We start from the raw sequence: 144,179 nt of genomic DNA on the forward strand, positions 1-144,179 counted from the left end.
AAGAAACGTTTCCTAAATTAACAGTCCACATATGGCAGGGCATCTTTTGATTTTGCCCACTATATATCCCTGGTGTCTTCATACATAGAAGGAATTTTATAAAAACCGGTTGAGGAAAATGCTGGGTTAGTTTTTTTTTCTTATCCTCAAGGCTAGGACACACATCCTTGAGACAGCCAGAGGCAAGAATCCTGGAGAGGACATTCAATAAAGAGATAAGTGAATAACAAAGAAGAGCTATGCCTTGTACGAATATCCTGACATTTCACCTGCTCAGCTCTGTTTTAAAGTATCTATTCAGCTCCAGTAGCCTCAGTCTAGCTAGCAAAAGCACTGATAGGAAGGCTCTCTTCCCCATGTCAGACCTCTGCAGGGAGAGCAGCAGGCAGGGGCCTTTTGGGTCAAGGTCCTACCCACTCTGTTTCACGCTCTGATCTTGGAGGACAAGGCTTATGATAAATTCTTCTAAGCCTATTGGCTCGAGGGGCGTGTGCTTTGTTGCCAGTTGCAAACATGGAATACACGAAAAGAGATCCGGTCTCTAGTTAGGAGACACAGCCTTATGTACTTAGCACTACTACCATGAGGTTGGGGGCTACAGTGTCTTCTCAGAATGCAGAGCCACACACACACTCTTTCCATTGACTATGCAACCAACTGTAGAAAGTGACCATTTTCCCTGTCGTACAGCTGTAGAATCAAAACTCACTGTAAAGCAAGTAGAACTGTGTGTAGAGTAAAGCAAGATGAATGTGGCGGAGCTGGAGAACTCAGGGTTTCTGAGTGCTGGGCAGCCATCCCGGTTTCCCACTGGTTTCCGTGGGTGTTCTTCAGGTGGCTTCCTACTTAAACTGGATCCTAGCGTTTGCTCCCAAAGGTTATCTCTGATCCTTGCAGTCGCATCTGTACCATTCTTTGCACCACACACCCATGGCTTATCACTTCCTACATACCCAAGCATGTTTCCAAGTCCTGTGCATCTCTTACCTCATTAACAGGTGTGAACTACTATTGCCTCTGTTGTACAGATGTGGAGGCCAGGACTCCGAGAAAGAAGGTGATATTCCCAAGGTTGCACAGTGAAATTTAGAGCAAGCGCTGTACTCAGGCAATTTGAATGCGGATTCGAAGCGCTTAAGGATGAAGTCACATTGCCTTGTATTACACCATGTCTATACTGTTTACATCTCCTTCACAGATTCTTCTCAGTGGCATGCGTGCACAGGGAAGTAACAGTTTATGTACTGGTGTTTCTGATTTTTTAACTGGACCAAGTTCTCCCATTCTCCATGTCTTCCTGCGATTATAGGGAAGAGAGATAGAGGGGGGCGGGGGGAATGAATAAAAGCATTATTTGGATTAAAAGGAAGGCCATATAAAAAGTGATGTGAAATTCTTGTAGGATGTAAGTACTTACTCACTGGTAGTGCTTAGTGGCTGATTATAATAATTATGCAAAGTAAACAAATTAGCTGCATTAACTTCTCACTAAAGCTCATTCCAATGAAGTGTACCAGAGAAAATGATTTCTTCCATTTATTGTTCCACCAAATGGGAATTCTAAAGGGGAAAGAAGGTTCTCATGGGGATAATTCAAACAGACACCACACAGACATCACATGAAAAATGTACAGATATGCACATGCATGTAACTGCTGCTTAAGACTGATGTGCAAAGAGGTGGATTTGGAGACCAATTTCAGGGTGGCTTATTTCAAATAAAGGCAGTGAAAAAAAAACCTTATGATTGAGAACTGCGGCAGCACCTTTAAAATGCTCATATTTCTGAAATAATGAGCTACTTTGCAAGATGACAGATTTAAATGGTGAAGCGTACACTTCAAAATACTTGCTGTCTAGGCAAGCCTGTGATATTTCTACAAATGGGGGTTTTAAAGTCTGGGGGGATTTGGCAAGAGTTTATAGAGTGCTTCTCGGTTTTAACAAGCACTTTATATTGCAAAGTTCTTCATAATCACTTTTAATAATTGTTCCTCTGAACAGCTCTGTTATTCCCATTTCACAAATACAGTAATTGATGTGGATTGAATAAAGGGAATATTTTGGAGTCCACTGCTTAGCCAACCTGAGCTGTTTAATGATATCACCCAGCTGTTGAGACTGAGAAAGCAGACCTGCTATTAAAAGGGTAGTCTGAGCAGTTCTTTTGCGGGGGGGAGACCCTGTTCTCTGCTGTTCTAGCTGAATCAGTGCTGTGGTTAGCTCTGAGGTCTCCAGAGAGCTCCCTGGCCACAGATAGGAGACACTTGAAAAGTTAGCTTCTGGCATGCCTATTGCCTCTTTCTAGAATTACGTTTTGGAAGGAACAACTTGTTCATTTCTCCATTCAGTGGAAACCATTCACTGAGCTCAGCAAAGAATTTGTTTGAAAAGTCTTCTAACCAAAAAGTGTTTTGCAACTCTGCCTCTATGCTGTGCCACCTGATTTTCAAAGTCCAGTCAATCATGCTCACAACATTTTACACCTGAGCTGTCCCCAGTAAGATACAATTTAGATGTCAAGTGAGAGGTGAAATTGTCTAGTTTCATTGACCAAAGTTCTAAAGACATTGTGTGCCCTAGAAGACATTTGCCTAAATATCTTCAAGATCAACTGACCTATGACTCTTATCATTGTTGAGGACCAAGGTCTCTTCCTTTCTGTGGAAGCTTTCTGGACCAGTGTGCCCTCTTATCTTCAGCACTTGGAGTTAGTAGGATGTTGGCTTCTACCACACTTCAATTCCATTAGATTTTTCTTTGAACATTTATTTCTTGTGAGATCCAGTGATACAGTTCTAGAAATCGTACACAGAAGAAGCTTCTAGGAACCACTTCTGCATCCCTTCATGTTTTTAATGATTTTTGTTTGTTTGTTTTCACCAATGAGATCATGGGCTTCTGAAGAGCCAGACACAGTTTGTACCTCTGTTAAGCTCCTTTTAACTCAACTTGACAAAAAAGAACTTTCACAACATATGGGGGGGGGGCGAGTACAGTTGTTGATAACCAATCAACTAAGTTTTATAGGTAAATGCAGGTGTCCACCAATTTATGACAAACTTCCAGAAATACACAGGGAAGAGATTGCCTCTTATTTTCTGAGTGATTGGTATTTTTGGAAGGTTTCTTTGGGGTAGGGGAAGAGTAAGGAGTTTCTTGCACACACAAGCAAGCATACACAGTAACTCTATCACTGTGTGCATGTGTGTGCCCTAGGAACAGGAAACCAAGTTTCCATTTGCTGAACAAACCTTCTGCCTCCTTTTATTGCCTACTCTTTTAAATGGGGGGGGGGGTGTTGACTGTAGTAAGGGTGTATGCATGCCAGGCCTGTATCCCAGAATCTCATACATACCCTCTAAGCTGAGTTATACCTAACACCTCTCAGTGACTTTTAATTTCTGATTTCTTAGTCCCTTCTTTCATACCATAGAAACCTACTAAACTTCTTTGGGGCTCCAATTATTGCCTGGCATACATTACCCTTCCTTTTCCCTTCTCGTTCGATGACCTTCTGCATAGCTTTTAAATTTGCACAAATCTGTGATAAGACAGGGAATTCTGCCACTCCTTGACAGATATTCTGTCATTCCTTGCATTTCATAAAGACAGAAGAAGCAGTAGAATTAGCAATGTCACCTCCAGCGTCAAACTCAGTTAACAATCCTTTCCTGTTCATTTTCATACTCCATTTAGCCTCAGTTTTTTTTTTTTTTCTGTTGTCTTCTTTTGGAAACTGAAAAACATGTCTGCATTTTCAAGGAATGGTGACAGGGGTTGCAGTTGATATTCAAAAGCTGATGGGAGAGAGTTGTGTTCAAATATATGGCTTATTAGTTATATCATATATGGGAAAGAGATTTTAGAATTCAGTCTCTTTCTCTTCTTTCTTTTTTTTTTTACAAGCAATAAACCTGAAATCCAAAATGTAAGCAATTTATTCAGTCACCTACCTAGTTAATGGGAGACAATAAACTCTAATTTGGATTGGAAACCTTCAGGCTGACTTCTCCAAGTTCTTCCCTATGAATTCCATCTACAAAGCAGCACATACCACGACAGTGAATTCAGTCCGCCCCACTGTTCCCGGATATGCATATAGCACAGTGCCTTCCAGTACAAGACTTGCAGTCTGGTGACTCTGGATGTTCAAAATTCGTTTCATGAAATAACCTTGAACAAGTTAGTCTTTCTCTTAGCGTCTGTTGCCTCTCTATAAAATGAAGATAATGATAGCATCTACAGGGTTGTTGTGAGTATTAAATGAGCTAATAGCCCACAATCTGGCATGCTGTGAGGCTCACATCATGGCTCTTAGTATCGTACATACACCATTTAGAAATAATTGTGGAGCATACAGATGAATCCTTTGGCAGAGAGCAATCCAATAGCACATGTTGTTGAATCTCCCAAGTAGCCATTGGTGGCCTATTAAATTAGGACATTATCCACTTGCCAGGCTTATTCATTTGCTCTTCCATTGGGTGCCTACTTAAGTATTTAGTGGGTGCCTACTCTATCCTGACTGTGCCAAGCCAGAAATATGGAGGTGACTTTGATGTGGTGTCTGTCCTCAAAATACTGTTTCAGGAACGTAATTGCATTCACCTAATAAAAACACCAGCAGAAGGGTTTGCAGGACAGACCAGAAACGGACTGAGCTTCACCTTTGCAAAATGCAATGGGTTTTTAAAAAGTTAGAGGGCTCTGTGAATCATTGAACTATGTTTGATTCATTGCCTGCGTTTCCGTCATCAGGCTCAAGAGGAACCAACAATGAAGAAAATCTGTCCTTTTCTGATATGTGCAAAGAAATGCAGGGATGGCATATTGCAAAGGTAGATCGTGTCTGACTTAGCATGCTGCTGGCAGGCTTCTAAGGAGTCTCCCCTTGTTTGTTTCTGCTGCTTTTTCCTCCCCTAGGGCCTGTCATCCAAGTGTGCACCACAAAACAATAGGCGCACATAGGCCCCTTGCTCTAGCGATCAGTCTGCTCTTGAAGGACAATGAAGGAGAGCGATTTGGCTTCAGAGTGTGATCAGGTAGCACTTGGAGTAGATGGAGAATCATATGGTATTTCCACTTATCAGAAAATGAAAAAAGTTTTATGGCTGAGATGAAATGAAAAATGTCTTTGGGGAGGATGGAAGATGAATGTTGCTAAGAGCGTTGTTAGGGGTGATGAGAAAGATGCAGCTCACCTCTAGTCTGAGCTCTGGGGTGGACTCAGACTCCTGAGGCCTTGTGAAGTAGGCCATGTCTGAGCTAAGGCATGGAGGTTTGTAGGAATCAGTCTATGCTCTTTCCTGCCCTGGGAGGTTTTTGCTGCTTATGACCTGCGTGACCCACAAACACTTACAGTAACTTCTGAGGGTCTTTAAAACACCAATTGGAGTGTACAGTATTGTTTCCAGTCTTCTCTGTGTATGAAGTCTTCATCCTCGCCTCAGGCCATCACTTGGTCCTCTCTCATCCTTTTTATACTATGTTCCCTTTAAGAAAATTTTCTTCCAAACTCCAATATCAAAAACTCCAGTGAGAACCCAGAGCTCATGCGGTCCAGTCTAGCACCATAGTACTGCACACACACACACACACACACACACACACACACACACACACACACACGCACACACACATGCACAGGCACATGCACACGTACACACGCACACACTTCTGTCTCACTTCCCTTTCCCTTTTCCTGCTTCTATCCAAGAATCACTTGGTGTCTAACTGGGCCCTATATAGCATTAAGTCCTTCAATAAATGTGTGGATTTATCCCTCAAAATGACGATCTGACAATAAACAAGACAAGCATATATAACAGAGAGATAATGCCACACTGTAGAGGCTAAAGTGGATAGTGGTAGCCACACAGTTAACTGAGCCTCCCTTTTGATCTCTGGTGTCCAACTTATATGGGACAGGTGTCACTTAAAAGGATCAGGCTTGCTCTTGCCCACCGCCTCTGAGCTTGGCTTTTCCACCTAATACCTCTGTGTCCCTGCTATGTATCTGGGGTAGAATTCTCAGCAATTACTAATTTCTGGTGCCTTTTCAGACATGCAGTGCTTCTTGTGGCCTTGATGGAGGACTGTTCCCTTAACGTATTCCCAATTCTAAAGCACTCTGTCTTTCTCTCCCTCGGGAGTGCCTGGGAGATGTAGATAGAGGTGGCTCTGCCACAGCTGGCTTCCTCTGCCTAGCCTGAGATTCAGTGCAGCGTGTTGTAGCCAAATATTAAAATAATGTTTACCAAAGCTGCTTTGAGACTTGCAGTTAATGAGAGCATGGGAATTCAATGCACGGGACTGGGAGTAGGATAGGATGACTTCAATGTGACCTCTGTGTGGCCCAGCTAGAATTTATTCTCTAAGAGCCCTGATATTAGTTACTTTTTGGTCATTGAAGTGACCAAATACCTGAGAAGATCTATTTAAAGAAGGATTTGTTTGCCTGTTTACTGTTTTATGGATATACATGTGTGCCTGAATATATGTTTGTATACTCTGTGTGTGTGTGGATGTGCGTTCACAGAAGTCTAAGGGAGCCAGAAGAGAGCATCAAGTCCTCTAGAATTAGACATATATGCTGCTATGAGCTACCCTGTGGATGCTGAGAACTGAACCTGGATCCTCTGTGAAAGCAGCCAGTGCTCTTAACCACTGAGTCATCTCATCAGCCCTAAAAAAGGATGTGTTTTGGCACCTGGTTTGAGTGGGAATTCCATCACAGAAAGGAAGGCACAAGGACAGGAACATGAGGCAGCTGGTTACATTGTATTTGTCCACAGAAAGCCGAGGTGAGTGTTGGTGGTCCCCTTGATTTCTTCTCTTTATGGAGTATGGGATCTCAAATCATGAAATGGTGTGATTCACATTCAACACACACACACACACACACACACACACACACACACACACACACACACACACACTCTTCCCTTCCCAGCAAACTGAGTCTGCAAAGTCCCTCACAAATGATTGCCTCCTAGGTGTTTATAGATCCTGCTAGGTTAATGATCTCTAGCCGTCATCACATCCCAGTAGTTTTCTTTTTCTCCACTTTGCTCTGAAATAATCATTCTCAACCTGTGGGTCACAACTCCTCTGGAGGTTGAACGATTTTTTCACAGAGGTCGCCTAGGACCATCAGAAAACACAGATATTTACATTACAATGTATATCAGTAGCAGAATTACAGTTATGAAGTGACAACAAAAATACTTTATGGTTGCGCGTCTCCAGAACAGGTGGAACTGTATTAAAGGGTCACAGCATTAGCAAGGTTGAGAACCTCTGCTCTAGCACTTCTCCAAAATTTTCCATCATCTCTCCTAACTGCTACTGGAGATTCTAACATTGGCTCCCTTGTTTCCAGAATGTCTAGGCTGCCTAGATGCCCAACCTACCTGTTCCAGCCATTACATTTCATTTGACATTGATAGTGGTCTTGATGTTTTTCAGGACCTCCCATAATCATTTAGTATCCCCAGTCACCTACTTAGAGAGGATCTTTGGAAAGTTCACCCATCACACTGTCTACAGATGGCGTTTCCTCTCAAGCTGCCAAACCATCATTTCCATAAGACAGACATCCTTTCCCATATGCCTGTCATATGGTCAAGGACCTTCTTTGGCTCCCACTGCCTTTGGAAAGGCCCTCAAGGGTTGTTTCTGATTGATGGATTGCTCTGCAAACTCCACACGGTGCCTGTGTTTACGAGGCCCTGACACAGATTTTAATGACCACTCACATTAATCTCTCTCCAAAAAGGTCTTTGGAGATATTTAATGTGCATCCCGTGTCTCTTTCAAGCAGACAGGATGCCTGAGAGGTAGGAGTAACTTGCAGAGAAGCAGTTGAGTTTAAACAACACTTTGAATGGCGTGCCTTCTTTAGGGGATATGTCTCCAAATTCATCAGCTTGCTTGGATGTGGAAGGTGCCTTCCTTTTTAGCATCACTCCAAAATTTGAATGCTGTTGGTGTTTCAGAATGCCATGCTGCTCCTTGTGACAGCTAGAGCAAAGTCTAATTACGGAAGGATACGTATGACTCCCAACTTCTTGCTTTTACTGAGGGTGTCACAACCTTAAATGCTTTGTGCATTCAGATTTTGTGAGCCACTGTTATTGTGTGGGAGAATAGTTGATTTTATTAAATCTACTCTTAGCTGTACAACTTCTTCAGGGACCTACAGCCCTCCCTGCCTTTACATGTCTAAAGAAATTGGATAAAAAGACAATAACCTGTGAGTTCCCGGAGATGTGGGACGGTTTGATCTATTTTTACTGCCTCCTATTTCTAAGGGTAACACATCTCTGATATATTTTTTTAATCAAATGGTGTGAATCGAAAGTTGCAGCCTGACCCATGGAACAGACACCACAGGATGTCAACAGAAGCTGTGAATATCATGAACACCAACAAGGAGTTGTCTTGGCCTTACTATGGGGAATAACCTCGACCCTCTACTGAGGAAGCCGACTCCCATCTCAAAGATCAGGAGTGGTTGTTTTACATTGGAGATTGCTGGGTTTGAATCTGCTAAGCACTGTTGTTTGGTTATGTGTGAAATTTGACCTGGGAAGGTTACTTTATCCAGCTAAGTATAAGATTAGGAGTGTCCAACTTCTGTCTTCTATCACATTTTCCTTTCTTGAGATAGTACAGCAGGTAAATGCTGCGGACAAAAATCAGTGAAATGGGAAGAGCATCCCAGCATAGAAAAAAAGCACACTTGCATTTATTTCTGTGTATCAGAAATTAGCATTAGCAAATGTATAGATCAAAATTTTATTGATGCCTCTGTTGTGACTGGGATCACCAGTTCTTTGTTTTGAGGTGGGACTTCCAGATACCAGATCTAAGAACCTTCATGCTTGTAAAGTTCTGAATACAATCAATAAAGCACAGAACCAGCTAGTGATTGGTTATCGCACACTAAGCTGGGGAGAGCATGGGTGCACGGAGGAAATGTGTGAGGCACCGTTTCTTCGTACCCACAAACTTGGAACCATTTATCTGCTTTTTAGTTTCCCTCCTAGAGACCCTTGAGGGGTTCACAGAAGTGTGTTACCCCCACAGAAGGGGGTAATGTCTGCCTTTCACTGTTCTGCAGGGGTGTGACTTCTAGGATGGAGGCTAACGTATAACGCCCAGCTAATAGATGCATGAATGAATCATATTAAGAACTTGTGAAATGCTTGCCATGCCACACAAGCAGGAGGACCCGAGTTTGCTCTTCATCATCCGAACAAAAGTAGGCTCTGTAATCCTAGGCCTGGGGAGGCAGAGCCAGGTAGATCTGTGGGAGGCACCCAGCAGTCAGCCTAGTTGAACCAGTGAACTTCAGGTTCAGTGAAAGGCCCTACCTCAAAGGATAAACTGGAGAGTGACTGAGGAAGACGTCTGACATTGCCCCGGCCTCCACATAAATGCACACATGTGTATCATACCCACATCACACGAGCACACCTATATGAATGTATATACATAAAAGACATACACAAGAAATAAAACAGAACTTGTGTATTTGGTATTTCTGGGTTCAGCCAGTAATCTTCATTTGCTTAGGTTCTGTCATCAAAGAGACTTAATTTCTGAGAGCCCAGCACTTTCACTTTCTCTCATATTCAAGCACTAAGATGATTTTGTCCTTCATGAAGTCACAGAAGTGACACAGCTAAGAAATCCCCCCACATTCTCCTTTGTCCCTTTGCCCCTGTCAAACCAATACAAATCAGCCCCCCACACCCCTATACAGTAGCATAGATGAGCTAAAGGTGGGGCCTGGTGGTCAAAGAGGGTTAGCAGATGCACTAAGGGTCATGGAGCAAGATTGGTTCTGCATCCAGGGGCAGGAGGCAAATGGCTAAAGTAAGCAGTTTGAGGACATGCCAAATTTTGGAAATCGACATGTGTAGTCCAAGAGTAAATGAGATAAGCTAGACCTCAGGAGAAATCAATTTAGAGAGCTGAATTTCGTCTCCCTTGAAGGATTTTCTCTTTAACGATTTCTGGACATTGAAAACCAAACTAAGCCAAACCAAAACTGGAATTAAGCTACCACCCCAAGTAAAAGGAGTGGAGTTAGAAGTCAAAATTGATGCTGCCCATTAAAAAAAATAAAACGCAAGTAAGTGATTGAACACAATGTAACATCCATGTAACTATGACTACAGAAAGGTCCTCAATATCTTTTACTAAGTGATTGGAAAAGGAATGGATTAATTTAGAATTTTTAAAGGAGTAGGTGTACAGGCACAATCATTAGAAACTGATTAAGGATCTTTGTGTGAGGGTGGGGAGGCTTTAATTGGAAAAAGAAACTAAAAGAAAACACCTTCAAGAAATAGGTGGCCCATTTTGTTGTTAAAGCAATGAACCCCTTAGTGTTACATGTAGTCATTAACTTACCTCTTTTGAGCAAGTCTTCCTTAACTTTACTATATTAATTGCTCAGACATGAATGAAGAATTTAGTTCTTTAACCTTCAAATAAGCTTGGTGTTTCCTTTCCAACACTGAGTCTCTCTGAGCCCAACTTCCTCATCCTTAAGTTTTTAAACATTTCCTTAGACTAAGAAAGGATATGTAGAAAGAGCCCACTGCTGGGGCTGAAATTTTAATTTTCAGACGAGAATGTTTCTAGAAGCTTCTTAATGGGTCTTTTGAATTCATGATCTTGAGGAAACTTTCTGCAACCTGCTGGGTTGTAGGAGGAAATTATTATTCACTGGATATGGGAGAGAGAGGACACAGTGCCTGCTGTGTACAATCTCAGACCTTGAAATAATCATTTATTCTGCCGTGACATTCAACCAGGAATCTGACTTTTCAAACTTCAGCATTAAACACAATCAGTAGCTTTGGATTCTGTGCTGTCCCTGTGTAAAGAAAATGGGTTTTCCGGTTGCTTGTTAATTGTTTCCTTCACATAGTAGTGAGCCAGCTTGAAAAAATATGGCTTTGCTCTCTGAAAGGGTTAGTTTTGTTATCATGACTTGTAAAATGCATGTTTCGGTCTCCAAACATGAGCATATAGTCCATTTTCACAGCTTACTCTTTCTTCCTTCCTTCCTTCTTCCTTCCTTCCTTCCTTCCTTCCTTCCTTTCTTTTTTCATCCTACTCTGTCTCTTTCTCTTGTCTTCTCTCTCTATTCTCTGTTTTTTATATTTAATATGTATACAAAAATCACTGATATCAACTGTGTGTGTGACCAATAACCATAAATGGTATAGACCTTGCCTTGGAGCACTTACTGTCCTTTTCAAAGAGCAACCAGGGGTGTTCAGGTTTCCAGTGGTCAGAATGCTGCCTATCTTCTGATTTTCTTTAAATATACAGTATGTACCTTTAGACCTTGACTTCTTTCTTTTGTATAATGCTTTTTGTAATTCTTTCATATTGACATGTAAGTACTTTGTTCCTTTCTTTTATTATATAATATCCTATTGTACAACAGTACTGGAGTTATTTGCCATTTTCTGTTGAGGGACCTTGGGTCTGTTCCTAGTGTTTGACTGTAATGAATAAAACTGTTACAAATATTTCATGGACATTTATTTGTGTGCTTTTCTGGGTAAAAATCTAGAGATATGAATGCCACACAATAGGATAAATATATGCTTAACTTTTTCTAAAGTTAGCCAATAGGTCTTAAAAGATTTTTAAAAGTACATTTTATATTATTCCCACAAATACAAGAGCTCAGTTGCTCCAAATCTTCATCTCCATTCAGAATTCTCAATTTCTGTGTTTATTAACTATGTCAGTGATTCTAGCAACGGAAGAATAACATCCTATTTACATTTTCATTTGTTGTAATTGATTAATGTTTGTGGCAGGTTTTGAACTCACAGCTTTGCTATGTCAGCCATGGCATCTACCCCTAAAGCCCAACTCCATCCCCAGGCATCTTATTTTAAACAGTTGTGTTTCATGTTGACTATTGACAATCAACGTCTCCTCATCTTTATTTCCCACTTGTGTATCCAGCAATTTATGAAACCCCTGTTCAAGTCCTCTGGCCAATTTTTACAGCACTTTTATATTATTGGCTTTTTAGGAATGGATTATATAGTTTACCCACAGACATTCCTTTTTCAGACTGGCATAATGCCAGTGTAATATTTCATCCAGATTGGGTATTGCTTGTTCATTTCCTTATCAATGTCCTTCAAAAAGCAATACTTCTTGTGGTGATAAAACCCAATGTACATTTTTTGCTTCTGTGGTTTCAGTATCCTGCATAGATTATCTTTCCTTGACTTGAGATTGTACATATAATGTCTTCTGTTTTCTTCTTGAAGTTCCTTGCTGTGTTAGCAGGAAGGGGCATATCACCTCTCGGAGTGTCTCAGGACTATGATTGGCGGAGGAAGTCTCTCAGAACTCATTGGAAGTGACTAGTTTGCTGCTCTTTCATTCTCCTGATGACAGAGGATTCTTCTTGCTCTTGCTGCTCCACTTTGGATGGATGGAGGGGCCATCTATGTCTTCTTTGTCAGGAAAGACTTGTGATTGTTTAGTCTTGTATTCTCCAGCACTCAATGCCTTAAAGTGAAAATTACTCAGATTCACTCACTGCTTGTGGTGGTTTGAATAGAAATGGCTCCTGTAGACTCACGTATTTGAATGTTTGTCCCATAGGGAGTGGCACTATTAGGAGGTGTGGCCTTGTTGGAGTAGATGTGGCCTTGTAGGAGGAGGTGTGTCATTGTCGGGGTGGCCTTTGAATTCTCCTATGCTCAAGCAATACCCAGTGTGACACTTAGTCTCGTTCTGCTGTCTGTGGATCAAGGTGTAGAACTCTCAGCTCCCTCTCCAGCACCGTGCCTGCCTACATACCATCATGTCTTGCCATCATGATAATAGGCTATGCCTCTGAATCTGTAAGCCAGCCCCAATTAAATGTTTTCCTTATAAGAGATGTTGCGGCCATGATGTCTCTTCACAGCAGTGGAAGTCCTAACTAAGACATTGGTACAGCCTTTCCTTGTTGTTAAGGTGGAAATAACTGTGTCTCATGGTTTGTCCAACTCTACCCAGAAGCAGAAGTAATTTTCTGCTATTGTTGCCCATCTGTTGACCAAGATACGCGTTTCCTCTGTATACAATTAGGACGTTTAAGTCCCAATTCCTTATATAGATCTGCTGAGGTGATGATATCTGTTGCTCTGATGCCTTCAGGATTTCAGTACTGTAAGGTGGAAAGAGCTCTCCTCTTTTGTTCTATTTTTGGGCCTGAAAAAAAAAAGTTCCTGTTGGAATACGCTCCCATTCAACCAGATACCTCTTGGTAAATAGTAATTGGCAGTTAGCTCACTTGAAGCCAATCTCAGGAATGATTTCCTTTCTAGTGTCCTCCTGGGACTAAAGCTCTCATGGGCACTGGAGCAATTGAGTAGAATTAAGAGGTACTTCATTCTCCTGCTGAATCCTGAGCTGCGAGCTAGCCAGAAGTTGCGGTTTAGTTTTAACTTCGGGTAAACAAACAGAAAGAAAACCCAAAAGGTCCTGGTACAGTGGCCTAGATTCCACAAATAAAGTAGGAACACCTTGACTTGGGAAACTCAAGTAGAAATGAAACTGGCGGTAGAAGGTGAGTGGCAGCATTCTTGGCTCTTGTTTTGGGCAAGTCAGTTGTTTGAACAGGCAAAGATGGTCAAATGGTCTCAGGAAACCATGTGCACGCCTTGTTGCATGTGTAACTGTAATTTGTACATACTTGGGAGCGGCACCTATCACGATTCGTGTCTCCTGTCCTTTGAAAGCTTCTGTAGGAACCAAGGAATGACAGAGGGAAGGAGTGTATTTCAGTTTTGTGTTTGGTACTATGAGGAAAAGTAAGCAAACATGTGAGTAGATATTCAAAACCGTTTTCCCCAGAACCCAGTGTTTTTTTTTTAATTTACAAGAATAATTAGGTATTATCAACAACAAATTCCTAATTTTAGCACTAAGGTGCAATAGAGACAAACAAGCCTGGACTGAGAACTCTAGGACCAGGTTGGTGGTGTGTTTGTATGCCCGGGATATGGTCTCTGTAGTCAGGACAATTATATTCTAGATGAGGACGCTGATGAATAAATAGCCAAAAGCAATTAGACAAGGCTTATTTATTTGTTTATTTGTTGTTTGTTTCTTATTTATTTGAAACTGGGTATTATATTGCTCAGGATGGCTACAAACTTACTCACCATGGAGTTGAGACTGATTTGAACTCCTGATCATCCTGCTGCCACCAGGCTTTGAGAGCTGGAATCTATGTACCCGCTACCATACCTGCTTTATAAAGAAGATCCAAATCAAGGCTTCATGCATGCTAGATAAACACTCGAGCACTGGAAAGATCCACAGCCGTACTTCTATTTCCTATTTTTTATTTTCTAAAACAAATAAATAAACAAACAACCCCCACCAAAAAACACCCTATTTCAATTAGCAAATAATAGCTGCGTATTTATCAGGTACAATGTGATGTTTTGATCTGTGTTGTCACTACAGAATGATTCAGTCAAGATAATTAGCATATCTATCATCTCCACCAGCTTATCCTTTTGTTGAAATTATAAAAACATTAAAAAAAAATCTTCTTTCAGCAATTTTGAAATAGAGAACACATTGTGATTAGCTGTGGTCACTATATGGGGAAGTTGGTCACGGAAAGTTATTCTGTTGTGATGAAAGCCTTCAGCCTTTTGACCAAACTCTCCTCATCTCTATTCTCTCTGCCCTATGTCCACCATTCTACTCCGAGAGAAGTTTGCAGAGCACCTTGTATAAGTGAGATCATGTAACATACATCCTCTGTGCCTGGCTTGTTTCACTTAGCATAGTGTTTGGAAGGTGGCTAATGAATGCTTCAGAGTATTGAAGGAGCTCCTGAGGAGAGAGGGGACAGGGAGGCTGTGAGAGAAAAAGAAATATATGATCTCAGGGAAAGTTCAAAAAGGAAGAGACACTTCAGTAGGTTTCCAAAGTCTGTGTAGGACGCTTGGATGAGGAGACTCCCTTGTAGTGTAGTCGATCATGGCTTGGAGCCATTGTGGAAATCTGTATAATTTCACTTAGCCTCTTAGTATTCCCTGTGAAAAGGCAAGAGAGGCCTGAAATGTCAGATTAATGAACTCTGTGGCAAAAGGTGTTCCACATGTCATACCCTTACAACAGGCAGACATGTGGGGGGAACCCATTCATAATGTCTTAATATGAAATTGTGACATTTGCTGGGGCAATGATGTTCTTAAATAAATCCAAGCACTTACTCCATTGACAGAGACGCTGTTAAGATTGTCTATGAAATAAAGTACTAGGAGCACTCTTCCAAGCTTATTTTAGACTTACCTGTGGTCTTACTGCTCCATGCCATGGAGACCAGGACTTTTTATCAAGCGGTCCTGGGATATTTAAAAATACAAATACAGGGCATAGAGAGATGGCCCAGTGGTTAAGAGCATTTGGTGCTTGCAGAGGACCTAGGTCTGGTTCTCAACACTAAAATGCAGCTTATAGCCACATGTAATTCCTGTTTCAGGGGCTTTGATGGCCTCTCCCAGGCACAGTGAACATATATGGGGCATATAAATGCATTCAGGCAAACATACACATAAAATAAACATTAATACTTTTTTGAAAAATAAAGATGCACTTTTATTGATATTTTATCTGAGTGGTAATGGTCTACGTGAGAATTACCTGTTTATATACGAAGCAGGATGATGTGTATATACATATATGTGTGTGTGTGTATATACACATATATGCATACAGGTAATTCTGGTTATGAGTATTTATTCCATAGAGGATATTGGCAAACTCTAGCATGTGTCAAATTCACCCAATTACTTATTGAAATATGCATACCTAGGATCCACCCTCTTGAATTTCTGAGTCAGTGGATATAAGATGGGCCCCAATTTTTTCATTTATGATACGTCACAAGATGATACTGATGCCTCTGGTAGGTCTATACTCCACACTTCCTGGGGGAGGGGTAGAAATGTTTGGAACTGTAAGAACACACAAATTCTATTTATAGTCACAATTTCTCAGAAGGGAGAGGAAGGCAGCAAATTTGGAGCATGAGGCCTGGAGTGGCTATGTTTACAACCTTTGTTCCTCTTCCTTCAATCCATGATGGCAATGTTCTAGGAGAGGAAAACACGGTCTACGTTTCAGTTGGCTTCAACCTCTAAAAGTACATCTTTTCTTTATTGATTAGGACTACTAGTTGAGATTCACAACTACAATCATCTCCCAAATGTCTAAGGTTTGTGGGGACGCCTGAACGGGGTCTACAGCTTTTTAAGGGGCTTTGTGAAAGAGAAGACAGATCTATGTGGAAGTGGGAATATGAGTCAGGATGATAAAGTGACAGGACCCCAATGGAAAGGAACTTCTTAACCCTGACACCGTCTTGGAATGATGGGTTATGGCAGCAATGAAGAAGGAATGATCTTTTTGGGGTCTGTCTTATTGTTTTAGTTCTCTATGGACAATGTTCCCCTATATTACTTGTTCCTGTGGACTCCTTTTTCTTTTGCTCTGCCCTTGGTATGCCACCACTTGAAGGTACAAAGGTATATTTTTTTTGCACGTTATCCACTTTATTGTGGTCACAAATCATTAGTCTTCAAAGGGAAAAAAGGAGAAGAGGAAATAGTCTTCCTAATGCAGAAAATTTTACAACAAAGACATAGAAACAGGAGATTTCTAATTCTTGGAAATTGTATATTCTGTATACTCTTCTATGAAGCAAATCATTCAATGAAAGCAAAACAGTTGCATTTTCTCAAGATGGTATGAATAAAGAAAAATGAGCCCTTGAATCTAGGTGAGTGCTCTCCTCCTTGGTCTAAGAGTCCTTCTACAGGGTGACCCCAGACACATCCTCTGCTTTTCATTCTGGGGGTTATGCTTTGTTCTGGGGGCTTGGGGCAAGAACCCTGCCAGGAAGGCAGGAGAATTTAAGTAGAACATGCTTTAGCACATTGTGTGTTAGTCTCTGGCAATGGAACAGTCGACTGAACAAGAAGCCCAGATGAGTGTCTCCAAGGGGCATGTGTAGTAACTTAGGTGGCAGTAATTTCCTAGGAGATGGCCATAATTACATCCAAACAAATTGCCTGAGCAGCCGCAGATGTATTAACATGAGATTAAAATTCTCAGGTTTGAACAAACCAGGGGAAAACCATCAGTAGTAAAAGCAGTGTGAGTTGCTGGAGTCTGTCCATTTGCCCAATACCAGAGTATGGCTGGAGCCTGCTAGGATTGGAGCCTACAGTTACATACTGAGGCCCCATTTGTAGGGTGTAGAGATGGGGATTAAAATAATTAAGTGTTAGAATCTGGAGCTTGCATCTCTTAGCTACCTAAAATGGAAGAAATCACTGTTAGCCTTTGTGTACTTTAAGAACCATCATGTGTTTACTTTGACATTTTGGCTAGATTCAGTTCTGGGCTCAAGTTGACCTTCACATGTGCAGGTAAAATAGGGAGTGGTCTTTTTATGGGTTTCCCTGTCTCTTGGGCAGACAATGGGATAGTGGTATATGTGTCTCTACCTCCTCCAGTCACTGCAGCCAATCTTGTTCTTACTTTTTTCCCTTCTTCTTTTTATTTTTATTTTTTATTTTTTGTATTTTTTATATTTTATTAATTTATTCACATTACAACTCAATGGTTATCCCTTCCCTTCTATCCTCCCATTCCTCCTTCCCTCCCATTTTCCCCTTACTCCCCTCCCCTATGACTGTGATTGAGGGGGATATCCTCCCCCTGTATATGCTCATAGGGTATCAAGTCTTTTCTTGGTAGCCTGATATCCTTCCTCTGAGTGCCACCAGGTCTCCCCATCCAGGGGACATGGTCAAATATGGGGCACCAGAATCCGTGTGGAAGTCAGACCCCACTCTCTACTCAACTGTGGAGAATGCACTGTCCATTGGCTAGATCTGAGTAGGGGGTTTGAAGTTTACTGCCTGTATTGTCCTTGGCTGGTGCCATAGTTTGAGAGGGACCCCTGGGCCCAAATCTGCCTATCATAATGTTTTTCTTGTAGGTTTCTAGGACCCTCTGGATCCTTCTACTTTGCCATTCTCCCATGTTTCTCTCATCTAGAGTCCCAATAGGATGTCCTCCCCTCTGTCCCACTTTCCTGGTAAGTGAAGACTTTTGTGGGACATGCCTCTTGGGCTAGTGTGCAGATATAAGTGAGTATATGCCATTTGAGTCTTTCTGCTTCTGGGTTAACTCACTCATTATGATCATTTCTAGTTCAATCTATTTGTCTACAAATTTCGGGAATTCCTTGTTTTTAATAGCTGAGTAATATTCCATAGTGTAAATGTACCACAGTTTCTTTATCAATTCTTCTACTGAGGGACACTTAGGCTGGTCAATGATCTGGCTATTATGAATAAGGCTGCTATGAACATGGTTTAGCAAATGTTCTTGTTGTGTGGTAGAGCATCTTCTGGATATATTCCAAGAGAACAATTGGGAAAGACTGGGGGAGTCGCATCCAGAACCAGCACACAGTTACTTCCACTGGGATCAACTGTCACAGCAAATGCAAAGTTTACACAGAATCAAAGTGTGTGTATGTGTGTGTGTGTGTGTGTGTGTGTGTGTGTGTATGTGCGTGTGTGTTGCAGTGGGGGGATATAAATGCCATTTGTTAATCAGAGGGGCCACAGCATCATATAATAAAGGGCATGGGTGCAAAAAGAAATGAAAGACCAAGGTCTTTGAAAACACTAAATGAAACCAAGACATATTGCCTGGACTAGTAGAGGTGCACGTGGAACACTCAGGCTAAGAATTTTCTTGACTCAGTATTTTTTTTTGTTCGAATGAATTAGCATTTTTGTATTAAATATGTTTATTAAACATATGCAAAACACTATGCTTGATATTGGCTAAAAAACCAGGTTGAAAATGAAAAAGAAAGGGAAGACAGGAATGTGTTTTTGCCAATGTCTAGGTGCCAAATAACACAACTAACTTGGCACATATGCCAACATTGTGATGTTTTTCTGTGTGGGATGTGAAGAAGAGGGTTAATGAAGTTTGAAGGAGTAAGAGTTTAACAGTGTTGCTATAAAAACTAGACAAGAGCAGGTTGGTGAAGTTTAATCCAGCTGGTGGGTGAGATTGCACTGAGGTAGGCTGAGGTGGCCATTGTGGAAGTAATTCTCTAATGAGGCAGGAGATATTGAAAGCAACCAGACAGATGTAAATGTGATTTAGCCTTTAGAGGGTCACAGAGAAATTGGATGAGCCAGGAGTTTGATCAATGGGCTTAATTTACCAGACACTACCTACTTGGTGGTAAGATGGATGGAGGAGATTGGAGGATGAGAAGCAATAACATTGGATAACAGCTGAGATAGAGGCTTAAGAAAAAGCTACAGAGGGGTTCTAGCAGCTGAAAAAAAAATCAAATAAATACAACTAAAATCCTTACAGATGAATACTTATCAGTGGCTTGGGATTAAGGCATTGAACTTTGATCACTAATATAGATTCTGCAAACACACACTTACATTTTGTATTAGTTTCCTGCCTCTCTATATACGTTTACTGGCTTATTATATTCTAAGAAAGACTTGGCATTCTGTAGGGACCTCTCATAGACTTTTCCTTCTAAATTAGTGGCTGGAGTGGTACCAAGGTAAACATGTGTTTTTTGTACTTTTAACAAATATTGATTGGCTGATCTCATGCATCTCCGCCTCACAGACTGAGCTGGTATAAAATGTCTGCTGAGATATTAAATGTATATCCATTCTTGTACTGGCATCTGTTATTCTGGGTCCACAGTGTAAATTTAAGTTCCTCTCACTTAGAAATGAAGGTCCTGCTTGAGCACGGAGCCTCCACGCTGTTAAGTCCTTTCCGTGTTGGTCCTGGGCGGCATCACAGATAGAGGGCTTCTGAAAAGACTAAGTGAAACCAAGAGGTACTCCTTGAGCTGGTAGAGGTGCACCCAGAGGTAAGAATTTTCTTGATTCAGTATTTTTTTTGTTCAAATGAATTTGCCTGCATGCATGAAATATGTTTAGTAAACATAGGCATGGTCCAGTGTGAGGAGTGGCACATGTTGTACCAGTATCAGCGCCACCGGAGTCAGATGTCTATGCTCCCATGGTGGCTTTGTGGCTCTCTCTTTTTCTTCTCATGCAATCATAGGGAAGTCACTTGGCCTCTGTGTATCATATCTCATCTCTTGAAAGAGAAAAAAAAAGTATGTGATTCTGGATCTTGTTGGGGAAAATTAAGTGGGATGAAATATTTTAAAAGGTCTCAAAAGACTGCTAATTAGTGATGAGAGTATCTTTCCCTCCACACCTCCCAGTGTGCTCCACAATAAGTTTTTTTTTTTTTTTTTTACTAATGTGATCTGTGTACCTATTGTATTGGTTTCTCTTCCTGTTACTGTGATAAGATATTCTAGCGGAATCACTGTAAACAAGAAAGAGCTTGGGCTTAGGGTTCAAAGGGTATAGTCCGTCGTGGCAGTGAAGTAAAGGAGGGTAAGGGGACAGCTGCTCACCATTTGAAGTCAGGAAGCAAAGAGTGACAGACACTCGGACTCAATTTCCTGCTTTTTCCAGCAAGAAGCCCTGACCTATGGAACAGTACCACCACACTTAGGGTCAGCCTCAGACTACAATGGATATAATCTAGATAATCCCTACAGGGTATGCCCAGAAGCAGTCTTTTCAGTAATTCTAAATGATATCAAGATGACAGTATTAGCCAAGGTACAAGGAGAAACAAGATGCAGTTTGTTTCCAAGGACGTTAATATATATGTGTGCGCACACATACATGCATACATATGATCTCTATACACATATGTATATAATGTATATAATCTATACACATATTATTTCTCATTTGAGAGAGAGAGAGTAAGAGAGGGGGTGTGGGGAGAGAGAGAGAGAGAGAGAGAGAGAGAGAGAGAGAGAGAGAGAGAGAGAGAGAGAGAGAGAGAGAGTTTGGGCCAATGTACTACAAGCTTTAAAGAAGTTAAGAGAGATGCTGAAGCAGCCTGGAGGAAAGCCCAGCTTATCCCAGGCTCATGATATGGCATTAGACAGGGGGGTTAGAAGTACATAGACAGTGCTAATTTAGGAACAGAGTCTGAGGTAGGAAAGGCAAGGCACTTTAAACTTTCTAATTTCAAAGGAGAATGTCACTCCATATAATTTCCAGTTGCATAAGAACTCCAAGATTCAGTTCTATGAAATGGTTCTTCTATCCCTTGGTGAATATATGTGAATTCTGTAAATCAGTTGTTGCATCCAAAAATGTTAGCTTCTGGGCATGGAATTTACCCAGTATCCACAGCAACACAGATTCCTACTGGAAATTTGAATTAGAAAAATGCTGACATGCTAGAAAATATAATTTGTACTCAATGGCTTGAAAAAAAATAAAAGTACCCAGTAATTCTGCAGTTACTAAATGGGGCCTAATGGAACTTTCATTTTTTTTCATCTTGGCATTCAAGGTTGTTCTGACAAAGCTCACCTGGGAAGCGGGGCTTTTAGCAAAATGGCAAGCTGGTGCTTCCTTTGATGTCTTCATTGAAACCTGTGCTTTCAAATCATTTAGATACCATAAGTGGCAGTGTTCTTATCAGTTAGGGGAGTGGCTTGCCAATGTCATTGTCTATAAGGATTATGTGGTGGCTTTGTACAGTAAATACAGATTCTAGGAGCAATGCCATCAAAGCCTTGGATTCAGTCGATCTGTGTGTGACAGGCCCCAGGAGTTGAAATGGGTGATGACGCTGATGCAGGTAATCTCCAAGGGGGCATGCATGAAACACTCTGTGCCTTGCTTCATCTCTGCTGTGACCAGAGCCACTCAGAGATTGTTGGCTGGGGAGTTCCTGCAAGAGACTGTATCAAGTTTTCCCTGATGGGACTGGTTAGGATTCCCAAGAAACAAGCAAGGGAGATGTCATGGTATTCAGTCCAGTGTGTTTATTAGAGGAACTTAGAAAGAGATTGCAGTAGCTGCCCAACTGATAGACTTGAGTAAGAGGGAGGATGCTAGCCAGGTAGCTCTCAATGAGGGCATGGGTATGGCGTCAATATGACGGAACTGGAGAATTCGGCTTAGGAATGAAGCTTATTTCTGTAGCAATATAGTTGACCCCAACCCCCAGCCCATAATCTTCGTGGCAAAAAGTGAAACAAATTCATTAGTGCCTGTAAATGTCAGAGGGCTGGCCTCAGTCAGTTGTGCAAATTTACGTGTGGTGGGTTGTAAAGGAGTTAAGACAGTGTGTGTTAGTGGATCAGAACCCAGGCAGGTTGAGGTGTGAGGCTTCTGATAGGGCCTGTCCACTGAGTGAAGAAGATGGAAAGACACTGAGCCATCATTAAAACAGGGCGTGTGCTGTAGAAGCAGCTTGCTTATAAGTGTTAAGGATAATCTGAGAAGTGAACCTTTTATACAAAGAAGACTCAGAGAGGAATGTGCAATTTAAGCTGCTAATCAAGATTTGGGAACTGTAGATAGTTCATTAAGAAGCTTCAAGGCCAATGTTTGGTCTTTGTTCCTCCCAGCCAACTTCCCTCACTGGGCATCCCTTAGCTGCACTGTCTTTTGGAGTGTCCTGGTGATTCTCCATCCTCCTGGCTAGCTTCCCCTCTGCATCCTCAACTCAGGTGCATCCTGGTGTCAAGACCTTCTATCCTAGAATGACCGCTCAGAGGGACCAGTTGAGATAAAGTAAAGTAACCATGAGAAAGGATCCTAGAATGTGGTTAGTATAGGCAGGAAGTAGGTGACAATTTGCCTAGCACTGTATAATTTAGAAAGGTCTGGACATTATGGTGCCCCTCGTCCTTAATAAAATAAAGAGAAAATAGAAGAAAAATTCCCATGTAGGTAGGCTTTCAGGCTTGTTAGGATTTGAGACCAACTGTGAATGTAGAGATTCCAGCGAGTCAGGCTTGTGTACAGGACGCTGAGCTGAAGACAGTGTGCTGTGCTAAAGGCAGCTCTTTGCTGCAGAGCATCAGCTCCAGTGTGAGCTGGGACTTTGAAACACATGCTAAGCCTAGAGCTGGTCAGCTCCTTTGGAAACAAGAGATGTGGAGGATGACTTCTGTTTCATAGACTTCCCCTTTAATGACAACTCAATTAATTTTAATAGCAGTGCCTACAGATTGCCTTATAAAATGCTGTTCAAGGTGCCCTATAAAACCTACAGTTTAACAGACAATTTAGAACGGTGAGATATTTTAGAGTGATGTGCGATGTCATATTGGGATCTGAAAGAGCCTGCGCCATTTCTTTCTGCAGCTGCTGAGCTCAGGGGAGAAAATCAGTTTTTAAAATTGTCCTTACAGAGGGTCCATGAAAAGGTCAGTCTAGAAGGAGATAGAAGAAAGGGGAAGAATTGTGAGAGAAACAATGACCACTAGAGGGAAGGCTGGAGCTTGATGGGAGACAGAGTAACTTTCTCCAGAAAGAGATGGAAAAGGCCACTGAGATCTATCTACTCTTGGCTTGCCGTCCCGTTAGTACAGTCTTGTGAATTAACTCTCTACAATTGCTACCACTGAATACAGGTGCACGTGCACATATGCATGTACATGCCAATGCACATCCGTACATGCAGGTGTGGAGGTCCAAAATTGAAGTTGAGTGTCTTCCTCAATCACTTTCCCCATACTTATTAAGCAGGGTCTCTTGCTAAACCTACTCAGTTCTGGCCAGTTCCAGTCCTGCTTGTGTGGCTAGCCTGCTTACCCTCAGGAGCCCCCACCAGCACCAGCACTCCCTGCCTCCTACTGCTGAGATTATAGGTGGCTATTACTGCTGGAAAATCCAAAGTCCCATCTTCACACTTACATGACAAGTGATTTTTTCACTGAGCCAGCTCCCTTCCCCAGGGCACATATTCTAGCACCTCCACCTAAATTCTCTTTGCAAAAATATCCATGTAGAGGGATCCTTTACACTAGGTTCAAATGTCAGGATTAATCTTTTGAAGCCCCAACAAATGATTGTTCTAAGTAATGATGTTAATGGAAATGCATAAGATGAAAAGATTATTTCCCATTGCAAACTGGTTTCACAGAAGTATTTTGCACATTTTGGGAGGAGATAAATCATCCCTGTACACTGTTCAGCTGGCTGAGCAGAACACAAGCAAGTGACCCCTTAACTGTCCAGCAAGGCTGGAGGCTAGACTCCTGTGGCCTCTGCAGGCTGTGTCTCACCCAGCGGAATCCCAAGTGGAAAGCAAGGCTCAGCTGAAGGTGTGGTTCTTGGAGACAGCCGCTTGCTCATTCCTTCCAGATGATCTAGAGAATAAAACCTTAAAAGTAGCACTGTAGATCAGCCTGGATTTTCAAGATGATTCTCTTTCGCCTATGTTCCTGTGCTTCGCCCACCTGTATCATCTCTGATTTGCAAGCATTTTCCATTTTTTTTCAAGACAGCTTAAGATACCCTGAGCCATCTTCCTTGTGGTCTCTCATTGTTTAAAAAATCCCACAGTCCCATTAGCTAGCATACTGCAATGAGCAATTCCATTGCTATGGTTATATATGATTTTCTGGTGGCTCCAGATGTGAGGCCCTGTTTTCTTAATGACACAGTAGGTGTCTGGAGTAACGCAACATCTGCTCTGTTGAGCTTAGTCAGTCAGACACACAGCTCTTAATAACTTGCTCTTTGGTCCTTATCATTCATCCAGGGACCAAAGTTTGTCAGGCAAATCAATCAGGAGACAGAGAAGCAGTGTGTTACAATAAAAATGCCACTGAATGAATGAAAAGGGCCAAGGGGTCCCATGCTCCTGCCGTTTAACCAGATGAGGGCCTTTGGATAGGCCTGTCTCTGTGGCTGCCACTTTTCTCTCCTTTAAAGTTAGAACAAGACTTTCTCTACCTTTTTAGTGTGAAAATTATAAAAATATAAATGATGGAGATTTCCGGAGAAGCAAGCCGTTCTATAACTGACAGGAATTGTTTCAGCACTGGATGACATAGAAAGCACCCTCTGACTATACACTCCTGAGTGTGGCATTGAGAAGAGAGACTGCACATCTGGATTTGCCAAAGGAGCACAGTCTAAAAGCCATATAATCGCTAACTGTGGAGTGCCAGCCTCAGGAGCGGTGTGATTTTTAGACAATGGAAAACAATAGTAAACCAAGTCGTAAAATGCTGGCGAAGGACTCACACAAGCACCCAGAAAGAATACATAACTGACAGAAGCCACTGTCCCCTGACCCACAGACTTTGATTGCATAAGTGTTCCTGGACTGACTAATGAAAATCTCCCTCTGGGGACCATGTCCTTTGTTGCCAGTTTGGTAGAGTGTCTCATGTAGAAAGGTAAAGACTTTTGCTGATGTCACCTGCTTTCCTAAAGCCTCCTGTGTTTGCAGAAGGTGAGGTTAAAACCATTGAAATGTAAAACACAAAAGGGCAGAAAAACTCCCAGGGCCTCCTGCTGCAAAATAGAAATGGTATGGAGAGCTGCCACTGTGCTGGAACATTCCTGCTGTAGGAAGTAGATGAAAAAAATGTATTCACCACTGAGCTCCAGCTGTCTGAGAACAAAGTCTCTGGTCTGGCTTAAGTGTGACGCTTTCTGAAAAGGCCTTGTCCTGGAGGCATCCAGCACCAGGGGGTGAAGCTATTGAGGGTTACCTTATTTAGGCCTAATGTTCAGGCTGGATTTGGGGGCACAATGATTCCATGGGGGGTTGGGGGAGTGGGAGGGAATGCTGAGAGGCTAAGAATCTCTTAGACCTCAGTCCATCAGGAGACCTAAGGTGCCTTTGGAATTTGAAGCTGAACGGTAAACAAGAAAGAAAAAAGATCTGGATATTCATAAATGATGGAGTTCGGGGCTCTACTTGGTCCTGTGCAGGGTTACTTGTGGCCACGTAGAGGTCATATACTGGAAGGGAAGACTCCCATCAGAGCAAATATTGGGGTGAAGTTTCAGTCTAGCAAAAAAAGGTTAATGACTTCATGAGATCCATGCTGATGTTGGCCTTAGATTGGAGACATTCTTCTTTCTTATATTTACTACAAAAGCTAAAGATTGCTTGTCCATTAGAAACTTATCTTTAAAAGAACTGGGAGATAAATACAGATGAGCTATGACTCAGTTTCCACAGGTTACAAGTTAAGAGTAAGTCGGATATAGTGACTGACATACATTTTTATCCCAGCACTCAGAAAGCAGAGATTAGATCTGTGGGTTTGGGAGCAGCCTGGTTTAAGTAGAGAGAGAGTTCCAGTCCAGTTGAGGCTACATAGTGAGATTCTGTCTCAAAAATCAATCAATCAATCAATCAATCAATCAATCAATTAATATTAACAAGTTAAATCCATAGTCCTCATGGTTCATACCATAAATACAGAACTCTGATGGGTGTTCTTAGAACAACAGGATTTGAACCCTTTGTTTAATCAAGTGCAGTTATCTAGTACCATGTGATGCTTTACAAGTTTAGATTTTAGGTACTTTGGTGACAATGAAAGATTATAAAGGAAGAAATGGATCCCCACCAAGAAGGATTGCAATTGCACGTGTTAAGCATGATTAGTATGTGTCTATCACAAAGGAGGGAACTAAAGAACAGTGAGTGAAGGAAGTCTGTAAAATCGTCCTGTGACGGCAACTCCTCTTAGCATTGCTCCTCTCCCATTTTGACATGGCTGATACTTACTGATTCAATGCATAAATCTTAGAATTGATCCTGGACAACTCTATCTCTTTCAGTAGCCATAGCTTGTTAGTCATAAATCCCTACTAGTTCATAGCTCAGGAAAGTTTGTCAAGTGTCTACGGATAGATAACTTGAAATAATAAAGAGTGAGCAGTATAGCGAACACTGAGACCAGCATGCAAAAGCGCCCACATTTCAGCATCCACAAAAGACAAAGGTTACAAAACCCCACAGCTTTGTAATATTGCTCTTGCTAGGTCACGTTAATTGGCTTCTTCTTATGTGCTGTACACACCTCACGCATTTCTTCATTATTGTTCTGATACTCCCAGGGTATGTGTTAGCATGCTAACAGGAGAGAAAATAGGGGATGGTAAACAGCAAACCACCACTGATGGCTGACTGCTCATGGAGCAGGCACAAAATGGACAAGCGTCCTTCTCCACTCCATGTTAATTAATTGCAGCATGGGTGCATTGCTTTTGTTATTAATCGCATTATAGAAAACTTTAATTTTATATAGCTATTATTTTTAACAGCAATAAAAGTTTGTTATGTAGAAAAAAATATCTAAAAGGAGACAGAGAAAAGCTTTACCTCATTAGACAATCTTTAAAATGACCTACATAAATGAAGACGATATATCATAGTCAAAGAAAGTTTTAATATTTCAAAGATATCAAATCTCTCTGAATTTACCCATAGTCCCAATGCTGTTCCGATAAAAACCCCACAAAGCATTTTTATGCGATGTTACAAGGTCAATCCGAAGTCTATATGAAAGAGCAAAAAGCACAGACTAGGTAAGGCATTCCTGAAGGAGAATAATTTGGGGGATTTTGCTCTTAATATTAATATTAAAACATCATAAATTTGTAATAGTGCTATTCAATGGAAATGTAATGAGAAGGCCTAGTCCTGTAGCTCAGCGGTAAAGCACTCACCTAACCATAGGGCGCTCTGTATGTGAGGATGCCCAGCACTGCTGCAAGAAAAATGGAGAGAAAGCAAAAAGAAGGAAAGAAAGAAAGAGGGAAGAAAACAGCCTCAAAAACTGCCAAACCACAATGTCATGTCTGTAGCCCAACCCTCCAAAAACACCCCAAAATCCAATGTGAGTTACAGAGAGAAGTTTAGACATTAGAATAATGTTTTAAAAAGTGATACTAAGTGTTCACTTTGGCAGCACATTTGCTGAAATTGGAACAATACAGAGAACAGCCTGGCCCCTGTGCAAGGATGGCATGCCAATTTGTGAAGTGGTCCATATTTTGGTGGGTGTGGTCAGGCTGTAAAGTGATTAAATAAATAAATTAATGGAGAAAAAAAGTGATAGGGATTTTAGTGATAATATCTATCTCAATCTATATCTAGATGCTATTTCAACATATAACTAATATAACAATAGGAAAATATATTTTCAATACCTTTATAGTAAGCCCCCCAAAAGCAGTGTTTTATACTTATATCTCATTTTAGAAGATTCATGTTACTTGTTAGTGCTCATTAATCAATGTGTATATCATATTACTATTATTATAGAGAAAAATGTGAGTGAATGTGATCAGAGAATGACTTACTTACTGGCTTTGCACTCAAGAAAAATCCTAAAGTCTTATGGCTGTAGGCAAACCTCATGTGTGAAAGGATAGGTGTTGTAGTTTGCTGTTCAGAAGTCAGTGATAGGGCAATTGGTTAAGCACTTGAAAGAAAATAAGATTAGCCAATCCATCTTATAATTTATACAGAATTCAATTTAGTTCTTGACATAAAGACTTGAGTATGGAAAGTAAATCTTTAAACCTTGAGAAGAAAGTATATAAGATATAGAGAGTGAATATCTTTATGAGCTTTGAGGAATAGTTTCCTGAAACATAAAGGCATTAATTATGGAAGGAGATGCTTGGATATCTGACTGTATTGAATTTAAGAAGCACTGATTTTTAAGTGATCCTATAAAGTAAGTAAAAACACAAGCCCAGTATGAGAATTTATTTGCAGCACTTAATTCTGAAAAGCATTATAATTCAAAATAACTAAATAACTCCTAAAAGTCAATAATGAAAACACATAAAAACCCAATAGAAAAATAATCATTTCAGAGAACATAAAAACACTGAAGAAAATAAAAGTGTGAAAAGATTCCAAGCCTCATTAGTGACCAGAGACACACGATTTAAGCATAGAAAATACAGTGTAAGATCCAATAGAGAGTCAAAACTGCGAACTATTACTATCCATGGGGAAGCATGGCTTCTCCTCAATGCTTTTGGTGAAAGGCTAAGTGTTAGAGGCACTGTGGAAAATACTTGACTTCGTCTTTTAAATAAATAAAGTACATGCTGATGAATTTGGTATTGTGTCCTGTATTATATACAGATGGACACACTCAGAGAAGAATGTTTATAACCTAGTGTTTCTAGCACACTAGAGATGACACTAACGCTAACTGGCATAAAAACAATTGAATAGGAGATGTTCTGTTTGTTTCCTGGAACGTTTATATCAGGGAAAATAAACATATATTGATCAAATAATGTGGGTGATTAATAATGTTAATGAAAGTTAGTAAAATTTTAAACCAAAGGAAAATTGTGTGAGACAATTAGAATGCCATGATTTTTATAATCCAGATTTTTACCGAGAGATGCTTACATAATATAAAGTTCACCTTTTCAAATGTGCAACTTGGTACCACTTAGTTAATCTGTGGCATTTTGTAACGATAGCTATTATTCAAGAACACTCAAGGCTGGAGAGATGGTTCAGCAGTTAAGAGCACTTGTTGCTTTTGCAGAGGCCTTGGGTTTCTTTACCTACACACAGGTGTCTAAGAGCCATCTGTGAGTACAGTTGTGAGGATCTATCACCATCTTCTGACCTCCTCACTCATTGTACGTATGTGCTATACAGACATATATGTAGACACAACACCTATATGCCAACAATAACAACCAACAGTAATCTAACAGACCCTCAAATCACCCATCAGAAACAACTTTAGGAAGCACTCATTGTTGTTTAAATACTTTTTAATAGCACCCCTATTGAAAAAAGAATATACCAAATAACCCAATTGAGAAATGGGGCTCAGAACTAAACAGACAATTTTCAGAAGAGGAATATCAAATGGCTGGGAGACACTTAAAGAAATGCTTGGCCTCTTTAGTCATCAGAGAAATGCAAATCAAAACGACACTGAGATTCCATCTTATACCCATCAGAATGGTTAAGATAAAAAACTCAAGTAACACCACATGTTGGTGAGGATTTGGAGAGAGAGGAACACTCCTTCATTGCAGGTGGGAATGCAAACTAGTACAACCACTTTGGAAATCTATCTTGCGCTTTCTCAGAAAAATGGGAATAGGTCTTCCTCAAGATCCAGCTATTCCACTCCTTGGAATATACCCAGAAAATGCTCCAGCACACAACAGGGACATATGCTCAACCATGTTCATAGCAGCCTTATTCATAATAGCCAGATCATGGAAAAAGCCTTAATGTCCCTCAGTAGAAGAATGGATAGGGAAACTGTGGTACATTTACACTACGGAATACTATTTAGCTATTAAAAACAAGGAATTCCCGAAATTTGTAGACAAATGGATTGAACTAGAAATTATCATAATGAGTGAGTTCACCCAGAAGCAAAAAGAGACAAATGGGATATACTCACTTATATCGAGACACTAGCCCAAGGGGTATGTCCCATGAAAGACTTTACTTAGCAGGAAAGTGGGACAGAGGGGAGGACATCCTATTGGGACTTTAGGTGAGAGAAGCATGGGAGAATGGAGAAATAGAAGGATCCAGAAGGTCCAGGAAACCTGCAAGAAGAACGTTATGACGGGTGGATCTGGGTCCTGGGGTCCTTCCTGCTCAAATCATGGCACCAACCAAGGAAAACATAAGCAGTAACCTTCAAACCCCTACTCAGACCTAGCCGATGGACAGGACATTCTCCACTGTTGAGTGGTGAGTGAGGTTTGACTTTCATACAAATTTTGGGGCCCCATTTCTGACCACGTCCCCTTGATAGGGAGGCCTGGTGGCACTCAGGGGAAGGATAATAGATCACCAAGAAGAGACTCGATACCCTATGAGCATATACAGGGGGAGGAGGTCCCCCTCAGTCACAGACATAGGGGAGGGGAGTAGGGGGGAAGCATGAGGGAGGGAGGAGTGGGAGGATACAAGGGATGGGATAACAATTGAGATGTAATATGAATAAATTAATAAAAAATAAAAAAATAAAAGATTATCCTCCTTACTATTGTTTATGATCCTTACATTTTTCTTCATGATTTCCAAGGATATCAGTTTATAAACTGCTGAAGTAGATTGGACCTTTTATATGATTTAGTCTGGGGTTTTGTTCCTAAATCAAAAGAGTAGGAAATTACTACTACTAATATTGCAGAGCCACAGAGCTACTACCTAGAATGAACAGATGTCACCTTGAGACCTCTGCCAGGACTGTTGGATGAATGAATGAAAGAAATTTTATATTGAAACAAGGGGAAAATGGAAGGCAGGGAGGAATGGGAGGATACAAGGGATGGAATAACAATTTAGATATAATATGAATAAATTAATAAAATATATTTTAAAAAAGAAAAAGGAATATAAAACGATAAACAAGAAATTAGTGTTGCATTTCTGAGATGGTTTATCCTATATTTAACCTTGGCAGTCACCATCTCAGCCCAGTTGAACTGCAAATTCTTTGGCAAGTCAACCATGTTTGTCCATGTTCCCCACCTCTGTGTCTTTGAGACTGCTGGTCTCCCACTACCAATTTTCTCTCTCACCTTAGTTTCTCCTACAGGAAGTACTCCTACTAATCCTCAAAGACAGCTAGTATTTGGCATAGTCGAGTTATCTTCTATCTATTGGTACAAATCATCATAATCCTTACAATTTATAGTAATTTATTTTAAAATATGCCTATCTGTTGAAGCATGATTGCTTCTTATAGTCTATATCTCTATTTCCTTCTGAATTCAATATTATTTTATTCAAGTAAAATATTTCTCTGGGTAAGCCTTGATGAATTATGAGATCCATCTTAAAATGTCTACCATGTTCATCTGGATAACAACTAATCTGGAAATAAAATTCCCAAATTAAATTGTTTTACCTCTATTATATTATTGTCATGGATTTCTTTTCTTTGGTATTTTTGGTAACAATAAGTCAAGGAGTTAATTCTTTGTAACATTTTTGCCTTTTATATTTGGCTGCTCCTATGGTTTTGCCATAGTTTTTAATCAACTTGAGACACACACACACGCACACGCACATGTACACTTTTCTGAGAACAGATGACCTCTTGCTGTCTGTGCTAATGACTGTGCTCCTTCTGACCCCACCATCTCTAAGGTACCTCATTTTTACCACCCTGCTGTGCATACACAATGCCATGTTTCTATGTACACTAAAAAAAAAAAAAAACCCGAAGGGCTGGCGAAATGGCTCAGTGGTTAAATGTATGGGCTGTCGTTTCAGGAGTCATGAGTTCAATTCTCAACAACCACATGATGCCTCACAACCATCTATAAAAAGATATGATTCCCTTTGGTGTGCATGGAGACAGATCAATCATATATAAAAAATATTTTTAAAAAACCAACTCCATGGTGTCTTCATTCAACGTTCTATCCAGCATTTTTCTATCACTTATAGTGCATAAGCAGTAACTATCATGTTGGATTTTTAGCATATCGTTTCCATCCTTTACACATTCCAATGCTAGAATGGGAATTTATGTTTCATTCTAATGAAAGCAAGCATAAATCACGTTATAAAATATACATGTAATTAAACTGGCATATATTTGTATGTGTAAGAGTGCTGTGTCTTTGTTGGTTGCATTCACAGTATTCTCAGAATTCTAGGTCCTGTAGGGTCAGTGAATATTAAAAAAAAACAACAACAACACTTTATCTAAAAAAATATTTAAGGTGAGAGAGTCTGTGGCTTCTATCTGAATTACTATTAAAGTAGCTCACAACAGGACAGATTAAGAGTGACAGTAAACCTATTGTGAAATCTAAAAGGAGTTCCCACTATTAGGGTGATTGAACTAGATTGAAGTGTGTAATTGATGGTCCATTTTCCAAGCCCATGAGAAATCTGCCTAGTCCAGTGAAGTTAGAAAATCTCCTGCTGTATCCCTTATCTACGGCCTTCTCATTATAAGCACATGTGTGTTGCTAACCTAAGTCTCTACCTCCAACATATGGTAGCAGTTTGTTGTTACTATGAACTACTATTCTGAATAATTATTCTGAATTATTATTTTGAGATACCTGAAGAGTTGTTTCCTCTTATTTTCTACTTTTAAAAAAATATTGCAACTCCATCCAAAACCACACCGATAGTAGTATTTTCAGTATTTCGCAAAGGCCATCATTATTAAAGCAGAGATACTTGCTATGTACGAGAAAGGGAAGTGTACTTGGTGGGACCCTACATCTCAAGAACGAAAGCCGTTCTGGAAAGCATGTGGGATTGATCAAGGATACCAGTTTATTCTAGTTTAATATGTTTAATTTTTTGGATGGTTCTTTAGATAGTACACACACGTGCATGCGCGCACGCGCACACACGCACACGTACACTTTTCTGAGAACAAATTACCTCTTGCTGTCTGGGCTAATGACTGTGCTCCTTCTGACCCCACTGTCTCTAAGGCACCTCATTTTTACCACCCTGCCATGCATGCACAATACCATGCTGCTATGTACACTAAAAAAATGGTCTAGTTTAATAAACACATATATGTTTATGTGTACATATGTATCTATCATATTTTTTATCCAGTCATTATCAATGAACATTTGTCTTCTTTGGTTTGACATTTCTTAATAGTAATAGCATTGAAGTGTCTTTACCATATGTGTATTTTGTCTGCAGTGAACCCTGGAGTATATTTCTCTTTAAGATAAATTTAGTAGATTCAGATAAAAAATAGTAGATTTAGATAAAATCATAGAAAAATCATATATTTCAAAACCTTTGCTCCTTCATTCAATAATTTTATCTGTGAGATCTGTCAGCTCTATCCAGTGATAGTTACTTTTATTGTTATCTAGTATTTTCTTTAATGGAAACAATACAATTTTTATATAAACTAAATCTTTTTTATTTAAAGGTTTGTTTTAATTTTTGAGTTGTGAGTGTGTGTGTGTGTGCACACATGTATTTACATGTGTATGTGTGTGGGTAAGTGCATATGAATGTAGGTGCCTAGGGTGGCCAGATGTGCTAAATCCTCCTTGAGCTGGAGTTACAAGCAGATGTGAGTCACAGGATATAGGTGCTGGGAACTGAATTCCTGTCTGCTTCAAAAGCAACATTCATTGTAACTTCTGAGCCATCTCTCTAGCCCCATAATAATTCTGGGCTTTGTGCGTTGCAAACTTATAAAACTGTGTTGTGCAATTATTATTGTTGTTGTTGTTGTTGTTATTGTGTCTGTGTGTGGGCGATTGCAGAAGCCTAACTAAAGTGTCAAGTTTCCCGGAAGCTTGAGTTGCGGGTGGTTATCAGCCACCAGATATGGGTGCTGGGAACAAAACTCACGTTCTGAGGAGCAGCAAGCCCTCTCAACTAAAGAATCCATCTCCTTAGCCTCCTATTGTGTGTTTCTTTATAAACGTGTGTATTTAGATATGTTGTCTACATCCCTAGAAACAGGACCATTGAACAGGTCAGAATAGGCATAGCCTCAGCAGGCATCCAGCTACAGACAGGAAGGTATCATTTGTGCTACCTCATCACCAACACTTGCTATTACCATCTGTTTACGTTTTAGCTGCTGGAGTATGTGCAAATGGCATCACATTTGGTGTTACATCTGCATTTCCTTGATGACTGAAGAGTGAACATACTTCCATAACTTTGTATGTGTGTTTATGGTGTGTGTGTGTGTGTGTGTGTGTGTGTGTGTGTGTGTGTGTGTACATGCGTGAGAATGGGGGTGCACATATCTAAGCATGCACAGTTGAAGGATGATGGTCAGTATCAAGTGTCCTATATGTCTCTTCACATTGTTTTTATGAGACATGGTCTCTCAATGAACCTGTAGTTCACCAATTGGCCAGCGAATCCTTTATCGTCTCTTGCCCATCTTTGTCTCCAGGCTCTCTAGGCGCCATCTCTGGCTTCTATCTCTTCAGCCCTAATTGTATGTAATTACATGAAGATTGGCACCCTTACTGATGATTCATTTCATGAGTGTTGACTATCCTTCTTTGTTTATATGGGTGACAAATATATTCTCTAACATTTTTTATCTTTTTAAACTTTCTTTTAAGAAAAACTATTTTTAGTTTGATATATTTTTAATAATAATTGTATGGTGGTTATATTTTTCCTTTATTTGAGAAATCACTTCATACTTAAATCACACATACATACCTTTTCTTTTCAAAGTTAAGTTTATGTTCTCTCTTGAGTTGATGTATTTTGTATAATATGAAACAACACTCAAATTTTGTTTTATTTTACTTATTATTTATAAATGATTACAGAAACATCTATTGCGAATTTGTTCCTGTTCTACCATTCACATGGAAACCACATATACAAACCTAGATAGATCACTTTCTTGGCTCCTTTATTGTCTTCTATTTGTCTATTTTCAGTTTCTCTTTATCAAGCTTTATATTGTATTGTATCTAGTATTATAACTAGAAAAAGCATATCATGCTATTTTTCACTTTAAATGGATCTTGGCTTTATTATTTATTTATTTCTTATATATTTTCATTTCCATAGGATAGTACCATCACTTGTGAAGTTACAGACTAATAAATTTGGATTTTAGATTGTGATGAATTGAGTCGAAATTTGGAAAAAAATCTGTCAGCCTAAAACATGAATATTTAAAGCGTTCAACACGTGGCACCTTTATTTAACTCTCCTCTATTTCCATAACATTTTATTGTATTTGTTACATAGATCTTGCATATCTTTCATAAGATTGCAAATGGCAAATCCTTTTAGCTGTTTCTAACTTGGAATGATTTTGTGTATTGTTTTGGTTAAAGCACACTTTTACACTCTCTCAACAATTCTAACGTTAACCTCTCTATGACTCAATAGACTTGCCTTTTCTGTTCCCACCCTCCTGCCTTCAATTCTGTTTCATGTCTTCTTGTCTTCATCATGACCATCACTAGAGTGTGGACTAGGAGTTGTAGATGTCAAGAAAGTCACTCCTGTCTTGTTTCTCATCTTGCTGCAGGTTTTTTATGCATATACTTTATTTTTAATCACATCTCCTTTCATTTCCTGGCCTGCTAGGAGATTTGATTTTTTATTATGAGTAAATTCTGAATTTCCTCGAGTGATTTTTTTTTTAGCCCTTTGTGACACAAGAGGTTATGAAATAATCTGTTCTTCCTCTCCTAATGAGGTAGACGGGGCATCAGACATTAGATGGGTAGAGGCCAAAGCTAGAGAAACACCACAGATGTGAATCACCATGCAGTGTGGCTCACTCCTCTACTTCTTCCTGGTGACTCTTAAGATATTTTCAACTCTTTTTCGAACTTAAGATGATTTTAAAGCAACTGGATAGTCAGTGTGAGGTACCGTGATGAAGAGATGGAAAAATGAAAACAGGTATTTTACTTAAAGATGAGAATACCTGCTTAGAGAAAATGTAATGTTATACTTAGGTATTTAAAGAACAAATGTAGCAGCCCAAGAATTGCTTCTAAGAAAGTGCCACTGCCTGCTCCACTTATAATTGTAGCTGAACCCAGCCATCAAATGCTCACTATGCCTTATTATTATTATTATTATTATTATTATTATTATTATTATTACTATTACTACTACTACTACTACTACTACTACTACTACTACTACTACTACTACTACTGTTTTCTCTTTTACTTTCTGCCTTTCTGCCATAGCACCGACTTTGAGCCTAGGAGCCTTCATTGTTATTGTTGGTTCTCACTGTGGCCTTGCCACCCACTCTTTCTCTAGTTCCTAATTCCTATTTCCCCACTTAGTCTTGCTATTTGTACCATGGCACGAGGTGGCAGGTTCTTGTCTTCTGGTCAGTATCATGTGGAACTATCTCAGTAGCAGTGCACATCTTCCATTCAGTACCTGTCTCTGTGATTTTCCCGTTAGATCCTGCTCATCTCATCCAGCTTTTAAATGTCTAAAGAAGTCATTGGGGATTCATATATTAACAAATAGCCACCATTGTTTTTAGCTTGCTGGAGAGCAGAGAGCAGACTGGGAATATTGCAGCCATTCATTTGCAAACGATTTAAGAACTACTTCATCATGCTTTATTGTGTTTCGTGTGATATAAACACACCTCTCAATTGAATTATGTTCTGTGCTCAAGTGGGAGGTTAAATTACACTTCAGACAGAAAAAGAAAAGTGTAGTTATTTTAAATAGAGTTAGGGAAGAGGGGAGAAAGGTGGTGTAGGATTTTGTGACATTAATAAAAATATCTAGATGCAAGATTCTGAGCCAAATCCTTCAGCTTTATAACTCATACATAGTATTTGCTACTGGAAACAGGCTTTTCCATAGTAACAATGAAGATTCTCTCTTGGTAGTGGTTGCTATGCTAACTAACAGGAGGGACCCAATAATTTTTAATTTGTGGTGTTGTGATTGGAACAGGAATAACTTCATAATTTCTAAGAAGACAGTAGGAAAAATTGAAAATGACATTGAATGGATCTCAGGAGCCTGATAAATGATGGACTCTTAATAAGAATTGGATATTATCCCATGTGACAAGAGTAGGAAATGGTGTGTAGCCATTCCTCTTCTGGTCTTATGGAGATACACCTTCCCTGAGGCCGTATGCTATAGCAGTTAACCTGGCTGCTAAACGCAGGCAGCTTTTAAGTTTAAACTCCTCCTTTAAGCAGCTGAAGTTCAAGGACATGGGTCAGACTACATAATTTTGAAAAGAGAAACAAATCTTGAGTACTAATACTACCTGGAGCATAGAGCATCAGGCTACTTTATATAACACATCCCAGAAGTAGACCCAGACATCAATAACAATGTTTTTCAGTGCTGAGGACCAAACCCACAACCTCTCACATGGTGAGCCAAGTGTTCTGCTGATGAGCTCTGTTCACAACTCTTTGTTTTCGTGTTTTATGACTCACTCCGTTGTCATGGTTGGCTTTGAACTCTCTCTGTGCCAGGATAACCTCTCTTTTTTTCTGATTTTTTAAATTAATTAAACATTCTTTATTTTTTGCACATACATTTATATTATTACACATATATACAATAAACTACCTATAACAAGAAGACCTATGGCATAATCAGGAATTATATAAGTGTTACATTCTTAGTGTTTTGTCTATCTGTATTTGACAGACTTGAAGAAAGCATCTTTCCTATTTTGGTGCTTCTAAAATTCTGAATGTAAATCAATCTCCATCACATATTGTCATTACCAACTTAATATGTCTATCTAGACCTAAAAAACATCTTAACCCCTAACAACTAAGCTTCATTATAAAACTATGCAACCTGGTCTTCAACTCTATCAGAGACTTGAGAAGGAATAAACTTGATTACCTGAGTATGCTGGGAGTGCAGGTTAGTAGCTTTCCAAATGAGAAGATGACAGAGACAGTTTGCTACTTGAATAGTCACCAAAACCTGTCTATAACATTGGAGCATCTTCTTCAGCCTCCTGGCCCAATATATTTGACAGATATATTTGTGAAGCAGGAACTACTGAGTTCTTGCTTATCCCATCTTAACAAAGTTTGGCCGTTGACTTGACTTGCCTGCATCCAAGCTTGCCCTTTTAAAGGCACAATTCTGTCTGTGGTAGAAATGAGGGCATTTGGCCCAGTGACTTGTTTGCCACATTTGAAGCCATCTCCGTAAGGAGGTTCTTTGATGTTCATCATCTTCTTTGAGGTAGGCCTAGTGTTGCCAGGAGTCAACCTGTCTCATTGTCAGTGAATCTTTAAAATAATAAAAACATTTTAAATGCCATATTCTGCATATCTCTGAGGTTTTTGAAGACCTTATCTAACTATCCTACCTTGTCTTTCTGTAGAATCATATCTATCTGCCACACCTAAGATGTACATTCTTGTGATAAAAGTAGACTAATAATTGATATGACCATGATTTGATCAACTAACAATTAACCTATATAAGTTATTGCAATCATCTTGCCTCAGCCTCTCGAATAGCAGGGACTACAGACCTGAACCACTAGGCTCAGTAGACTTTGAGTACAGAAACATACCTGTGGAAATAGATTAGTCTTCTTTCTGTGTATGGCTTCATGTGCACATGTGGAGGCCACAGTACAACCCCACATACCTTTCCTGACGATATATCCACATTTCTTTTTTGAGACAGGGTCTCTCACTGGCCTGGGGACCACCATATTTGCTTGGATAGCTACAGACTGAGGCGAGAAATGCTGTGAAGGATGTAGGGGAAGCCATACTGTACACGCTGTCAGTAATGATGTACAATGGGACTAGCCTCAGAAAGGTACACTGTCAGTGTCCTTGAAACTGTACATGTGTCCTGTCTTTTCTCTTCGTGGGTATTTTCCAAAAAGAAGAGTCAGCATGTAAACCCACAGACTCAGGAATGTAAGGTTGATTTTGATCATCAACTGGATTGGATTACAAACTAGGCGGGAAGTCAGTTAGTATGGCACACTGCTAGAATATGCTCATGCTATCTCATGAGAGGGTGAAATAAGAGGGGGAGAAGCACCCTCAGTAGATGGCCGTTCCATAGGCTGGAGGCTTGGATGAAATAAAAGGACAGAAAGTGTTGAAGCCCATAGCATATTCTCCCTGCCCCTCTCCCTGCCCCCTCCTTGCTGTCCCTGTCCCTCTCCTCTGTTTCTCTCTTTCTGACTTTCCCTCTCCGTGTTCCCTGTCCATCTCTCCTCTTCTGCTCCCTCTTCCCCTCCCTTCCTCCCTCCTTGCCTCCTGCTTTCGTAGTTGCCAATCTGTTCTGCTAAGGCCACCATGCTATAGGCATATGTTAGAACCTCTGAAAACCACCAGCAAAATAAGTCCCTCCTCCTTTGTTGCTGTCATGTCATGTATTTTGTCAAAACAGTTCAAAATCAACAGGCAATATTCACATCGGGGATCTTTGTGGTCCTCCTACTAAACTAGGAAGACTCTACATGCTCTTTACTACGCAAATGAACAGACAACCCGCAGTGCATCTGCACAATGGACCCTGCAATAAAAAGGTCTGGATTACTAATATTCTTGAGATGAATTACACTTACGGAAAGAAGCCAAGCTTGTCTATGCTACAAATTTCACTCACAGAAAAATGTTATCAAGGGCAAAAGGATTCTGCCGGGCAGATTCATAGGTGTGCACAGTACATCCGACTGATCAGCACCACACGTACTCTAGTTTCATTAGCATTTATCTCATATTAATCTGTCTTTATCAATTACACTTCTAAGATGATGCTTTTTTAAAGTAGACATGTGAAAATCTACCTCTATGAATAACCATGTATACTGCAACAGAAGGGATTAGCAATCACAGGGCCACTGAGATCATGAAATATTTTATGGAGTGTTTAACATTTGTGCCTGGTAGTAATTAACCTTCTTCATGTATTTACTGTTTTTTTTTTTTAACATCATAGAATTGCTCCAAAAACTTATCTGAGAAAAACAGACAGGATACGTTCTGAGGCCTGTGGTGATTGGGGAACATCTCCTTCTGGTCACAGGCTAGCTCATGCCACCTCCTAACTTCTTGCTCATAGCACATTTTGAAATCCTAACCTGAGAGCCTCAGAATGTGGCTTCATTTGGAGATGGGGCCTTTAAAGAGGCAATTAAGGCAAAAACGAGACCGTTGGGTGGATAGAACCTAATTTGATTAGTATCTTTATAAGAAGACACACTTGAGACTCAGACACAGAGGAGAGACCTTGTGCGCATTCTGAGAACATAACCATCCATAAGCCGAGGGTAATGGCATCAGAAGAAAGCAAGTGTGCAGAAACCTCCAACTGGGGCTCTCAAGCCACCTGCCCCACTAGATCAGTGGTTCTCAACCTTCCTAACACTGTGACCCTTTAAAAACAATTTCTCATGTTGGGCTGACCCCCAGCCATAAGCTTATTTTCATCTATATAGTTCATAACTGTAATTTTACTACCATAATGTAAACTATGTTTGAGATAGAGGGTGGCCCAAGGGGTCACGACCCACAGGTTGAGAACTGCTGCTCTAAAGCCCTTGCTTCCTGAGGTCATGCAAGGTCTTAAGCACACTCACACACAGACACAGCAGGTCTACAAGAGCAGCTTTCCCTGTCGGCTGGGGCAACTATTTGCCAACATGCCTTCCTCTACAGAGCACCCCGGAATATCATACAGAGCAGCAGCAGGCTGTCAGTCATCTCAAGGCACATTGTAACGATAAGCCTTTCAGCTCCCAAACCCAGGCAGGCGCGCACCCTGCGGCACCTCTTTAAGTGCCTGCCGTGGGTAGGGGTGCCTGCTGGGGTTTACAGCTGCTGTGTGGTGGGCTCCAGCCTGGAAGTCTCCTACCGCTGAGCGCCATTGTCAGGTGCAGCCAAGCCCTGGCTTTGTATAACCAGGTGCTGTGTGGAGGGAGACATCAAAAAGAGAAAGAGACAAATGAAACTCGCAGATTACTTCACTCATGGGGATTTTCTTTCCTAGTTCATTTATGGTACTTTTCATCTGAAAAAAAATTTTTATCTTGAAATGTAGAAGCTTAAATATCTTCAATGGAATTACTGTACGCTTTCTAAGACTGGCGCTCTTTGTATAAAGTAAGGCCTGCTCCTGCTCTCTCCCTTAAGATACCATGTCCTCATTTATTTCCACGCCTTTTAAACTTTTCTTTCCATCTAACAAGCCCCTTGAACACCTCTTAGGATTTTTTTTTGATCATAAACCAGATTTTTCACTCTTTGAATGCTTGCTCTCTCTCCAACCCTCATATTAAACTCCCCGCCGCGTGAATCCACGAGTGATCTGTCAAACATAAGCACAGAAACTCCTTGGAGACAGAGTGGTGGTTTTATGTCTCGCGCATAGCCTTCTGGGCACCAAGTGTTCTTAATAAATCACCATAATGGCTTCCACCGTGTCTGAAACATTTTCCTTCAATCGAACGCGACAAGTTTTCACATAACTCCAAACTAATTGAGAAACAGTTATCCACGCATTTGTCCGTTGGATGCGTATTAGTCGATGGGGTTACCGAGCTGAAGAAGAAATGGGTTTGCTCTACAAGGAAGATTTGAAAATGTGTAAGAAAAGGGTGAAGTAGCGTTAGAGGTCGAATGAGCTTTGCGTAGCTGGAGTAGGGTATGTTTCCCACAGGGTTTGGAGGACATGAAGGTTAGACTTGAAAGATAAGCTCCTTCTATATCCTTAGTGCAATACTGCTCTGGTATAGCTACTCTGAGATGGGTGGGGTGGAAGGCTTCCCCCCAAAAGTATTTATTTTAGAACTCTCAGGACATAAGTTATGATAGAGTAACTGTGAATATTTAAAAACTTTTTCATTGGCAAGCATGTATTGACTCAGGCTGGTGAGATGGCTTAGCAGATAAAGACACTTGTCACCAGCCCTGACAACATGAATTTAATCCCAAGATCCCACATAGTTGAAGGAAAGAGTTGACTCCCACAGATGGCGCTCTGACTTCCCCGTAGGCACTAGGGTGCATGTACACCCAGAGCACACACACATAAAATAGATAAATAGATGCTTAAATAGAAGAATGGAAAACTCCCCATCCATTGACCTATGAAAAAATGCTAGACAATTTGACTTTTAAATATGTGTTAAACTAGGCAAAATATCTGTGTTTATTTGCAATATTTTCAAGCTATATTAGGTGACAATTTTGTGCTCACTTTCTGAAGTTTATTCTAGCTTTTACTACAAATGACCATCAAGCCCCCTGGGGGGGCAGAATGGCAATTTATAATGCAACATTTAGAAAGCAATCAGTGTTTACATCGCTAGTTTGTTGTTGTCGTGGTTCTTTTCTTTTTCTCCAGAAGCTTCCTCTGACATTAGATATATCTATGTTCCCCCCCTTCCCCCGGCCAGGTTTAATTGTCAAATCCTAAAATATGCAGATATATAATTCAGCAGGTACATTATAGTTATATTCTATTTACGATTAATTTATCCAAAGGTAGGGTTAAAAACTCCTGGAAAAGAGTCACCATTTTCCAAATTCTCTCTAAATCTCCCTCACAATTCCCGGCAGAATATGTGAGCCACAGTTTTCATCTTACCACTGGGGACTGTGGCAAAGGATGAATCTGTGGGGAAAGGCCCTTTCCCACCAGGGCTGCCTTCAGAGGCTAAAGAGTAGATGACCTTGAGAGATGACCTACCATTGATATGGATGTCCCAAGAGGGGGGAGGTGTCTCTTGGCTCTTGGTGAGCTGAACTTGAGGAGTTAGGGTACTGTCCTAGAGAGAGTGGCTTGTAAATTCATCGTGTGACATCCAAGAAGGATGAGGAAACCCTAAGGACTGAGCAGAGCAAATGCAAAGGGAGAGGTCCTGAGGTGCTACCTTGCCCAGGGGCCTTTTGTAGGTCTCTTATGGCTGGAATTGGACAGACACTGAGGTAATCTCTCCTGAAACTGATCATTTTTGAGCTCACTTGCTTTGCTCATGCTCCTTTGAGTCACCTGAAAAAAAAAGATGAGATTTTTCTCCAATCAAGGAAACTGTGGCTATATAAATAGGCCATGATTTACCACGGGCCCGTTCTTACTTCCGGCAGGGAGCCCCCTTCCACTCCCTTAGTATACTGCTGTGGTCTCCATTTTTCTTCAACAGAATCATTCAGAGTGAGAAAAAAAAATCACGGATTGTGAAGCTAAAGTGTTGCTGACCTGAGCTAACAAATGACGTTTTCATAAGAAATTTCCAGAATGAGTAATTCCCACTGCTTTTTCCTCCTTGCCGTTCTTCTAAGATGTGTCCTGTTTGCTTGATTGCACAATGAATGGCTCTTGCTCTCTTTACTTTTAGTACAACAGAAAAGCCAAAACTCTCCTCAGCTAGAGTCTGGTGCTGCCAGCCTAGAACTGGCACATGTCTCGCACAGAGTGATCATGTCCTCCCTACCTATTTACAAAAACGGATATTCATTTTCTAGTGAATGCTGCACGGATCACAATTTTCAATATCATCGCTAATGAAGCTCACTGTGTTGCTTTGATTACCATCCCCGAACTTGCAGCTAATTAGATTGATTGTCTATTTGACGTGTGCTGATTAGCTTATGAAAGCCCTCTGAATTCCTGACTTTGTGAGGAAAGGGCCCCTGACTTTATGATTACTGATTGATGCTCAAATTTCTGATTGCTGTGTGAATAGACACTTAATAGCTGTGCCACCTTGACAAGGGTTTTGGTATTCATCTGATGAGGAGCACACAGCTCTCTGCCAAATGTTTAAAGGGCTCCAGAGTGTGAAGACCACTATCAGTGACATCAGAGGCCTCCTGACAAGGCCAAGTAAATAACGCTATGTTGTTACCAATGGCAACACAGGAGGAGACAGGCTGGTAAGTGGTCGTGTGGTTCTGATCCTCCTCAGGGTTGTTTTTTGGAACCAGTAGTAGTCTCCAGGGTGACAGCTTTGTGGGTAAATTCTAGAGTTGGGCTGTTTCTGGTCTGCACGGAAGGGTTTAGGAAGATAACTGTAATGTCTAGTGCTAATTATCAACTTGACCCAACATAGAATCACCTGGAAAGGGAGTCTCTGTGGAAGGTTATCTATATTAGGTTGATCTGTTGGCCTCTGTGACTTATTATCTTGTGTTCATTGAAACGAGAAGACATGCCTCATACTGGCCGCAGCATCCCTTAAGCAGAGGAATCTGGGCTGTATATTGTATAAAGTGGCTATAAACTGGTCAAATACTGACCATAAATATCGTCCTCAGCTCTCCCAGGTCTGATGCCCAGAGTCAGAATACTAAACTGAGCCTCAAGCAAAGAATAGCATGGTTTTTTTTTTCTTCTGCCCTGCGGGGGATGCTTTTGGAAACAAGCCTAATGTCTCATTCATTTCCTTACTTTCTGCATCCAAGCCGAGTGACATTCAGGTTTACATTGTCCTCTAGTACAAAGGCCTGACAGCGCACTTGTTCCTGCTGGCAGGCATTCAAGACCTAAGAGAAGAGGAATGCACTGATGGCCTGGAAAGGATGCACTGGGGTGGGGAAGAGTGCCAGGTCAACCCTGAAGAAGTAGAAAGGAAAGAGGAGCGTGACTCCCTTTGCGATGGCGATGGCTCACTTTCCCGGTGCTTGATCCAGTCTCAACATATCAAACATTAGTTAGAATCAGACTTATGCAAACACACTGCCTGCTGAAGTCAAGGTAGCAGTTAACTGCAGAGAACGCACTGGCTTCTCTGTAATGACGGCCATCTCTTCTCTTGTCATGTCCTTCCAACTTGAGGCTAGTCCTAGCAAAAATGCATCGCTATGTGTGTGTGTTGTTATGTCTTGGTGAGGGAGAAGCAGGAGGCAGGCAATAAGAGGACAGACAATTATCCTCCAGGCAAGAGATTTATTAATGCTCTAGCAAGCAGTACGTACTGTGGGGTCAGAAGTAAAGAAGCTTTAGTTCCACTGGGCAGAGCAAAGAGCCTACTGCTAAAGATCGCTTGAATTTTGAGGAAGAATTCTTACTATATGTGTGCGCATGCATACACACACACACACACACACACACACACACACACACACACACACCATACATTCATTCATTTATTCATACATACATACATACATACATACATACATACATACATACATACATCACTTATGCTATGGGACAGAGTCAGGGGAGCTGGCCATATGTGACTTATGCTATTGGAAAAGGGCCATTCTTTCTCTGGTTGGGTGTCAGGGCTTAGTTAAGTGTGACCCATGCCACTTGACAGTAGTCATGTTGTTTCCCACCCCTTGCAGCAGTAAGGATGTGAGGCTAGGTGTATTCCTGGCCTACTTATCACTCTCTTTGTCCAGAAATTGAATAAATGAGAACACATGGTGGGCATGGTATATAAAAAGGTTCCAGGGCAGAGTTAAAAGGAAACATTAGGTGTATTTATTTACAACTTACTGGTCAATAGTTTTAATGTAGTCAAGTGAGTATATTGTTTGTTTAGGATTGGCAGGTATTTACATTGTTTGTGATGGTTCCTTTCATCCTGAAATCATAAAGATACTCTCAATAGTATTCTTCTGGGTATTTTAATGCATTATATCTAATATTGTGTAGAGATTTGCATTTTTTCTTTTCCTTCTTAAATAGAGATATAATTTTCTTAGTAAAATTCAATGGAAAACTCATCCTTTCCCAACCAAGTGGCAGATCCAGTCCCTTTACAGTCCGTGTGTGTGTGTGTGTGTGTGTGTGTGTGTGTGTGTGTGTGTGTGTGTGTGTATTCTCTTTGGAGAGCCTCTGCTGGTAATTGGATAGTGACACTCAAATTGGACAAAAAACTTTCACCATTTAGTTTTTTAAAGTATATGCCACATATCTCTTCATAGGGCTCAAACACTTTTGAATTACATCTTATAGTTTTCCATTGAAAAAGTTCATATACCTTGAGTATATTCATTCCTAAGTGTCATGCATTTTCTTTCTATTTTTAAAGAATCTTTTAAAATTTTATTTAATATGCTTATATTGCTAATTAATATAAATGCACTGACATTTTGTGTTTTTCTTGGGTCAAGAAATGCATTTAATGTTATATGCAAATGCCAAGAATTAGTCTACAGGCTCTTTGGTCTTTTGGGTTCAGATAGACGTGTGTTCATGCGTAATGATATATGTTTTCCCATTCAATGGAATCTTAGCTTCTTATTTCCTTGCTCCACCTACCAGTACTGCACCATGGAGAAAAAGGCAGTAAATATTCTTGCCTTTTCCTACCAGGATAGGCAGAGGTGTTACACAGAAAAACCGTGTCTTGAAAAACCAAACCAAACAAACAAACCAAAACAAAACAAAAACAACAACAACAAAAACGGCTTGGTGTTTTGTTAAGAATTATGCCTGTTCATTGTTTTCATAGATCTTCCTTATTAGAATATGGAGGATTTATTTTACTTAGATTTTCTCTCTTTGCCATTTGTGTCTTTCATAAAAACTGGTTGTTACATTTTTCTGCAGCTATGGAGACAGTAATGTGGGGATTTTCTTCTTTAATGAGGCTGTCTGATAATTGCATTAATAGCCTTTAAAAATACATTCCCAGATGATCTCAAATCGATCCTTGTGTATTATAGTCATAATCCATTCTCAAATTTGATATATGTGGACACATTTTAAAGGAATTTTCATCTAATTGCAAAAATAAAATTGGGCCGTATGTTTTCTTTCTTGTGATGTTGTGCCTCACTTTGATGTTAAACTTCTACCAACCTTGTCAAAACCATTGGGAATAATTGTGTGTGTGTATGTGGGGAGTGTTCTTTGAATATATATAATAGAAGAAGCTATACTTAGCTGGTATTTTTTTTACATTTTTTCTGTAATTTATTTCTAATCTCAGAAGAACTCAAAGGAGTTTGTAAAGAATTTTTATATTTATTTATTGTGTTCATGTGTGTCTATACATGTGTCATGACATGCTTGTTGAGATCATAGAACAACTGGGGGAAGCCAGTGCCCCCTTTCACCTTGTACACTACAGGAATTGAACTTGTGTCATCAGGTTTGGTGGCAAGCAAAACAAGATCTGCAGGACAGTCTTTCCCACAGTTGCACCCAGCTTTCTTTACAGAAACTGTTCTGTGATTGAATTTTGTGGATATCTACAAACAGTTCAAATTTTCAGGGTTTTTTTAGTTAGCATATTTTCCTTAGATGACGTCTTACTTTACTTGTGTTTGATGTCTTTACCACATAGATTTTCATTATTGACTAGTCCCCATAAATGTATCTTGTAAAATATGTACCTATTAAAAATGTCTGTAATCTCAGCTCTATTCTAGTTATGTATGTATCTTTTATCCTTTTATTTCATGATTCTAATTTCTATGGAATTATTAATTTCATTTCTCAATATGATGACTTCTGTGTCTTCCAAGAACAATGGCTGTAGATTCTGCATATAGCATTTATTTTTACATTCTCTATGTGTCTGTGCTTTTAAAAAATATTTGAGAATTATATGCAACACATTTTTATTACATTCACCTCTTCTTCCCCATCTGCTCCCAGATCTATAACTTTTACCTACGTACCCAACTTTGCATCCTTTTTAATTTTTAAATCCATCAAGTCCAATTTTTGCTGAGCGTATCCTCCTGGGTGTGTGGGTATCCAGTGGAGTGGAGTCAATTTTTCAGGAGCCACACTCCTTTACAGCCTCCTAGTAGCTCCTAATTGCCAGTAGCTCCTAATCAAGGACTCTCTTTTTCCTACTGATATCTTTCTGGCTTGAGCTTGTGTGACTTTGTCTACATTCTCACAGCCTCTGTGAGTTCATATGTAGAACTGCCCAGTTGGGCCCAGAAAACATTGGTTCTTTGTAATACTCCACTACCTCTGTCTCTTAGAATCTTTCTGCTCCCACTTCCGCAATCATGTCTTAATCTTACAAAGAGGAGGGTGCGATATAAATATCCTACTTAGGAATAAGCAGTCTCAATTTTGGCTTCTAGTGGACACCGGAGTGTCTCTGTCCTTTTGTTGTCCATCTCTGTCTTTCCTGACAGATATTTTCATCCAGATTAATTTATTTTCATTCTGACTGAATTCTGTTGTTTGCAGTATTTTGAAATTGATCCTGTCCTAATGTTCCTTGAGTAGTCATTTGTGAGCTTCCTATTGCTGTTGTGCAAAGTTACACAGTATGGTACCTGAAGAGCTGAGAACATTACCAGTGGTTCGAGAGGCCAGGAGTCTAAAGGGAGTCTCTCTGGGCTCACACAAGCTACCAGAAGACTGAGCTCTCCCTGGTAGAGGCTCTAGGGAGAGTCAGTTTTCCTTTTTTTCCTAGGCAGCCTCTGTTCTAGCTCTGCCCGTAGGACATCCATGCCTCCTCAAGCTTTCCCACACCACCACCTCACTCTTGTATTTCTCCCACATTTAATGATGATCATGAGTACATTTTCCTCATATTCATAACTCAGTTTACTATAGCTATGTGATCTGTCACCTCAAAGTGATTGCCACTCCAGCATGGGGCCATGAGCTCTGGGCCCTGGACTCTAGCATGGTGACACATCCATGAAAACTCAGCTTCATGTGGGGCAGCAAATGAAGGGGGATCCTTGAAGCTGATTGGCTAGTCATTTTTGCTGAATGGATCAATGTCAGGCTCAGTGAAAGAACTTGTCCTGGGGGGGAAAAAATCAGAGAATGACTAAGGAAATGGATCTTACATATTGATCTCAGGTCTCCACACTCATACTCATGCAACCATATCAGCATGCCTCTCTGTCTCTGTCTGTCTGTCTGCTGTCTGTCTGTCTGTCTGTCTGTCTGTCTGTCTGTCCCCTCTCTCTCTCTCTCTCTCTCTCTCTCTCTCTCTCTCTCTCTCTCTCTCTCTCTCTCTCTCTCTCACACACACACACACACACACACACACACACAATTAGGATTAGCTGATTGGGAACCTCAAATTTATTGTTTTCTGCTTTTGGAAACAGGCGTCTATTATTATACAGTCCAGCTGTTCACAAATTAGTAACCTCTTCCTTCAGGCCCCCACTGGCTGGGATTATCATCCTTCTCTCACTAAAACTTTGCTTCAAATTCATTTTCTACCTCAATTCTCCCTTTTCATATCAAGTCATATATTCATGGGGTCCTGTCATTGCGCAGCAGCAGACACCCCTAGAAAGCCATTGCTAGCTTGCAGCAAACGACCTACAAGTTTAAAATGCACCTTTGGCTTAAGAAATGGAATGATATCTTAGACAATCTACCGATCTACATCAGTTGAGGCTTGGCAGCTTTTAGCTGTCTCCATCCTACATGTAATTATTATTCGATATTTCAGTTACACCTTATTGTTTTCCATGCTCAATTAAAAATTTTACTTGTGTCCTATACCTATGTCCTATGCATGTATGCACGTGTGTATCACATTTGGTTTATGAGTGGAGAGTGGGGTTTACTTTCACATGAACTCTGGTGCCTCATATTTGACCATGTCCCCTGGAGGGGGAGGCCTGGTGGCACTCAGAGGAAGGTAACAGGCTACCAAGAAGAGACTTGATACCCTATGAGCATATATAGGGGGAAGAGGTCCCCCTCAGTCACAGTCATAGGGGAGGGGAGTAAGGGGAAAACGGGAGGGAGGGAGGAATGGGAGGATACAAGAGATGGGATAACAATTGAGATGTGAGATGAACAAATTAATAAAATATATTTTTAAAAAATAAATATATGTGTACTTCATCTTTCTTTCCCTGAGATAATGTTGCTTCTCTTTGCTGTATTGTGAAGTTGTGCTCTGTGAGTGAAGGCCTACTAGCAATGGGGTCTCCCAATTTTCACTAGTCTAAAACTGTTATTTTGCCCTATTTTAAAGGTAGAGCTGCTTAGATATATAAATCTGGATTGAAGGTTATTTTTACATGGTGTTTCTGACATGCACTTTTTTTTTTAGCTACTGAGAAGCTGGTTGTCAATCTGTCTTTTTGTAGGAGAGGGAGGGAGGGAGGGAGGGAGGGTGGGGCCGGAAAGTGAGGAGGGACAGGGCTGTGACTGGGATGTAAAGTGAACAAGTAAATTTTTAAAAATGGTTAAAATCCAAATTAAAAAAATCCAAAAATGTTATTTTATTTTGGTTGTTTCTTTGTTTTTATTTGTATGCTATGCTTGTGTGGTGGCCCTCCAGCTTCATGGAGGACTGTCCTGATCTCAGCTGATAGTGATTTCTTATTTTTTATTTTGTTTGGGATTGCTTGCTTTTCCAATATATAAGGATAAACACCTCTGTCTTCTGTATATTTGATCCCTTGCTGTTTATAACTATCATATTTTCATATTGCTGGATGAATTCCTCTTGCTGGTATGTGTCCTTACTTCTCACTTTGACATCAGACCATTCCATTTCCTACTTTTCTCTATGGCTTTTTTGGGGTAATCCTTTCAATTTTATGCTACAAATGGCCTGGAAAATACCCAAAGAGTCTCCAAACAGCACCTTTCTGATAGATTTTTATAGTGTGTTCATGTATTTTGAACTGGAACTACACACACAGACACACAGACACACAGACACAGACACAGACACACACACACACATACACACACACACACACACACACACACACACATCCCTACATAAATAAAAAAAAATGACAACAGGGACTTAAACAGATTACATATAAGCCAATATCCTTCACTGTTCATCAGAGAGTTATTCACAGTGGAAGCAGGGTGGGTACCATTGAAATATCTACTGAAAGTCCATGGATAAACACAGTGCATGCATGCAAACTATATGGCTTTTCAAAGAAATCATGTGCTGGTCCATGCCACAACATAGGTGGACCTGAGTGTGTTGTGGCTCTTTTTTAATCTATGGCTCTCAAAATCCCTGGCTTCTTACCTTTGTTCTTTGTATACTCCTATCTTGACTATGCTTGAGTAATAATTTTAAAATACCATTTTTATTTATTCTATGAAATTTTCAGATGTGTTTACAATGTATTTTGATTGTATTCCTCCCCATGACTTCCCTCCACCTGCACACAGGACCCACCTCCATGTCTGGTTCTATAAACATAGTCAATATTTCCCATACATATCTTTGTTTGTGGATTTTGGGCCACATTGAGATACTGGGTTGAAACATTTTTAGAAATATTCCGGTATATCCATTTGCAAAGGAGAGAGCACACCTGTCATGATGGAGGGGTAAACTCTTAATGGTCTCTGGAGCACGAACCCAAGCAGTGTTGGGAGGTGGCCCAGTCATGTCACTTAGTCTTGTTCCCCCATGCCCTGCCTCCCACCCTGCTCTCCCAGTTCTTGAGCCTGGTCAGAATCAGGAGTATGGTGAGTGTGATTGCTGCACTTGAAACCCACTCGTCTCCAGCTGCCTGCTAATTATCCCCAGCATTCAGGGGGGGAGCTTCAGAATCTGTTATTTTGTTCCACTTTTGTGCTCAATAGTTATATTTTCTTGCCTAAAAGGAGGCTGAGTACAGGCTGAGTAGATTTGTGTGGCGTGAGATGCCTCAGACTGTTTTTCTACCCTTAAGTAGAAGATGAGGATTAATCCCTTTATTTCGGAAGGGAAGCAGCGTGCATCCATTGGCATGCTGCTGGCAGAAGTTCCTTGATCAAATACATTTTTCACAATGTACAGACTGCCAAGTATCGTTACAGCACTCCGAAAAGCACATTTTCTTGACTTGAGTGTCAGTTTGTGTTGACTTTGAATTTAGAGGGGAAAAAAGCCATTAACCTCTAGAAATTATAGGGGGGAAATGGTGTAGCTGTACCGTCTGGTGAGGTAATGGACAAACAATTATATGCAAATGAACAAAGATACTAGAGGTCTCAGAGTGCAGACTCTTAACTTCTCAAATGATTCCTTTGCCATAATCTTGTTAATAACAGCACATGTTGAATCCTTGCTGGCCTCCTAGCACTTCAGTGGGGATGTAGTAGGATTACCAAGTCAGTCCAGACTGTGGCTTTTTCAATTGTCTTCCCAGGCATAGATGGTGGTATGAGAGCCCAAGGTATTTTAAACAGACTGATTACATGCATTGATTGATGATTGGATTCAGAATAATTTTCTTTCCTTGGATGAGAAAAAGTGATGTTATTGACCCTGTTCATTCAATCAAAATGGTAATGCAACATAAAGCGTGCCAGCTTGCGGAAGCAGCCAGCCAGGGGAGAGTCTAAATTATGCAAGGTCTGCCTGTAAGTTGTGTTTATGAATACCATTGATTGACATTACCTCTTGCCCCTCCTCAACATGCATGTGTCCACATGAGCTCATCCTATTACAGATAAACAAGGCATTGGGATTGCAGAAATGGTTTCACTCCACATTTCATTGAGGAGATAATTACTACTATTTGTTATTTGTGGTTAATGTGCCATTATGTGTAAAAGGGAAAAATGATTAAATGTATTATCAGCACCACTCAGAGCTCACGCTTTGTAAAGAAAGTTGATTACTCAAAATATCTGTCAAGAGAGCTTTGTGTTATGGAGATCACTTGAGATGCCTTTCTAATTATGGGATGTGTCACTGTGCTCCATTTCCTTTGCAGTCCACGCCCAGCTCTAGAATCGCCTTCTTGACTTGGCCCCTTCATGAGCTGCTCAGCCCCTGGCAATCTCTTTCTGAATGTTACTCCTAGAGGGTGACAGAGTGGTCCAGAAGGCTTATTGCCATCTTCTTCTACAGCGTGGTTTATGAAACAGACTCACGTGGTGTGGGTGGACAGCGAAGAGACGTGCTGTAAGAGTGATTGGGGACACAGTGAGAACAGAACTCAAGCAAAATAAATCTACGTTCTTGTGAGGCAGATCTGTGACCTCTGCTACTGGCAGGGAGCGTAGGGGTAGGTGTGGAGGTGGGAGGACTACAAGTTCAAGGCCATTCTGTTCTGTAGAATGAGTTCAAGGACAATTCAGGCAACTTCTGCTCTGTCTAACGATTAACAAGTCAAATAAGGGCTGGCATAGTGGTTAACCATGGCTGTCAACTTGACTGGAACTGGAATCAAAACAGGCAAGGCCTTAGGTACACGTGGGAGGGATTGTCTCCACTGGTTTAATTGAGGTAGGAAGATCCACCCTAAAGGTGGGTAGCACTTGCAGCCTCAACAGAGTAAAAAGAAGTCAGTAAAAGACAAGACCTTTGCCTTTGCCTTTGCCTACTTGCCTTCTGGTTGTGCTCACAAGTTCATCTGCATTGTTAGCAATTTATCACCGCTGCCGCCACTGATACTTCTGCTCTTTGCTAGCATAGCCTTGCAGTATGGATTGCAGACCAATGACTCTCCAGCAATCCTGTAGCCAGCGGTTCTCAGCCTTCCTAGTGCTGCTACACTTGAGCAGTTCTTCATGTTGTGGTGACCCCCAAACATAAAATTACTTTGTTGCTACTTAATAACTGTAATTTTTGTTTTTTAATTAATTTATTCAGACTACAGCTCAATTGTTATCCCATCTCTTGTATCCTCCCATTCCTCCCTCCCTCCTGCTTTTACCCTATTCCCCTCCCCTAGGTCTATGACCGAGGGGGACCTCCTCCACCACTATACGGTCATAGACTATCAAGTCTCATCTTGGTAGCCTGCTTATTCTTTCTTTGAGTGCCATCAGGCCTTCCCACCAAGGGGAGGTGGTCAAATATGGAGCATCAGAGTTCATGTCAGAGTCAGTCCCTGCTCTCCACATAGCTGTGGAGAATGTCCTGTCCATTGGGTAGACTGGAGTATTGTCCTTCGTTAGTGCAATAGTTTGAGCAGAACCCTCTAGGTCCCAATCTACCCATGATGATGTTCTTCTTATAGGTTTCTAGGACCTTCTGGGTCCTTCTGTTTCCCCATCTCCTATATTTCTCTTACCTAGAGTCCCAGTAGGGTGTCCTCACATCTATCCTAATCTCCTGGTAAGTGAAGACTTTCGTGGGACTTGCCTTTTGGGCTAGTGCCCAATTATAACTGAGTATATACCATGTGAGTCCTTCTGCTTCTGGATTAACTCACTCAGTATGGCCATTTCTAGTTCCATCCATTTGTCCATAAATTTCGGCATTTCTTTGTTTTTAATAGCTGAGTAGTACTACTTTGGAAATCTATCTTGAGCTTTCTCAGAAAACTAGGAAGAGGGCTTCCTCAAGACCCAGCTATTCCACTCCTTGGAATATACCCAGAAAATGCTCCACCACACAAGGACATATGCTCAACCATGTTCATAGCAGCCTTATTCGTAATAGCCAGAACATGGAAACAGCCTAAATGTCCCTCAGTGGAAGAATGGATAAAGAAACTGTGGTACACAATTGCAATTTTTTACTGTCACAAATCAAAACAGTTGGGACCCACAGGTTGAGAACCATTGCTGTAGACCTGGGACTGCTGAGGTTCTTAGCTTCATGGACTGAACAGCACCTTGTTCTCAGCCTCTCCAATGTGAGGGCAGACGTAGGACCCTCTAGCCCACATCCTGCAAGTCAATCTAAAGTATCCTTTTAAGATATGCCTGCTCTATCAGTTTCATTCCTTCAGAGAACAGTAATAGAGTTATATGTATATATTCACCAAGTGTGTTTTAAGCTCTAGGCTTGTTGTTTAGCACTTGAAAAAATACTGTAAATAAAATGAAATTGCCCTTTCCATATTCACCATCCGGTCCTGATGTGGGACCTTCTGATCTTAATGACACACTGTTGCCCCAGGTGGGGAGAGGACAGCTCACCCACTCACAACGCAGTGCCACTTCTCTAGACTCTGTGGTTTCTTAAGAGAAGGCAGTGTCCATCCTTGCCTTGCGCCCAGCTCTGAGGTTTTGAGACTCTTTTTGCACAAAGCCCTCTTCTACTGCTGGGATGTGAGAAGCCGTGGATGGGAAAAGCAGGGTGGTGATTATTTCCTTGGGCATACCCTAATGCTCGCACTTCTTACATAAGCAGCTAGAGGACATTTCTGCCCTCCAGGCACCCGGGAGAGTCCTCAAGGCAGGTCTTAGTTTTTGATGTTCCCCAAATAGTTTGGGAAACAACTTAAGCCTTGAAACTATTCAAGCACGTGGGTGTGACTGAACGCCAGGGCTTCTCCTGTGTGTTTTGCACTGTGCTGTTGCTGAATGATCATTCTCACTTCCTCCCCTCCCCCACTTCCCTTTCCTTCCTAGTTTTTTTCCTGTTGATGTGTGTGTTTTTGTTTCTTAATTTCTTTGCTTCCCAATGCAGTTCATACTCATTGTTCTTCCATCCTTGGAGCTCTGACTCCCGGGAAGGTTCAGAAAGCCCAAACTTCTCTGTAGCTTTGGCATGAGTAGGTTCTCGATCTGGACTGCAGAGAGACTCCCCAGGCTAGAGATAACGTCAGTCATGACACATCCTGCTTACCTGGTTGAACACTTCAGATGGTTCGTCTCAGCAGGCTTGTATTCAAAGAATATTCTGTTAGCTTTTCCAGATCCCTCGAATGAAACCAGCACGCAATTTCAACTCTCCAAAAACCAAAACAACATAATTATTAAGGCCACAACTCTATGCTTCCCATGTATTTGTGTTCCTGGGAGGAGATTTTCCATAAGTGCCTGGTATACAACTCATTCATAATATTATTTTTTTCTTATGAAGAGGAGCATTGTGCCCACAGGTAACAGGTTCATGAACGATGCCTAGGACAGGGTCTGAACTTTGTCACCATGAAGCTCTCAGAATTATTCAGTCCTCTTTGCTATGGCTTAGGTTCATAATGCCCATATGACCTCACTTTAAAATCCAGCTGTCTTCTACTACCCTATGTTCTCTCAAGGAGAAGGAAAATGCCACTTGAATATTGAAAACATAAAAGCTCTTATTTCGAGAGTTTCAAATAGTTTTCATTGGCGTCACCCATACTCATTTGTCTTGTTCAGTACTGGACTTAAATTCCCGAGTCACCCACATAACTATACAGCTTTGACGCCATGCAAGACCGTACATCAGTATCTTAGGCTTGGATCCATAAAATTTGGTTTATGATAGGATTTGAGAGCAAGAAATGTTTATTATTTGTTGTGTGACTGTCACCATACTCCTGTTATATGATTTAAAAAGTAATTTTGTTTCAGAAGTTTCATTATGTACCTTCACTGTGCATGGCTTTGGATTGCATAAGGACATTTATATTACACTAACAACTTCCTTGATCCTTTTAGCTGTAAGTACCCACTGCAGTCCTTCTCAGGTCCTGCTAAAGGCATCCACTGAACCGCTTTCGGTGTCTATAAATTTATTCTGCTTTCTTTTTGTCTGAGCAATTCCTGTAAATGAAATCATGTAGTCTGTAATCTCTGTTGTCTGGCTCCTTTCATTTGCTGTACTGTTTTTGAGGTTCATAAACACTACAGCATGAATCAATATTTCATTTCTTTATATTGCTGAATAGTCCATGGTATGGATGTAAAATACAACATTTTGTTATATGATCCATTTACCAGTTAATAAATATTTGGATTGTTTAGTTTAGACTATTATAAACTGTTTTTATGAGCATTTTGATATAAATCATTGTGTGGACACATTTTCATTTCTCTTGGGTGGACTGCTAAGATTAGAGTTTCTGGTTCATATAGTCAGTTCATGGTTTTCTTTTTAGGAAACTTAAATCATTTTTCAAAGTGGCTACACCAGTTTAAGTTTCCAACAAGAAAGCACTGTGGTTTTGCTTTGTCTATAACCTTTTCAAAGTCTAACATGGCCAGATATTTTTATTATTATTCTATTTGAACGGTTTATGGTATCTGTTATGGTTATTGTTGAGTTAATCTTCTTAATCTTTTTTTGTTTGTTTGTTTGTTTGTTTTTGAGACGGTTTGTCTGTGTAGCCTTGGCTGTCCTGGACTGGCGTTGTAGACCAGCCTGGCTTTGAACTCACAGAGATCCACTTGCCCCTGCCTCTGAGTGCTGAGATTACAGGCATGTGCCACTACACCTGGTTCTCTTTAATCACTTATATAGCAGCTTTTCACATGCCTGTTATTTGTTGGCAAGCCTTCTTTCATGAAGCCAAGTGTACATCTTCTTTGATACATACATGATTTTGCATGTCCTTTTAAATTGGCAAATTGAGTCTTTGTGTTTAGATTATGACATGTCTTATACCATACCATACTAGACTATTATTAATGTTGTTATTAAATAGATATACATTATGTTCTATATTACAGGTGAACATCTTTTATTAAATGTTTTCCAAACAATTTTATTTTTTATGTTTAGTCTTTGCATTTTCTTCCTAGTGTTCATGCAAATGCAAAGGTTTTCTACTCCCACCCTCATTCTGTTTGCTTGCTCTGCCTAGAGGTCTTAGACTTCACATTTATTCTCGTATTTTTATTTGGATAATTTTGTAGCTTTAGGGTTTGCATTAGGTCAGTGGTTAGCTGCAGGAGTCTCTGCAACCACTGTGGCCAGCGGAGTAATGATCTGAGGAAAGGAAGAAGAGAGTTTGGCTCAACACAACTCTTAGTTGGTGTTGGTTCAAACCAGGAGTCTGACCCCAAGTAATTTATATTGGGCATATTTAAGCACAATTTGGTGAAAACTTTCCTGGTGACAAGGAACTCAAACCTGTGTGCACAATGAAGCACAAACCAAGCTAAGTAAAGACTGGACACGAGTATATTGAAACTCTTTGTAAAGTACATGTGACACCTTCTACAAAGATAGGTTCTATTGATTGAATGAGAAAAACAAGCTCACAATATGGGCCTGAGAGGGGATCTGCTGTGGTCTTTGCACTACCGATAGTGCAAAGGTCATGAGACTATTAGCCACCTCTGTTCAAAGCATTCTGGGCAGATGACAGGGCATGTCTACCTTTCTTTGAAGGAGTATCCCCATGTGTTTAAAATTCTAGGTTTCCTGTGAATGATTTATACAGTTAACCTTGAGTTAACTCTTCCTGCGCCTGACTCTCTGTAAGTCTGGGGACACAGGTAGCTCACTTACACAATGGAACTATCTGAGCTCCATGTCTGCACCATCAGTTTGTATGGTAGAACTGATTCCTAATAGTTGTCCTCCTCCTCCGACCTCTCCATTAGCTCTGCAAGGACTCCGTTCTCCCCCACCCCACACAAATACACACACACTATACTCACAATGGACACTGGTTTCTGGCGATAATACTTTCTCTTAATATGCTTTGTTGCCAGAGAATGCTGGTCTCATATAAAATATTTAGTTCTTTTTTTTTCTAAAAGAACCTGTAAAGAGTAATATCATTTTTCTGTAATTATTTTGTACCAGGAAAGCTTCTTGTGGCTAACATCTTCTGTGTGAGAGCATCCTTAATTGCTAATTCAATTAACTTGCCTATCCCAGTTTTTCTAGATTCTAGATTCTGATTTCTTTTTGTTTCTGGGTAAACTGTGTTAGTGGGCATCCTTCTGAGATTTACTTGTATACTCTAGCTTAGCTACCTCCAATTGCTGAGATATAACTATGGCAATGTTAATTCTTTAATTTTGTATAAAATGATAGCAGTTTCCTTTTTATTATTAATTTTGATAATCTGCTAGTTTTATTTTGTCAACCATTCTGTTTTTGTCCTTGTTTGTTTGAGACAGCCTCACATGTCCTCAAACTTGCAATATAGCTCAGGCTGACCTTGAACCCTTATTTTTTCTTCATTACAGGTATGCTTTACCATGCCCAGCATCTTAGGCATTCTTGCTTAGAGTATTTACTCATTGCTTATTTTATTTATAGAAGTAACACTCAGTTATTTTATTTTGTATGTATTAAATTAAATTATTATGTTTATTTTTCATTGTTTCCGGTTTACTTTGTTCTTTTCATACTCTGTTAATACAGAAACTAAATTGTTGGCTCCTGACTGTTTTATTTCTGACTCTGGCATTTATAGTTACAAATCTGCACCCAAGATATTAGATAACTCCTAGATTTTATTACATTTGTTTATATAATTTGCATTATTCAAGCAACTTCATGATTTAGCATTTTGATCTGTAAGTGATATAAAGTCTATTGTTTGATGTCTACTTACTGGGGTTGTCTCATATTTGCATTTGTTGTCGGTTTGCAGCCTTTCCGACATAATTTCTAGACTTTGAATTTGCAGAGACCCACGAGACTCTAGCCTGGTGGACTCCGGGTGTTGCTCCCTCCATATGTAACAGCAGTGTTTGTACTGCAGCCTCTAAACTGCAGGACTCACACTGGCTCAGACTGTGTTAACAGGGTTACCCATGTTCTGTGCATCTGTACATTTGCTTTCAGGCTGCTTTTTGTCATTTTTTTTGAGCATTTAAATTTTTTGAGTGTTATTAAATTGTCTACTTCTCTTTCCATCTGTATCAAGATTTGCCTTGTGCATTTTGTGACTTTCTCGTTAGGTCTACACATATTAATCATCCTTATATCTTTCTGGTGTATTGAAACTTTCATACCTTTGAAACATTCCTCTTTGACACCACTAATATTTCTTGCCTTAAAATCTATTTTGTGTGAAATGACTACAGTGAACTGCTCTTTGGTGGTTAATGTATATTTTAGTTTTCCATTATTTTACTTTCATCCATTTTCGTCTTTGAATTTAATGTGTTTCTCTTTTAGGCAGCTTTGAGTGGGCTTTGCATTTTTACTCAGTCTGGAAAGCTTTATCACTTTACTAAGGTTGGACTGGTCATTTGTCCGGTGTTTCCTTCTGCTTGGAGTTACATCTGTATTGATGATGTTTATCCTTGTTTCATTCCACTCCCATCCTTTTTTTTTTTCTTTTTTATATTAGATCAGTCTCTTACAGCTGCCACCTTAAGTCCTTGATTGATTTCTTCCTAATATATTTGTGGTAGTTTCTTGGCTGTTGTTTTCAGAATCATAATTTATAGCTTAATGTACTATCATCCTGCTCAGAATACCTTTAACTTAATTGCAGTAAGAAAAATAAATAGATAAAATACCACCAACAACACAAAACCAAAAATTTCGGTTCTTATAGCTATCTAGTTTGTCTCCACTATAGAAAAATGTAGCTTGACCATTCCTAATTCAAACATCTGAGATCCCAAAACCACTCCAAAATTTAAACACACACACACACACACACACACACACACACACACACACACACACACACACACACCCCAGAAGGAAAAAAAAAAGAAAAGAAATGTGAGAACTGGTTTAATGATCAAATTATAAGGAAAATGTTACAATATCCCATGTTGTTTCCACACCAAAAAATATTAAAAATATTATAATAATGACATTGCTACCAGGATAGGCATATATGAGACAAAACCATTTCTTTTTTTACAATTCACTTCTCTTTCCCAGTATTTTGCCTGTATGTGCAAAAATCTAAAATGTCTTCTAATTCCTCCTTTATCTAAGCAATATCAACAGGTTCTTTTTATGCAAGACTTTTGGCTTGTTCAATCTTGAATATTTAAAAATTTAAAGGGAGAGATGACATAAGAGCAGGTTTATTCCGTCTTTTTAACAAAGTAAACATTTTTCCTTTGATCTTTATTTCTTCTTTTAAGCCATATTTCCTTGGGTGATTTTGTTAAGTTATATCTAATAGTAATAGATTTTTTAGTACTTTCTGAGGGGGACTATAGTTCACATCACTACTTGAAAATAATTTGTGAAATACAGAAGGTTATTTGGCTTTTTGCTCAACACTTGACTACATGATTCTAATCCTTTCCACTGTTGATTGTTTGGGACGAGAACTGGCTGTTCGTCACGCTGTTGTTTTGTGTGGAATGGGTTCTTTTTCATCTGTTACTCTCAAGCTTTTTCCCTAGTAGCCTTCTGGAGACTGCTGTGTGAAAATTGTTTTTCCTTACGTTTATCCTTCTTGAGTTTGGTTTGGGCCTCTTAGAATTTTAGAGGAACAATTTTCCCTGATACTTTGGCCACTTCTACCATTGTCTTGTTTCTAAGTCAGTTAGTATGCTCTATGTTTTCTGCATTCTGTTTACCTTTTTCCTCCTCTTTCTCTTTCTCCTTGTCCCCTTCTTCCTCCTCCTCGTCTTCCTTTTAATTTGAGCTGGATAATGTTTCATGGTCTGTTTTCAAGTTTACTGAATCTTTCTCATGTCAATGAAATGTGCAGTTACATTTTCCCCTCTAGGTAATTTTGATGTTATTTTTTTTTCCTCCAGGTTGTCTACGGCCATACCACCCTGAGCGCGCTCGATCTCATCTGTCTAATCCTAAAATAGTTTGGATTTGCCATTTGTTGATGTCACACTTTTCATTAGTTCTTTGTGTGGATGATTTCCAGTTATTCCTGGAACAATTTCTTTTATAGTTCCTGTAAAGTCCAATGTGTGGGATATTCAGAGGATATTTCTGTTGATAATGTTGTGACTTAATTGCCAAACCTTCGTTTGGGAAGTCTCCCTCCTCATAGCACATCGTTTCTGATGTATTTCTTCAATTTTATTTTATTGTTTTTATTTCTTAATTTGGACCCATAGTTTCATAAACAGAACATTTAGTTTTTACTTAAATATCCCTCCTTTTCTTATCCCACTTTAATGAGTTGATGCGTGAACCAGAGACAACATTTATAATTTAGTCTGACTTTAATTCTTCTCTGCTTTAATATTTTTGTGACTCTCTTTGTGTCTCTTCCAGACATACACTCAGCTTCCTTCAGCGGGGGACATTTCGGTGGGTCCAGCTCTTTCTAGCTGCTAGCGACACTACCTAGTTTATAAGCTTACAACATTTTCTCAATACAGCCAATTACATCCACCAGTTTCCCCAGTTGGGCTTCTACCGAGACCATGGTATTAAATGATGATGTCCAAGTGAGCCACATTGTACCTTCAGCAGTGGTGACACAGCTGACGGGTCTCCTGACCCGATCCACTGTGGGTCAACTCTCAGACCACAGGACTGATATTGTTCTCACTTGCAGCTCTGTAGTTCTAAGAAATAAGTACTTCTCAACTTTTTGCTAATGCATAGAATACTGAAGCACTTTTATTAGTGTGTATTAATTATATATGGTAATGGGTTTCATTACATTTCTCATACATGTGTATAATATACTTTGACCATATTGATCATACCCATCAGTTTCTCTTATTCTTGCACAGTTTTAGGTCCTTTTCTTCTTCCCAACTCATCTCTTTCTACTTTCATGTTTTTCCTCACCCTCCTCCAACCCCATATCTCACAATTGCTTACTGGGAAGATTTGATGATCTCTATTCTGCTAATATCATGATGGACATTTATTAATACGTATTTTCTTAGTGTCTCTGATTTACAGTGTTTTGCTGGGACCCATGTCCAGGACCCTGGGGGCAGGGATGTGCTGACACACAGTCAATGACACAGACTCGGGAGTCATTCATGAGGCAGAAGCAGACTCATTTATTGCTAGAATAGGGCATGCCTTTATACCTCACTCCTAGTGTCTCATTGGCTCCCAAACTACAAGCTGCTGCTGTGGCTCCTCCTCCTTGGTTCCCATCTGGATGTCACCAGACTCTGGCCAGTCAATTCTGGGCATACCATGGTGTGTCCAGGTAGGTCTCGGCCAACTCTACATAAAGGCCCCTTTCTGTGCATGGGTGTTGCCTGTCGTGCCTTGTTTCTGCTCAAGGCAGGTCTCTCCTTCCTCCTACAACAGTGCACAAGCAAATTTTATTGAAATAGTAAATAAACTAGGGGAATACAAAACAAGAGTGTTCTTCAGTGGAGTTCAGGGATTTCCAAATGTTGTGGTAAGAGCACACAAGAGACATAATCTGGAGATAATTGATCTTCCACTCAGAGTGATTAAATAAGACTAATGGTCCCTCAGGGTGAAGATGAATGGTGAGTGTGTGTGTGTGTGTGTGTGTGTGTGTGTGTGTGTGTGTGTGCATGTGCACACGTGCATGTTGAGTTTTCCTGACAGTTTCTAGACATATAGTTTCCATGTTGCTACAGCAGTTACCCAAAGTAAGACAATTGTGATTAATGATTTGGATAGCATTTCCATTTAGATTTCAGCTCCTCCCAGTTTGAGTTATTGGGTGGAAAGGGGTTACTAATTCAGAATGTTGATAACATTCCACAAATCTGTTATTTCACACCAAGAGCTCAAGTCCACCCAAGATGTTTAATGGACTTGCTGTGGCTCTGAATAAGAAATGAGTAAGTGGCTTCATAAAAGGTCAAATGGAAGAAGTAAAATAATTTTGTTTCAGTTTAGTTTATCCATACAGTCAATTTAAGTTTTATATATCTTTATTCAAAATGAAAAAAAAAGCTTAAGATTTACAATACAGCATGGCGCAGTTGCTAGAGCGGTGTCAGAAAGTTGTCCCTGACATAGCTGCATAGACACCCTGTCACCAGTATGTCTGTTTAGCCACTTAGCCGTAGTTATCCAGCTGACATTTCTGATCCCAGAGTCCATAAATGTGACCCCTGCCAGAGGCTTAGTTACACGAATCACTAGAGGCCTGTGCTTCTTCTTTCAGTCCAAATTCTTCAAACCTTTGTTTTCACGTTGACTCTAGTTATTTTCTTCCTTGTACAAACTGGCTTACATAAACACACATTTCTGTGGAGTGCATCATTTATCTCTTTTCTTACAATAAGTATTCTTGAGTAAGAGTTTTTCCTATCCAGCCTGGCTCCATGTAACTCACTGGTAAATCTGGCTCCCACCCCTGGAAATGAGGCAATATTGTTGAATGATGCTGGTGTGCACATGGTGTCCCTTTTCTCGGGCTTCCAAAGACAGAAATTAGAAAACTAGTCACTTGTGTTATGGCCAGACATCAGACATTTAGCCAAACAGCTGCATGATCAATTCAATCTGACAGTGAAATCAAAGGGAGTAAGTGTAGCTGGCTTCACGATGAAGCTAACCTGATGTGGCAATCAATGCAAATGGTATAAGAATGACTCATTAAAACTCTAAAAGGACATTGGTAGGGAAACCTTATTCACAGGACAGAGAAAATACTGTTCTGCCCAATACATAGCAAAACTCTTGCTATTTACTTATTTGCATAAATCCATTAGGGTTTTTATTAAAAGAAAAACTTTGGCATCAATTAATTGGTAGATTTAAAATCCCTCCACCCCCACAAATAGATAGCTCTGTTTGTTCAGAAATCATCTTAGGTATTCCTTAAGATGTGTTTGAGGGATTCCTTGGTGTTCCCTTGTTCCTGGTTCTTGTTGTCTTCAGAACTCCCATCCCTGTCACAGAGCTTTGTGTCACAACACTCCTCTTCTAAACAATGAGCTCCCTTAAGACGGGCACTTCTTTACTAGCCAGTGGATCTATCAGACACTCAAATATCAACTGAAGAGAAAGAGAAGTGGGAACAGACACATACTGATTCATTTTCTGTGTATGAGCATTTTGCCTGCATTGTGTCTGTGCATAATATCCACGCCTGGTACTTGGGGAAGCCAGAAGAAGGTGTTGGATTCCCAGGAATGAGAATCATAGACCATTGTGAGCTACCATGTGCACATAGCAAGCTGAACTTGGGTCCTGTAGAGGTGCAATGAGTATTGTTAATTTGTGAGCCATCTCTCCATGACACATTTACTAATTCTCTATTCACTACACTACTTAGGGACTTGGAGTTTAAGGTCTTCTACTACACTTTGAAGGTAGCTGGTGAGTCTTCAGTATAAGCCTTGGTTTAAGTCTATGGCTGTAGACCTTTTCATTTGAGCACCCCAACAGCTTTGAGAGCAAATATTTTGAAATAAACAAAGTGCCCAAAATTACCAATAGAAAAAGTATGTAAAAATGAAAATATGAAGAAGTTTTAGTTTGAGCATTTGTTTTAATATACCTTTTTGACATAAGCAAAGATACTCTCTTTTTTAACAAAGATTATTTTTATTTTATTTACTTTGATTAGTAATATCATGAAACCACACTATATTTTTAAGAGAAATTGTTCCATGAACATTTATAACATACTAGGCAACAATGATCCATGTTAGAAATATAAACAGGATAAAGCCTGATTCCTGCCACTCATTTATAGACATTCAATTGGAAGAGAGTCAAAATTATAAATAAATGCAAGTTTAGAAAGTGTATCACATTGCTAACTTTAAGTGTGTGTGTGTGTGTGTGTGTGTGTGTGTGTGTGTGTGTGTGTGTGTTTTAGATTGCACTGTGAAGTCATTTGCAAGATGACTCTTGAGGTCAAGAAAGGCGTGGTTGAGCAGTCAGCCTTTGAGCAGAGCATTGTTGATGAATGAAGTTAGTTACAGAGATGAAAGGGAGACACAGGAAGTCCTGTGAGTCTAGTCATGATAAAAATGAGTTCCCAGAAGGCCTGTGCAAGCAGGGGAGGAAGCTCTGGGCTTCACTGCAGAGAGATCCTCCAGTCAGGTGCTGTCAGGTGGAAATGGCAGGCTAAGTAGCATATTTGATAGCAATGAAGATAAGGCTCCCTTGCAAATTGAACTTGAAACAAGCTAGATATAAATATAGATCTATTAAGGCACAGCACTTCATGTGTCAGTCTCCATTAACTGTAGGAGGCTGAGAAGTATTTGTGCTGAGTGGCAGGAATTGGTGGGCATGCCAGTCCCAGGAGGGTGGTGAGACCAAGAGATTTATTCCCCCACCCAAAAAAGGAGCACTTGCTTACAAGTGCACACACCTCTGTTGTATTACAGTACGATTATACTTTAAGCTCCTATAAAAATTGCCTGTGATGGAAATCAGAGCTAGAGTACAATGCTAGGCTAGGGGTTGGTTGGCAGCATGCAAGATCAAATTCTCTTTTAACTTGTATCCAACCAGGGATTAACATTGGATTCTGCAAATTTTGTTTGAGTGACACTCATAGTATTCCACTAAAAACAATCTTGGGAAATTATCTGATAGCATCTATTTCAATGACTAGAGTTGGTGACAAATTATTATCTCCATAACAGTCTTTGAAAGTGGCAGAGTCTGCAGCTAGGCAATGGGGATTTGGCTTTGCTCTGTATTTTTACAATTATATTACCTCCCCATCTTGGATCAGCTAAGTGGAAGTGGTGGCGTTTACTAGTTCCATGGTTGGTAAGCAGGTCACAGGGCTGGGAACTCAGAATTCTCTACCTTCTCTGTCTATGTCACACACTAGATGCCGTACCACACACATTCCTCAAAAGGAATTTTTTTAAAAAGTTCACATTTTTAAAGGAGAATATTATTTCATTAGACACTTCATTTTTGTATCCAGGGTGTGGCCCTCCCCCGAAAGGACAAAGATGTGCTTCTCTTATTGTCCAATCTTGAATTTTTTCTATCCACGCCATCCTAACAGGACCCTATGGCTTAAAGGGCAGGTTTATGAGATAATAGTTCTTTGCTGTGGCTGCAGGGAGAAGATACAGCATTGAAACTTTGGAGTTCAATACAATTCTAAATGCTTTTTTTTGTGCTTTGCTTTCCAATATTTTTATGAAATTTTCTACTTTCTGGGTTTTATGAAATCCTGTGGCTCTTTTAGCAAGAACCAATTACAGCCCTTTGTCCCTTTGCCCAAGGTTAAATTTAATTGAAGTAGAACCAGCTATGAATGCCCAATGACCATTTTATGTTTCAGAAAATTAAATAATGTTACCTTCTCCATGTGAACACTTTGGACAGTTTAATTGTACTGATGAGTGAACATTGGAAATATTACCGGTGTTTGAATATGCCAAACACCACCACCATGGGTCTTGAAATCACCTTTCAGTAACAATTATATAAACAGATAACTGGTCACTTGCCTTTGAGAAGCTCACAACCATGCTCTCGGTGAATCTGCCTTACCTTCTTCTAAACATCTTTTCTCCATGCATAAAGCTCACTTTAAAGAATCTTTAATAAAACCTTCCACTTTGCGTCATAAAAAATATATGTGAACTGAAAAGATGGGTCAATTGGCAAATTACATGCTCGGCATAAGCATGAATACAGTAAGTATGCCAATCTGGCCTAGGGGGCAGCCTGTCATTCCAGATTTTGGGAGGCAGAAACAGGATCCTCTAGTCAAGCTGGCTAGCTGGGCTAGTAGATTCAGGCAGCTCCAGGCTCAGAAAGAGTGGTCTAGGAAGACACCTGCTGCCAACCTCTTACTTCACACATACATCCAAGCATGTATAAAGTACCCCTACACACACACACACACACACACACACACACACACACACACACACACGTGCACACACGTGCACACACACACACGTGCACACACACACACACACACACACGTGCACACCCACACACACACATACACACCCACACACACACACACACACACACACACACCCACCATATGCCTCAACATACAAACTTCTCAAAACAAATAAAATATTTCAACTTAGTTGAGTCTCTTACTTACCCTCAGTAATTCCAAGATACCTAAAATTTCTTCTCTGGCACCTGAAATAACAAGTATTCTTAGGAACCTCAAATGAATTAGCCGTCCTTTCCTGTTGTGGTGTGATTTGCTCTAATGATGACTGCTACTTCAATATACTGTCTTGCTGTCCCTATTAAACCGTTCACATTTAAAAAGTATTTTAATAGCTTTCATTCATGCCACATCACCCAAGTTTTTCTTGGCCCTGAAAAACAAGATAAAATGTAATTATATATATATATATATATATATATATATATATATATATATATATATACATATATATATATATATATATATTCACACCTTATATCTTTTTTTTTGTAAAATGATCACTACATATTTTTTCCCAAATTCTTTTTTAAATTACAAATTGTGAATAAAATAAGATACAATTTGTAGCCGAACAAAGTACCTCTTTTCTAGTCGTTAGTTTTCACTGCCCATGGAATAATCAGGTAAGGTAGTAGAAATGCTTATGGTTTGACAAATATCATAATTTACCTATCCTATCCACTGAAAATATTCTCAGGGTCAAACTGAAATGAGCCACCTTTCCAATCAGCACTAGCAGCGTGCCAAGTAAATAGATCTTTCTCTTTGCACCAGTGTTTGGTCTTATAGAGAAAACAATCCGAAAGTGAGACTCATTTGTTCAAGGTAGTGTATAAACCTTTATGTTTGGATTGACAGAGTGGTCCATATTTTTAGTACAAAACATCACCCAGACTAACTGGTTCCTCGGATTGTGTATGGCAGGTGAGAGAGTTTGGAAGAACAGCAGTGTAACAGGAATTCCAGTTGGGCTTGTAGGCACCTGGTAGGGAAAGCTGGTGACAGTTCCTAGAAACAGTTGCCTAGTGTGACTTTTAAAAAAATAATTTATTCAAATTGCATCCTAATTGTTATCCCCTCACTTGTATCTTCCCGTTCCCCCTCCCTCCCTCTTTCACTCTATTCCCCTCCCTTAGATCCATGAGAGAAGGAGACCCCCTCCCCCACCATATGATCTCAGCCTACCAGGTTTCATCTGCCTAGCCTGACTCCCCTTCCTCTGATTGCGACCAGGCCACCCTACCAAAGGGAAATGGTCAAATAGGGGACACCAGAGTTCATGTCAGAGGCAGTTCCTGCTCTCCCAGACAACCATGGACAATGAGCTGTCCATTTGGTAGATCTAAATAGGGGGCCTAGGTTTATTGCATGTGTTGTCCTTGGTTAGTGCAACAGTTTGTGCAGGCCCCACCCTCAGTCCAGATCCACCAACCTTGATGGTCTTCTTGTAGGTTTTCTGAACCCTCTGGGTCCTTCTATCTCCCCATTCTTCCATACTACTCTCACCTGGAGTCCAATAGTGAGTCCAGCATCTGTCCCAATTCCCCACTGAGTGAAGATTCTCAGAGGGCATCCATGTTGGGGTAATATCCAATTATAAGTGAGTATATACCATGTGTGTCTTTCTGGGTCTGGGCTATCTCACTCAGAATGATCATTTCTAGTTCCATCTATTTGCCTGCAAATTTCAAGATTTCCTTGTTTTTAATAGCTGAGTACTATTCCATTGTGTAAACGTATCACAGTTTCTTTATCCATTCTTCAACTGAGGGACGGTCTAGGTTGTTTTCAGATTCTGGGTATTAGAAATAAGGCTGCTATGGGAATAGGGTTACCTCAAGACCCAGCTATTCCACTCCTTTGTATATACCCAAAAGGTGCTCCACCACACAGCAAGGAAATTTGCCTAGTGTAACTTAAATGAGGTTGAAGCATCTACTGGAAACCAACACAAACAGTAATGGAGGTCAGGCTTGTCTGGAAGGGTAGAGAATGGGAGATTCACTGGCAACCTATATACACAGGAAAGGTGGCTGGTCTCTGCAGAGTAGATTTCTTATAATAATAGAAGACAAAGCCTGGCTTCTATAACCCGGGAGATGGGTGAGAAGGCAGGAGCAGTGTGGCCCTAAGGTGATGACTGGCAAAGAAAATCTTATCTAGATCATAAGAGGTAAGCCTTACTAGGTCTGCCATGTCTGTTCCTATCAATAGCTACATATATGGATGACAGATTTTTGGGGTGTTTTGTAATACAATTAAAAATACAAATGCATATTTACACACTTATTTGTATCACAGTTTTAGACCTCAATTCATATATGGGAGCAGCATAATTACATCCACATATAAGCATTTGCATATGAAAATCCTTGATTTGCATGGACAATTACAAGTACTCTTTTTTTGATGATGCAAATGAAGTAACACCTTTGGAAAATTGGCCTCATAATTTCTAATCATACATCTTTGAGTGCCATGTACAGGTTTAGGAAAGGAATCGGCATCCTTTCAAGAATGTTGAAGTCATTTAGTCAGATTTTTTTTAGGGAGAAGTGCTTGACAGAATAATTTTTCTTCCTAATAATAATAATAACACTTAAAATTGAGTATTCAATAGTCCAAATTAGAGAGAGATAAATACTGACTTGGTTTCCAAATAGGCACAGAATCCTGCACTTGACTTCACTGTTCTATGGGAAATTTTAAGGGTGTTTTATTACAGGCAATCAGAGGACTATTTATTTTATTGCCTTTGCATCTTGGAAGATTAAAAATCTCTGGGGACTCTTCATTGGTAACATTGGAAAGGGTCAGGGCTCTTGTGTCAGAAGGCAAAGGGCCACAAGAGGTGGCATCAGAACTATCCCCAGGGGTCTGTCTCCTGAAATAAAGCTCAGTGTGAGTTAAATATTTCCCAAGGGAGAGTGAAGCTCATATTTGGATTTTAGCAGCTGCCAGAAGCCCAAGATCTCTCAAAAGAATGATTAATTTAAGATGATCTTTAATGTCAATTTTGTGTCCAAAATGCTGTGTTTTTCTTGGAGTGCTTTCACTCAGTTCTCAGTTATTTAAACATGTGAAATTTCCTCTTATCACAAGCGTGATCAGGACAGAAACATTTTCAGTTCTATCAGTTATGCACTTCTGGTAATTACTCTTCATTTATTGGGTCATGAGAAATGATATTTTGTTTCTAAGTGAATAGAGTTATAATGACTTCACCTCAAATACTTGTTTTAGTCCTGTCGCTAAGGTGACTCTGCCCTTATGTAATCACTCTGTAGTAAGCCTTTTCTCCTACGTTTATGGAAGAATACACCACCATTTTGAGCATATAAAACAGATGCCCGAGTTCTCTGTTCAAAGGTGGGATGAGAAGACAAAATCTGTCCTGAGAACATCAGAGGACTTTGCTCGGGTCTTCTACCATAATCATGGTTCAGGGACTCAGGGTACAGGTAGCCTGGTTTCCTAGATGAGTGGGCCAACCTAGATTTCCTCGTTTTCTTAAAGACCCACAGGAATTTGTTTTGCAAGTGCCTATATTCGTGTGTTTGTATGTGTGTGTGTGTGTGTGTGTGCACATGCGTTTGCATTACGTATGTTATATGTGATACCCATAAGGAATTCCTCTATTTAATAATGTTTTTTCTACTTACAGAAATAGGTTTAAATCTAAAGGATTTTTAGGTACACATTAATAAACACTGGAGCTGTTTACATCTTCCTGTACTTCATGATTCTAGTAACCTTATGTACTTGTTAATTTTCTTGTTGATGTGACCAAGTACACAAGAAGCAACTTAAAGGAGGGAGGGATGGCTTGGTTTCGGTTCCAGCTCAAAGGCATACGATCCCTCTTGGTAGAGGCGGCCTGGCTCCAGGTATGAGAAGTGGATGCTTACATTTCTCCTGCAGTCAGGAAGCAGAGAGAGAATAGGCGATGTTGGGACCTGGTTATACTGTCGGAGTACAGCCCACCACCAGAGACCAGGAAGCGTCCACCTCCTAAAGGTTCCACAGCACTCCCCAGCAGTCCAACTGGTCTTGCAGGGAAACAAGAGTTTAAAAACATGGACCTATGGGAAGCATTTCACACTCAAAATACAGCATCTTGTTATGAAGGTTAGACCAAGTAGATTCCTATTTTATAAATAAGAAAACTGTTATCTGAAGGATAGAAATGTCCTATTTAAAAGGGTAGCAACAGCCATTGGAAGAAGCAGGTCTGAGTTGTCTTTCTAAGATGCATGATATTTAGTAGCCTTAAAACATGGGTTCCAAATTGATACCCGAGAGATGGACACATGCCTCTTTCTTAAAAAAAAAAAATCATACCGTCTAACTTTTCTTGTTCTATCTTGAAAAATGCTGAAAGAGTGTGACTTAGAAAATGAAATTGTGGGACTTGAGCAATTCCTTCAGGGCTTGAAAGTGAAAGTGCTTGCGTATCAGGCTCTGTGATGCACACACCTATAATCCCAGCACACAGGGAGGCGGAGGCAGGCAGATCACTATGAGTTCGAGCCAGCCTGGTCTACAAAGTGAGTCCAGGACAGCCAAGGCTACACAGAGAAACCCTGTCTCAAAAAAAAAAAGTGTTTGGTGCTCTTCCAGTGATTGCTGGCACCTGTGTTAGGTGGGTCACAACAGCCTGTGAATCCAACTACAGGAGAGTCAATAAACTGTGCTGGCATCACTAAGCATGTTCATACATGTGGCATATACCTAGAAACACACACACACACACACACACACACACACACACACACACACAAATACATCTTAAGAAAAAGAAAATGAAGCTGTTAAGTACCCTAAACAAAATGATTCTGTTTATATAATCATACATGTATATAAGGAGCTGTGTAGCATTGCCATCAATATTCCTCTCAGTAAACTTCAATAAACATCTCCATACATGGTCATGTGTCATTTGACTCAGTAGAGTTTGTGGCATCGCTTCTATTCTGGCATTTTTTTCCCCATGACTCATTTTCCAGATCTGCTGTGCAACTCCTTATTCCTCTCCAATACATACTTGTATTTTGTCTGGTTTCTTCCCGTTCTCATGTCCGTGGTTACACCATGTTGAATGTAGTCAAACTATCATTTCAAGGACACCCTTTTTCTTTAAATGCCCATGACCCAGCATGAGGGACTAGTCCACAAACCTTATTATAGGTCTCAAGACTTCCTTGTTACTTGGTATACTTTTTTTATATGAAGAATAAAATTGAAATAAACAGATTTCTAGTGATGTTTGTTAGTCATCTGTAGGCATACTGTATCAAAGTTGAGGTGTGTCATTTCAGGTGACAAGAGATGATGCAGAAGGAGAAGTAATTATAACAAATCAAATAAAAAGCAAGACGGTGATGATATTAAAATGCGATAATGGCAGGTGCAGAGAAGCTTGGATGACATCTCCATATGCATATTACTGAAGCAGACTGCAAGATCTTTGAACATGCCCAAGATTTGCACAATGTACACCAAAGAGCACGTGCAGATAATACTTGTCAGTTGAATTAATAGATGATATTTGTAGACAGGAAGAGAACATTCCTTCCTCATTGAGTCATTAAAACTCACCATTTGTCTAAACATCTGGTTTCTCACCCACAAGATTAGAGTCTTCTGGGAGGGAAAACTAGACAGTAGAGAGGGCAGATCTTACCCTCCAGGATGCAAGGGATGCTGCCTTTCAGCTTTCAAAAGACAGGAAGCCTGGCTGACTCTTTGAAGCTGAAGGAAAACAAACTTTTATGATATCAACAGGAATACTTGAAATAGGTAACACCTTTTCAATTATCTACTTTATTGTACATCTATGAGGAATTTTGCCAGCATGTGTGTCTATCTATCAAGTGTGTGTAGTGCCCAGAGAGGCCAGAAAAGGATCTCCTAGGGCTAGAGTTGTGATATGCCACGATGGTGCTGGGAATTGAATTCTAGTCCCCTGAAAGAGCAGCAAGTGCTCTTAACCTCTGAGCCATCTCTGCGGGCTCCTGGTAGTGAGTTTTGTAACTGTAAACAGACCTCCCATTCACTCTCAGTGCAAAAGTAAGAAAAAGAGTCCTAGGACCAGAATGTGAACTTGATATTTGTTATAGACATGGATGAGAGGTTAAAATGTGTCTAGTAGAGGAAAAAAAATTTTTTTTGAAGCAGGTAAACAGATATTTTTATAAAGGCACACAAGGATTGGGAGTGATGAAAATTTTACCCATTCCCCATGCATGGAATACTAACAGGGGTCTGCAGATGGATGGAAGGAGAGAAAGGGCGGAAAGGTGGAGAGTGGCAGGGGCCCCTGCACAAAACTCAGCTGATAAAGCTGGAAGGAGGCAGAGCATTCCAGAAAACAAACAAACAAACAAACACCAGACGATTTTTAATCCCTAGTGCATTGTGTGTATCCCTTTCTGATATTGGCTCATCCGCTGAATGCTAACATTTTACTATAACACCAGGAGAAACGGGAATGCGATTCTCCATGTCCCACTTGAGCTCGGATAGCCACGTGGGGCCAATCAGGAGGCTGTGCATGGAGCCTCTGCCTCATCCCTTCCGCAGGAGAGAGACAAGCTGATAGTGGCTGTGCATATGGGATCCTGTGTTTTCAGCAGATAAGAATTCAGAGATAATGTTACCCAGGATGTTCAAAGATCACATCAGAGAGAATAATTTGACATAAGGATAAATAAATAATGCATTCACTCGTTAGCCTGCAAATAAATGGCGATGCCTAAAAACTGAACCTATTCAAATTCTACCTTTTGAGCAAAATTAGGGCTGCCATATAGGCAGAGCTTCTCTCTATGTCTAACTTTAATATCCTGCGTTGGCATGGTGCTCCTTTTTCATTAGAGCCTTTCAACCAGAAAAGCTAAGATCTGCATATATTATTTTACATGTTTACTTCAAATTTAACAGGATGGAAGCTGAGCAAAGCAGTCCCCATGCATGGAATACTAACAGGGGTCTGCAGATGGATAGAAGGAGAGAAAGGGCGGAAAGTTGGAGAGTGGCAGGGGCCCTTGCACGAAACTCCTTTCAGAAACCAGCCAACCAAACAACAACCCCCCCCCAAAAAACACAAAACAAAAGCAAACAAGCAAACAAAAAAACACCCCAACACACAAAAACGAAAACAAAAAAACCAAAACATAGCCAAAACAAAACCACAAGACAACAACTGTTTGAATAGGCACTTTTCATGATTAAGTCAAATAGTAAGCTCACAAATATTTCTGTTTTTAAATACAAGATTTCTAAGATACAAACCTAGATGAACCACTAAAAGAGATCATTTTTATAAATAAAAAATTGCTAATGGATTCTCAGACACCCAAAGGCACACTGACACAGTGTTCTGGGCACACATTTGCATTACATCATACCATCTGGCTTGAGGTCATGATTTGTGTGTGTGTGTGTGTGTGTGTGTGTGTGTGTGTGTGTGTTATTCACATGTCTCTTTGTATTTACCGCATCACAGCCTGTTCTCAGATTCACTATGTAGTTAAGGATGACCTTGAACTTCTGAACCTTCTACTACTTTTGAATACTTGGATTAAAGGCATGTGACAACACACCCTGCGTGTTAGTGTTAGAGACAGAACACAGGGCTTTGTTCTTGCTAGGCCAGCATTGTGTCAACTGAGCTACAATGTGAGCCTTCACATTTCTCTCTTTATTAGGCCATACAGAATCTAGTACATTATTAAACACACATATATACAAAGACAAACACTACTTATTGAGAGACAGAATTGGGTTGTAACTGGATTGTAGGCAGCACTGCCTTCCGACATGTGGATCCTGCTTATACAGAAAGTACATATTCCTGTGGACACTAATAGAGCAGGAGGGCCACAGTGTACCTGGCATGTAACATAAAGTCTAACACTGACTGGGAAAATAAAGTCACTCACACTGTTTGTAACACATGCCTTAGAAACTTTATCACGGCATTGTCTTCTTAAGGTATGATTAAGCCTCGGGCATAAGGATAAAATTTATGATAGGAAATTAGGTCAGGTACATAGAGGGGTTGAATATGATGGCAGAAAATGTGGAATGCCCAGAGCTAGGGTGTCTTGCAATGAACTGGTCAAAGGCCTGAGGGGCTGACAGTTATGCCTAGAGACTGATGTAAACACAGAGGCTGTAACCTGACAAGGGCACACAGAGCCGAGAATCAGGAGCTATGATATGAAGCAGGTTACAGTTTGTAGCTATGTGAGTCTTCAGCAGAAACGGAGAGACAGTTTCTGTGAAGAAGTCGAAAGTGATAACAAAAATTATGAGCAGAGGAAAGAAACACAGCATGCAGCAGGCACACTGGCAAACACAGCAAGTGTGCCTACGCTTGTTGGTTCTACCCAGAGTGCTCTAAAGAGCAGGGGGAAATAAGCTCTCCACAGAGCCACGTGACTCTTGGCTCCTTTGCTTTAGGCTTCTACCCAGTCATGATTCCTTGGACATGATTTTTCTTGACCAGTGCACTTAACACACTCCACCTCCACCCCTCCATCTCACTGAGCTCACCGGCCTTTTTACAAAGCATTTGCTGAAACTAATGCCACTCGTTTACTTCTGTATTTGTGATCTATCGCTTTCAGGAATACCGTTAGGGTCCAGGAAAGTGAGGCTGGTACCTTGTTTTGTGGTTTTTCTCTCTTTCTAGATCCTTTCACAATGGCTTGGGACTTAGTAAGCAAATGAAGAAAGAAAGAAAAATGTAAATTAACAGAGGTATAGCCTCTGAGGGCTATGCAGGACAGGAATTTGAATTTTTTCTTTGCCAGTATATATGTATATGGTATACATGCATATGAATGTACTGTGTACATAAGTGTGTTCACATGCCTGTGGGTGTATATGTCCATAAGTAACTGCCAGTGCCCATGTCTGCATGCCATGTATATATAGAGGTCCAATGTTGATTTGTGATATGTTCCTCCATTGCCCTCCATATCATGTATTGAGCAGAGTCTCTTTCTTAATCTAGAGCTAGCACATTTTCCTGGTCTAGCGAACCAGACTTCTTCTGAGAGTCTGTCTCTGTTTCCATGCTGCTTGGATTATAGGCTGGCTGCTATGCCTGTTTTCATGTGGGTGTGGGGATCCAAAATCTGGTCCTTAAGCTTGCTCAGCCAGTGTTTTACCTACTGAGCCATCTTCCCAGCCCTGGCACCTCACTAGAAAAAAAAAATCTTATTTCCTGGATAATCAGGTTCTCCTTACTGGCTTCAATATGTCATCTGTAGCATTGTACTTAGGGAGGACGGGTTAGAATTCTATATTTCTCTAGGGAAGGAATCAGACCAGTGCATATATTTGAGTCTCTCTGGTTTAACATCCAACAATTTTATGCTTTTAAGATTTTATGATCTAAATGTTCCATTTTTCTCCCATAGTGAAACTTCCATTTAAAACAAGTGAATATCTTAACTTTACATGAAATGCAGAGATGCTAAAATGAAGGTCTCTCTCTCTCTCTCTCTCTCTCTCTCTCTCTCTCTCTCTCTCCCTCTCTCCCTCTCTCTCTCTCTCCCACCCTCCCTCCCTCTCTCTCTCCCTCTCTCTCTCTCTCTCTCTCTCTCTCTCTCTCTCTCTCTCTCTCTCTCACACACACACATGAGAAAAATAATTAATTTTGACTTCATTAATCTACTAGTTATTTTGTACTAGTTTTCCTACATGGAGAGACAGTCAAACAGTTTCACTGATGTATTTTCCTTTTCTCTACCTGTTATTTAAAGAAATTGACCAGCTAGAATAAACAATCCTTTGACTGTAAGAAACAAGTGAGGTCCTGAGTGAACATATGCAGCTGACATGTGCACAGACCTTTCAAACACCCCAAGGCCCCAGTTCTCTGGGAGTGGCAAAGCCTGAGTGAGGCTCAGAGGGTTAGCAATGCCTTCCTCCATTCCAAGGACTAATGTTCATAATGTGTCAAGAAAATTTCTACCTTAGCTTTCTCCCTCTTAATAGTTGTGGCCTGAAGACAGTGCCCCCTACAGACTGATCCCAGTGAGGTGAGCTAACTTTGCCTCTTTGTCCACCTCTATATAGGGATCCTGCTTCCTTTTCTTAATCTATATGCAACAGCCACCCACATTTTTGGCCAGCTGCGTGCAATCCGCCCTGCCACCCCGTCCAACTGTATGTGATAAACATACTGACTTTCTGCAACGCTGTGGCTTCTCCACCGGGAAGTCCACACCACCTGGTCCTGGCTTTTTTGAGTATGTCTATGTCTGCTGTTTCTTTGGCTGTCATTTCTTCATCCCCTGTCTGCTCAAAGCGTGCAGGGACTCGGCAACTGTTATTTGGGAAAAGTGTTGTGCACAAATCAATATGATATTTAGCTTTGTAGGTATTGAAAATCATTTCGCTGTTGTCACTAATTGCTTTGATATTCTGCAAAAGTACAAAGTGTCAGCTATTTATTAATAAATCTGTTTTTCTAGCAGGGGGTGCATCCTTATTGCTTATCATGTATGAGAGGTTAAAAAAAAAACTAGGACCCTGAATAGAGTGTAATGAAAGACTCTGTCAGCGTGTGGCATATCAGTTGATTAAAAAGCAGGTAACAGAATGTGCCAGAAGGACAACAGGCACACAATTCTTCCTCAGCCCTCCTTGCCAGTGATCACTCTTACATGGATTAAAAGCTGTCAGATATAATTATTTACCAAGTTCTTGTAAAAAATGGAGAAATTTAAAATCAAGAAGAGATGTCTGATAGTTTGTCACAGAAAAGTTGCTGGACCACGCTTGCATAGAATTTGTGAGATTAACTAGATAAAACACATTCATGGATTTTACTGGAATGACTACATTGAGATGGCAAGGCAAGGTAGACTCATTATCTGTTTTATACAGCAAGGAGTGATGGGAGGGCATCTGGCTTCATCTTTGTCATGGGTTTTCTAGGGGCACAGGCCACCACAGCAAGCCATTCTAGAAAATAAAGAACAATCGTAGGTTTACTCTTTCATCATGTACATACCATACATTTCCAGATTTGGTACTATCTGTACATACCTTGATACATAATTTGGGCACCACTGAGGAAAATGTAGCCACCATCTCTCCCAAGTGAGCACTGCTATCATCTTACCCTAGTTCTTGACATAATTACCGTCTTGTGTGTAAATCCTAGGAGCAAAATCCCCATGCATTGCTTTTATCCTTGGTCTTACTATTTTGGCTGCTCTTGGCTGTCAACTTGACTACATCTGGAATTCATGAAAACCCAAATGACTGGACACAACTGTGAGGTATTTACTCTGAATTAAATCATTTGAAGTGGAAGACCCACTTCTAATACACACCATTGAGATGGAAAGATCTACTTTTAATCCACTTTAAAACTTTTGAGGTGGAAAGATCCAAGTTTAATCTGGACCATGTCTTTTGCTGTCAGCCAATACAAAAGGCACGGAAGAAATAAGCTAGGTTTTTTGTTTGTTTGTTTGTTTGTTTGCCTGCTTGATGTTGTTCTCACTAGCAATTCTATCCCTTTACTCTTTGGGATTCCATCAATATTGAAGACCAGGTGAGACATCCAACTCAGTATACTGGGGCCTTTCATCGATAGACAGCTATTCTTAGACTAGCTGGACCATGGCCTGTAAGCCATTCTAATAAATTCCCTTTCTATATGTATTCATTACATAAGTTCTGTTCCTCTAAAGAATCCCAACTAACATACTTGTTTAAGCATGTGTTTAAAATTTGCCCAATTAATGAAGAGCATCTGGGTGCCAAATATGAGGTAGCTCTTAGGGACCATCATACCCTCTTCAGAGGCCCTCAACATGCTTGTTGAGTCTCTGGGGAGTCCAAACACATAACAAGGCACTTACCTCTGAAAATCATAAATAAAAGCATTCCAAACATAGAACTCAAATGCTTAATTCTATGGGCCAATGAAGGGATGGATACAAAGGAGGGATACAAAGAGAGGGATAAAAAGTGACTTCTGATCTTAATAGGTTGCATGGGTATCAAACTAACAACATACATATAGTGGGCTGATTAAGAAATACTGTATGCTACTTGCTGTTTCTAAAGAGATCATTGACACAGTAAGCTTAAGGAAAAAGTTCTGTGTAAAGTTATACAGGTAAAATGACTATGGGCTAAGAGTTACATAAAAATCAAGGAGTTATTAGGTAACTCAGGCAGTTGGCAATATTATGAGAGGGAAGTAGCTTTAATTCTGCCTTCTATTTCTCCCACACTCACTGCCATACCCACTCCAGCCTGTTTGATTTATTTATGATATTATGGAATGCATGAATGTCTCTACATATTTCCTTACTAGATCGTCTAGATACCACCTGCAGTTTCACAGTATAGCAAAGATTAGCCAATCACTATGGAAATGTACTTGATTGATGATTTTCCCAATTTCCCCTGGAAGTGTGCATGGTAATATCATTTTACATGCAATAGAAGAGAAGTTAATTTATTATGCATCATGGATATTTTAGAGCATGAGATTTAAATCTGAAGCTAGGAAGAGATAGGATAGCCATTCAGAAAATATGTTCCTCCTTGTTCTGGACATAAACATAGAGCATATTTTCATTTCTTCCTAGAAGAGTGATGAGACCAAGTGACTAAGTTCAACTCAGAAAATACACAGAACTGATGGATGCCACCTTTTAATCTCCTAAGGCAAATCTTCAGTCATTCTCCTGTATCCATTTTCACACATGCTGGTAGAGATGGGAGACCTCTAAAAACATAACATATGGGCCAACAAAATAGAAAGATCTTGAATCCTCAAAATAGCGTCAAAATCCATGTCAATTATCATTATTGAACTGTAATGCAAGCATCAATACATGACATATGTCAGACGTGCTTGCTTCTATTTTTGTATTTGCTTTGTTTTCTTTTTTATTAATTTATTTATTTAATCACATTACAGCCTGATAACAGACCCCTCTCTTCTCTCCTCCCAGGCTCACCCTCACATCCCCCCAACCAAGGGTACCAACTTATTCTAGTATATCAAGTCAAAGCAGGACTAAGCACTTCCTCTCCCTCTGAGGTCAGACAAGGTGGCTCGGTTAAGGGAAAGGAATCCAAAGGCAAGCAACAGTCAGAGACAGCCCCTGCTTCAATTGTTAGCGGACCCAAATGAAAAACAAGCTGCACATCTGCTACATATGTGTAGGGAACCTAGGTACCGTCCATGCATGCCCTTTGGTTTGTGGTTCAGTCTCTGTGAACCCCCATGGGCCCAGTTAATTTACTCTGTAGGTCTTCTTGTGGTGTCCTTGTCCCCTCCAGGTCTCTCTATTCTTCCTCACATTTTTTTCCACAAGATTTTCTGTGTTCCACCTATTGTTTGGCTGTGGATTTCTTTATCTGTTTCCATTAGCTCCTGGGTGAGCCCTCTCAGGAGACACTGCAAGCATAGCAGAGTATCATTAATAGTTTCAGGGGTTGACTCTTCCATATTGTAGGTCTCGTGTTTGGCCAGTCACTGGTTGGCCACTCTCTCAATCTCTAATCTGTTTTTATCCCTATACTTCTCATAGGCAGGACAAATTTTGGGTTGAAGGTTTTGTGGTGAGTTGGTGTCTCCCTAACTCCACTGGAAGTTCTGCATGGCTACAAGGGTGACCACTTCAGGCTCCATATCCCCTCTCTCCTGCCAGGAGTCTCAGCCACGGGTGTGGGGAGTCAGGTGAGGGAAGAGTGGGAGTGGGAGGATAGGGCTGGGGGAGAGAACGGGAATCAATAGGAGAGCATCTCTGGGAAGTGGGGAGTGCTTCTTAAGCTGATTGAAGTTTCTTCATTAATATAGGAGAGAGTAGATAGAGAATACTATTTTCTGAGCTCATTGATAAAGGAAATTTTACTCATAGGGGAAAAAAAAACATAGAGCAAGGTAGAATGGTTAGTGAATGATAAAACTCCACTTGACTTCAGATTCATTTGTTCCAGAGCCCCTGCTTGCTCTCATAATTGAGAAATTGCCCCATAAAGAAAGGATCAATGCCAGCACATAAGCTCTGGTCCCCTTTACTGGCCAGTGACTGTGTGAATATAACTGCTTGAATACACACTGGCAATATATAGAACATACAAAACCCTGATTGTGATCTCTTCAAAAGCTGGCTGGAGTGCTGAAGAGACAGCTCAGTGGTTGAGAGAACACGCTGTTCTTACAGAGTACCAAAGTATAGCTCCCAGCCGCCACAATGGGTAGCTCACAGTCACCTGTAACTCCAGTTCCAGATGATCCAGCATCCTTTTCTTGGCCCCTGCACTCCCATTCACATGTCCACGTACAGATAAGCACAGAATTAATGCCTATGCACAGAATTTAAAAATTAAAGTTTGTTTTTAAACAGCTGGCTAAGCAATTGCCTCTTTGGTTATGGCTAGCAGATTAACGTAATTCCTGCTCTTTCTCATCCAGGGCTACAAAGGACCCGTTTTCTAGTTCTATTTTGTTTTGGGGTTTTTGTTCTGTTGTTGCTATTTTATTTTGTCTTTTTACAACTCTGACATTCAGAGTATGATCTACAGATTAGAACAATGAATATCCATGGGGAGCTACTGGACATTTAATTTGGCAAGCCCCATTCTAGCACAGAAATCTGCATCTGGCCAGAAATCCAAGAGATTCACATTTATGCAAAATTTTGAAGAATGTGGGTCAAGGACATCAATACACACTGAGATTTTCTTTCCTGAACTAGGTACCTTGTGCAACTGCATTTGGTTTCATCTTAATCCTCTTCATCTCTGTAAGTCTCCACACATTGCCCCAACTGACACAGTTTCCTAGCTGAGCATATGTTGATTTTATGGAGATTCGCTTGGGTTCATATGCAGCAGGACTCATATCTAGTACATCAAATGATCAGGCTATCCAAGACTGGGAATCCAGAACTGCAAACAGGTGTTGGGATTTGTAATGTGTCTGTACACTTTAGGAGAAATATCCAGGTCCTGTAGAGACATTAAACTCTCAGTTTATTAAAGCCTTATATGTATCATGTACTGAATAGGAATCTATGAGAAATGAGGCCTCAATTAGTCAAGCTATATAATCCATAATACAGCAAAACTGGTAACACGGGCAGTCATCCTTAGAGGGACTATTTTGTTGGCACAATTTCAAGCCATTCGGGGGCTGATTAATTAATAATATTCATTAATCCTAATTTTATCATGGAATGTGTTTTCTTCTCCTACTATTGCAACAAGGAAAAGTAGTAATGAAAACACTTTCAACACAATACTATGCCATTGACCTCAGATAAAATGCCTCGCATCAAGCAGTAATGGGTCATAGAATCTTTTCTCAACCTGTGTGTGTTATTGATCCTTTAAGTAGCTGGCCCCAAAGCAACCAGTAGCAGAAGCTCAGAGGTAGAACTGCAAAAGAATTCCACCAGCTGTGGTCTTTGACCTTGGTGACCCAAGTATTTTTATAGGTCCAATTTATCATCTCAGGAGCTGAAAATCAAATACTTACAGTAACCCAGAAATTTATTAATAGTTAACTTTAGTGGGCGTAGTTTGTTGTCTAACAGTTAACAGAAAAGGGTTTTCAGTTGCCCCATGGAAGGTGGTGGGAAGGACCCTGGGTAATTGGGATGGATGTCTAACTTTGAAGAGTAGCTCTATCTTTCATTGTCCCTTGAGCTTGAAAAAGGTTGCTTGATTGCTTTATATATCAGCTTCCTTACCTGAAAATGAATTTGCCCAGTTTTTATGAGGTTAAATAAATAAGACATGGAAAGTGCTTGGGACAAGACAGATAGTATTACTTGCCATCAAGGGAAAGTCAGACCCTGATGGTTATGTCATCATTATCCTCACTAGACTAGGCACAAAGGAGTTATGATAAATCTGTCCTCACCTCCATGATTGTTGACTCAAAAACTTGTCTTGTAGGAATTGACAGCTACTACTTTAATTGACACTTGTGCCATTCAGGGGGTATTCTGGGGGCTAAAAGGACATATGAGCACTAGGAAGGGAGGTAGTCATTGACTGAATAGTCTTGTGAATATTATTCTTACTAATAAATCGCCGCTCCTAAGACTTTCAGACAGATGTTCCCCTTGGCTCAAGTTATACAAGGTCACAGCATTCCTGAATCAGTCCAACACACAAAACCAAAGTATCTCCAGGTACCTCTCTCAGCCCTTGATATTGGGAATTCTGCACTGTCTCCCCCCCTCCACTGCCCGAGTCATCAGCATTGGTCTGAGAAGGAGGGATGGCTCAGTTGTCAACTATCATGACTCAAATACTCCTTAAGACTTAGAGTGTCTTATGCCGGTCTGATATCCCATATCCCATTTTCCTCTTCTGTTGTCCAATCATTTGCTAATGATACCAAAGTGTAACACACTTACAGGGTGTTGTGTCCCCTTCAAATCGCTTCAGAACTGATTTAATACCATTTTATGGGCCTGCGCAACTCATCTGAACCCTTAAATCATTTTCCTCTGCCCAGCTTAATGCCTTTCAATTCTACACCTTCACTGATAAGGCTTAACATTCTAACAGCTTAAGTCACCCTTGCTCTTAGCCATGTATGGGCAGAAATCACTGTCATACAAGTTGCCGGTGTTTATAAAGAGACTTTCTCTTTATGGACTAAAATAACCAATATTTTCCAAATTCTATGTTCCTATTTAGAAAGTGTCTGTGAATAAGAAATAGCAGTTGTAGCCAGGTTATACTTCTAGTATATTTTCAGTGGCATTATTTTCAGAATAACCCAAGCTGTACATGGATTATAATCCTGTTCTTCAGACCCAAATATTGAGAAGCAAATAAGTCTTTTATATTATTCATTGCTTCTAAAATAAAGTAAAATGTTTTACATTTCCCCTAAAGCTGTCATCTTCCCATTTTTTTCCTTTCCTACAAAGCCAATATTTTTTCCCCTGTAACTGTCTTTCCAGTTTTGTCTTTTAAGCATGTCAGTCATAATTCATTTCCCACCTTTTCTCAAAACTCTAACTGCTGCTGTATAATTATTTTGGCATCACCTATATCCCCTAGTCTCTGAGAGTGATTTTGTGTCATGTTCCTTATCAGAGCCTTTACTAGCCCTAGTGTAATACTTTTCATTTGGCAGACAGTTGTTCAGTATTTTCCCTGACGTGACTGTGTGCATATCAAAAAGAAGCTTTAAATATACACTATAAGTGTGGTTCCTCTGGTACAAAATATAACCTTGGGGAAGTGTATGTGTGACGGCTTAAAATACCCTTACAGCCTCATGTGTTTGAACACTTGGTTCCCAGTAGTTGCAGGTTATGGAACCTTCCAAAGGGTGGAGCCTCATTGGAGGAAGTGAGTCACTGAAGTTTTATAGTATGGCCCTGTTTCCTGTCTGATCCATGCTTCCTGATAGCAGAACTCATGTGACCTTCCCCTCAAGCTGCTGCTCTCACCCTCTCTCCCACCATGATGGCCTTTTGTCACCTTGGAATTATAGGCCAAAGTAAGCCTTCTTACCTTAAGTTGCTTTGTGTTGGGTACCAGGTCACAACAGGAAAGTAATTAATATAGTATGATAGGCAGACTTCTAGATGATCCTATGACCCCTGGCTGCTGATAGCCACACTTATCTATGACTTACTTTATAGTCAGGAGGACTTAGAAGGCAGCCATAGGCAAAAGATTACATGACTATATCACATCGACTGTATCACATGACATTACGGTATCCCTCCCCCTGTTTTGATAACATTGAAAAGCAGATTGCCATGTTAGAAACCACATAGTAAGGAAGTCTAAAATGATTTCTAAAAAATTTGAATAGCTTCCTACAAACTTCCTGGGGGAGAAGTAGTAACTCCCAGTCCAACAGACACAATGAACTGAATTCTCCCAGCACTTGGATGACTAGATCTGAAAATGAATCCTTCCTAGGAGTCTCAGATAAGACAAATGCTCCAACAGGCATCTTGGTGGCAGCCATGTGGGACACTTTCAGAAGGACACAGGTAAAATATGCTTAGAATTTTGCCTCAGACTGAGAAAATAAATGTGGTTTGATTTTGTCTGCTGAATTCGTAAAGCAAATTTTAAATAATAATAGAAAACTGATATAGTAATAATTCATAGGATATTGGTCTCCACATATCTGTAAAACATTAATAGGCATATCAGTCCTACTCTACTGATAATTTTTTTTTACTGTTAAAACAAGAAGAGTCTAATAGTATTTTTAAAATGCACAACACTAGGTCAGCATTGTATTTTAAGGGAAACTATACAACTACAATTCAGTTTTATTCTTCTAATGACACCGTGAAGGAAGTAATAGTATTATCTGAATTTTTGTAACTACAGAAACCACTATACCTGTTTTACAAATAAAGAATATGAACATCAGACCAGGGAAGTCATGTAAGTAAATAACAAGACATATGGAGCTATGTCATAAATGCACCAACAATGGGTTAAAAACTTTGTATGTCTTCTGTTGATTTCTAGTCAAAGGAAGAATTTAAAAGTCAGGCATTATGGTGCATACCTTTAATCTCAGGGAGGCAGAGGCAGGCTGATCTCTATGAGTTCGAGGCCATCCTGGTCTACAAAGCAGTCCAGGACAGCCAAGACTGCACAGAGAAATCTTGTCTCAAAAAAACCAAACCAAAACAACAACAAAAAAAAAACATTAAAAATGAACAAACAAAACAGACATGTATAGGCCATATATAAAGATGCTTCTTTTTTAGGACTCCCATGGATACATTCAGCCTTTTAAAATATTAATAGTTTGATTTTTTTCCCACATGATCTAGGTGGTCAATCCCAGAACCTCTCCCATGCAGAGTTATTCAATCAGTCCTATATTTACTTAGGTTTAATGAGATGACCTAATTTTATCAAAACACTACCTACCATAAGCCTTGTCTCCCTCTGTAAGATGTTTCAGTAACAAACATCCAATGCATATGATTTTCTAAGCCATCTTCTAAGCATGTAACATATACCATCTCAATTACCAGGAAATGATGGGGCTGGAGAATGGTTCCATGGAAGAGGACCAGCTGCCCTTTCAGTGGGCCCAGGTTCTTTGCCCAGCACCCATATGGTGACTCACAACTCTCTGATGCCCCCTTCTGGCCTCTGTGGGCACCAGGGATGCACAGGATGCACAGATATATGTACAGGCAAAATATTTATGAGCATAAAATATTTTTAATTAAAAATAAGGAAATGGGTTTTTAAAGACAGTACTTCATATACCTCAGGCTGCCCTCCAACTCACTAAGCAGCTGAGTATGGCTTTAAGGTTTTTATCATTTTATTTTCATGCCTGGAGTGCTGGATTATCAGGCATGTGTCGTTTTTATATAAAGCTGGAAATCAAACTCACGGCTTTATGAGTGCTAGGCATTGCCTTACCAACTGAGCGACATCCAAGCCCTAAAACTTTTTTTCCTTTAAAGATTTATTTCATTACCTGTGTGCTCAAGTGAGTTCAGGTACCTGTAGTGGAGAGATGGTATCTGATCTCCTGGAGCCAGAGTTTAAAAAAAAAGGTATTGAGCTGCCTGACATGAGTACTGGGAACTGAACTCAGGTCCTCGGAAAGAGGAGCACATACTCATAACTGCTGAGCCATCTCTCCAGCCCCTTTAGCTGGATCAACTTTAATCGACAGACTTTTAAAATAAAATTGGGACTTTTGAAACAACCCAGGAAACTTAACTTTGGTTAACTATAAGAGCATTGATATCATATCTGAGCATTGAAAACCATAGAATGGTTTGTGCAGAGACTATCATTAACCTCCAAGTCCTGCCTATTCTATGATAAATGGATGGGATCTTTATGGAGCTTAGTCTATCATTGTCCTCTGGGGTGACCCTGGCATCCATGTGCCATTCTATCAGCAAGTGGAGATACAAGAATAAGAAGCAGGCCTAGTTCTGTTGCCATCTGTATACCCCTTGTTTATTGGTTGATTTGAAGGGGCATCAGTTTATTCCTCCCTTTGAGCAGAAAGAAAATTATGATGTTAGGTATTGGCCAAGGTTCAGATGAACAGGAGCATATATGAAGCGAGTCCTTCACCCTGGAGTACAGCTCCAATACGAGTGAGGAAGGAGTGGATATGTGCATTTAAGTATCGTGTCTAAATTGTATTCTTCTATCCACTGCTGTCCAAACAATTGATATTTTGATACACATTTGTACATGTACCTAGTTCTTAGACACTTGGGTTATACAGCACAAGACTGATTGTTTTCTAGAATTGCCAATACTGCCTTTCAATCTAGGACCCTGTGTTTTCATCTTTGGGGGGGAGGGCTTTATTCAATTCTTTTTGAAAGCATATAAAAATAATCTCCAGACTTGTATCACTCTACATCATAACCTAATTCTAGACCAACTGTCTCCAGCTTTCAGTTGTTTACAAAACATTCCTAGTTGAATGTTCAATTATATCTTAAAATCAATCACTTTTGTTCCTAAGCTCTGAACATCATTAGAACCCAGGAAGTCATGTAGTCCCCAGCCTATTCCCAGGTGGCTCTCAATGTGCATTAATTAGAATGTTCACTTTTAACCAGTGTCTAATGTGATGCTTATTACACAATAGGATGTGTTTGGTTTAAGGGATTGAGAACACCCCAGATTACTCCTTTATAATGACTTTTCCTCCTTAATGATTCATGGTATGCCATGAGACTCACACTAGCCTCCTACCTACAATTATCTCTCATGTCAGAGCGACTTACACTCTCAAACAAATGTATGTGCATGTGTTCTCTCTCTCTCTCTCTCCCTCTCTCTCTCTCTCTCTCTCTCTCTCTCTCTCTCTCTCTCTCTCTCTCCCCCCCCCTCTCTCTCTGTCTCTGTCTCTCTTTCTCTGTCTGTGTGTCTCTGTTTCTCTCTGTGTCTCTCTGTCTCTCTGTCTCTTTGTCTGTCTCTCTCTCTGTCCGTCTCTCTGTCTCTCTCTGTGCCTTACTTTAAATTAAACATGTCTTAGGTAAATTGATGTGGTAACCAATAGCTCTCTAATTGTACTTAAGATCCATTCGTAAAAGGAAGGAAATCAAGGCTAATACTATAACCCTAGCCATCCACATCTAGTCAGGCCATGAATTTGAGATGAGAACCTGCTGTTGCCACTTTTCTAAATCGGTATAATTCCAGCCTGCATTCTAAATACTTGTCCTTGTACCATGGATAAGTGTAGCTCTTACATATCATTGAAGCTTTTTTATATGGTATATAGACACCGTAACAGAAAACTACAACTGATGAAAATGCAGAGAGCAACTGACCATGGGGTGACCAGCCCTACTTGATAAAACTATCATGTAATTGCCACACAGAAGGCTCGGAGAACATTATAGAAGGTGGGGTGGGGGTTGTGGAAAGATTGTAAGAGCCAAACGACCAGGAATCTGCTGCAAGAATCTATCTTCTTGATATAAAAGGAAGCTGCACCTATGAAATCTCAACAACATGGTTGCTTAAACAAGATCTGAAGAATGACAATAAAGGTTGACATGACAACATGGATGAGGGAAGCTTCACAGGGCCCTATCCATGCTGAAGAGATACCAACTAAGAGAGAGAGAATTAGTCCTCCCCAGAGTTAAGACCCCTGGTTGATTATCCAATACTAAGCAGTCAACCCTAAAAATGCATGCATACACAGAACAGTCCATGGACTCACCTTGTTGTGTTTTTGCATATTTACTAATAAATAATAGAAATAAATAAAGCCCATGGATATGAATAGTAGGGGGAGGGGCTGGGCTGGGCAAGAGGCTGGTTAGGAGTGGGAACAATGAAATTATAAACAATATTTATTAGCATCGAAGTTGTTATTTCATTATGGTATGTGATACGTGATGTGGTGATATCCTGTGGTGTGTGTGTACAAGTTCATGTATACATACACATGTGTAGGCAGGGGAATATGCACACATTTGTGTGTATAGAGGATAGAGGTTGATATTGGGTGTATTCCTCCTGTGCTTTGCATTTAAGTTCTGAAGCAGGAGCTCTCACTGTGCTTGGAGTGCCTCTCTTCAGCTAGGCTCCAGAGACCTGCCTACATCTAATCTCCCAGGACTAAAGCTACAAGCTCCCATCATTGTGCCCAACTCTTACATCAGACTTGGGGAGCCAGACTTGGGCCATCACGCTAGTGTGACAAGCACTTTACTGACTGAGCCATCTCCCAGTCTATATATTCTGTTCGTGGTGTTCCTTCTTTTTTAGTAGCCACTAGTTCTTCTTATAACTAAAAACTTCACTCCATCAATTTTTTATTTGCCTTGGGGTCCATTCCATTTGGGAAAAGACTGTTTTCTCTTTGTTTTCCAGTTTTCAATTAGTTTCCTGAATACCTTTCAAAGGTGACCTATAAGTCTTTAAAAATAAATGCCATGATGGATTTTTTTTTTTTACGGATTTAAACATATATGAAATGCTTCCATTAATTTCTGTTACTATCCACGGGGTTGTTCACATTTTCTGATTTTAGTCCTTAGCTATTTTGAGTCTTTTGGCTCATGTCTTCACTTTTGGTCAGTTGTGTGTGTGTGTGTGTGTGTGTGTGTGTGTGTGTGTGTGTGTGTGTAATGTGCTGTGGCAGTCAGTGCCTTTGCCCCTGATGGATAATCTGGCCCATGGAAAACTGGAAGAAGAATTTACTTATATGTAAATTTTGCTCTATGCCTTAAGGTTATGGTGATGATCTGTAAATAGATGGATATATGGTGGCTCACTTAGAAAAGTTGGCACTTAGAAACTAAGGGCCAGCAATCACATTGTCTTTAGTGGTAGTTAAAGACTTCACAACCAGTGCAGTTGCCTGAGGAGCCTGGAAAAAGAATAAAGAGAACCTCATAAGCCTATTTTATATAGACCTGTGCAGAAGAGGCAGAGAAAATGCAACAAGGGAAAACACAGAATCACATGAAAGGACAAAGCGACATCACAGGATGATTTAGGAAAGTGATAGCTGAAGAAAGGACGTGTTTAGAGGCCAGACACTAAACATCAGATTACAGAGGCTCGTGAATTTAGTTTTAAGAGGCAACTGGTGTCCTTCATCAGCACAATTGTTCAGCCAACCTTCCCCCAAACTGCAGTGGATAAGAAGAGCCAAACTCTGATAGCCAGATTCCAAATATCATTATGCTCTGGCCACTGTGCAATGGTGATCTGTCAACTGCAATGTGGCTTCCATGGCAAATGGCCATCCATGTTCTCCCTGGAGTTCTAATCACTATAATAACATCCTAGCTAGATGGAAGTTAGAGCCTACTTGGAAGTTCCAGTTGTCTGCAACACAGAGCTGAAGTTTCCACACTTCTTTCCTCATGTGGAGTGTTAGGAATGCAGCCGCTGTGTCTGGGTCTCTGACATCCATAGCATTTGCTTTGAAGGGGGAATTTCTTAGTCACAGCTGCCTTAGGATGAACCAATAACAGGTGAAGCTGGGATTCCATTTAAGTATTTACTGTCTTATGCAGCTGTTATTTCCCTTGCCAAACAAAGTCAACCCTTTTTCTAAGTACCCAGATATATCAGATACTTTTCTTGTGGCTCACACATGGTACCTGACAAAAACAACATAATTAAGAAAGTTTGTATTTTGAATTGCACTTTTAAGGGTATGGTCTACCATGGTAGTGAAGCCATGGCAACAGCAGCCTGAGGCAGCTGGTCACATCGTATCTGTCATAAGGAGCAGAAAGTGATGAATGGCAGCACTCAGCTTACTCTCCCTCTTTATATTTAATCTGGAACCCTAGATCATAGAATAATGCCACCCACACTGAAATTGGGCCTTCTCACTTCAGTCAAGCTAATCTAGATGCTCCCTCATAGCCATATCCAGAGGTTTGTCCTGTGTGCTTTTAGATACTGTCATGTGGAGAATCGATATTAGCCATCATAGAAGACATAGTTTTAAAACTTTGCATAAACAAATGAACCTGTTGTAAATGGAAGCTGGTGACTTTATAGGAAGCTAGACTTGCCAAGGAGAAAGTTTGGCCAAGTCTACAGACTTCAGCTCTGATCTTATCATGGCTATAGGAGAAAACAATACCATTTCTACATCAGGCTTTGATCCAGAAAGCCACAATACTAGACAATTTGTAACAAATGACATGCCTGATTTTTCCAAGAAGTTCTAAGATTTGAAATCTTTTAGAAGCTGTCTTTCCTGTCTATTCTTAAGTGATGTTTTCCTTAAAAACCTTTTTTTTTCTTTCCAAATCCTGGTCATTTCTCTATGTATTTTTTGCTTATTCTGTAAGCATGGTCTTTGCTCATGGTATCTCTCTGCACAGAGACCACCCTTTTTTCCTACTCTGGAGAATTTCAACCTGGACAGTATCATTGTTTTTTCCACACAGCTAAAACCATTTCCTTTGTATTTTTTTCTGATGTACTGCCCATGGCATATCATATTGAAATTACCAGTTTTCCCTTTGAGTATAGACTATGAGTGAAGATAAATATTTTGTATGTGGTTTTATCTCATGTACATAGGAGTTCAAATGATGCCTATTTGTTAGAGTGAACTATGTTTGTTTACATTTCCTTATATGAGAATCACCTATTCATATTTGAGCAGTCCAAATGTCTGGTATCTGTGATGTTTGAAACATCAAGGGAGTGAGTAGAGCATTAGAGCATTTCAAATGTATTTGAGTCAGCCTTTACAGATATGTCTCTGACACGCAGTGAAAGCATTCCCTGTGAGCCTGTGTATGTGCATGGTCATGTGAAGGAGACTACACACAGGCATTCTATAAATTTCATAAAGCATCCAGAGACATAACCCCCAAATTTAAGACCCTGCTTTGTTCTCTCTGTCTCTCTCTGTCTCTCTCTGTCTCTGTCTCTGTCTCTCTGTTTCTCTCTCTCTCTCTCTCTCTCTCTCTCTCTGTGTGTGTGTGTGTGTGTGTGTGTGTGTGTGTGTGTATGTGTCTGTGGGGAGAGAGAGAGAGAGAGAGAGAGAGAGAGAGAGAGAGAGAGAGAGAGAGAGAGAAGTAATTTTTGCACTTTAAGCTATAGTCTCAACAAGAAGGCCAAGAAGATGCCTTGTAATTATATGTCTGAAAAATGTCTAGACTAGACCTATCATATAGAAACTTAATGAACTCTCAAGAAGTAGACGCTTATAAAGAGCCTATGTGCCCCATGTTTACCCAAAGGACATAAACACTCAGAGAGAAAGGGCAAAGGTTTTCTTTTTTCCTGGATTTTTTTTATTGTATACATTTTTATTTTTTACATATACATTTATATTATTACATATATACAATAAACTACCTATAGCAAGAAGAACCACAAAACAATCAGGAATTATATAAATGTTACATACGTAGTGTTTTGGCTATTAGTATTTAGCAGCCTTGAAGAAAGCATCTTTCCTATGTTGGTGGTGAAGACCAGATAGTTTAATTTTGTAATTAAGCTTAGTTTAGTCTTTTTAGGGGTTAAGACATTTTTAGGTCTAGATAGATGCTTTAAGTTGATAATGATGAGATATGATAGATATTGATTTACATTCAGAAATTTAGGCAAAGGCTTTCTAATGGGCCACTGAAATGTGCTGAATGTATTTTCCAAAGTAAAAGCAAATTCCCTTGTAGGTCTGGGTGATACTGGATACCTTTTAAAGCATTTATGGACAATAAAGAAGGATTGTCTCATGCAGAGTTTATTGAAATCTCTCCTGAAACCTCAGAGAACCAAGACCATGGACTAATGATGACTGGGTTTTCCAGGGAAGCTAGTCTTGCTCGGTGCGAGAGTTCAGATGTGCAGTTCGTGTTTGAAAAGCTTCCCAGATAGGAAGAGAGGCATTCAGAGAAAAGTCAGTGGGCCTTGAATAATTTTACTACCACCAACAGAGACAAAAAAATGGCCATCTATTTATATGCCTACGAATTATTCTTTCTCATTGTGTTCATGAACTGTGGTTTCTTGAATGGCTAGATGAAATGTCATCCCTAAATATTTAATACTGTTGGGTTTCCAACTTGAAAAGAAGAAAAAAAAATGAAGAGGAAGAGAATGCTTTCTGTGGAAATTCTTTGAATTTTTGATGCCCGCTCCTTTCACTGAAGACAGTAAGTGGTTCTTAGCAAATTAATCAGGCTGTTACACACTATACTTTCTGATTAGCCTTTGTCACTCCTATCACCTGAGATCCTTTTCATGAATGTGTGGGGACATAGAGTAGGTATTTAGTGTTGGTACATCTCTGTTGCTTTCTCTAGCGCTGCCCTGTGGATGCTTTCCACTCTTGCAAGGAGCAGCGGTTGGCTTTAGAAACTTCGATCATGTCTCTGCACTGATCGCTATATGCATGCCTTCAGTAAAATGTCAGAATAATTGCTTAAGATTTTTTCCTTTTTATTTATTCTTCTCTCATATATTATATTTCAATGGCCGTTTCCCCTCTCTCCCTTCCCCCCACTATCTCTCCTTCAACCTCTCCTTTTCCTCAGATCCAGTTACCCTGCCTGCCCCCATCACCTCCTCTCAGAAAAGAGCAGACCTTTCAGGGACAACAACCAAATATGGCATAACAAGCTACAATAAGACCAAGAGCATATTCTCACATCAAGGCTGGAGGAGGCAACTCAATAGGAGGAAAAGATTCCCAAAGGCAGGCAACAGAGTCAGAGACAACCCCTGCTCCCTCTGTTAGGAGTCACATGAGAACATCAAGCTACACAACCGTAACGTATTTGCAGAGGTTCTAGGTAAGACCCATACAGGCTCTCTGATCTCTGTGAATTGCTCAAGATTTTAGGATCCTAAGTCTTAGTCAGAAGGCAGATCAAGTGACTTTCCAGTCTGTTATTCTGAAGGATAAACACTAAGAGCACAATGCAAGTGTGGTTTTCTGTAAATTGGGAGCAGCACATAATTATAATTTTAAACATTATCTATCAATCTAATATCCTTCTCAAACCTAGTGTATTTTGGCATGAAGAATGCCATTTTGGTGTCCAGGCTCCTTTCTTTCAGCACTCCACCAGGAGGTTTTCCAATACCATTGTAAGTTGGCCTCAAAATTCTCTCATCAGTTGTTGCTTCAGAGATTTGATACACCTGTCACAGCTTCTCTTCAAAGCTGTTTCTAATTACTGTACGTCTGACCACTTTATGCCTTTTTGCTGAGGTGGTAGCGGCTGCTGCTAAACCACAGCTGGACACTGAGTGGAGCAATCTCAATTCATACTCTATGCCGTATATTCCAACAAATCACATTTATGTATCGTGTGGCCTACATTCTCTCCCTTAAGAATTCATTCGCCAGGCTACCCTTGACTGCTGTGGGTTCTAAAAGAAGGTATGTTGTGGCAGGGGCCAAGTGAGTTAACTTTTGGGGCATGCAGTCTCCTTACTTTTAAAATTCAGGGACTCAAGAGGGCATTTTCTAAAGCCTATGCCAACTCCAAAATTCTACTATTTTATATGACCAAACAAAATGAAATATAATGCAAGATAGTATGATATCAAGAAAGATGGTTAACTATGAAAATAGTTTTTAAGTTTTATATCAGTTTGTCTATAAATCTATAAATGTATTTACTATGACAGAATTCCAAGTGCTACCCTGTACTCTGAATGGAGAGAGTGACTAGGGAATGATTTTCATAATAGTTCAATGATACTATTAATTTTCTATAATATTTTTAACATTTGTATAGTTATGGCTATTACTATAAATAAAGAGAAAGAGGGAGAAAGAGAAAGAAGGAAAGAATTCTGATATTGCTGAGTGTCTTTAAAATTAAGAGATGTGCTGTTACTTGGTCTATTTTTCTCCATAGTTAAAGTAGTGCTGCATTTTGCAAGACTATTATGGTCAGTTATTGAACCAACTTCCACTATTTTTAGTTTGGATTTGTGCTTGAGTCTTCTTGTAATGTTAAAACTCCAGCTTTGTTGTTGAAATGATTGCTTTCAGGCTTTATTTTCTAATTCTGGGCTTTGGTGACCTGAATTTACCTGAAGTCCTGCCCCTCCTTCCTTTATTTTTCTCTTTTTTCATCTTTCTTATCCATTACTATCCTGGAATTTATCCCACTTTGGAATCAGTCTTGAGGGGATCCTGCAGGTTTATAGACAGGGACGCCAACCACAAAGAGGTGAGAATGACAACTCAGTTGAACTTTGCCAACCTGGACCGGCCTTGGGGAGTCTGAACCAGGCAGTACATTGCCAGCACAGTTAAAACACACTACAAGTAAACACCTTTCCTATCTTGTTGGGTCTAAATTTCTGAATAAAGATCAATATCTATCATATCTCATCTCTATTAACTTAAAACATCTATCTTCATCTAAAAACATCTTAACCCCTAACCAACTAGGCTTAATTGTAAGACTAAACTATCTGGTCTTCAACTCCATCAGAGACTTGAGAGGGAATAACACTTAATTACCTGAGTGAGCCGGAAGTGCAGGTTAGCAGCTTCCAAAATGAAAAAAATGACTGAGACAGTTTACTGCCTGGACAAGCTTGCCCGAATACAAATAGCCAAATCACTATGAATATAACATTTATGTACATCATGATGGTCTTGTGGTTCTTCCTGATGTATGTAGTTTATTGATGTGTAATAATATAAACGTAATTTTAAAAAAAACAGTACAAGTTTGAAAAATAGTTTCCTGGTGTAATACAGTCCCCAGTGCACAAGAAAGTGTAATGACATTGAAAACTCAGCTCAGTACATGGCATCTCTTCCTAGAAGATGGGTTCTAGAGATAGGCTACCTATACTAGTTTAAGGATGCAAGGAAGGATCTGGCCTGGTCTTGCTCATATAGATAGTGTAGACGGAGGTCGGTAGGGCTATTAGCCATCTCAAGTCCTGGTTGTGGAAACTCGCAGGAGCCTCTAGCTGCAAAGGTCATTTAGATTAGCAGCCATCTCCAGTCCTGACTGTAGGAGCTTGAGATGGCCTGGCCCAAGAGATAACACAGATCACCAGGCTGTTGCTCACCTCCAATTCCCAGCCTTCTAGATAGCTATTTCCCTCTTGGGAGAAGACACCCTGGTATGTTTTCCCTGGATATCTGTTGATGCAAGGACCTTTGAACTGTGCTCTCAACAGTCTTTATTCTATAGATATGTCATTAAAAAAAATCAATGTGTGAACCTGGCTTGGGCTTCCAGTGGGTTACTAAAAGGTGGAGAGTAGTAATACTGGAGGAGAGCTGATGTAAGGAACTCCTTCTCCTGCCCATCCCTATACACCCTTGCCCACCCATACCTGCCCATACCCACTCCTGCACACTCCTGCACACTCCTGCACACTCCTGCACACTCCTGCACACTCCTGCCCACTCCTGCCTTCCCTTTGCTTTTAGTCCCTGGCATTGGAGTTTCTCACCATACCAGCCTCGCCCAGAGCACTAAGAACCTCGACCATTTGACACTTAACTCAAGCACCACAGTAATCCCTTCATAAATTCTAGCCCATGAGGTGTGAGCCTGGGCCATCCAAAGGATGGGATTAAGCTCTGTTCAATGACAAGAGGCATATAAATCAAAATATAAGTTCTGAATATTATTCAATGAATATCAGCCAAGTGTCCCCTAAGCAAGCTTTCTGGCTACAGGGAATTTTCATACATTTTTGGCAGATTATCACCCTTATCTCCTCTGATAATCATATTTTAATTTTCCACCAGGACACTGGTTTCAAACTTCTTGGTATAACTTATCATATAAATGTCTTTAGCACCATGACCTAGTAAACACCGTGGGGCAGGCCATTGGAATTTTATGAAGTAATATTTACATTTCTTACCTGTGCTGCCCTCGGATATATTTCTTCTCTCATTTTCCTCTTTCCATACTATTGCTTCCTAGTCTCTCCACAGACACTGACAGCAAGACTAAAAACTGAAAATAATACTTCATTACAACTCAGCATGCTGTTTTCATGATTCTCTTAATTGTGTTTCCCATTGCAAGAAACATTACCCACACAGCCCCCTTCCTTTTGTGCTGAAACCATGTGCCCCTGTTTGAGCTGTCAGAATTCTTAGATGGAAGTGCCACAACAGTATGAAGTGCTGCTTGGGAAAATGTTCTGATATGTAAACTCAGTGTTAGGTTCCGCTGCAGGCCGCGGCTGCCATGCCTTGCTTTCTACCTAGGGGCAGGACTTCCCTTCTCCCAGAGACCTTCACTATATCTTCCAGACATGTTAGTTCCTCTGCCCCTTTTCCCACACTTCCTCCCCACCCCCTCTCTCTCCTTCTCTCCCTCCCCAGCACTCTCTCTCCCTCAGCCTCCTGCACTGCTCCAATAAACGTATATATATATTCATTTCTCCATTAGTTCAGTCCATTTTAATCAATCACCCAAGACCATGCTCTCACTTTCAATCTTTGTTTTGTGAGGTCAGTTTCCCCTTGATGCAAGACCTGAGGTGATGAGGTCACAGTCTGAGACTTCTGTGAGGATCTCTCACAGAAACAATGGATGAAATGGTCTCCGAAGGCATCATCTGAGCCAGCATCTGGCTAGCTCTATCTGAAGCCAGGCAGCCTGGTTTTTCCCATTCCCAGTCCTAAGGACTAACTTGTTTGATGTTAGGTTGAAAGTACTCAGAGGAAGGACAGCAGGTTACCAAGAAGAGACTTGATACCCTATGAACATATACAGGGGAGGTAATCCCCCTCAGGAACAGTCATAGGGGAGGGGAATAAGGGAAAAATGGGAGGGAGGGAAGAATGGGAGGATACAAGGGATGGGATAACCATTGAGATGTAACAAGAATAAATTAATAAAGGAGAAAAAAAAAAAAGAAAGGGTCCTAACTGAGTCATCAGGAAATAGCGGACGGACAGATGTGTGCTAGTTAGTCTTTGTCAACTTGACACAAACTAGAGCCACTTGGGAAGATGTCCCCTCATTGGAAGTATTGCCTCGACCAAATTAACTTATGCGCATGTCTGGGAGAGGGGGGACATTTCCTAATTAATGATTGATGTGAGAGAGAACCACACACTGTAGGCCGAACCAGCCCTGGGTAGGTGGTCCAGGGCTGAACAAACACTGGGGAACACGCCAGTAAGCAGCATTTCTTCATGGTCTCTGATAGGTTATATCCACCAACAAAATAAGCAAATTCAAGTTGAATGAAAAGTTTAAAAAGGCAGGTTTATTTGGGAATGGAGTCCCAGTCAAGTTTACTAGACTCAGGAGATGAGACCGTAGAAAGTCGCGGGTAGACCATGATGCTCAGGTATGGCTAGTTAGGGTGGGGCTAGGGTATCTGTCAAGTTCAGGTGTGAAGATCTCACTGTACAGAACTGAGCACTTGAAGGAAGGTGAGCTGACTATTGAAGATGACATACACAGTAAGATATAGTGCTAGAATTAAATGAATTTGTTTGATTTCAAAGCTGGTGATGTATCTTGTTATCTTCCAGTGATATAGTCTTTCCTAGAATGACATAGAAACAAGAGTTCTATGCAAGTGGTGTTAATAGTTCATGGAAAATGATCCCATATAAGGGAACATCGTCACATTGCAAAAATTTATAGCGAGCATGTACGGGGTTTCTTGGGCTTGAACAAGGAATTTGCTTATGTAGTGGGGCAAAATGTTGGAGGGCTAAGCTTGGCCCAGACAATCACACATCCATTCTCTTAAGATAATTTTATTTTATTTTTAATTAAAGAGAGGATATTTTATGAGTCTAGAAAATACTATCCTTTCCCAAGGCTGAAGGAATAATCACTTTCACCTTCAATTATGTATCTCCCTAAAGAATGAACAATATTTAATGAACTCCAGGTGCATGCCTTAAAAAAAAAATCTTTCATTTTACTAACATGTGCCCTCTAAAAGTAATTTTCTTCAGTGTAAGGTGGGTTGCCAATTTTGTAGTGTTGCAGTGTGTGGGGGTTGGGGGAGGTGAAGAGAAAAGTATTGTTTCTCATTTAATTTTCAGCATTATAAAAGCTTATGTCTCCATTTCCTCCAAAAACATCTGTTAAACTACAAAGCTGATTCAAGCAAACAAAGGAACTTGAAAGAGAGACCAAATGCTCTGTCTCCAAGAAGACGTATTTAGCCTGGCTCTAATTGACATTCATATGCATTCAAAAGCAATTAAAGCCCCACAAAAGCAGCCCAGCACAGGAGTCTGCAGCTCTTGTTTTTAAGCATTTCAGAGCTGTATCTCAGGCAGGGAAGGCCTGCGGAGTCTGTTTCTATTAGTTGTATTTGGAACTCAGTAAACAACCTTCTCTGGTGCTATTTTTTACCCTTTTGGTATATCCCAGAGAAGGATTAAAGATGAATTTTCTACCACCACAGATACCAATCTAAAATAGTCTCCTCTTCTAGAAGTTTTATCACATCCTCTTGAGCCTTTTATGACACTTACAACTGTCAAGAATTATTTGCTGACTTATGTATTGTTTGCCCCACATTATAGCATTGATTTGAAAAGGGTAGGAATAGTAGCTACCCCTTACCTGCTGTAGACCTCAGTACCTTGCCCACTGTTGATATTCAGTGAATATTTTAAATACACGTATAAGTGAGAGGGATTTCTCTCCCAGAAAAATAGAAACTCTGGTCTAGGCTTGCTGGAGCCTTAAATTACCAATACATTTCAGATTTCTTACCTTGCTCCTTGACATCAAAAGTCTTAGCTGTGGTACACTGATTTGTGAATTTTAATTTGAGTATATATTATACTCCCTGCTTCAAGTTTAGCCACCAATAACAACCCTTACAGCTTTTGACCTGTTGAGAGATGCAAAAATAAATATTCTAGAACCTTTTAGTGTGTATGGTCTTGTTATGCTACAACTTGTAAAAACAATGGAGGAGCTAGAAAGGCAAGTTAGCATTTACAGCAATGGATTCTTTTTCAGGAAACTTACATTCAATTTCTAGCATCTACTGGAAGCTCACTTCAGTTCTAGGGGATACAGTCCTGTCTTTTGATCCCTGAGAGTACTAGGCAAGCGAAACAAAACATACAGACATGCAAGCAAACCATGCTCGCTTTGCACATTTGAGAAAATATGGAAAGGAAGCTGAGATAAATTATCCTTCAGATGAGCATTATTAGGAGAACTACAGCACCGTGGCCCATTTATAGCCATCATGGGAGTCCTGAAAGAAAGAACTTTTCAATTTAAAAAAACAAAGGGAATTTTTTGTTCTTATAGATTTGGGGATATGGGCGGCATTCCACACCGTGTAACCTCTCCCGTCACCTAGAACAGTAGGCAAGGAATGCTAGATAAAAGCTGAGTTATAATTCAATGTTGTCTTAGAGCTGGGTACCAGGAGGCTTGATTTGCAGTTGTAAGTGGTGGTGGGGGGCTGGGGGGCGGAGGAAGAAAATCCCAGCCCATAGCAGGATTGTTTAACAGTTCTGTGTCCAGAAATGGAGAGGCTGCAGTGTGGCACATGGCCTGATTTCTCAGAGAAAGAGTCAGCATCTGGAGACTCTGTAGCTCAACTTGTCTGAAGAACAAAAATTGAAAACCAGATTGGGCAGCATTGGCCTGATTTTCCTTTCCTGCCCTCTTCCTGCCTAATTGAGAAGATGATTCCCCTTTGGTCAAGTGTTGTTGACATAAGCATGAGAAACCTAAATTCAATCCCCAGAACCCATGTTTTAGATGAAAATAACAAACAAACAAATAAAACAATCGATCAGAAGCAAAACAAAAACCAGACTCTTGGTCAAGGAAGAGTCGGAAGAAGGAAATTTATTAGTTTCCTAACTCAATTTGCAAGAGAACCTTTTTGGAGATTTTGGGGTAAGGTTGCAACAGACAATGTTGGTGAAGTGGCAAGTCCCTAGATGTCCAGCCTAGAATCCTGGTAAAAGTGATATGTCTTTTGGAGGTTGTGTCCCAGGAATTCTAGAGCTCAGTCACTCAGAGTCTTATCATAGACAACATGAGTATGTATTGGCCACCCAAGGCACTTTTGGTCCATGGGATGTACTAACAGAGTAAGGTAACATTCCAAATGCTCGTGATGTGAGGACTTGAATAAGGAAGAGCCCAGGTAACCTGGCTGACTTACTAACCCAATACTAAGACTTCTAACACTTCAACATGGAAGTAGGATCAGAGTAAAGGAACCAATCTCCTTGACCAGGTGATAGCTCTGTGGACGTAAGGGGGCATGGTCCGAGGACACATAAGGACAGGTGCATCACCGTCACACTAAAAGCCAATCCAGGAGGTAGACATAAAAAGTCTGTGACTTAAACATTCTTTCTCCATTACTGCTTCTGCAATGGCAGTTATTTAAATTTTGTAGAGATTTGAACCAATATATGGAAAAGCGAGAGAATAAAATTTGAGAGTGATTTTAAAAAAATCTAAATGCAGCTATGCGGCAAACCTGAATTGACTGAGAGAAGTGCTTAAATGGGAAGAAATTTACCTGAATGCAGCTTGATATCAGTTTTCTGCTATGAGACAAAAATGGGAGCTTAATGATAGAAATTATATTTGACTATAGAAAAATAAGTTACATTTTTTGCATATATCAGTTTGTGATTGAAAATTTGAATCCATTTTATAGTCCTAGCAGTTTAATTTTTCTCTTATGATTTCATTTCCTGATTATTTCCTTTGCAAAAAAAAATCGACTGTCACTCATTTGTATGTCTCCTGTCTTTTTCTGAATCATTCATCATTCAACCAGTATGAAGATAGTTGTTCAAACAACACAGGAAAATCAAGAGGAAAAGAATTGCTTATTCACTGTAGTTTAAGATATTCCTCACCTTTGTCACCTTTTTCTGCCATTGCTTAAGCTGTGTTTCTCTCACCTGAAACAACTTCTTCCTTCCACTGAATCAAATAGTATTGATCAAGGCTTCACTCAAATCACACCAACTCCGTTCGGTTTTTCTGTTCTTCAAGCTCTTATTATATTCCCCTCCGCTAAACTCTTGAAGGATGAGCAGTCTACACTTAAAAGAACTGAATGATAATGGCCAGTCCTCATTATTCTCCTAATGACTTTTCTCTTCTATTATTAATTAGACTCTGAACTTCACAAAATCTTTATAAAACTTTAAATAGAAAGTTTTGGTTAAATGGATAAGAATCACTGATTCGGAATTAGAATGAAGAGGATTTGTATCCTAAGGTTGTTCTAGGTAAATCCAACCTTTCATGCTGCCAAATGATGTTACCCAACCAGGTGTATTCTGAGGACCCATAGTAAGTTCAAAGATGTTTCGGTCATATTTTTTTCATCCATCAACTGCCATTTATTATTTTCTACTGTTTTTAGGTTTTTTAAATTTTATTTTATTCTTCCCTCATATATTACATCTCAATCACAGTTTCCTCTGCCTCCTCTCCTCTCAGTCACTCCCCCAACTTTCTCTCTCCAAGCACAGACTCTCCTCCTTCTCCATCTCCCTTCAGGAAAAGGCAGATCTCCTAGGGACGTCAAGGGATCATGGCGTATCCAGTTACAATAAGAGCAGGCATATCCCTTCACCTGAACACTGGACAAGGCAACCCATTAGGAAGAAAAGGGTCCCCAAAGCAGGCAAAAGAACCAGGGACAGCCCGCGCTTCCACCACTAGGAGTCCCACAAGAACACCAAGCTGCACAACTGTAACATATACGCAGAGGACCTAGGTCAGAACCATGCAGGCTCCGTGATTGTCACATCAGTCTCTGTGAGCCCCTATGAGTTTCTCAGTTGATTCTGTGGACTGGGTTCTTCTGTCCTTAACTTCACTGGCTTCCACATTCCTTCCTCCCCAACTTCTGCATGATTCCTCAAGTTCTGCCTAATGTTTGATTGTGGGTCTCTGCACCTGCTTCTATCAGTTGCTGCATGAAGCCTTGCTAATGATGATTATGCTGGCCCCCAGTCTACAAGTATAGCAGACTATCGTTAGAAATCATCTCATTGAATCATGGGAGAAAGGCAAAGTAGAAGGACCCAGAGGGTCCTAGAAGCCTACAAGTAGAACACTATGATAGGCAGATTTGGGCCCAGGGGTCCCGCTCAAACTAAGGCACCAGCCAAGGACAATACAGGCGGCAAACCTTAAGCCCCTACCCAGATCTAGCCAATGGACAGAACACTCCCCACAGTAGAGTGGAGAGTGGGATATGACTTTCTCACATACTCTGGTGCCTCACCTTTGACCATGTCCCCTGGACGGGGAGACCTGGTGGCAATCAGAGGAAGGACAGCAAGTTACCAAGAAGAGACTTGATACCCTATGATCATATAGAGGGGGAGGTAATCCCCCTCAGGAACAGTCATAGGGGAGGGGAATAAGGGGAAATTGGGAGGGAGGGAAGAATGGGAGGATACAAGGGATGGGATAACCATTGAGATGTAACAAGAATAAATTAATAAAGGAGGAAAAAAAAAAGAAATCATCTCATTGACTTTTTTTTTTCAAGTCACATTTGATTGTATCCTAGGCCTCTTGGCTATCCAGCCTCTGGTTCCTAGGCCTCCATACAGTGTCAGGCATGAGCTTCCTCTTGTAGCATGGGACTCTAGGCAGACCAGTCATTAGTTAGCCATTCCCATGATTTCTGTACTGCCACCCTTACCAAAGCACATCTTGAAGGTAGGAAAAATTATAGGTCAAAGGTTTTGTGGCTAGATTGGTGTTTCTGGAAACCTTGCCTGATTACAGGAAATGGTGGCTCCCAAGGAATGCAATACTAGGTAGCTTTCTGTAATATTGAACGTGGTTTACATCCCTTGTTCATGTGACTTTTACAGGGTTATATCAATTTATCAAAACCATGCCTTGTCCCTTTCCTTCTTCCTCAGTTAGACAACTTACGGTGTTAGCTGTAAAGGACCAAGATTATATTGAGGCCAAAAATCCCTTCACAGAACGGGGGCTGTCAAATAAGGTTGGCAATGTTGTTAGTATGGTCACTTTCCTGAGGTGTTAGGTCTTTTGCAGAGCTTCATGGATTGACCTGACTGGAGTAATGAAGGATTGAAGAATGGGCAGACACAGATATGCATGGGGAGAAAAGCTGGGAATCCAGTGGAGTAGGCTCTCTGATGGAGAAACTGCATTACTCTGGAAACTCAACATGTCTTATACGCAGTTGAACAGGGAGGTGGGGTTATTGCACACAGCTGAACCATGAAAAGCAGGTTTAGCTACTCTCAACAGGAGCCATTTCTGCGAATAAGCAGTTGTCAGGCCATAAACATTGGAGAGGAGAGAGCTATGGAGGTGATTTTCAGCACACACTGTTATCATTTACACTAGGACCCCTTAGGAAGGCTCTGCCATCCCTCTGAGCTTCAGCTGGGGAAGGCTTTGCCACTCCCAAGAAGCTGAAGCACTGGGCTTCTTGACATAGCTGAGCCGAGGACACACAATACACTCTCACTCACTCACGACTTAACTCGCGCCCTACACTCAGGGGTGTAAAAGTGGTGTTGAGGTTGAAGTTTGAAGACTAGAATGAAATACTATTTTCTTCTTGGTCTTTAACTTGGGTCTCAGGCATTTGACTCTGCATTGGCCCTGCGGACTTCTTGATGATCTACGCATATATTTAGGAATCTTTTATTGGCATATGCAAATTAGATAGTCTCTCAAGTCTCTTTTTGTATACATCCTGATGGGTGATGGAGATGGATTAGTAGCCATTGTTTGTCTGTCAGTTCACCTCTTACTTGACTTGGCAGGTTTGATGAAGAACTGCATTTGCACATTAGCAGATTCTTTGATGGTCCCATTTTAATATCAACAGCAGAAGGTGACTCTCCTCCAAGTGTGAGATTTTTTTTTATTAATGTTTGTTCTCATTCTTCACTTTCTTGTTCATATTGCCACCATCTTTTCCCATACTTGATATTGACCAAATCTCTAGCATTTATTATACTCAGTACAATGCAACCTCTGTTATGTCTTCTACTTGCTGAGATGGTGTGCTAGCTTTGGAGATAATAGAAGAACTGTTCCCCACTTAACCTTCAGCCTTCCACCATGTCTCTGTGACCTGAATCCTCAAAGGTTCTGCCCTTCCCTTTCCATTACTTACTTCTAAAGGAGTTTGTTCCCCGAACCCTGTTTCATAAATAGTGACATGCTGATTTGGATTGGCAGTGAGTGGTGGCAAATAAAACCTCTTCAGTGGCCAGAAAGAGACCTGACCTATGAAGTTTCAGTTGCTGGGATACACTGGCAATTCCGTCATAGACAGGCACACTTGACTCAGAAAGTTACCATCTGGGACTTGTGCTTGTCTATTACCTTGAGGAAAGATGACCGAGAGCACAAAGGTAGTCAGGGGCTTCCCCAAGCAGTTTTAGGGAGCAGCAGTGAACTGTGGAGGTGTTTAGTAATCAACTACCCCTCTTGCAGGGCTCCAGCTTGTCTCCGTGATACCCCCACCCTCAGTTTCCCTTCTCTCTCCAAGTCTCTGGTTTCCTGTCTCTGATCTCCCCACTTCTGTTCCCCACCCTGACTTCCCTCCCTGCCCCCTCTCCTCCCCTGTTCTGTCCTCTTCTGCTATCTATTCTATTTCCCCTTCAGAGTGAGTTTCAAGCATCTTCTCTTGGGCCCTCCTTGTTACTTAGCTTCTTTCGGTCTGTGAGTTGTAGTATGTTTATCCTGTGTTATATGGCTAATATCCACTTATAAATAAGTGAGCACATATTGTGTGAGTCTTTTGGGTCTGGGTTAACTCCTGGGAGGATATGGGGGTGACTATATCTGAGACTCCTAGTAGCAGGGGGTCATGGAGAGTGAATAGGCCATCTTCTAGCCAGGTAGGACTTCTAGTGGACAGAGGTGAATACTGACCCACCCACAAAACCTTCAATACCAAATTTACCCTGCCTACAAGATGTGCAGAGATAAAGATAAAGAGTAGAGACTAAGGGAATGTCCAACCAATGCCTGGCCCAACCTGAGACCTACCTCATGGAAGAGAGCCAGCCCTTGACACTATTAATAGCACTCTGCTATGGTTGCAGACAGGAGTCTAGTATAGCTGTTCTCTGAGAGGCTCCACCCAGCCACGGATCAAAACAGAGGCTGAGACTCACAAGCAAACATTAGGCAGAGCTTGGGGAATCCTGTGAAAGTGTGGTGGGAAGGATGGAAGGATCTGGAGGGGACAAGAACCCCACAAAAAGACCAACAGAGTAACTGACCTGAGCCCAGGGGGACTTAGGAGACTGAAGCACCAACCAAGGACCATGCATGCATAAGACTTAGACCGTCCCCCTATACATATGTAGCCAATGGGCACCTCAGTCCTCCTGTGGGTCCCCTAGACGGGGGAGCAAGGATGTCCCTGAAATGAACTCTGTTGAATATTTTTTATTGCTTCCTCCTGGCAGGGCTGCCTTTCTCACCTTCAGTAGAAGAGGATGTGCTCAGTCCTGAGGGCACTTGCTATGTTGGGATGGGGTAAGAGGGTGGAGTCTCCCCTTTTCTAAGGAGAAGAGGAGGGGGATAGGGGGATTGGGATGTAAAGTGAATAAATAAATATATACATGAACTCCACTATCCATTCTTTACTGACATACACGGAAACTGTACTCTTCTGGGGGAGAGCATACTGCCCCTGTGGTGAATCTCTTATACCAAACTTCTCTGTTGAAACACATACTTTTTTTTATTTTCCTGCTGGAACTCTGTCTGGTTGGTCCAAATGGTATTTATGAACTTAGGAAATAATCAAGTCCTCAATGCTAAACTAAGATCCTGTTGGATTTCTCGAAATAGGAGGTGAATTGTGCCTGAATTTTACTTTCTGCCACCCTCCTAGTCAGGCTCAGGCAAATATTCTGGGGCCACGGAGTAAAAGAGGTGTGCTATTGTTAGACCAATAACCATACATCTTCTTTGTTATTAGTCAAAAAAAGCTTAGATTCTGGTAGAAACTGAAACACTGCCTACCATTTACTTAGCCATAAAGAAGGCGTGGTCTGAGAGGTTTGGGTAGCGGGAATATGAGGCTTACAAAGCTGATTTAGGGTAGTATCCGGAAATCAAGATCCTTTTCCCTTTATGTCAGGCCACCCACCTGTATGTGTTTTTTGTCTATCTGATCTGAAGTTCCTCCACCTTTCCTTCCTGCAGAAGGACAGTGGTGGAAGAAACAGGAGTGGTCCCCATAGATCTCTTGAATATTCTACTGCTCGGAGATGAACCAGAGTGCTTCCCTTGAAGCTGAAAAAAGAAAATGGGAAATTGAGTTTTCAGATATTTTTTAGCTCTGTAAGTAGAGGCTGGCAAGAGAGGAGGCAATTACACCACTCATTATGCAGATACATGGGCCCATTACATTGCATGCGTGCCCCATGGCAAACTGCTGCTCTCGGGCCCCACTCCATAGCATTTACGTTACCGGTGCAATAGGCTGATTATGTATTGTTCATTTAAGTAGAGCCTTAAGTTCTTCATTATTTGCTTTCTATATTTGTACAGAAAGGAAATTTCATAAGTTCAAAGGGGGCAGAGAACAAAGCAGGCACACGCTAGCATACTTAGCCACCCATTCGGTAGCGTTTGAACTTTCCTGAGGATCATTTACCACGCAACAGTGACTCTCTTCTGTATTTTCACCACTTGCTACAAGGTCACCCTTGAAGAGCTGCAAGGCAAAATTGCTGAAGTCTTTAGCACAGTGCTTCACCCTCCTTCTTAATTAGCTGCTGGGAAGGAGTGGGATTGTTTTGCCATTCCTGTGTCCCCATTTAACTCATTGGGACTTGGCTCTGCTGGTGGAGAAAGGGCTGGGGACAGCTCTTGATGGCACCGTCTAATGAGGCTCTCAGTAACATAGTGATGTGATTAGACCTTATAGCATCTCAGATATGTAAGGAAGTAACCTGCACAATGCTGTGAAAACCTGGAGCAAGAAAGAGGATTTAGTGATTGTGTTTCATTTAACTAAGATGAAAGCAGCAATCTTCCCATCAGGCACTATTTATGATTAATTAAGATAAATTTCGCAAAGCAATCTAAGCTCTTTGTGCTCAAATGGAGGCATGCTAACAAGAGAGGACAATCGTGAAGCTCAATCTGCACGTTAATAAGCCTGGCCTCAGCCCCACCAGCTACATTTCATCTCGGTGACATTCAAGGTTTGGCAGCCTCCCCCAAGCTTCATCACGGATGCTAATGGCGAATCAGCGGGGATGGATGAACAGAGTGACAAACCTACAGTGATTCATATCTTTGTAAAAACCCTTTTCCAATTTTCCAGAGATTTGCTAGGGGTGGATGAACATAGGAATGGCGTGCATGTGAATTTAAAGGGTAGGGAGAGATAATATCCCACCATGCATCAAGGTGGGATTGGAAAAAGTCTAGAGTATGGGAAGGCAAGGGAGGCAGCTGCCTGGATAAATAGCGGGTTCCTTGGAGTGATGCGAGGAGGTGTAGTTACGTATTCATTAACACCTCCCATCATCACTCAAGAGATAATTTGGTCACATGAATGTGTTCTGAGGCATGAACTAATCTAAAACATAACAAAATAAATGACAGTAGCAATGCAGTCGTGACCTTCTTGGTTAAAAATAGAAACCTTTCATAGCCCATACCTTTGAGGTTTTCAAATTGTCTCAACAAACAATTATTTGTTATGCTGTGGCATCATTTACCAACATAGGAATTGTAGTCTTCTGGTGAACATTTATAGCTTCTGTGTTGTGTTCCCTAGATTAAATCCTCTGTCTTGAAAGGCACACTTTTCACCTCATGCTAATCATTTTGATGACTATGGAAGAAAAGTTTCCTTCAAAAATACAGGCAAGATTTCATTTTTCAATCTATCTTCTATGTATTTATTGTTTACTAAGTATGTGGTACTTTGTTTAGTAAGGATGGTGAGTGCACACTTGCTCCACTCTCATTTCTGTTGTTGTGGCTATTAACCCTGACCAGGCGCAACTCTAGGGGAGGGACAGTTTGTGTGGCTTATAATTATTCCAGGCCATAGTCTATCATTGAGGAGATTCAGAAAAGACACTTTCTGAAGACAGGCCCTGTGTTGGTCCTTTTGGTCCACGCAGCATTACCTCTGACCAGGATCCTCGTTCACAGCCAAAGATGTGTGGCAGGCACCATAAAGGATGCTGCTTGCTGGCTGACAGACATGTTTATGCTCAGCTGGCTTTCTCAGATAGCTCAGGACTATGTGTCTAAAGGATGTTGCTACCCACAGTTGGCTGGATGCTCATACACCACATAACTGAGACAATGCTGCACAGACGTGTCTACAGGCCAATCTGATCTAGGCAATGCTTCAATTGAGATTCTCTTCCTAAATAATTCTTTATATCAAATTGACAGACTAAAGCTAACCCAGACAATAGCAAACATTTAGAAACACATGTTCTGACTGCATGCACTACAAAACTATTTTTTACTGAGGATTCAATTTCATTATTGTTGTTATTTCTTTGTATTAATATAAAAGGACTAAGGTCAGAGTCTTACATGTACTAGGAGAGTACTATACACTGAACTGCATCTCAAATCCTTGTATTATTGACAAAGGTTTTGCTACATGGCCCAGGCTGGCCTTGGATTTGTAATCATCTTGTTTAAATTCCTGTAGGGTAGAATTACACATGTCCACTTACACGTAATTTAGGTGAGGACAAAGATGAAGAAGCACAGTAGTGTGCATGCAGTAAGAAGAGACAGAGTCCTGAAGGAGACACAGGAAGATCTTAATCAGGCCTGCTAGTAGTGAGGGCAACACCAGAAACTTTCCAAGGCAAAGGGATATCAAATCTGGTACAGGAATAACAAAAAGAAGCTACCTGGAAGTGAGTAAATAAGGCTTGGATAGAAATGTTCTGGAACTATATAAGATCCAAACTTAGAATCTAATAAAGATATTCATGAAGCAAAATTCTTTCTCATGACTGGAGACAGTATGTAAGAAAGAGAGGGGAGGAGATTTTGGAGGAAATTAATCTGCAAGAGTCATATCATGATTCTTTTGAACAAGGAGTGTGGATGTATCCTAAAATATTTTTAAGCAGGTATGTACTTTGGACAAATATGCATTTTTAGAATTCAGGAAGCATAAGATGGGTATATACATTGAGTGAAAATGATCACTAGGAGACTGATTCAGAGATTGTCTTCAGGTAAAAATATTGTCATGAGAAGCAAGAAAGAGGCAGGTGGGATTGCATGTCAATATCATTGAAAAACATTTAGCATTTTCAAATGATAGCCATATTTGCGAGTGACTTTGTGAACAGCCTAAGACTGTGGTATATGATGAAGGTGTTCTCTGAGATAGGAAATCAAATATGAGGGACTTGGGGACTAGGATAGAGGATGTGTATTCTATTTTATTTTTATGTTTTGATTTTCACTCTTTTGCTTGCACATGTGTATATATGTGTGGTATCCATGTGTGTACATTTGTGGTATACATACATTTGCATACATGTTGTCATGAGCAAAGGTGTGTGTGTGTGTGTGTGTGTGTGTGTGTGTGTGTGTGTGTGTGTGTGAATGTACGTATGCTCCTGTCTGTCTATATGTGCTTTGGAGGTTGACTTTGGATGTCTTCTTCAGTCACTTTCCATTTTATTTACTAAAGGAAAATCTTGCTATACCTGGAGCTTGTTAATTTGGGTACTGGAGCCGGCTTACTTCAGGGATGCCGTGTCTCATCCTGTGAGGGCTGGAATTCCAGGAAGACCACTACCCCCACTTGATTTTTATATGCCCACTGGGGGTTGTTCTCACACTTGCACAGCAGATATTTTATCTGCTGTACCATCTCCCCAGGCTACCTGGCTACCTTTTACAGAATGTTGAAATGAAAGTGACATCCAATGGGCATTCAAGTTAACTTTCAAGTGGCTATCTCCTAGACAATATGTAATTCTAGTCCTGTACCTGACTGATAAGCTCAGAGCTACAAATGCTTATTCATCTATGGTAAGCCTACACATGTTCGGGACGTGAACAAGCTCACTTGGGAACACACAGTGTTAGAAGGGAACCTACATAGGAATTTAAAGTATACCAACACTGACAGGCTAGAGAGAGAAAGAAGCCTCTAAAGCATCTGGGTATCAAGAAAGCATTAGTGGTGACCTTGGTTTTCAATGAGAGATTATAAGACTAGTTCAGGATGTTGAGCTATGAAAGGGGAGAGGAAGTTAGTTGATTTGGGCTGAAGTGTAATTTCTCTTTAAGAAGGGAGAGAGCTTAATATAGGCAGACTGATTTGGAGGTTATGATAATCCAACCTGGGGATAAAGTTTATCTTTGAACGGCTCATGAAAAGAGGATTTGCTAAGCAAAGGAAGGAGGTTAACACATTTGTGGAGAGGCATACTTAACCTACTAAGGAGAACAAAGTATTTCTCTGTACTCCAACAGCAGCTGTTTGCAGAGGCACCCTGTGATTAAAGATTGCTTCTACCCTCTCCCTGGAGTCAGGCTTGGCTTCGCCGACGCGGTGTCAGGAATGACTTTGAATATCAAAGTTTGTTTGTTCATATGTTGTTTTCTTCGTTCTCCAACTTTCCAGGTAGAGTTCTAGGAAATATGAATTCAAAGAAGGCGAAGTTTGTGTTCTCCCCTCAGGATAGGAAGTGACCAGGAAAGGCATTTATAATGCAGTGAAGTGAGGAAGAAAGTGGGCGTTGGCACATTGTGTTAGGCATATGCAGGAGGCTTGGACATAGTGGGCAGGGCATATATGACGTGATCAGGGGAGAATGCCTTCCAGAGAACACACTTTTACCAAGAGCTTGCCTAAGGGTTTACTAAGCCATATTTCCATTTGGAAAGCACATGTTCTAATAAAGCACACTAAAATTTAATTTTTAAAAAATATCTTAAGCAGTATTAAATTATATCTTTCTTTTGATTTTATTTTCAATGTTTTAAAGCTCTAAAATTTATTCTTAGCTCATAGACCATCCAAAAATGGGCAGAAACAGATTTATATATAGTTTACTAACTTTTCCTCTTTGTCAAAGAGCCTTCAGGATAGCAGGATTTGGTGAGTCTGCATTTTAGAAATTACCCATCAGTTTGGGCCAACAAGCACTTATAGAGTGCCTACTCTGTTAGACTTATTCTAGGCCCAGGACCTAAAGTTATGAACAAGGCTAATGTCCTACTTTCAAGGAACTTTGTGGGAAGGATTGTAAGCTTTGACTCAGGTGAAAGCAGTCTTGGTGGGCTTTGCCCTTGGACACACCATGGATATCTCCCTGAGATTAACCTTGAGATAGACTGGGTGGAGCCATCCTGAGCCTGGAATTCAGGAAGGGGACCAAGGGACTCCACCTGGACTATTGTGTTTCTAATCAACCGTCAATGGAAGAGGGAGACCACCCCTTGCATGTGAGAGACAGGCAGGGGGAGAGGACAGAGAGGAGCAGCAGGTTCAGACTGGGCTTGAGCTTACATGGATAGGAAAAAGGATCAACAAACAGGCCGGACCAGCGTGCAGGCCAGAGACACCTAGGGACCCGTCCCATGGGATGGATACCGGAAGGTTCACTCTTGTTTCCCTTTAACCTTTTTTCCCTTTTGTGTAAGCAAGTTGGGTTGTATAATAAAGTTTAATTGTTAAGAAACAGAGTCACCAGAACTTAAAAACTAAGAGATCAGGATTTAACTCCAGACACTTGCTTAGTTTTCAGTGTTATGGTGCTGCTGAAATGGAGGAGGCTCCAAGCACACTGACTGGGGCACAGAGGCCACTGAAACAGGACTTTAAGCTTGATCAGCCTGGGTGACCAGGAACAAATTCGAGTAACAACATCATTGTTCAGAAGACGTTGAATTTGTCTTGGAAATTTTCTCCAGATTTGGGAGAACAATCTCCATGAATGGCAAGTTGTTTAACATGTTGATGGTAAATTTGAGAATCAGAAATGCAAAGTTAGAGTAGGTCTATCAGTCACCTACAAACCTAAAAGACACCAAAGCTGCATTAGGAGATGTTATCTTTGTTAGAATTCTTTTCATTCCCTAATGTTTCTGAAGAAAATTTCCTGCAGTCTCTTGAGAGAATGTTCCATCTTAAAATACAAAACAAGGAGTGAAAGGAAAAGAGACGCATACCTGAACAAAGCCAATTGCCAAAACAGATACAATGTCTGGTTTACTTGAATTTTCTGACTTGGTTCTCCACATAGGCTTTTTGAAAAAAGACACAGGTGAATGCTTGCATTTATGTATGACACAAGAATATTTATTACTTTTCTAGATCTCTAACACATGGCATTTCCACAGCAATTAAGAACATATATTATAAAAGCTACAGGCATGTGAGGCCTAGTAAATGAATAATTACATTGAAAAGACAACCCAATTAAATCAGTGAGTAATATGTTGAAGTGAAATTTTCAGTTGTTTCTTAGACTAATGGTCACTAGTTATTCAACTTCCAGGATCAGTTGTCAATATTTCCTTTTTAAAAAAAGCCTGTGTTTGTTTCTGTAGTTTTGATTCAATTTTTAAAAAGATTTTATTTTATTTTTTTAGCATATACATTTATATTAGTACATATAAGTAGAAAAATTACATACAGCAAGAAGAACCATGACATAATCAGGGATCATATGAATATTACATTCAAGGTATTTGGCTTTGGCAATCTTGTAGAAAACATCTTCCCTATCTTGGTTAAGTCTAAAATTCTGAATGAGAATCAATATCTATCTTAATTGTTCCATGCATCTCATTCATCTCATATATTTATAATTTTAAGACTGTATAATGCTTGTGGGAATTTATATGCTTTCAGAACTAAAGAACTGGACACTGATGCTGGATCAGACCTGACCTTTCAGCATGCTGGACACTGACATCCTGCATCAGTTTTGTTTTTTGTTTTGTTGTTGTTGTTTTTGTTATTGTTGTTGTTGATGTTGTTTTTTGTTTCATCAATTTCCCTTTCTTCTTCTAAGGAAAAGAAAGGACAGGATGAGGGAAATTCTGTGATCAGATCTTGGAATCAAAAGTAAAATTAACAGAAAGAAAGAAAGAAAGGAGAAGAAAAGAAGAAAAAGAAGAAGGAGAAGAAGAAGAAGAAGAAAATGAAGATGAGGAGGAGGAAGAAGAAGAACAAAAAGAGGAGGAGGAAAAGGATGGAATAAGGAAAAAAGGAGAAAGAGGAGGAGGAGGAGAAGCAGAGTATACTAGAGTCCATGCTTAAACTAATTGATATCAAGAGCATGATAGCACAAAATTGGGAAAGATGGCAAGGAGAACAAAAGGTCTGGTGGGCATTTTTCATTGTTGACTTGATTACATGTAGAATTAGCTAAAACCTTCAAATGGCTGGATATACCTGTTAGGGAATTTTTGCTTAATTGAATCATTTAAAGTGGGAAGATCCATTTCTAATCTAGATCTTTGAGGTGTGAAGATACACTTTTAATCCAGATCTTTTCAGGTGGGAAGATTCTATCTCTAATTTGGGTAATGCCTTCTTCTAGAAGCCTTTATAAGGACGTGGAAGAAGGAAACTTTTGATTTTTACCTTCTTGCTCGTGACCCTGCCAACATGTCCTTTCCCTCAGTAGAGCCTACTTTGGGATTCTGGCATATTCTGAAGGCCAGTTGAGACATCCAGTCTCATGGACTGAACAAGTGCACTATCTGATTCTTGGATCTTTCATTTATAGGCAGCCATTGTTGGATTCACTCACCACAGCCTATAAGTCATTCTAATATTTTCTCTCTCTTTCTCTCTCCTTCTTTCTTCTCTCTCTCTCTCTCCCCCTCTATATATATGTATGTATGTATATATATATATATATATATATATTAGAGAGAGAATGTATAGAGTAAATATATTATATCTTAATATATATGCTAAAAATCTCTCTACACACACACACACACAAATATATATATAGTTTTTAGTTTATTCATAGAATTTTTACTGAATATTTAATTTCCCAATTATTAAGGATGCAATTATGTATCATATCAGGAGACTAAAAGTAACATCTTTCCAAAATCTAAAAAGCAAATCTTAAACTATACTTAAATTCAATTCTTTAATTTTGGAGGTGAGGAAACAGAAATATGACATTCATTTCTGACATAAATTATTCTCTCTCTATACAGAAAATATATTATTGAGAGAGAATGAGAGGGAGGAAGGGAGGGAAGGAGAGAATAGAGAAAAGAAAGAGGGGAGAGAGAGATTCACTTTCTAATTCTGGGCAGAGGGACACAACATAAGTCTATTAATATCTAAAAACAAACCCAAAATATCAAAAAGGTGAGGAACCCATGGCATTCTGCCTACTCCCCTTCTCATGTACCTAGCAAGACATGTAAGGCTGGCCGATTCCAAGAGGAGCCAAATCAATTTGCCAGGCAACGAAGGAGAAGGCTGGAGTGATACTCTTTGTGAACTTGCTGTTTTAGGAGAAAGACACATTATTTTGGTGGCAGTGGGCAACTAGGTAGAAAGAGATTGCTATTAAGTGAAAAATGAGCTTCCACAGGAAGCCACGACAATGAAAGTAATAATTAAATCTTCCTCTAACTTAGGTTGCATTGTAAGTGCTTAGCTGAAAAATGTGTCTGTACCTCCGGGCCTGCAGCAATGACATCTGTTATATTTTAGGAACAGAAAGCTAATGAGGTGGAATGTGGAGTAGTGAGCTTAATTGGGCTTGTTTTGATTAAGTGTATGTGCTGGGAGTATTCTAATCACTTGTCTGAATTGCAAAACAGCCAGAGTAAAGCCCCCAAATTCTTGCAACCATTTGTGAATCAGGTTTAAAATAGATAAGGAAATTGTAAGGAGCAAACAGTAAACTGTACAGCAAAAAATTATCTAAAGTTCAGTTGAAGAAAAATGTATGTGGTCCTCTTTGCCCAATTAAGCAACTTTAGGCTTAAATAGTGCTGCAGTCATACATGCCTGCTGTTGACTGTAAGTAAAGGCATCTGCCCCAAGAAGGATGAAATGTCAGAGACTGAAGGACCACAGGGAAGCCTATGTTATCCAATCCTTTACAGTTCTACAGATTGTAAAGAGGAAGAGGCTTTCCAAGCTCAGCATGAGGCCTGTGGCAAGGTCTACTCATTACCCACAATCCTTTGGTTTCTGCCCGTGGCTCTTTTCTTTGTCTTATTCTGGTGCATGAATTGAGAGGAATAATGAAGACCAGAAGTTTGATGCTACCTCCCTTATCTCTATAAACAAGGTGGCACAGAGATGCTGGTAGGGTCCAGCGGACTACTGTGATATTGTTCCCTCCATCACATTTTGTTTTTTTACACTGGTTTTTTTAAATCATAAAAATTAAGCTATTTCTTTGTATAAATATTTGCTTATAATTTCTGTTATTCTCTAGATTCCACTTCCTGAATGTAGCTTACCTCTCTCTGTTCTGCATGTAGTCCAGCTCCAAGCCCATAGTATGCTTCCATCCACATGGAAGGATGAATCTATGATTAAATAAATGAACATCTTGATTCTGCAATAAATGGCAGTAGAGAAAGACCCGCATCTCAAGGGGATATGAACGGCAGGCCTGGAAAGCAGAGAAAAGAGCTAGAAATATGCCTAAGACCGAAGGCTTTAGGAGATGGAAGATCAGATCTAACTGATGGAATTCACTTCTATACTAGTTCCAGCAGCGTTTCCTGGACTCTCACTGAGTTTAGGTTCTGTTAACCCTTGGAATCAGAGGACCAATAGACTCATCCCTGCTCTCTAGGACCTCAGAGCAAGGTACTAATTAGCTGTGGTCTATCCACCACAGGAAGAGCCAGCATGTGCAGACCCCTCCCTGATGCTCACAGTCTCCAAGTGTGCTTCTTTTTTTTTTTTTCTTCCCCAGTGTGCCTTTACGTAATGCAAAACCATGAGTGAAAAATGATGCATAGAAGCAAAGCCTGTAATCGTGAGCTACTGAGACCATTAAAGAATAGGGTCAGAAGAGAAAAGGGATTGCATGCATGGGAGGGAAAGGGAAAGAGTGAGCAAGCAAGAGAAATAATATTTGCAATAAACTGCAAAGGTCAGCAGTGGAAGTCGAATAAATACTCTTAATAAGGAGGCAGACAAGGAAAAATATCTTCATAAAGGGATGTAGCTTCTGACTAGAGCAGCTATGGCCATTGTAGAATTTGCAGAGTGGTCTTTAAAACCTACCTCTGTGATGAAGGGGTGCAGTTGTAACCTCACTCCCTCCTATCTTCGCTCCTTCTTACTATTTGCAAGCCTATTTTGCAGTGTCCTCTAGGTCAAAAGGACACTGGAAGGCATGGAAGCTGAACAAATTTACAAAAGCAGACAAGTAAGAACAGGTTATATGATGCCATTTTCCCATAAACACCAGCATAAAGGGCCAAACATGCAGAAGGCATATGAATAATCGAAGTGCAGTTTAATTAGTTTCAGTCCTTCCTTGTTCTCCTTTAAATAGGGCGGGCTGTTTCCAAGCATCTGACTATTACGGTGGCATCTATGTAATATTTACTGGTACACAGAAACACTATGCAACAATTTAGGATAGATATTAAAGAAAAATGCCTTACTCAATGTAAACTGCAAGGATAATTTAGTCTGGCAGAATGTAATTACCCAAACTGGAACACATTTCTCAGGGGAGCAAGGAAGCACAAGAAGACAGTACGCTATCGCACCCTGTGATGAGAGAGGCAGTTTTAAAGAATGAGAAGATGAACAAAGGATGAAAAGTTGCACACAAAGACCTGCCCTGGTTTTTGTGACCTTCAGTGAGAAGTGAGAAATTGGTGGAGTTGTATGGGAAGAACTGTTGTGGTGGTGAAGCCTTCACGTTAAGGCCTTCTGATGCTCTGTTCTCTTTTGGTGTGTGTTCGGCCTTGACTCAGCCCTGTTTGACTTGACCCTCTTCAGAGGGGTTGAGAAAGTCTATAGAATGGCCACGAGTGTCCCTTTTATAGAGCTACAGATTTGTATCCTTCAAATGCTACCAACCAAACTCTGCCTGGTCTTTCACAGCGTTGTAAATGCCTGTTTCTTTCTCTATAAGACAAATGTGGAATATTTCAATATGATTTCAGTATCTCCCAGTTTCCCTTCCCCCCTTAGTTAAATGTCCTCTCTGCTTTTCATTGTGCTCCTTACATGATTTAGACTAACACTTAGTCATTCCCCCTCCCCCCATTCTACTGTATAGAATTAAAATTATTACTGTTATGTGAGACAGCTGGTCTACCACCCCCATAGATCTGGAGAGTAATCTTGTTAATTTTTCTAAGAAAATTTCTTTGGCAGCCATACCATTTTGGTGAATCAGATTGTATCAAAACTCTGCTAACTCAACTCTGCTAGAAGCAGTCTAGAATGGAGGTGCTTTAAGGCTTCCTAGTTGTTTTGTTTTGATTCATTCTCAGCTGGAGTCTTGGCATACGCTACCCTGCTGCCCTTTATCTTGATACTTCTATTTAAGATTTCCACTATTTTCATGTTAAAATTATTTGTTAGTAATGTCAATATAATCTTGTTTATAAAAGATTTTAATCTCCATTGTGCCTATGGGAGCCATGGATGGTTTCAGAGCTATGTGCAACCACGACTATGGGTTTGACCTTTCACGGATAGAAGAAGTTGATGAGATAGATGAGCAAGTGCTAGATCTTATTTTCATGAATGGTAATGAGAAGTGAAATGGTAGGGTAAGGTCCTTAAGTTAATTGTCTTTTCTGATCCCCTGACCACTGAGATGAGGCCTGTAAGTGGTAGCAGAATTTCCTTAGACAAACTTTTAGAGAACACTGTATAGTTCTAGAGGTTTTCTGTCAAAATTTACCCCGACTTTATTCTAAATTCTATTAGTCTTAGCATCCACATCCAGGGAGCAGGACTGTGTTACAAAAACATAACAGAAAACTTGCTGGTTGATCACCATTGACAGTAGTTTACAAGTTGGTATGATGTCATTACATTAATATGAAGTGAGATGTCAGGTGCAAGAATGGGCAGGCACAGTTAAGGATTTCACATATTAAGGAAGGAGACTGGATATTGCTTTGAGTTTTTACATTTAGACAAGCAATGTATTACTCTATGTTTTTCCCTTTTGTTGTTGTAAAATTCAAAAAGGAGATTCAGCATCACTTCTTTGCTCATTTGTTTAAATTCTGTTCATCAATCAACAAATATTTATTGATCCCCCACTGTGCCAGATCCCCAAGACATATTCTGAAGGAGACACTCTAGCTGCAGCCTTATTGATCATGACAAATACCAAGCCAGAGGGAGGGCTTTTAGTTCCCTTCTGTCTCCAAAGCTCTATGGTAACAAGACATTGGCTGATGATTCATCTCTGGGTCTCCCCGGGACCCCATAAATACAAGGAATCATCCCTTCTGGTTCACTTAGGGTGCCTCTGAGTCTGGCACAGGCCATAGCCTTTGGTTGTTTTCTAATCACAGCTAAGGCATTGTGATTAGAAAGGCAGCTAGGTCAACCTATTGATTTTAGTCCACAGTGGAAGATTTTTTGAATGATGTGAGCAATTTAGTATGCATTTGGATCAAGGACAAAATGAGTGAAGGGATCAGAAAGATGAATATTAATGGATAATGCATATTTAATAGTGTAATTTTTGAGGTGATAGGGATATGGTCCCATAAAGATTTAGCTATCATCTACCACCCCATCCCACTGTTCTCTATAACATAAAGCATCATCTATCTTATTATATATTTGTTTAGAGACTCTATTCTTCCATCTATTCATATCAGCAGATCAAGCAGATCAGCAGATCTCTGAAACATCAAATCAAGATTTCTATGTCAATTAAAAATCCTGTTACTAGAGTCAAAGGATGGCTGAGCAGTTGAGAGTATTTGCTGGGCCCTGAGTTCAGTTCCTAGCATCCACATCAGGTAGCTTATAATTTCCTCTCTAGCAGATATGATGCCCTCTTCTGCCCTCCTTGGGCACTGCACTCATGTGCACAAACCCACAAACAGACATACACATATACACATAACTAAAACAAAAATCCTCTGATACTTGCTTACATTGGAAGATAGTGCGGCTCACTTGTGCATTAGCTGCTGTGGGAACTACCCTGCCTAGGCAGGAGGTCCCCTTCAGGGAGGCTTCTTCTGCACTGACACCTGTGGATGCACTCTCCAACATATTTCCCACATACATATTTTACCTCAGAACTTTCCAACAGTCCGCATCTTGATTTTGCACCCTGCCTTGATGTTTCATTTGTTTGTGAGTGTTGAAGTAATATTAAACTAGGGTCATTTTAATTTCAGGAAAATAAGGGAGAAAGGAAGTTTTTGTCTCCAACGGAAAATTAGAAAATGGTATTATGTTTCCTCATCCTTTTCTTTGTGGTGGTTGACAGTTGCTACTCTTCAGCGAGTCTAAGAAAAACCCACAACATTCTGCTTCACTATTTCTGCATTCTTTGCATTTGCTAAAGGATAACAAAGCTGGTGACACTACAGAACTGAATCCTCCTCTTCTCAGACTACAGAGAGTGTTGGAGACCTAGACTACGTTTTTCCCAAACATCTCTCTTGAAAGCCTGTTTAGACTTTTCACAAAGGTCCTCTCCATGGGCGTCACATGCGAGAGAATGCAGCAGCCATGGGGACATAGTCTTTTCCTTCAGGTAGTTGTGAAGACTTGTCACTTCCAATCAGATCCAATCGTCTTGAGATCGGAATGTCACACCTAAATTTAAGCACTGGGCCACTGACACCTGTCTGTGTATGGGAACTCAAATGTGTGCTGAGTATCCTGTAAGATCTCACCTCACTTCTGTAATGAACGAGCTTGGACACCTTATATACCCGTTTATTGGTCAAGTCGAGCTATGATGGAAGACTGGCCTAATTTTAAAAAGCCTTGTGTTCCTTACTTTACCCCAGATCCCCTCAGTTTCTGTCTCACCATTTGCTGGAATCACACGAATCGCCATGCCAGTCTTTGAAGGAATGATCATCTCATATATCCTTAGCTTGTTTAAGGACTGATTTCTGAACACCAAGCTCTCAAAATTATATGCTCTGACCTGACAGTTCTCGTGCGTATAGAAATTCAATGATTGATGGATGGCGTGGGATCAGCTTGAACATCTGGTGACTAGAAAACTGTGGGTGACTCCTACTTCAGCTCATAGTCATTGCTGTCCATAACCACTGCTGCAATGTTAGTGGCTGTTTGCATTTTGACTACTTATATTTTATTTAATGTCCAGAAAATATGGTGGCTTAAGCAAATTTCTAAAAGAAAAGGAAAAAAAAAAAAAAAGGAAAAATCAATACTTAAAGTCAACCAATTCAATTCAATTTCCAACTTATTTTCCTCTTTCTTTTCATTCTACTACCCCATATTTCATCAGTTGATGAATAATTTTAACCCATGCTTAAATACTTTTCCTTTTTTCCCCTTCCTTTTCAATGGTATGAGTGGATCTCAGAATCACAAAACTTCAACATAAATGGAAACTACAATTCTGCCTTCAAAAACACTTTCTTAGTGTGTAGAATCATGACTGTATTTTAGAAAATACCCTATCCACAAAATTAATCAATCCTTACCCTCCCTCCCCACTGACTTCTGCCGGGCTGTACACCCTGGCACACTCGAGGGGAAGAAGAGGCAGGTCCTCATAGGCACACCAGGGTCTGTGATTACCATTTGGCTTTGAATTAAATAGAAGCCACAGGATGTGTGCTGGCAGTAGTGTAGTTTAATGATTGGAAAAATACTGGAAATGTCATTTTTCCTGAATTTCGTCTGTCTTTGCACAGTGACGCGAAGCATTCTGTATTATACAAAGGCTTCCCTCCCCACTCTTCTGGTGCTCTGTTGTGACTCCTCAGGTTTATGGCACCTATGGTCTATAATACCCAGATTTTGAATGGTTGCTGTAATTAGGCAAAGCATTTTAGGTGTGAGCACCTATTTTCCTCTTTATGCTAGTGAGCTCACTAAAGGCAAAAAGACTAAGGTGAACCTTACCTATTTAGTATTTTTAAACTGAAGTTGGCAAAGAGCGGCATACGTGACCAGGCACAGAACAAGTAACTCAATACATATTTTATAACTTCCATAAGGCATCATGGGAGAGACCTAAATGTAGAAATAGGTATGTGAAAAAATATAGAAGGCATCCTTTTAATTTTATTAGCTGTGTTTGTTTCTTCTGTTATTTGGGGATGAAGTGGGTATCAGTCCCACAGGCTTATACACATGTGAAACACTGAGTAACATTTCCAGGAATATACGGGAAACTTTGGAAAGATAATGCTAACACAAGGTCTGAGGGCCATGAACAGGTCTGTGGTTTATTTGTCAAAAGTGATTCCAGTAATAACTTATAAATTCTGTGCAAGTGCATTGATGTGTACATGTGTATGTGCATGCATACGTATGTACATATGTGTATATAGAATGGAATAGGTTTTAGTGTTCACTAAGTATTCACAGGAAGGTGTCATTTGGCAAGAAATTTTAGAATAGGATGAAAAAGAAGCAATTTAAAATTTCAGAGCATGTGTAAGAATTACGTTTTCTGGGTCTTTCACTCATATTCTGGGCTGATGGACTTCAAAGAAAAGGGGGGCTGCCACAGATTTTAGAAGACCTCTAGGGACAGTGTCTGGTTGGTTCTCTCGAGGCTTGGAGAAGGCTCTCTTATCACTACCCCCAACCTTCAGAGGGATCAAAATGGAAGTGGCACTGAAGGGAAATGCAGTGCCTGCCCTCAGGTTCATCGCAGGGTCTTGAAAAAACAACAGCTATGCTAAAATTATTTAGATACTGGCATGAGATGTTCTGAAAATAGGGTAAAAGATGTGGTCTGCCCAGGACCGCACAAGGAACTCTACCTGCCTAGAGGCTGCACTGGATGTAGCAGAGCAGTAGGCAGTTCCTTTGATCTGAACATTTAAATATCCCAAATATCAATGCAAAGACAGCTAGTATTGACCTCCACGACCAGCACAGAATGTAGTATATATGTCTGGTGGCTAACACTCCTGTATCTTGGCCCTCTAGCGCAGCAGTTGACTCACTCCAAATAAACTTGAGGGAAGAAGAACCTGAGGCTTTGGGGCACATGTTATGGATTCCTTCATACGAACCACCGATCAGATGCATTTGTAAGAAAGTGTGAATCGATATGTCTAAGATAAGCCGTGTCAGAGCTGCTGTCTTTCTTCTGTCTCTTCAATCAATGCCATGTCAAGAAACATTGGAGGGAAACTAATTGCATTTTCATTTGGTGCAAATTTAGGAGGGTCCATTTAATAAGCTAGCTCACAGATAAAACTAAAGTAATCTTGCCAAGCTATAATAATAGGCTCAGATATACAAAAAGTGTAAGCATTTATTTAGCAGCTAATAGCTATTCTGAATATAAGAAAGCACTATAGCATACAGGGGGATGAAATCCCCCTCAGGAACAGTCATAGGGGAGGGGAATAAGGGGAAAATGGGAGGGAGGGAAGAATGGAAGGATACAAGGGATGGGATAACCATTGAGATGTAACAAGAATAAATTAATAAAAATAAAATGAAAAAAAGAAAAAAGACACAAATTTAAATAAAAAAGAAAGTGTTCTAATATATTGTTATAGTTTATTATATGCAGAAAAATCTATGAATTATGTGCTATATTTATCACTGTCTGTGGATCAAAAGACTGAAGTTTGTAGAAGAGATGCAACTTTCTTGGGTTGCACAACTGATGACTGAGACAGCCAAGATTTGAACTTGAACATTTAATCATTCTGTTATATTAAGTGCTTAGGTCAGTAGTTGAAACAATCTAATCATTGTTCATGATTAGGAAAACATGGGTCCATGTAATTATAAGAAAATCACCCTCAGTTTTAAACAATCACAAAATCAGCCGGAACCAAAGACTCTAGGTAGGAATTTGAAAAGTCAAAGGCATTTTGAGGTACATAATGTCTGGCTGAAGGGAAACAATTCTGTTACTACTGTTACTACTGTTACTGTATCAAAATCCCATTCCGGGCGGTAGGTTTTTATTGAGACTTTCCTACATGCATGTATGTTTTGATTAAACCTACACCCCATTTCCTCCCCTTCACTTTCTCCCCTTTAGCCCCTACCACTTCTCTGCTCCAACTCTATGTGCTTTCTCACTCTCCTTTGAGTACTGCATTGAGCATTACACTTCCTGCCTCCGAGGCTCAGAGATCATCATGGAACAGGAGACAGATTTTAAGGGACAGAGGTGGCAGAAATCCGCAGTGAAACATCATTTGACAGACATGACCGGGCCCTTGCATACATGAACTCACGGTGGCTGTGACTGCATGGACAAGACCTGGAAGTGATGGAACCAGCCCAAATTCCAGCACGGACAAGGAGGAGTTCATAAAGCCTTACCTGGCACGGAGATGCTGTTGCCAATTAATGGCTGCTAGGGCATGAAAACGAAGTCTTCCTCAGGGATGCATCACCTGAGGGGCTACTCACACTCTACTAGATGGTCCTACACCCATACATGTGTAAGCAGCACTGAAGAGCCTTTAAAACTCTGTTGTGTACAAAGAGGGCAATATTATGATTTATGAAAGGTCTGGAAGCGTTTCTGGATCCAGATTAACCTGACAATGTTCGCTGAGAACTGTGGTAAAACGTTGAACAAACAGAATCATGTCGAGAAGCCTAGTGACCCATCCTGCCAGGATTACTGATATAGGGAGTAATGGCCTCACAGTGTCTACCCTCCTGACATCATAGTCCATGGGCTGAGAGAGCCACAGAATCAACTGAGATGTGATGAGCAGAGAATTAGCAACGCATGCAGCAGAGGGACACACGAGGGACCAGCCCGTGGGATTCAGCTTCTGTGGGTTTGGAAATGGTCAGGGGAGAGTTTAGGAGTTTTCATGTTGTATAGGGAAGGAAATGAATTTGAAGTAAAGAAGGGAAGAAGAAAGACAGGAGAGAAAGGGGGAGGGAGGAAGAAGAGAGGAATGAAAGAAGAGGATGGACGAAAGGAAGGAATCGGGGAAGGATGAAGACCCTGGAAGGGACTTGAAAATACTGTAAACAGCAGAGAATCTTGTTTATATGGTAGTAGGTGAACTCCCTTCCCTTGCAATAAAAGGGAGACAACAGTTATTCAAATTGGTTACCTAAATATAGTGAGTTTCCAGAGCATTCTGTGTCTCCCACTTTACATGTGTGTTGTGGGCCCGGTTACTGCTTTGGTGAAAGATTGAAGCTGATGAGTTTCAAGGTCGATCTGAATGTTGAGAATCTGTTCCTGGCATGAGCAGTTCCTGAATTAGAGAGAGCTGCTTACAGGAAATGTTGGCTTGGCTTGTTCTCTCGATATTTACAGGAATTAGCTTTTTTTCCCCCTGTCTTGGCCTTTCTGTGTATTCTCATACTGTTTGCTTAAGTTCATTTCAGGACTGTAGACCGTCTTTAGAGAAATCACTCTCCAACATCTAGTGAGTGAGTCCAGTGAAAACCAGAGGCTAAAAGATGGCACCACAGTTTCTTCTTGTTTCTGTGACTGTCATTTATTTTATTTTTGAGATTTTAATATTATATCATTTCCCCCTTTCCTTTCCTCCTTCCAAACCCTCCAATATACCCTATCTTGATATTTTTCAGGTTCATGGCCTCATTTTTCATTAACCTTTGTTATATGCATATTGCACATACATACATATATATAGATGTACAGGTTCATATATATATATTACTAAATATAACCTGCTCAGTATGTATGTATGTATGTATGTTTGTATGTATGTATGTATCCATTTAGTATTGGATAAGTGATTGGTGTGTTCTTCCCTGGGGAAGACTATTTATCCAACTCTCTCTTGTGCTCAGCCTGCCTGAGTTGCCTGTAGCATTGTAGTTTCTATGACAATGGTATAGGTTTCCAGAACTTTACCCTCAGCCTACAGCATGCTTGGACACTTCTTACCTGGTCTCAGCAATCACTGATCAAGAGCTGTACATCATGTCACATGATGATGTCTGTGCTGAGGTGTCTTTAAATCCTAATTATTCTAGGGCCATGTCCAATCTTTTCTTTCTTTTTCTTTGACATAATAGAAAAGTGCAGTGTGGCAGAATCCAGGAATACTGGATTCTATTCATTGTGTTGTCAGCTAACATTTGTGTGAAATCTCCTGTCAGGGATTTAGTTTTTTTTTCTTTTTTCTCTTCTGTAAACCATGAATGATGCATTAAATATGTAGTTTCAAACACCAGTTTCGAGCTTTTAAATTATGACTTCCAGAATCTTAGGTTCTGACTGCAAGACTCTGTCTGAGTTAGTGAAGACCATGTTAGAGTGGAAGCTATTACATTTCCATGTTTGGTTGAGGACCCTTAGGGTACAGCCCAATTTGAGATATAGCTTAGATAATCTCTAAATACCTCTTTCAGTTTAAGACTGTGAATTTACAATTCTGTATTTCCTTCTTTAAAACTTAAGTTATTTGGGAATAAGGCTTCCTCAAGACCCAGCTATTTCATTCCTTGGAATATACTTAGAAGATGCTCCAGCACACAGCAAGGACATATGCTCTACCATGTTCATAGCGGCCTTATTCATAATAGCCAGAACATGGAAACAGCCTAAGTGTCCCTCAGTAGAAGAATGGATAAAGAAATTGTAGTGTATTTACACTATGGAATAGTACTCAGCTATTAAAAACAAGGGATTCCCAAAAATTGTGGACAAATGGATTGAAATAGAAATGATCATAGTGAGTGAGTTCACCCAGAAGCAGAAAGAGTCAAATGGTATATACTCAATTTACATCTGGACACTAGCCCCAGGGGCATGTCCCATGAAAGTCTTCTCTTACCAGGAAAGTGGGAAAGAGGGGAGGACATCTTATTGGGACTCTAGGTGAGAGTAGCATGGGAGAATGGGGAAATAGAAGGATCCAGAGGAAGAAGAACATTATGATGGGCAGATCTGGGCCCAGGGGTCCTGCTCAAATTATGGCACCAGCCAAGGACAATATGTGCAGTAAACTTCAAACCCCTACCCAGATCTAGCCAATGGACAGGACATTCTCCACAGTTGAGTGGAGAGTGGGGACTGACTTTCACATGAACTCTGGTGCCCCATATTTGACCATGTCCCGTGGATGGGGAGACCTGGTGGTACTCAGAGGAAGGATAGCAGGCTACTAAGAAGAGACTTGGTACCCTATGAGCATATACAGGGGGAGGAGGTCCCCCTCAGTCACAGTCATAGGGGATGAGAGTAGGGGGAAAGCAGGAGGGAGGGAGGAATGGGAGGATACAAGGGATGGGCTAACAATTTAGATGTAATATAAAAAATTAATAAAATATATTTAAAAAATGAAGGTGCTTCAACAAGAAAAAAACTTCAGTTATTTTTTATTTGCATGAACATAAGCACACACACACACACACACACACACACACACACACACACACACACACACACACACACATTCACCTTTTGACAAGGCTTTTCTGCACCATAGACCATGTGAAAAAATTCAATTCACCTGTGATTACAGGCAACATCATTTTATTTTAACAGTTTCTCCTTATAATGCCTCTCTCATAGTTTAAAAAATGTTGAAGAAGAAGATGAAAATGAGGAAGATGAAGATGAAGAAGACAAAGTAGAAAGAAAGAAAGAAAGAAAGAAAGAAAGAAAGAAAGAAAGAAGTCAAGCTTAGAGGAATTAAATAAACATTTAGCTAAGTCAGTATATAACCTTTCCCCAATCTACATGCTCTTCTAACTTGAATCTTCTCTTCTTTCTTGTCTCTCAAACATCTAAGAGGAGAGAGAGAGAGAGAGAGAGAGAGAGAGAGAGAGAGAGAGAGAGAGAGAGAGAGAGACTCCCTTAAGCTCATTTCTGAAATGATTCTATTTTTAAACACTGCAGTTCATCTCAGTTGTGCTCAAATTCAATTCGCTTGTGATTGTCTCCTGTATTATTTGCTTTATCAATTTCTCCTCAGACTCAGTGGGGTAGTGATTGGAATTTGAAAGCTTATGGAGGGAATAAAGACCAACGCATATCGAAGAAACTGTGTCTTGAGTCTGCTGGCTGCCAAGAAGCCAGGCTTTCCCGCAATACTCAGTCCACTTTAACCTAGTCTCTTGGTAAACATCATCTAGCCAGAATGACTTGAGATAAATTTAAATGATTTTTCTCCTTTTTTTTTTTTGAAATGGATATTTTTAGCCTTAAGATGTTTAGTTTTTTCATTGTTTCATCCTGTACTGGAGGCTTTGGTTAAGATGGTCTTGCATTTGGTAGGCATTTGGTGAAATAAGAAATGGTAGTGAGCCATGTGAGTTAGTCAGCCACACTAGCCGTTGTGATCTTCTTGGGGATGAGAAGATACTACATCTGTTCCAAGCATGGTTTTACTTGTAGACACAAATGTATGCTTGATTTTTTTCTTTATGTTTAATTAACATAGAAAGTAGCAGGTTTCTTATTGCATTTTCATACATGCTCAGTTTGGCTGGTCCCCACCTGTTTCTCTCTCCTGTCCTCTTATGCCCCCATCCCCCAGCATTCCCCTCCCACTTTCATGTCACCTATGTGCTACCTTCCCCATCTCTTTCTCTCTGAAACCACGTTCCCCTCACAGACACAGATCCTTGCCTTTACTATCTATGTATGTGTATTTATAGGAGAGTGAGTATATGTTAGAGGCCAGAAAACGGAAACTTATTTTTAATAAAAGTCATTACTAGCGTCATGTTTGCCAAACTCGAAATTCGGACTAATTTCAAATTCCATACTAATGTTTCTCACCAAGAATTCAGTGCAGAGAACAACTGTCAATAGTAAGAGTGTTATGAAAAGAGAAGAAACAAGAAAAGTTCATACAGTTCTCTGTAAAGAGAGTGCGGTCTAATGTTTATTATGAATATTCATGAGGTCATTATTTTCAAATATTTAGATATTTAAATTTTTTAAAGATTTATTTAGCTATGTGTATTAGAATTTTGCTTACATGTGTGAGTGTGTACTACGTCCATGCCTGAATCTATAGGAAGTTGGAACTGGGGTTATAGATACTTGTGAGTCAGGCTAAGGATGCTAGAAACTAAACTCAGGTCTCCTGTAAGAACAACTGCTTTTAACTGCTGAGCCATCTGCCCAGGCCCAAAGATTATATATTATTATTCGTGTTTGCACACAAGCTGGCCTGTAGAGGCATGAGAGTACGGCAGCTCCTGAGGGCCTAAGCTTCGAGCAGTTTTGATCTACCTGAGATGGGCGTTGGTATATAGCCAAACTTGAGTTCTCTGCACGAACAGCAAGTGCTCTTTAACCACTGAGCCTTTTCTTCAGAGACGCATGGGACTGCTCTTATCCTCATGTGCAAGATGCCCATCTATTTTCAGAAATTTCCCCAGAGTCTGGAAGTGGCCTCCCCTCTTCTACATCTCAATATTTATTTGTGACATTTTCATAGAGTGTCCTCCTGGCCTTGTCTTTTGAACCTATTTATTTTTAAAACACATCTTCCTGGGCCATTGAATACTCAGGTTTGTTTATGTGTTCTTGGGCATTGATGTTAAAAGAGCATTAATAAAAAGATCATTTAGAACGTGTGTGATGTTTTTATTACTGATAGGTTGAATATGATTATCTGGCTAACACCCGTTCACTTAAGGCTTCCATATCTTTGTTAAACGTGAGACTTTTCATACCACTTAATTCTGCTTTTTTCAGTGGGCGGGCGGTACCTCTGTCTTTTCCTTCTCCCTCTACTCAAAAACCCGTCCTTAGTTAAGAGTCTTCCACTTCCTAGAGGTCTTCTCCTACCATCATATTCCTGCTCTGTGTCCACTTCAAAGTGCTCTGTAAAGTTTATAGTACATATTAGGAGATTGGGCAGTTGGAACCTCTGCTTCTGAGAAGTTCCATGATCTACCACTTGCAGGCTAAAGAACAAGATGGGTTATAATCCTGGTCAGATCCCTGAGGGCTGAGGACCAGGGGTGCTGGTACCTGGGCAGAGGAGTGCATGTCTCAGTTCAGAGAGTCACTTTCCTCTTCCGGTCCCCTCCCCTTGTGTCCAATTAAGGGCTTGACTGTTACCTGCCTACTTTGGTGAGGATGTGTCTACTTTCTGTACTTTATTGATTTAAATGTGTATGTTAAAAAAAAACACTCTTAAAAACACACCTAAATATGAACCTGTTCATATTTAGGGATTAGTTTCCACAAGTACAAAGTTGAGTTTCCTTTTATTTGTCCTAACATGCTTACTTTCAAACTTGAAGGGACTTCAATTATTCCATGTAAGTTTCGTTAATTCTTTTATCGTTTCAGACCAGAGTAAAAATATTCGTATTCATACTGCAGCACCTTCCACCCACCCTTTGGTCGCTTGAACTGCCCTTCTTTGGTTCTTTTTTCCGCTTTCAGATCTTTCTTGAAGTGTAGTAAGTTGTTGTATTTTTTGCCACATATTTAAAACTATGTCAAAATCTGAAATCTGGAAACAGTGTTAAGCCTTTGACCATTTTTTAAATGTAGTAGGATTACACATAAATGAAGGGAGAGGTAAAACGAAGGTTGTGTTCAAACAAACTTCAGCCTGCCTAAACTCAAAAAGGCAGCAGGTACCAGGTGAGAGTTATAAATTTTGGCTGCGTTTTTGTTGATGCTTTTATTTTGAATCAAGTTGGAAATGCTTTTATAGCCCCCCCTCCCCAAGAACACAATAAAAATTGATAAAAACTGAAAAAAAAAACCCACCTAAAAATGGTATTTTATCCTCTCTCCAGGCTTCCCACAGCTCAGTGAAGTAGTTGAGTGAAATACTCATCACATCTGTATGCTTTTGCAGAGACAAACAGGGTCCTGCCCTCCTTATTTCTGCATGGAAGAGAGACAAAAACCTGCTGGGTATTTGAACAATAACAGTTTATTGCCCACTTATATGCTAAGTACATTATACATAGCACTCAGAGGAATATGTGTTAAAATTATGATTATTTCAATATATAAATGAGGATGTTAGGAAGCTACACTACTTAAGTTGTATGCTCTGTGTCAGAGCTGGGTTGCAATGTCAGAACCCTATTTTTGGAGCAAAAGTGAGTGTTTTTTCAACATTTTTTTTTGCTGTGATGTTTTATTTACCTCCTTTCTAGTTTTGTTTCACTGTAATCATTCTCTTGGGAGTAAGGTTAGAAAGTAGTAAAAAAGATACACGAGTGGTCAGACATTTTCCACAGGAGGCACACAGACCTGAGAGTAATATTTGTTGGTGAGGAAGTGAACCAAATTATACTATGCAGTGAGCAGAGGTATGCAAATTCTAAGTGGTTAACTTTCCTGAAGGTGGTGGTATTTCTCAAACACAGACCAGGCAGGCATCCACTGTGGAGTTTCTCCTTCTTTATCACAAATGGAACCAGATACTCTACGGTTTCTTAATGCTTCTAATCAAGTTACTCACCTGGACCTACTTGACACCCAACTCCACTCCAAACACTTGTGCTTCCAGAGCGGAAGGAAGTCATACAAGTACTTCCTCTCTCATGGATTTGCATAATTGCTGAGCATCAACAATGCTGCTTGCTTTCTCAAAGTGATTGTTAGAAAGTGATTAGCTAGTGCAAATCTCAGAATAAAATACATCTGTATATTTTCTTTCTTTAGGAATGCCTGAGAGCGAAGATAATGGACTGGAGAAAAATGTGAGAAAAGCAGACCAACATCTGCTGGATCAACAGTCCTTAAGCAATTACCCTCCTTGGAAGGCAGACCTTAAAACACCCCCAAGCCAGAAGTGTATTCATGAACAGACTGTCACAAAGGAGGCTATACATTTAAGGTACTTTGAAAATTATAAGGAACTCTCTAGAAGTGAGGTACATTGTTTAACAATTCTTATCAAAATATATCCTTGGAAAAGTCTTTAGTACTTCTTTGATGGTAAAACATGGAGACATATGTCTGAAATTTTACACAGATAGGGAAGACACGAGACCCATTAAAATATAAGACAAAGACTGGCATTAAATGAAAGATTCAGAAGCATGATTATCTCTGGTGTAGAATGAGCCTCTGAATGGACTAATGTTCTCTTTAGCCTTTTGACAAGTGACTTTAGCAGCCTCCTTTATCAGAGCCCTTTGCACTTGAGTCCTAGAGATTAAGTCATATGGATAGTTCCAGGAAAAAAAAAGCCTCGCCTGTCCCCGCAGCTGGACAGCAGCTACATGTATTGTTGTGGATTCCCCAGGAGGTTTCTGTAGGATCTGTGAGCAATGGAAGCATATAGGAGCACGTTCAACAGCATTGCTCTTCTGTAGCGTGGTGTTGAGGTAGCACAAAAGGAACTATGATGATTCTGAGTGACTAGAAAACACTAAGGACTTGTGCTTAACAAACCTTTTTCTACAACAACTCTCCTGTGAGGTATAGATAGGTGAGCGGACAGATACTTCCTACTGATCCTTCATTATGTACCATATATTCATAAACCCTCTTGTCTCCATCTTCGGCTTGAAAGCCAACTTATAGTAAAGACAAACTATGTTCATTCCTATTTGTGATTAAATTTGTTTCTCAAAATTGTGTCCCACCTCTAACCTTAACAACCAACAATTCTATACTGCCTCTTCCAGAAAATGTCAACTATATCTTTGTCTCAAAAATTATTATGACTACCTTATTATAACTACATTATGTCAATCTTATGGTTGCCTCGCAGCCATTTGTTTTAGGAATTCATTTTGAATAATTTGTTATGCTTATATGCTGCTCCTGCAACATCTCATATTTTGTTCAACATCCTCCCCTGCTTCTGCCCCCCCCCCCAATTTGAAATCCCTTGTCCCTGAGCTATAAAAACCTTGTCTTTCACACATCCAATGCTGATATCTCAAACCTTATCTTAGGGGGAGGCAGGCTGTGTGTATGAATAAAAAAGCTTGCTCTAGCTAATTTGACCATGATGCTTTAGGATGGGTTTCTCCTTGTGTCTTTGGGATTAACAATATCCGGGCATGCACTTCTAAATTACTGAGAATGTCCAGTGTCCAGATTGAGGCTAGGGGATGAATGGATCCAGGAAGCACTTCAGTTATTTATTACTGTAGGCTGACCCATTCCCTAACCTCAATAGCCTCACAGAATGACCGTTCATCATCTCTCACAACTCTATGTAGGACTGGTCTCAGCTGGGAAGTTTCTGTGGTATATGACGTTGTGTAGTTGTGCAGCCTTCAGAAGATACAATAAGGCTGTAATGTCCGCAATGGCTCAATTATATAGCTGGCAGCATTTACTAGCTGGAGGGTAGAGCTCAGCTGGGCTGTCATCCAGTGCTTCTCAAGTCTCCTCCTTATGGCCTCTCTGCAAGAATTCACATCCACATAGCATGGTGGCTGGGTTCCAAGTCTAGAATTCCAACCATTAGAAAGTAACACTTGAAGAAGGCCAAGCTTGGGCACTATACACATCTGCTGCAATTTACACTATACACATATTCACATCTGCTGCAATTTACAAGTCAAAAGGAATTCTATGTCAAATAAGGTGCAGGAGAAAGTTTTTTGTTTGTTTGTTTTTTGAGGCAGGGTTTCTCTGTGTAGCCTTGGCCATCCTGGACTCACTTTGTAGACCAGGCTGGCCTCAAACTCACAGCAATCCACCTGCCTGTGCCTCCCAAGCGCTGGGATTAAAGGTGTGCATCCCCACACCCAGCTCTGGAAAAAGGTTTTGTGTGAACAAAATCTCAAGAGAAAAAGAGAAGAGTCAGAATTTTAATCTACAATGTATATGAAACTATCTGTGTACCTTGGATAAACCCTACAAAATAAAGTGCAGTTGCCAGTAACTATTTGTCCAGGGCTTAACAGTGTGTGTGTGTGTGTGTGTGTGTGTGTGTGTGTGTGTGTGTGTGTGTGTGTGTATGTGTGTGTGTACTGTCCAAAATATTTCATAAAATTAAAGTCTGCATGGGACTGGAGCTGCAGAGATAACATAGAGGTAGAGTGCTAGCCTATGTCCAAGGGCTGTGGTTTCTGGAATTTGATTGACTCAGAAGGAGAAAGAGAGAGAGAGAGGAGGAGAGATGAATGGAGAAAGAAAGAGAGAGACAACCAGAGAGAGAAACAGACAGAAAGAGACAGAGAATGAGAATAAAATACGGAGTCCATGGTTCCTATATACAAAGCTAAGGCTCCATGTTCGGAGCAGGGCAATATGCCCGGTCCATCAGTGCTTGTGAGTTTCAGATTGGAGACTCTTGGAGTTATGACTTGCCTCTCATCTTCCTTCTCATGCCATTGCCTTGGGAAATACCTCTTCCACCCAAGGCAAGCGAATATCTCCCATTTCAAGGATGCTACTACCAGTGCTGCAAATCATGCGAATAACTACTTCAATACACATTTTGAATTCTAGACTTTTTTTTTCTATGTTTAAACTCAGTATTATGTACAAAATCCACAATCCAAATTCTTCATACTAGTCATTAAATAAAGGCTTGTAAGAACCTTTTGTAGATGATCAGGTTGTTTTTCTTTTCTTTTTTTTTTTAAAGACTTATTTATTATGTATACACTATGCATCAGATCATATTATAAATGGTTGTAAGCCACCATGTGCTTGCTGGGAATTGAACTCAGGACCTCTGGAAGTACAGTCAGTGCCCTTAACCTCTGAGCCATCTCTCCAGCCCCTATTCAGGTTGTTTTTCTTGAGCCCAATATCCAGTTTTCCATAGCTATTATGGGTTTTAACTATAACATTTTCTATTAGCCTAAAAGTATGCCATTGACTGTAAGGAGAATATGCTGTAAGAATATGAATTTCTGATGCAGCAAAACTCATTATTACAGTGTCCAGAAAAACTCAAATGACAGTATAATGCTTGTGTTCCACCTTTTTCAAAGCAGTTTGTACACACTATTGTCTGGATGTCCCTTCTAAAACTCATACCTAAATTTAATCATCACTATAATGGAATTAAGAAGTGATGCTCTCAAGGGGAAATTAGATCTTTCAGGTACCACCCTTATGAGCTGGCCAATGCCATGAGTGTGGACTAGTTATAAAAGAGAATCTCTTCTGTACATTTTTCCATCCCATCTTTTCACTGTCTTGTGCATGCTGAGCTCCCTTACTCTTTCTTGTCTTGTGTTCTGACACAGCACAAAAGGCCTTACCCTACAGGTACTGAGACCATGGTCTTAGACTCTGACTTCTAGACCAAGACCTAAATAAGTATGTTTATAATTTACTCACACTGTGGTTTCCTATATTGATAGCAGAAAATCGACAAAGACAATACAAATTCATTCAAAAGAATATGCACGCATACATCCAAGGAATATACACATATTCACATATGTGCATATAAGTTGGTTATTAGATGTCTATGATGTCTTAAAAATGACAATGCAAAAAATACTTGTTAGAACATCAATCCTGAGACATGCTTACCTGCTATAATGTAACTCACATCAGAAGGAATGTGATTAATGTCGGCTTCAAGAAATCTAGCACCGAGTGTTACTTTGATATTTCACACTGAATAAGTCATAAAGTAATATCTCTTTTGCCTATTGTCCATATTCTCCACGCACCTCATCCACACAGCAGTTAAGATGAAGCTACACAGATTTCTAAGAAGGAAAATAGCCCTAGCAATCCTATTTCCCTTGCTTTCTGATGAGATATGGGACCAACCCCCGAACAGAAGAGACTGAAGTTAGTAAATTTAGATGTCTCAGTATAGGCCATTGGAAATAGCTGAACAGCAAGCATTTTCTGTCTCTGAACACAGTGCAGAAACACGTCAGCCCAGTAGCTAAACTCCCAAAGTAACATAATACGTACATAGTAGATGCAAATTCAAATTTGTTTCAGCTCCCTGGACTCAATTTCCTTATGTGTGAAATGAGATAACTTTCTGTAAAAACTTTATTGTATCATATGGCATAGTGCTGTGTAGCAGAACAAACCAAATTGCCTTAAATTATACACAAAGTCATTTACATTAAATTGTATTTTTTAATAATGCTAGAAATCGAGTTATCACTGTATATATCTTTACATATTCTAAATATATGTATGACATATATACCCATATATACCCCATATGTATATATACATGTACACATATACATACACATATATACACATGCACACACATACACACATTTATATGTATAAATATATATTCGTACTTCTGTTTATTATGGTAAACCAATCAGAAAAATGTCATGGTTACAATGCCAATGGAATATATATGAGATGAATAGTTTCAACTCATGTCTGAGCTCCATAGAGAAGGACATATAAAAATGCAAACATATATTTAGACAAACATACTCAGATGCAGGTGCACATACATATAAAATTAACACCGTCTTTGGCAGCTTAGGGAAAAACCTGGAAACTTTTTCCTTATGAGATTTGTTGACTTTATGCAAACAGAATAATGATTAAAGAGAGATACCCCTCATATTTTTCCCTGTCTGAAATTCTAAAGCCTTGAGGCCATCTGAATTCTCCTTTTAAGTTTTGTCAGTTGTTTCAAAAGTAGCATCAGTGGATAAGCAAGCACACAGGGAGAGGCATCATTTAATTTGCTTTTCTAAGGTAGTGACCAAGATTCAGAGGACATCTGAGACTTAGATAACTGTTGTTGTTGTCTTTAGACAAGGTCCCAATATTTGCTCTGGCTGGCCTAGAAATTGCTATGTAATCCAGGCTAGCCTCAGATTCATAGAGATCCACCTGTCTCTGCCTGCTGAGTGGTGGAATTGAGTCATGACCAACATGCCAATCTCTGTTAGACAGATAACTTCTAACAGTTAAACCCAAGACTGAAATGGGATGCATAGTATTTAGCTGTGCTCTGTGTGCCTCAGCCTGCTGATTTGCTTATGTTTCTTTGGAGTGTATGTGGAGTCCATGTCTTTTGAAAAAGCTTATTTTAGGCTGCATATTCAGGACCTGTGTTATTGGAGAACTTTTCCAACTGTGGAGTATAAAGAGAGTTTGGGCTAAAGACAGACTTGCTGTTGTAGGGTGAGATGGGGGCAGGGCCACTTACGTCATAGGAAGATTTGCATTATTGTTGTTCTGATTGCTTTTATCTTGCTGAGATAAAACATTTGGGCCAAAGGCAACTTGCTGAAGAGAGAGCTTATTTGGCTTACACTTTCAGATCACAGCTCTTCATTAGGAGAAGTCAGAGTAGTAACTCTAGTCACAACCGTGAAGCAGAAACCATGAAAGAATCCCCCTTTTTGTTCACAGCCTCATACTTAGACAGCTTTATTATATAGTCCTAACCACTTCTTCAAGGATGGTGCCACCCATATTGTTCTGTGCCCTCTCCCTGTCAATCAGCAAACAAGACCATACCCCACATGCATTTTCACAGAGTATTCTCCAGGAAAATTAGTCTCTTCTATAGAGGTACTATTTCTCAATGAGCTTTTATGATTCAAGAAAAATCTCACCTATGTTCTTATTTCATACTTTGTACCTGGATTTCCTAGTAAGGTAATTATTTGCTAGATGAACCCTCAGAAAATAACTTTGCACACTAGACTTCAAAGATTTAGCATGAAAAATGTTAGAAAATATATTGTTACTGATATCCTGATTGTATGTTGATATTCAGGACTATGAGACAAGTATTAAATTAATTTTATATGGATATGTATGTATTTCATTGTGGCCACCATAAAAGCTAAACTTGCAGGTGTGACTCACTTTAATTGTATTAACATGAGTACATCCAGTACCACGGAGAGCTCCCTGGGTGCTTGGGTGGGCATTCTGAAAACCTTTGGAAATCTATCTGGTGCTATCTCAGAAAAATGGGAATAGGGCTTCCTCAGGACCCAGCTATTCCACTCCTTGGAATATACCCAGAAGATGCTCCAGCACACAGCAAGAAAATTTGCTCAACCATGTTCATAGCAGCCCTATTCATAATAGCCAGAACATGGAAACAGCCTAAGTGTCCCTCAGTAGAAGAATGGATAAAGAAACTGTGGTACATATACACTATGGAATACTATTCAGCTATTAAAAACAAGGAATTCCCAAAATTTGTGGATAAATGGATTGAGCTAGAAATGATCATAATGAGTGAGTTAACTCAGAAGCAGAAAGACTCAAATGGTATATACTCACTTATATCTGCATATTAGCCCAACGGGCATGTCCCACGAAAGCCTTCACTTACCAGGAAACAGAGACAGAGGAGAGGACATTCTAGTGGGACTCTAGATGTGAGATTCATGAGAGAAAGGCAAAGTAGAAGGACCCAGAGGGTCCTAGGAGCCTACAAGTAGAACATTATGATAGGCAGATTTGGGCACAGGGGTCCCACTCAAACTAGGCACCAGACAAGGACAATACAGGCGGTAAACCTTAAACCCCTACCCAGATCTAGACAATGGACAGAACACTCTCCACAGTAAAGTGGAGAGTGGGATATTACGTTCTCACACACTCTGGTGCCACACCTCTGACCATGTCCCCTGGATGGGGAGACCTGATGGCACTCAGAGGAAGGACAGCAGGTTACCAAGAAGAGACTTGATACCCTATGATCATATAGAGGGGGAGGTAATCCCCCTCAGGAACTGTCATAGGGGAGGGGAATAAGGGGAAAATGGGAGGGAGGGAAGAATGGGAGGATACAAGGGACGGGATAACCATTGAGATGTAACAAGAATAAATTAATAATAAAAAAAAAAAAAAAAAAAAAAAGAATACTCTAACAAGAGACTTGATACCCTATGAGCTTATACAGGGGGAGGAAATCCCCCTCAGGAACAGTCATAGGGGAGGGGAATAAGGGGAAAATGGGAGGGAGGGAAAAATGGGAGGATACAATGGATGGGATAACCATTGAGATGTAACAAGAATAAAATAATAAAAAATTTTAAAAAAAGAATAATCTAACAGATTGATTTGGATTGTTTGTTTGTTTGATTTTAAGGAATGAACTAGCAAAATAGGAGAATAGAAGGACAGTCTCTATCCACACACTCATGTCTGTTTCTCATTAAACTTCTTTAATGACATCATGGACAATTCAACTCTTTAAAGTTTGTGTCCTAGTTTCTTTTCTATTGCTGTGATAAAAAACTATGACCATGGCAACTTATAAAAGAAAATGTTTATTGGAGATCACAATTTCAGAGGGTTAGCTCAGTCCATGACCATCACAGTAGTGTATCTGGTATCCAGGCATGGTTCTGGAGCAGAAGCTGAGGACTCACATCTTTTCCCAAGACTATGGAGCAGAGAGAGAAATAATTCAAAATAACATTAGATTTGGAAACCAAATTCTCAGTGACACATCTCCTCCAACATGTCCACACCTTCTAATTCTTCCCAAATAGTCCCCTCAACTGGGGACAAAGCATTCAAGCGTATGAGCCTCTGGGAGCCACTCTCATAGACTTTGGGATTCTGTGTCTATAGTTCAAACAACCTGCTTATTAAGGTAAGATATAAAGGGTATAAAATATTTTACCTGAAAAGATCTCAATTTTGGTTAATTTCTCACTAAGGGGCTTGGGTTATAAAAATGAGCATTGTTTTAAAGAGAGAGATCTAAGGAGGACCCAAGTCTTGAAAACAATTGTGTAGGAAGCAATCTTCCTAGAAGTGGTGGAACTTCATGCATTTTATGTCTGCTGCTACATTCCCTGATATCATGGGAGAACACAGAAAGTGGTCTTGTGAATCTAAGTGTGCCTTCTTAATTCTGCTATTCCCTCTAGCTGTATTTCATCTTCGCCTGGAGGTTTTGTATCCTCAAAGTTTCTCAACAGAAAGTTTTTCCTTCTTTGTCATTTTCTAGTAAGGTCTTTCAGTCCCTGAGGCTGCCTTCAGGCCTCACAGGAGACACTATATAGCTGTGATACGGAGCTTTACAAATATGCAATACATTGACTTTTCCATATGTTACCTAAAGATACAAATCGTTCTGTGGGGTTAATTATGAAAAGTATAATTGTCTTTCCATTTTTCTTCAACTGCTGCAGCAGGAAGTAAAACATTTGTCATAGTTTTGCCTCTCTGTTGTACCTGCCTTTACATCTCTCAATACTACAGCTGCAGCCACTTTCTCATCTTTTCCCTTTAAGGCATTGTCTATTGACTTAGCTGGGGAGAGCTAGTTCAGCTGGCCGTGTATGTTCCATATGTGTGTTATCACTCCTTCTACCGCATTCCTTAAAGCATAAGTTGGTAATATCACACACACACACGCACACACACACGCGCGCGCGCGTGCGCGCGCACACATTTTCATTATAACTCATTCTTTGTTATCCAAAATCCTGATTTCCTGAGAACAAATAACAATCTCTTTTTTGTATGCCTTTTGTTCCAAGAATTATCACTAATCACCCCCCCCCAATTTCTGTCTTTATGTATTTTCTATGTAAAATACACTCTTAAAAAGATTTATATAGTTTTATATGTTTGAATGTTTTGCCTGCACGTATGTCTGTGCACCATGTGGGGCCTTGCTAACCACAGAGGACAGAGAAGTCATTGAATCTACTGGAACTGGCGTTATAGGTGGTTGTGAGCTGCCAGGCGGGTGCTGGGAACTGAATGTAGCTCCTCTGAAAGAGCAGCAAGTGCTCTTGACTGCTGAGCACCTCTCCAATCTCCCAGCACGTTGCATTGCTGATCATATTCCTCTTGTGAAAAATATAGGTCCTTCTTGCACCTATGAGAATCTCTCTGCCTTGAATGTTTTGTTCCTGAGACCGTAGAAGTTTTATAGTCTATTTTCTCTTCCTATTGTCCAGTGGGATTTTCTGTAGGTATTAGATTCCAAATTCCATGACTTTCTATTTACTGTTTACTTCTTCATTTCTGCATAACACTGCTGTTGTTACATTCTTGGGGTAAGGTGCAGGGCAGGTGAATCTTCTTTGATTGATGGCCATAGACAGTTTCACTGCTCCTCCTAACTTTGTAGACCAGGCTGGCCTTGAACTTACAGCGATCCGCCTGCCTCTGCCTCCAGAGTGCTGGGATTAAAGGCGTGCGCCACCATTTGCCTGGCTCAATAGATCATTTAAAACCAGCCATTCTCAACCATCCAAATTCTGTGACCCTTTCAGCTCCTCATGTTGTGGTAATCCCCCCTAACCATAAAATTATTTTCGTTGTTACTTCATAACTGTAATTTTTCTACTGTTATTAATTGTATCATAAATTTCTGTGTTTTCCAATTGTCTTAGGTCACCCCTGTGAAAGGTTCACTCGACCTCCAAGGGGGTCATGACGTACAGTTGAGAGCAGCTGTTCTAAACTAAGGTGGGTAGTGAAGCTGGGGAAGAATTTGTTAAAACATACTTCATTCAAAAATGTCATATTTTACAGATCAGATATATAATCTCTCTTGATAATTTACAAAATAAAAAAATTCTAGGGAGAAAAAGCTTGTTTCTCTGTGCTTTCAGCTCAAATCCTAGTGTACACAAGTTTGACGTTTTTGTCATCTCTGCCCTTTGAAGTGTCTCACTTACTGTTTCCTTAATCCTTGCTCTGTTTAGACTTTTGTTGCAGTCCAATGTTCTGAAGTACCATGGTGTTGCACTTTGGATGTATTTCATCCATTTTATTTTTAGGGGACCTGGGGACAGTTTTCAGTTGGAGAACCCAGATAGTCATTGCTGATAATATTTTTAATGTTATTTGTATATTTAATTTCTAATCTATTAATACAATATTAAAACGTTTTCACTTTTACTCTGATCTCTGTTCTTTACTTTCAGACAGAGAGCAGAAACTTTTCAACCACTTCAAATTTTGATTCTTGCTTGTCTGTACTTATTTCAAAATATTTCTTATCCTGTGGCTACTCTTTTGTTGTTGTTGATGATGATGTTTTGTTTGTTTTTTGAGACAGGGCTTCTCTGGGTAGCCTTGACTATCTGAGACTCACTTTGTAGACCAGACTGGTCTCAAGCTCACAGCAGTCTGCCTGCCTCTGCCTCTGCCTTCCAAGTGCTGAAATTAAGGGCATGCACCACCACCACGTAGCTTTTTTGTAGCACTGTGTGACTGTTCAATGGATGACATCTTTTCTCTTATTTCACTAACTATCTGAGTAGAGATTTTTTCCATTTAATTCCATATGATACTTTACTAGCTTCAAAATTACTTCATTTTAAACTTTCCCACACAGTAGTGCTATATAATATGAACCAATACTACAGTATTAAAATTATTGCTTTATACTATATGCTTTAATAAATTTAAAGAGTATTATTTTGATTTTTAAAATTGTGTTATATATATATTATTAATTTATTCATATTACATCTAAATTGTTATCCCATCCCTTGTGTCCTCCCATTCCTCCCTCCCTCCCCCTTTCCCCCTACTCCTCTCCCCTATGACTATGATTGAGGGGGACCTAAGAGTATTATTTTAAAATACACTTTAATATTTGTGTTTTGTTCCTTGCCATTTGCTTAGTATCATCCTTGGATTACTTTTTACTGCCTTATTGTTTAAGCAGATGACATTAAAACACTGATAAGATACTCTGTGTGTGCTGGGAGGTTTATTACAGGTAGAACTGGTTAGGCTTTTACTGGGAGTCTCAAGCCTGTTTGCCTTTGACAGCAACATTTCTTCCTAGAGGCTGGTGTCAACCTGGCTGCCTTGGAGGCTGGTGAGAGAATAGTATGACATGCTTGCTCTTATTTTTTTCCACTTTCTGCCCTACTCTCAGAGGTCACCGCCAGCTGTCAGCAAGTAACAGAGCATGGAGAGATTGTCTTGTAATCTATAGAAGGTCCTCAGCTTATTCAAGAGAAGAGAAGAGAAGTTAACATCCTAAACATTCTAAACATCCTAAACAGTTTTCCTCATTCTCTTCTTTTTAGTTTCAACTTCCTACCTAATGTCTCCAAATACCTGGCTATGGCCAATTTATAAGCTTATAGGTCACTTTGAAGGCTATTACTCAGTTATTCTCCTGTTTTCTCTACTGCCACCCAACTGTTCAAATACCTTAGGCTCATTCTTCCCACTTCTCACCTGCAGTGTTTGGAATCTATCATTATCCTTTCCTTTTTTAGAACATCCTGATTTTTAGGGGATTCAATTAACTCTCTTCCTTATCTCGCCTAGGTTTCTAGAGATGTACAAAAGGGAAACACGTTTCCACAAATACATCATCTTTAACAAAATTACCTTCTTCAGCACTTCATGCCTTTATTCTCTTCACATGTGTTTATTTATTCTCTCTCCTAAGTTTTTCCATGGATCCCCGTGTTTACGTTCAGTAAATATGAGTTATCATATATTTTCAGATTAATATAGAAAACAGGACCTGGCTTCCCACTGCTCTACCCCCACAAACTCATCTTACACATTTCGTCCTAATGACTACTTTAAACTCA

This window comes from Acomys minous, assembly GCF_964271855.1.
Source record: "Acomys minous genome assembly, chromosome: 8".
Taxonomy (NCBI): domain Eukaryota; kingdom Metazoa; phylum Chordata; class Mammalia; order Rodentia; family Muridae; genus Acomys; species Acomys minous.